The 127,908-nt window shown below is 43.1% G+C and overlaps 1 protein-coding gene across 1 annotated transcript; it reads right to left on the reverse strand.

Moving 5' to 3' along the window:
- Positions 1-44,481: 44,481 nt before the first annotated feature.
- On the reverse strand, positions 44,482-102,417 carry FOXO1 (forkhead box O1). The gene is made up of 3 exons (XM_014868878.2): positions 101,797-102,417; positions 45,695-47,051; positions 44,482-45,308 (listed from the first exon to the last, which is right to left on the reverse strand). The coding sequence occupies exons 1-2, from the start codon at positions 102,400-102,402 to the stop codon at positions 45,708-45,710; spliced, it is 1,950 nt and encodes a 649-aa protein (XP_014724364.1). The 5' UTR covers positions 102,403-102,417; the 3' UTR covers positions 44,482-45,308; positions 45,695-45,707.
- Positions 102,418-127,908: the final 25,491 nt, after the last annotated feature.

A 127,908-nucleotide genomic window follows, 5' to 3' on the forward strand; every position in this document is an offset into this window, starting at 1 on the left:
TCCTAGGCAAACAAACAGCCCAGAAGCTGGCAGCCACTCAGGATGTTCTGTAGCCCACAAACAGGGCAGTGCAGCACATCTGGGAGCACCCACTCACTACTGACCCCAAAGTGCACCTGTGGATATGGGACCAACAGCCCAGACACCAGAAACCTCTTTGTGAGCTCAGGGTTGCTGCTGCATGGGAATCATATCATCCTCCTTCCCTCTTTCTGGGTTACTTCTTCCCTCCCCCAAACCCACTGTCCCTCTGCCTTTCCCCTGTACCCTGCTCCCACCAGACCCACATCACGAGAAGCATTTCTTAATCCTTTCTCATGGGCCCACTTCCTGCACCTCTCAGCTATGTGCTGTAATGTGTGAATGCCAACTTTGACATTTCTGGCTTGTTATTGAATTCATGCTCCTCTCTTCTTGAGCTAGAGCTCAAAACTCTGCTGGTGGAAACAGCTGTCCTCTCTTTTTCCTTTTCAGTTACTTGCTGAGGGACTACCTTTCACATCTGACTCACCACCTCACAGGCAGACACAGAAGTTAGCTTCCTTGTCACCCTACTTTGAGGCTTTGTGCTTTGATACTGCAAAGAATGAAAAAGGCAGAGGGGGGGAAGCCCCTCTTGTAGTGGTCACAATCTGCTTGCATGAATAAAAATTACACTCCTCTTTCTCTGGAGTTGAAGGTGATCAGGACTACTTCCCTGCAACCAGAAATAAATAAGCATCCAGCCAGACTGAGTGGGGAATGAGGAACTGCAGTTCAGTGTTTGGCATACAAGCTGCTTTTGGCTTCAGCAGCTCTGCCTGTACACTGCAGGTGTGGGATGTACCGACCAGCTCACATTCACAACATTTTGGGACTATCCCTCGATGGCAGAGGGGCTCTATTATACAGCACATGGTCCTGGATCTCTTCCACTGTGGTCCCCTATAACAGTATCAGACCCATAGAATCATAGAGTATTTCCACTTGGAAAGGACCCATGAGGATCCTACCCCTTGATCATCACAGGACCACCTAAAGCTCCAATGATTACTATTAATTTTCATACATTTCTTAAATGAAAATTTAGGAAGTAACGAGGATTTGGCTCTAGCCCAAGGTATAGTGCTACGGCACTATGAGAGGGCCCATGTTGCATACTCCTGGGGGGCAAGAGAGGTGTGTGGGCACAGTTGAGGGGACACAGCCCTCTGAGAGCACAGAGTGACTGTGCAGGGCAAAGGCATGCATACCTGCTGTCCTCCTGGGGGACAACAGGAGCTGTTGCCAGGACTCTGCTGGGACTGTGTCTTGGACTCAGCTCACTGACAGGTTTCAAAAGAGAGCCAGGGAAAGAGTCAAGCTGAAGAGTCTGTCATAGCAGCAGTGCCCACAATTCTTTCCTGGCCTTTTCTCTTTAACACTATGGGCATACTCTGTGGGGCCAATGGCATGGAGTGCCATGTGGACACACAGCCTTTCTGGGAATATCCACAGTGGCCTGCCTGCAAGGCTTTTGTCACTGGAAAACAGAAGCCAGCAAGGATGCAGGACCCATTTAAACCAATTGAGCTGATCAATGGCATGATGTATGTATGAGTCTGTTTTCTGTCCGTAGCAAATGCAAAGAGGGCCTGTCTAAACCACACTAATTGGGTGCTAAGCTGTTCAGATTTCCTCCCCTGTGCTAAAGGGTAGGAACATGCACTCAGTCACTGTGCCCCAGCTGATACTCAATATATTTATTGTGCTACAATATGCTGATCATATGTCTGAGCCTCGAGAAATGATTAACATTTCTGGTTTGATTAAGTGAAGGTCTCTTTTGAAGCTGCAAATGATGCCGCTACAATCTATCAAGCAAATATGTATTTATGAATATTTTAAAATGCTAGTTATGCAAATGTGCACTTAGGGAATTTAAAAATACATGTAATTAATCTCTTTGGGGTTGCTGTGATCTGTTGAGTGAATACATATCCAAGGAGAATAATCAAGTCAATAAGCCAACAATGAGTATTGCAGAAGATACTCAGTTGTATCTCTCTTCTCCACAGATGATGGTAACACACAGTGGTTCTAGAGTAGAGTGTCATCTTGTTCTTCAGTCATTTCTCTGTTAAGTTGCAATAACTCAGGCAGGCTGACAAAGCAATCCCTGCCACAGCCACACTTAATCAGGGTGTTAAGACACAACAAAATCACTGCTGCAAAAAAGAAAGTATGCAGCATCTTTTCTAGATTAAATGTTTGTTTACATCCTTCATTCCACCATTCACTTCAGACAAAGTCCTCGAAGGTACTCAATTCTTATTTTTGTAATGTCTGACCCCACGGCACCCCACTCCATGGTGGAATCCTCATCCTCAAGTGCATGCAATTTCCAGGGAACATAGATTATCTAAAGAAAGAGATCCTGGAAACCAGCCAGGCTGGGATTCACTTAAGCTAGCAAAGACACAAAGGAAAGAGATGGTGTTTAAAGTATATAAGGGTTGTTGTCATTATTTAATAGCTCTGCTTCCATGCTTACACTGCATTTTGGTCCCCTTACACCCACACTGAATTTCTATTTCTTCATATCTGGGATCTCTTTTGTAGAATTCAACAAGATAAAACATCATCACAATAATAGCAGGACAGACATAGCCAAAAAAGCTGAATGGATCAGCAGCATGTGTCTTCTGGCCACTTAGCATTCCCACACTCCAGCTGCCCAGTTGCTCTCTCATGACTTCCACTAAGCCTAGGAGTCTGTCTTTGTGGAGCAAACAAATGGCTCTAGGAGCCACACGTTGTCTCCAGGCTGTGCAGTGTAAAGGGACCTTTGGAGAAATCTGGCATCCTTGAGATTACTTTCCATTTCTTAATTTGTTTGAAATTAGATAAAGGATTTAAAATTTATTGGGGGCTTAGGTGGGGAAAAAGATAGCAAAAACATGTATTCTTCATCAGACTTTTGCATAATTTTTTCAGAAGTATTTTAGAAACTCTATTTGCACATAAATCTCCGTGGTTACTTACCCGGTGACTAAGTAAGAATCTGGAGATTGTTCTACCTGATTCATCTCCTCTTAAGCTTTCAGATATTCTGGGGTGTGCACCTGGCTAGAACTATTTCACTTATCCATGTCAACTGGTAATTGGCTTCATAATCTGTTCAACAGGGTTTTCATCTGAGGTACCAGAGATTGAGGAGAGATTGCTGGCCTGTCCATGAAGCCATCAGCCTCTACTGCCCGCGTGCTCCAGCACCTAGGCTCCAAAAAAGGCACCCAAGAAACTGTATAACTATTTAGTCCTTACACTCAGAAGAGCATTGAGCCCCAAATATTGTACACTGACAGCTCTGTATAAGCAGCATAGCTAATTTTCTATTTATTTCGCATATCAGCTAAGACAAGCAGTCAATTTCCATCTCCAGATGTGCCAGAGTAAAACAGAAAGCATTAAAAAACATTAAAATTTCAGTGACAAAAGTGAGAATGCAGTACATGTATTTAAAAATAATTGTTCCAAAATCATGGGAGCTGAGTCCATTATTTCTGGAAGTGAAAAGTATATCAGGATCCTCCAGAAGGCATTGAACAGGCTACCCAGCTGGGATTGAGAGAGAGTAAGGGCAATGTTGACTCATCTGGAGATGTCTACAGTAAATTTGGGCTGCATTGAAGCCCACGGTCCACGTAGACCTGTCTCCATCACACACATTTTAACCTTACAGCAGCCACCCCACCCAGGAACAGGGCTGGTCACAGAGCAGGCTCAGGCAATGTAAGGGCAGCTGGTACCAGTGCAGCGCAGCAGGTGAGAGGGGATGGTTACATTCACTCAGCAATTCCTTTACAAAAGCATGTAAACACACCACAGGCTTTCACAAAAATGAAGGTGGAATCCAGACCTAGAGCCAGGCTTGTGCAAAGAGGTGAAGCTCAGCCTTTAGGGAACAGTGTTAGCTTCACAGATACCTTTAGCAGTTACATCTGAATCCATCACTACCACACTTGTGACCGCAGGAACAGCACGGGTACCTCTAAACCCTGCCTGGGAATCTGAGCAGTGTGAACAGGACCAATAAACTGCAGCATAGCTCAGCAGAACTGACTAAAGTTTAGGAAATGGCAGCCCTGTTTCTCATTTCAGATGTCTGTGAGAAAAGGCAAAATCAAGACCATCGTGTTCAGCAGTGCAGTGACTGATATTTTCATATACTAAGTTTCAGTAACAAAACCACATCTCTAGTGGAAATATTGACAGAAATATGAACAGTGGCACTAAATACTTTTAGAAAAGCATTTTATTTCTGAGCCTAAGACTTACTGTTTCAAGCGGCCACAACTAGTAGTTCTCATAAGCAAATTAGGTCCAATTATCTGATGTCTAAATTAGAATCCTCTCCCTCCTCAGCTCCATTTGCAGCAATTTTTAGCACAAGAGCAGTAACAGTTAAACACACTTACCTAATTATAGATAATGATCTTTATAAAGAGCTGCTGGGATATGCTAAGCATCTTAGCATAAACATACTCATTCATTCCTACAGCAGGATTATGGTAAAGCCTAGTGATCGTGGCAAATAGTACCCCTGTGGAAGCAACCTGCTCAGTACAAGATGCCATGTTAGTCAAATGACCTACCTCCTCCCTTTCTTCCATCCCATCAGCTGCAGGTGTTCATTTCCAGCTCAGAGAGAAGTTCTCAGCCCATCCCTCACATCAGCAGTTCTGTGGAAAGCATTCTTTCTCGCCTCTGATTTGTGATATTGTCTCTTACTGATGCCATGAGGCAGGCCAGCTTGAAGACTCATTTTGTCCCAGACCCCACAGTGCTCACTCTATTAGATAAAAATTAATGACCACATCCTTCTGTCAGGGCAGATTAAAGTCACCACTTGTCACAAAAGGATCAGATTTCCTCAGTATGACTGGGACAGTCAACATAATAGAACTTGAGTTCTGTCCAGTCCTCCTCCTTCCCTTCCTGACATTGGAGCTCAGGAGCAAATGCTGCTGGCTCCCAAAAGGACACTTTCCACCCTTCCCTGCTTGACAAGACCAGTTTCATCTCACAGAGGGAAACTGCTGGAAAGACAAGCTCTCCTCCTGTGACCATGAACTCCCACTGGCCTGTTTCTGACAAACACCTATGCTGCTACGAGAGAACTATTGGGAGCTGAAACACAGCCCTTGTGCAGCAGAAGCAGCTGCCAAGGCTCTGGGGTGATCCTTCAGCCAGTTATGGAGGACCCAGATCCTAACGTGCTGCCTGGAGCACACCCACACTTTTTATGTCTGAGGACCAGGTCTGCAAGCTCCGGGGAAGCAGCAGGCAGAGCAGCAAGAGCATTTCCTCCCTTGCTGCCAGCAAACCTGAAAAACCACAAACTGTGGGGCTGGGAGGGACTGTGGCAGCAACCTCTGCACTGCAGACTGGTCGGGTACCTGCACCTGACACAAGAGCCTCCTGAGAGAGATTGTACTATCCAAAAAGTTTCCTCCAGAGTAGTCTGTGCTCTTGCAGCTTTGATAGCACTGGGCTCGCTCCCCTGAGATTTTATTCCCGCTTTGTATCCATGTGAAATAACAAGAGAGAAAGCCTAGTGCAGACCCTGGTCTACAGATCTGTGTTCCTGCCCATCAAATTTCCAGCAGCCACCTCACCATTTTAGACAATGGCAGTGGCCTGCTGTAGCAAATTTTGCTATCCTGGTCAGAGCAGAAACAGAAATTCTTGCACAGAGCTTTGTAAGAAGCATCATACGGGACACTTGAAAGGAGTGCTGCCATGAGTTGTTGAGGGTCTGTATCTCTTGAGACTACAAATAAGCCTTTTCTGTTAGGGGAAATACACAAGGGAGGCACCTTTGCTGCGGTCAGGAACAAAAGAAGATGCAGCTAAAAGAGAAAATTTTAAAATGGCCTCATTAAGGCATCAGTTGTTTGATGCTGCTAAATTACAAGGTCTAGTCAGAGAACAGCATGGTACTGAAACAAAACTGCTTTGAGAGGCCAAACCCATGCTTGGGAAAAGCAGTAGAGATGAGCTGGTTACAAAAGAGGTATGTCTGGTGAAGGACCTGCTTTTACATGTGGTGTACTATCTGTGTGAATATCAGCACATCTGATGCCAGCTCCTATGGCAAGTTACTGTGCAAACCCTTTCGTAAGCTAGAGGTGAGGTTGCAAGACTGCTAAGAACACCATCACAAACCTCAATACTGCAGGCAAACTTATCTCATGGCTGCTGCTTGCAGCCTACAGCCAGACCCTCCCCATGTCTCCACACTAAACCACCATAAAAAATGGTTTTGGGAAAGTCATACTAATAGCGTGCAGAAGAGATGAGTGTGTAGCTGGTGTGCTGGGTTCTGAAGACTTCCTGCCTCTTACCCAGGAAGGGCAGGGTCTGCAGGTGTCATCTGAGGTGAAAAATAAAGTGCAGCTACCAGTGACTTATTCCTAGTTACTGCTTTGGCTTTCAAGGTCTGTGTTAGTGAGAGAAACTGAACTGCATTTATATGGAAATACAAATGTCTAGAGAACACATGTGATAGTAGAAAAAAGAAGTGCCATATTATTTTGGGCAGGCAGGGTGCAATTGCAGCTGCATGCACACAAAATCCCACTCTTTGCAGTGACAGAAGAATGGACAGGCCCGTTTCCAACACCTGAAGATGTGTCTGCAGTGCCTTTGCGGACTGACTAGAAAGCAAAGACCTCAGGGTTCAGAGAGATTTTCCACCTCAGCCATCTGCCTGCCATAGAGAAGCTCTGTGAGAATCACCCAAGAATGGCCTGGGTGGCTTTAACTGACAAGAAAACAGGCGTTTCCTGCTGGTATGAGCAACAGCACCGACTCTTTCCTGCACAGAAATGTATTTGTCCCATTTTACGTTTAAGAAACAAAGAAACAGAAAAGGGCTGGTTCAGCTGACCTGAGTCAGGCCTAGGACCCATCTGAACTGGTGAAGAGCTTGCACCATCTGTTCCTGTGATTCAAGGGTTTCTCTTCACCAGAAGAATCAATATTAATAGCATCAGCCAGGAGATATTCTCTTTCAGTAACCTACAACTGCAGATTTTCTGCAAAATGAGCTCTGATAAGTGATCTGAAATACTCCATCAAATATAGTCTTGAATAGATGAACTTTTCCATAAAATACTGCCTCTGCATAACTAGGACATGTGAAGGGCATGCTCTGTTCTGCATATACAAGCCTCTTGCTGTATAGGTCCAATAGCATTAACAATCCTAGTGTTGACAACTAGGATAGTTGACGACTGCCATAGACCTAATCTGAAACAATAATTCTTGCATCTTTCTTGAATAGTTTAAAATTATTCATTACAAAGCTCATTCTTGACTTTCAATTGCAAATCTTTCTTTCCCCAGCTAATCCTATACATTGCAGAAAAGATGGTGTGCCTAATTTGTGTTATTACTGCAAGAATCTATTAAAATGGAGCTTTAATGGGCTCGAGGCACAGTGGGTCAGGTTCCCACCTCCAAGACCAGAGCTGTAGAGCACAATAATGTCTGCAAAATCTAAACTAGCAAGATGATTTGGCAGCATTGGGAATGGGCATGAGGTGCTTTTTTTCACTTATCCTGCCTTCTTCAAAAGAAAAGCAAACACAGCATTCTCTTCTAACTAGCTGAAAGACTAAGGAAGTTGTTCCATAGTGGGACACATCAATGGGTACCATATTTCACCCAGGGACAGGTGAGAATTTGGCTTCTTTACAACACTATCAGTGGATAGGATTAAATAATTTTATCAACTTCTAAGCATAGTTTTCCTCTGGTTTAGACAATTAGATTAAATGGACATAAAGGAACAGAACCCACAATGATTTGCAGATTGATATCAAATGTGATTGTTCAGAGCAAGAAGGTGTCCCTGGCTGTGTTGTACTTTCCTGTTACGATGCCCTCAGCATCCTCCAGGCCTCCTTCCCTGGCAATGACCTACTCAGCCAATTTCTGGAGATTCCTCAGCCAGGGAATAAGGAGCAAAGTGACCATTTCCATTGCAACACCAAGTGGAAAAATTTGCAAGCACTGTTTTCTTTTTTCGTGCTCTCTGGTCACATCTACCCTCACACAGGCATGTCCAACAGAGAGGTAGAACCAAAAAAGACCACACAAACTGTGCAGCATATGGCACACTGCTGCATGAGTATCTTGTAGCCCTGGAACCCCATGTCTCCCACTGTGCAAAGAATCTTTTGCACAAGCAAGACAGGGATGGTGGTGGAGCTATGTGTTGAATGCTGTGGCATATTTTAGCCCAACCATATGGGGAGGAGAGGAGAGGAGAGGAGAGGAGAGGAGAGGAGAGGAGAGGAGAGGAGAGGAGAGGAGAGGAGAGGAGAGGAGAGGAGAGGAGAGGAGAGGAGAGGAGAGGAGAGGAGAGGAGAGGAGAGGAGAGGAGAGGAGAGGAGAGGAGAGGAGAGGAGAGGAGAGGAGAGGAGAGGAGAGGAGAGGAGAGGAGAGGAGAGGAGAGGAGAGGAGAGGAGAGGAGAGGAGAGGAGAGGAGAGGAGAGGAGAGGAGAGGAGAGGAGAGGAGAGGAGAGGAGAGGAGAGGAGAGGAGAGGAGAGGAGAGGAGAGGAGAGGGGGCAGCCCTTGAGAACACTTTAACCAGGGCAGCTCATGTGTGGCCATTGTTTCTGTGATTATAGCTCAAGCATGTTGAAGACTACATTTGTTCCTCAAGTTCTCAATTTATTTCCTAATTGTCTTGATGTGTAAACCTTATGTATTACCCTACACGTAAGATTTAGTTTTGTGCCTACTTGCAAAGCTTGTTTCCATTAGATGTTGCTTCCCTCTGAGGTGCTGAGCTTCATCCACTTTAATCCACTTAGGAGTTGAGCTGCAATTCACAATGAGCTGGAGGTGATGTTAACTGCATAAACATCAGGAAGTGTGTTTTCTTTCCAGCACAAATCACTTCACTTGGCTAGGTCTTTGTCAGCCTCATTTACAGAGGTGAAAATATTTAGCCTCTCTGGAAATCTACAAACACAAAAAGCATGAGATAAGTGCTAAGTATTAGCTGAGGGATTGTAACACTTCAAAGAGATATTGCCACCATGATGGAATTTCCTTAGCAATGAGAAAAAGACATTGCTTAGAGTAGAGAAAGAAAATATAATTCCTTCTTGTTCACTCACTGAAAGCATAATTGTAAATCAGCCTTGACCAGATGGCATGAGAGGAAGAAATGCTGTTTTCCAAAGTTGAAGAAATCAGTAGATATATATAACTAGCACTGACTGCCCCAAACAGTTGTTTTTAAACTGGGGACAGTAAAATTACAGTCTCTGACATGCACACCAGCAGTGACAGATAATGTAACTAAACAGCTTCTATTCTGCAAATTAAATGCAAAATTAAATGCAAGTGCTCTCAAAGGGATGGGTTTATATTCATTCAGTGAACAGCCACAGGCAATTGATTACTGAGTGTATACATTAGAAAAATTCCCTTTCTCTTCAAGCAGGTGGTTTCAACTATAGACCCTGTAATGCTACTAGAAGGTGCACATCCTAAGACCTGTGGTGTTATGTCCATGTATGCCAATGGGAAGTCTATCCAATTATAATCAATGTGCTTATCATTGTTCAAGTCTCTGTAAAACACACACACATACCACGGGCTGGAGGAAATTACGAGCAAGTCATTATAATGATTAAGTAACCGAGCAACCTCTTGATAAGTTCCAAGTAATTTAGTTTTCCCTGGAGCCACACTGTTAAGTCCATAGAGAGAGCAGTGCCAGCAAGACTGAGGGTCTGGCTGGGAGGAAAGCCATCCAGCAGCTCTGCTCGTGCATGCAAACAGAGTTTCTGGAACATTCACCTCCTTAATCACGCGTCCACTGAGTTCACTTTTTAAAGCTACAATTATGTTACACGCTCCTGCCAAAAAAGCAGTTGACACATGATGAAATTTTAAAGAATTCTATTTCCTCTCTGACTACAGCACTTGTCCTGGCCCACATTATTTTTCTTGATAACTTCATAGAAAGGCATTCATTTTCTGTAAATAAAGATTTGGGGAGTGAGCACCTGAATGGCAGATTCCAGATCTGCCAACTTTCTTCTTTTAGAACACTGATTTTCAAGAAACAAGGAACACTCTTCCAAGACAGAGATGCTGACAGACTTCTTCATATTAAAGTACTTCTTAGTCCAGTCTTGGTGATTAAGAAACTAAGTCTTAAAGATGGATTGCAATTTAGCTAGGAGCAACTCTGCAGGAGAGGAACATAGATATGAGCTTCCAGAAAAACTTGACTTAGCATCTGGAAGTATCTACAGTGCTATGTTCCCCTGACACAAAACCATAAAGTACCAGTGCCCAAGTGGCACTCCTCCATATGCACAAAAATAAATAACTACACAGGACCTACAAGCAGACCTCCTAGGCAACATCAAACGTCTCTCACCACACAAAGAAATACCCCAAAAGTTGGAAGGAAGGACATGGGTATCAAAGCACAGGAGGGGCTCTGCTCCTGCGAAATCAGGTCCTTGGAACCATCATCTCCAGTATTTAAGTGCACCTTCAGGTGCCAGATATTTCTGCAGCTCTGATCCTAAACAAACTTCAGTTGCTGTGGAATGACATATCTTCACAAGTGTTGGTCTCATCTTCAGCTGCAAAATAATCAGAATCTGGTCACCCTTTCTTTGAGGGTCAGATATTCTACTTATAAATACCACTTAACTTGCAGGAATACAGCAGCATCCCTGTGGCTTACTTCACATTATATGGAATCGTAGCAATGAGAGACCAAAACCTTCTGGTTTTAACCACAGCCCATTAATTAATGTTACATAGGTAAATATAGTTCAGAAGCAAATAAAGTTTCAATCAAAGGTGATGAGTGTCATTTTTCTAAATGGGAGAGAAGCAAACACCAAATCCTAACCTAATGCATTCCAATGTTTTTCTTGAAAGAAAACAAATATTTGGCTGTGTAGATTTGCCCTTTCAAAAAAAGATGTGAGTGGCATTTTTTTGTGATATGCTGGCCCATCACCACCATCACTGAAGTCAATTGCATAGGGAGACAGCAGCTGATTTCAGTAGAGCAAGGTTAAACTGTGCTGCCTGCCTTTAAAGACCCAGACCCTGCCCCAAGGGTCCTCCATGTGCAAAGGCTTGGCAAAATCAGGGCACAAATAGCAGAACTTCAAGCAGGAAGGAAGTAGGTGAAAGAGACTGCAGTGAGTTTTGATAAAAGGGGAACTATCAATCTGTGGAGAAGTTACTAATATAAATACTCAGGGAGCAGCCCAGGGTCTGTCTTTAATGTTTTTGCAAGTGACCTTGATATGCAAAACAAGTGTGCTGCTGGTGTTTGCTCATAGCATAAAGAAGACAGGCCCCATTTTTCTAGGAGAGGCTTGCAAAGCCAAGAACTAAGGAGAAGGTGACAGGAGACACTAAAACAGGATGAAATTCAGAGCTACTCAACACAAGATGATCTATCTGGGGAGTAACAGTGAGAACTGCCACCATAAGCTGAGAGCTCATTAACTGGAGATGACTGAGGAGAAGAAGCAGAGAGCATTAGTTAATGATGGGATGACTTAAGCTACCAGGTGATGCAACTATGAGAAAAAGCAAACGTGATCCTAGGATGTGTGAGCCAAGATATTTCCAGAGAAGACAGGTAGTGGTTGTCATGACATAAAGCAGTGGTGCAACAAGGAATGGCAATAACATAAAAATGGTTGTACTAGTTCAGGCCAAAGCTTCTCCTAGCCCATTACCCTTTCTTCAACTGTGGCCAGAGTAAGAACAGGAAGAATAAGAATAGGACAAGCACATCTAAGACTTCCTTCTAATACTCTCACAACCTTGAAACATTTTCAGCTAAGGGGATTTCCTTCGTTAATTGTCATTTGACTGCTAAGCAACCCACAATGGATTTTTCTTCTAAATGATTTTCAATCTTCTCATGAGCCCGTGTAAATTTCTTGAATCCACTTTGTCCTTCTGCAAGGACTTCTTTACATTTACTGCTTATCATATGAATAATCACTCCCCTTTTTTAATGTTTTGAGCCTCCTTTCAAATAATTTCATAATGCTTCCCCTAATTCTTCTGCAGGATGTAACACAAACACAGAGTAGCCAATCTCCATCACCCTTTTCCCAAATTTTGTTATCTTCTGTCATAAGTTCCCAAGAGAGCTCTCTTTCAGACCAAACTAATCCCATGTAATCAGTCAGTTTGTACCCCTGGTCATTCCTGCTGCCCTGCTTTCAGATCAAATAGACCTTTTCTAAGCTAAGGAGAGCAGGACAGCTTTCAGGGTTTCAAGGTTGGTTAAGTCACACATTTTGTCATTAAGATGTGTCCTCTTTTCTGCTCCTAATAGTTGCTATATTTGATGTGGATCTTTATTTTGCTTTCTGATGGGTATAAATCTAGTGTTTGTACGTCTAATCCAATCATCCACACCCAAGAAATATTAGCTTCACCTTGAAGAGGTGTACAGAAGTACAAAATCAAACTAAGACAATGAGTGACATGAAGAGTTCATTGTATGAGTCGAATTTAAAAGAAAAGTTTTGATTCTTCTCTGTACAAAGCACTGAAAGCACCAGGAAAAGAGCAGCGTTATTGAGAATGAAAGGCAGTGCTGGGACAAAGATATACATTTGGTTTGGATGTAAATGAGGCTTGGATATTAATCAGACTGTTGATTAGAACAAAGTCTGGAGACTCTGAAACAGCCTCTCAACAGAAAAGAGGGCAAAAAATTAAATTAGTTTCAGGATGTGCCAGAGTCAATTTGTGAAATGTTGGTTACCTGCAGTACTGAGAGATTCATACCACAGGAAGGCCCCACCTAGGTATACATTTAATAACAAATGAGGTGCTTCACACCAGCTCCTCTGTGGCAATGCTGCTTGCCTTCCCTTTAGGACAGAGTACTGTTCTTTGCACATAGGCATCCAGAGATCTACCAAAAGCATGCACAGAGAAGTGAAGGCAGAGAAAACAAGAAAGGCTGTAAAGGTTGCTGTTGGTTAAGGTTACAAGCCATTTTGAGATGAAGATTTAGCTTGAACAGATATATGGGAGTAAGAAACCCACATGAATCCTACTGCAGAGTAATGTGGTGGGAGGATCAGGCTACATAATGCCTAACCATTTAAATAATTTGATACTTACTAAATAGTTAAATCATTTAAGCAATTATTTATGGATTGACTAATCCCCTTGTTTATTGTTTCTTGTGTAGACAATCACGGAGTAACCATTACTGCAAATACGAGAGCTTACAATAGGTCAGATAACATAAGTGTGTAACTAGGCACCCAATAGACAAGAAAAAAACTGATTTGGTTTGCAATAAGGGGCTTTTTGGTAGATTTTTGCCTTTTTTTCTCACCAGTCTCAGCATTTATAAAACCTCAGACTAACACTACACTAAAGAGAGGGGAAAAAATAAAAAAGAAGACAGAGCTTCCAGAAGTCTTCAGGATCACTGTCTTACTTATTGCTGGATTTATGACTAAAACACTAGAAGATACATGCTGGAAAGCTAACTAGCCAAAGGTATTATTGTATACACTGGCATAACACAGACACATTTCAATGAAGTGTAAAGCAACTTCAAGGCATTTCTCTTGGGAAGTCAGAAAACTGGGAGGATCATTTCCATCTGCTCAAAGAGGTCCTGTCTCACAGGCAGGGAAAGTAAAAGTCTTCTTTACTAAATTGCCAGTAGAGGTGGCAACCCCAATTCAAAAGAGTAAGACTAGTGCAGTGAAATTCTCTTTACCTCAGCTGCCAAACAGCTTCCAGGCTCTTTGACATTGCTTGCAATGCTGTGTTTTAGTGCCAAAGTCATCCAGGCAAAACCTACCGTCCAGAAGGACAAATATTAGAAGTTGACTACAGGTAGATATTGTTAAATAGTCTTACAACATGAAAATATGAAATATGAAAAAATAATGTCAATTTTCTATAAGGTGCATGGAAAAATGCATGTAAAGGCTGTTTAAAATTATTTTTACTTTGGTATATGTCGGTAATGCACAAATCATTCTTTTCTTGGCAAAAATATACTTTTCCCATCACAGAAGCACACAAATGTGGGTCTGATAATCACTCTGTAATTTTTCTTTCAAGGCTAGAGGAGGGGTATATGACAAAGGCAGCGGCAGAGTTGCAGAGGTAAAGATTCACACCACCCACCCATAAACATCTTCCAAATGTACATGTATGGATATCAGCAGAGAGCAATGCAACCTCTCTAAAACACAGTCCCAATAAAGTAAAATTCTTGAAATCTTGTTTGGAAAAAAACAAACAACAACAAAAAAAACCCTCATGATTTCTGTTCTATTCCCACCGGGGTTGTGTCATCTCATCATCAAGAATAACAATAAAATCAATTCATTACATTCCATTGAAAGCAGCCTCAGGAGAGAGATCAAAGAATAAGAGGAAATGAAAGCTGACCGACTTTATCACCTTTGGAGTCAGTCCCAAAGATCTCAAATTAATTTAGATTGGTGGGGCAGTGCATAAAAGCTGGCAAGGTCTTTTGCCAGTGCACAACCTCTATACAAACCAGTGAAGTGCTGTTGTCTCTGGGGCTTTTCAGCAAGCCAAACGTTTTTGTGAGCACTAAGTACTTTTTCCTTTGGCCATTTCAAGTTTATTATCGTATACGGGAGGAATATTTTCATGTTTTCCTCTCGAATTCTGCAGGGAGCCATCTGTCTCTCCTGAAAGACCCAGCTGTGACATTTCTGCATGAAAACTCTTCCCCCATGGGAAGCTGCCGGCCGTCAGCCCTTTCTGCTCCCAGCAGCAGCCCTGACTAGTCAGCCACCTTGGAACACCATCCAAAACGTGGACAATGGTCCCTGCAGGAGCTGGGAGCTGCCTGCAGCAAACCTTTCTCTCTGCTCAAGACAGCAAAGCAATTCCCCAAAGCCGCAAGTCACAGGGAACTTGCCACGGCTGCTGCAGCACAGAAGCTCTCTGGAAAGGGGCTGTGACCAGAGGGGGCTGCTCACTTGGGGAGCACACATCCTCCATCCACTGATTACAGTGGGCAGCACAAAACCTGGCTCCAGCCTCTCTTCCCTCATCCACAGCAGCTCCTGGAGATTCCTTACCCTGCCAGTTATTTTTGTCTCCTTCCTATGAATTTGATTTCAGATGCTTGAGAACAGCCCTCTGAGCACTAGTTTTCCCTCTGGACTTTCCTTGCCATGCCTTATTGTATTTCATTTTCAAACCAGATCACTATTTCCTTTTCAGCCTTTGTTTTAACACCCAGGCCCTAGACAACCAGACATGAGACTGGTTCTATGCAACTTCTGTCTTATCTCAGGCCAAATTTCACAGCATCTGTGGCACCACATGCCAGAGAGAGAGAGACATTCTGATAGACACCTTCCCTTCCATCACTTCCTTGGCAAATAGCTGCCTCTTGGAAACACCCAGTTAGTCAGTGGATCCCATTAGCCCCAGTGATTCAAAGTTGTGTAATCTGCAGCTGCAGACAGGCACTGCCTTTTTCCTTTCCACTGTGTGCAACTCTCCAAATGGCATGAAGGTATTTAGCATCCCTGAGCTGATTTCTTAGCAGCCAGCAATGTGGAGCCTAAGAATACAAGGCTGCAGCATGTCCTTCAAAAAGAGATGTGCTTGATACCTTAACACCTCCTGCATGAGCTGTAGAATGCTTTGAACTGTGTGCTTTAGAGAGGCCTCCAGGTACCTAGGCATTCCTCACTGTGTGATCAAGCCCCACCACCAAAGCCAGGGCCCTATGAAAGGACTCTCTTTTCAGCTACTCACCAAACATCCAAAAAAACCCCTAATTCCTTCATTCAGCCTCAGTTCTACATTCAGTAGGAAGTAAAATCTCATTAAAATCGTATTTTATGGAATAGTTCCTGATCTTCCAATTTTACTTCTTAACTTACCACCTGAGGAGTCCCACAAAGGAGTCCCAAAGTTTACATATCCTACTACACAATTTCGAAAGCTCAGCCATGAAAGAAAGCTGCTCTAAAGAGCAGCTCTAAATTTACTGCCATCAGAAATCTATACTCCTCACAACCAGTTTGAAAACCAACACTTTCTTTTACTAACCCCCCACTGGGGAGCAGCTAATATTTTTGGAGGTTCTCCTTGCCTGTTACTTAGCATGGTGGAAATACATCATGAATAAGCTTTAGCATGAGCTGTATGGTCCAAAAAGTGAAAACTCTGTCCTAAGTCCATCTATTCATCCACAAGCATCCAAACTTGCATGCAAATAAAAAATAAAAAATAAAAAAAGTTGAGAATTTTTTTTAACTGTCTGACCAGCTGCTCCTGGACTTGCGAGGAGTCATTTGTCCCAGTGTAGCTCCTGATGGATAGATCCACATGATCAAAATCACTTTCAAAAGCGAAGTGTAGTCAGACTGCTGGCAAGCTTAGAGGACAGAAGGAAAGAGAGACAGAAGGACTTTTCAGCTGCTTTTCCTGGTGGTCAGTTCAGCTGAGTGTCAAAGTACAGCAATAGTCTCAAGCAGAGATGCCGTCACAGGCGCATGCCAGCCTTGCCTGTAAATAAATAAAAGGCATCATTTTCCTCTGCTATGAACTTGGCACTTTTCATCAACACTAAATTGATTTAAAACCTTCCAGAGGAAAAGCCTCAATGTTTAATTTCTCTGGCTGGCCATAGATTCTTGGCCCTACTTTTATTTTCCATAACATCCAGTTTATTTCTTTTGACGTTTGTTATCCTTCAAAAATGCTATTGTAATTAGATCATGACACTCTACAACTATCTCCAAACTTAAATATTCCCTTTCATTTAAGAGATTTTATGTGTAAATTTCATGAGGTTTTGAACAATGTTATCTTGAAAGTACACTGTGTTCAGAGCCAGGGTGAAAGGAAAATAAACCCATAGAAAATAAAAAGCAATTCAAACTTCTACCCCAAACTCAAATTAAACTCTTTTGATCCTCCAGAATAACTTACTTGATTTTATTTATTTTCCCATTCTTCTTTGCTTCCTCTGTTCAGACTGGGACGGAAACACTGAAATACTGCATGAAAAAACCTCCTTTTTACTGTATTTTCAGCTCAGCAAGGACTGGAAAAATAAAGAGAAAGCAGTGTGGCCTGAAAGTAATCTCTGTTCATTCACCTCGGGAAAGTTGTCTGACTAAGGGCTGTTATGTAATAAATTATCTGAAATATGGATCTGTCTGTTTCCAACTGGTGTGATTCCACAGACTCAACCTAAGGTCACTGGTACTGCCAAACTCGTTGGTCCCCAAATTACTTTGAGTTCAGCCTCACACAGTTCACCATCAAGTAGTTCTCTCTTCTCTTTTTTCCAGAGTGGCTGTGGCCTAAACCAGAAGACTGTTTTCTTTTCCCAATGAAACTCATCTGATGAGGAAACCTCTCCAAAAAGCAAGCAGACAAAACAGTAGCTGGCTTTTAAACATGAAAGGTTCATGCTCAGCCCTTGCCTGTCCCCAGGTGCATGTGACTGCTTCAGAGTTTGGTTGGAACCTGTCTCTAACTTATGGCTGCCAAACTCAAGGGCCCCTTTCCACATGAGCACCCAGGGATTCCTCCAGAGACTTTCCCCCAAGTTTATGCATGGGCCAGAAGCAGGTGCAGGCTTGGACTTGGCAAAGGTTCATGACCAACCACACAAACACACCTTCAAGATGCTGAATAAAAAAGCAAATGAATGCCAGGGGAGGAATCTCTGAGCTGTTCTTGAGCAAGCCCAAAGAAAGAAGAGGCAGGGGGAAAAAAGCATGCAAGAAAAAAAAGATTAGAACCAGAGCCAGTAACGTTCACACTGCCTTTGTGTACTAATGGCACAACATTTCTGAAAACCAGTGATCCCACCAAAACAGGGTAGTGTTATACAGAGAACCCAAACAGTAAGACAAGCAACTGAGTCCCAGAGGTGGCTCCTTTTACCATAGTTACATTATGGGGTCCAACCACAATCACCCACAGGCTATCTGACCCACCTGATCCTGCTGCTGCACAATAGCCCACTGTGCTGGATATGACTCCAATTTTATGTTCATGCTATGGGAATATACTCTCCACCCAGTCTGCTCAAAGTGGCATCTGAATCATGCTTGCCTTGTTGGCTTGATTTCCTTGAAGTTTCAGACTACACTCAGGTTTCCAACTCTTTCATCTCCATCTCAACCACCTCATCTAATAACAAAGCATTAAAAGTCAGCATTTCTAGATGCTAAAAGTACACCAAGCATGTTTTTTTGACATGCTGAGGAGAGAAGAGACCTTTTTCTACTGCTGATGTACTTAATATTCAGGAGACAAAACCAAGCCCCTGGGACTTGTAAAACTACAGAGGGTTTAAGCCACTTGGCTTTGGATCAATTGCCAGACATCTATTATTTTGGCAATTTTTTCATATTGATTGGTAGATTTCAAAGCAGATGAAAATAACACCTTTTTGGCACATTTTGTAGGTGGAAAGCAGCTTTCTTGGGCCTGCCTGTGAATTTGTCCCTCCCATTTTAAAGCCGACTGCCTGTAACATCCACTCACTGGGGCTCCTTGCCCAAACCATCAGCTGTTCCTCTGATGTTGTTTCTTCAGCCTGGTCTCTGCATTCCCCCAGTCCAATAGGCATGCTCTGGAGAGTAGCCCTGCAATGAGAAAGCCCTGGAGGGCTCACAGGATCCACATGAATGCACCCAATCTCCCCATAGGGAAACACCTACAGAGTCCCAGTGCTCCATACAGTGATCTCCAGCAGCTCTCACACAACAGCCTTGTTTTTAGACACACTACCTGGTGCTCATGTTCATGATTCTTAAACATGTGGGAAAGGCTGATTCAGCCTGTACTTAGTGTAAAACTTCTTAGAGTATTAAAAAAAAAATCCTCAAGCATGTCCTCTAACCATTAAGAAAACTATTTCAGGCAGTTTTAGGGTCCTTTTCTTTGAGATTCAGGTTGCCCCGCAGGGCCAGTTGGCTTCAGAAATGAAGGATCAATCCAGGATCTTTAGGATAAAAGCTGTAACTGAAATGCACAGGCATTTTTTTCTGAAGGATCAAAAGGAGTGACCATTGTAAGGCTCTTCTGAAGATCTGCCCTTTAAAACCTCCTTCTCTTAATCCAGTCTAGTCTCTAGAAGCACACATGGAACACATGGAAACATCATTAATACCCTTCTCTGCCAAACAGGTTTGTTTCCTTCCTCTGCTGATATCCAGTACAACTCACAGCACCAATTCACCACTAGAAGGAAAGGCTGTGAATGAGCAGGAGTTCCAGAGGTTTCAGCTCTTCTCACTTTTTTAGGGCACTGGAGTAATCCTCAAAACATGGTTCCACACCTCTCAGTTTGAGTGCCCATTAGAGGGTATCTGACCTCCTCTTGTACTTTTCCTCTGCTGAAAAAAATCCAGTTCCTATTGGGAGGAAATTAATCCAGGCTTAATTCCCCCAGTATAAAACTCGATGACATTTTGAGTGTTCTATGAACAGATCAGAGGGGCTGATTGTGTGCTTTGTGCAATTTAACTAAGTGCAATTCAGGTTTAAAAAAATGTGTGAAAACAATAGAAGTGCAAAGTTCCTGGGAATGAAACTGACCTCTTTCTGCTACTGTTGAGGGAATTAAAGGGGGTGCTCTTTCCAATTAATTATGGTAGCAGAGTCAGTACATCCCAGGGTCAAAATGCTCCTCCAGTTTCCGCAAGTACAGGATGGAAAGAATTTCATGAGACATTATCAGAAAGAATTCACTGTGAGATAAACACTTACTTCTTCCATTTGTTTTCATTCAGGCTTGACTTGTCACTAGTAATTATGACAGAGGATGTGATAAATGTCCGTCCAACATTTGTAAGAACAATATACTTTACCTAAACATGAGAACACGCAGGAAAAAAAGACTAATCATAAGCTAATTACTTCTTTCACTAATTGTTACTGCTCTGAGTCACTGTTTCTACACATTGCCTTGCTTTTTTTCCTTCAGGAGTGAAGCAAAGGGACATTTCAACCTTGTCATGTTTCTTACTTTTAATCTTTTTCTTTTAAGGCTATTTATTTTACTTCTCTTGACAAGAGTTTGTTAATGTTCCAAAACCTACACTTGAATTTTCCAGCCTTCATAAATTTATTTAATGGCTAAGAAGAGGTAAAATACCAAAATGCTGTGTTTTCTTTCACCAAAAATGTCCCTTCTGGGGAGCTACACTCTTTTCATGGAGCTAGAAGGAGCTTGAATGACAATTTAGAACTTTAATTTAAATGCTTTACTCCTCTTTCACCTGCTACTTTTCCAGGGGGTGGAACAGCTCTTCTGACACAGAGATAAGACCTGTTCTGCTTTGCTTTCGTACCTTAGCAATGGGTGAAACATCTCGAGCAGATCACCTTCTTACCATTCCTGATGGAAAAAATAAATATGATCGTTTCAAAGTCTTGACACTTCCTGCTGCCAGGAGAATAAAAATCACACCAACAGCCCTGGAGAGCAGGTGCCATAGGTAGGTGGTGAGGAAAATGACACAGGCTCTGCTGGAAGACTACAATTGATGAACCAGATACATTTAGAAAAGTTGACATTTCACTGAGTTGAACATTTCCATCATGAACTGTTGTGGATCTTTCATCAAAATGTCTGTGTAAAATAGAAAACTGAACAAACATTTTGGAGTCTTGTAATTACCAAGGGAGTTTTACAGACACATATACCTTGTACTGCTTCTGGGTATATTCTATAGAGCCACGTGGGCTCTCAAACCCACCATGGTACTGTCCAGAAATGGAACCGTGTATCATTCTGGACATCTTCAGGGGTTTGTGCTGCTGAATAAGATTTCTACTTATCTTATTATTTCATCTTAAATGACAAAGTCTAGATTCTGCAAATAACTGTGTAACTCCTGTGGTGCTGAGTGCTCTCCCATTTTCTTGGCTTCCTAAAAAGTGCAGGATTCTCAGTGCTTTACTGTAGAGTCTCAGCAACCTGCTGGATTTACCCCTTGATAAAAATGTACTGTTTCTTAAGTAGGAAACTCAGGTCTGTCATTTACTTAACATTTGAGAAATGTGAGAAGTTCTATATATTCAACAAACTCTGGGGAAAATAAGGAAAAAAACCACTAACTACCAACAAATGAGCAGGGGCAAAATAAACAAATTGCTCTTTAGAAGCTGCACAGTCTAATAGTTACAGAGCAATTTGGAGTTATTGTCAACAGCCCTATCGCCTTGGAGACTGGCTGACGCTGCAGAGAAATATTAGATGGGAAATTAAGGTTAACAAAGGGTTTCCTACTGTTGTTCCTAGTAATACAAGCACTTTACACATCAGTTCTAATTCTGTTGAAATGGGGAAAAGGAAATGGGAGAAGAAAATTTAAACAGGGACCACCCATTAAAATTAGAGGTACCCTTTTCTCAATAAACCTACTTTCCCACCAGAAAATCACTGCTGCAGCCTTACTTCACCCTGGCTGACTTGTTTGGAGACAATTTTTTGATTGCAGTTGCTTTAAAATCCCGTGATTTTGCCATTAACCCAAGTACAGTAGTTGTTTTTCAGCAAGGTCTCACTTCTGTTCAGGTAGAAACATGACATGGCAATGCCCTCAAAGACAGGACAAATTGTTTATCCAAGAGCTGCCTCAGGCCTGATGCCGAGAGGCAGCGTGCAAGCAGGGCCATTGATGCAGTGCTGTCTCAGCACTGCTCACCCCCGTGCACACCAAGTGTTCCAGCTGAATATCAGCTCAAGACTCTCGATAACAGCTGTGTTGTGCTTTGCTTTCCAGCAAGACTCTGACGTGAATCAAGTGAAAGACAAAAATTCCCAATTCTCTTACACAGATGCATCAGCAGTAATGAAAATATTTCAAGAGGTCTAGAAATTCATTTCCAGTCAAAGACTGCCTTTTCTGCTCTTTTCCTCAAGTGCTGTAATGCTGCCATCTTGCACTGAGAAACTCCCAGGTGTTCAGAGATCATACTGCCAAGTCCACATTACTGGGAGTGGTTATGGCTCTCCATGTTCCCACATGCTTGGGCAAAAGAAGTTGGTTCCATTGAAGCAGAAGCAGCACAGTATGCTTGCTTAGGGCATCTTTCATCAGGACCCTGAGAAGGAGCAAACATTTCCTAGTCAGGATTCTGTCTAGAGAAAAGCCTCTCACCCTTCTCATTCACGTGGAGAACATACCCAGCCTTGGACACTGGACTTCACTGATTACAGTTTTCCATGCTCAGTCAGTCTCAGCCCCTCCTTCTCTTCAGCCACAGAGATGACTCTAGCTATCTTCCCATGCACCTCTCTCTTTGCTAGATCCTTCATCCACTTGAACTGAATTTCTCAGCCTCCATGCCACTGTTCCTCTCCCCTCTTGCTGCCTTGACCTGCTGAGCTCCATATAAACCTCCCCATATTTGATAAGACAGCTTTCTCCTCCACACTATACTGTGGCATCAGGAAAAGATCATGCACAGGAGAGATGTTTTCCATTCTGTTCTCACTTCCAGCAGCTGTCCAGAGCAGTTCAAGACACCCTCACGGGAGATGCTTTCCAGCCCACCACTAACGCAGATTCTCTGCAGGGATGGAGTCTGCACATGAGGACATTGCCAGGGCTGGAAGTTGGCCAGTCAGGAAGGTGTCTTCAGGAGATTTGAATTCTAAAAAGACCTGCAAATTTCTACCGTGCAAATTTGTGAAAAATGCATGTTTCACATGACTTGTAACTTGAACTATTTCGAGAGGTTTTCAGAGAGATGGAAAAGAGCCATTTTTCAGAGAAAAGCAACAATTTCTGAGAGTATTTTGAATCTCTCCTACAAAGCAGAGGGAAGAATGGAAATGAAAGCATTAAAAAAATCACTAGAGTGATAATAAATTTTAATTTGTTTTTAATTCTACCTTGAACTCTTCTTTGGGGGGGGAGGAAAAAGCCTTTGTGGCCTCATTTGCCTGTTATACTTATGGCAGCACACTGCATTGAAAATTTCAGCCTGCTCGGCTGAGCCTTGAGAATGTGAGTAATAATTAAAAACATAATACTGAGCTGCCAGGTATCACATGACTTTAATGATAACCAAAGCTACCAGCTCCACCTGTAATCACATCTTTAAAAGAACAGAAATGATCCAGCCATTTCTAACCTCTTCATATTTACTATTACTACGCCTTCATTTTTTTCCCACCTGCCACTCACCTCCAGCTCCTCCCATCCCAGCCCGAGTACAATGTGAAAAGACCAGTCACAGCCTGAGGGCTATGATTGTTTACTAGGACATGTACACAGAAGATTTCACTACATCTGGCCATTTAACGCTACAGCACATTGTACAGTAACATCATAATATTCAAGCAGCTGTGTAATGCTCTATTCTTTCTCAATCAGTCAAGAGTTTCATTATCTAAATCCATGTGAGAACACAGGAAGCTGTGTTTCCCCAACTCCTGAAATATCTGCCTCAGGAAGGAAGGTATATTGTCTTTTTGATGCCCCTGTTTTGCTTGTGAGGTGGTTCTGTGTGCCTGTTTTGCAACAGCACTATGAAAGCAAACTAATTCAAATCTTCTATGGAAATGCCATGTTTGCTAGACACAGTTTGCATCCTTTTAACTCAAGGGTGACTAGATCTTGAGCATATCTCTAACGTAATCAAAATCTCTATGATCTGAGGAGTTCCAAAGTATGATTGTTGTAGTGTGAGCTGCAGTAGGAAATTAAAAATATGAAAATGATACTCTGCATTTCAATCACCCCATGTTTTTGTTTTAAGAAAGGGAAATATACTTCCTGAAAATCTTTGGCTAAGTCCAGGACCAAAAAAAAAAAAAAAATCAACCCTAGTTTAATTCTTCCTTTTAGTGTGTGAAAAATAATATCTGTGGCAAGGGATGATTTTTATGACCTCTATGACCTCTAAAGGAATGAAAGCAGAGCTGAAATAATAATGATTATCCAGACTTCAATCTTCCTTACTCTTTGGCTACACAAATCCTACTCCAGGCACCAGGATTTTGATCTAACCAATAAAAACTAAAGATACAGAGATTCTGCACAGTTAGGAAAGCAATACTAAGCAAGTACAAGTTGCTGACATGATAAATCTCAATTCACAAGTGTAAATCATCTGTATTTCTGTGAAGTTCAATTTTTTAGACTTAAAAGGAGGCTAGCTTTATAAGGTTTCAAAATAGTTTTTGGAAATCATGCTCTTTTTTCTCTTCTCTGCTCTTCCATCCCTGCCAACAAGAGACAGTTCAGAGAAGCACTCAGACATACAAGACACCATCAAGTCACACTATCAAGTCCCAGTAGTGTCAGCTGGGAACTGCATTTGAATTTACACCACCCTAAACTACCCCTTTGTCTGGATTTAGACCTGGGAAGAGCATCACAGCCGGGCAAAGGAAGGGATTGTCCTGCTCTGCTCTGAGCTGGGGCGGCCTCACCTCCAGTGCTGGAAGCAGTTTGGGTGCCACAAGACATGAAGCTATTAGAGAGTGTCCAAAGGAAGGATACAAGGATGGTGAAGGGTCTTGAGGGGAAACCGTGTGAGGAGCAGCTGAGGGCACTTGGTCTGTTCAGCCTGGAGGAGACTGAGGGGAGCCCTCACTGCAGTCACAGCTTCCTCCTGAGAGGAAGAGGAGGGGCAGGCACTGATCTCTTCTCTCTCACAGCCAGTCAGAGGACCTGAGTTATGTCAGAGCATGTTTAGGTTCGATATCAGGAAGAGATTCTTCACCCAGAGAGTGGCTGGGCACTGGAACAGCTCCCCAGGGAAGTGGGCACAGCACCAGCCTGACAGAGTTCAAGAAGTGTGTGACAATTCTGTCAGGCACGTGGTGTGCTCTTTTGGGATGGTGCTGTGCAGGGCTGGGATTGGATCTGATGATCCTTGTGGGTCCCTTCCAACTCAGAATATTCTGTGATACTATTAATTACCATGACTGCAGGCAGAAACACGCAAGTTTTGGGAGAGCTGTCAGTGACTCCCTTTTTGAGCATCGTTTTGGTCACTAGGGAGTAGCAAGGAGGACAGAAAAGTGACCGAGAAGCCATACAAAGCAGGTAACTGAATCTGCCAAGGAGACATCTCCCATGACAAAGAGGGATGTGGTCAAAAAAAGTCAAAAGTCAGGAAGAATCTTTATACAAGAAAAAGGAGCACTGGGGATCCAGAGCCCTGCTGCAGCCTGCCATGCAGATTGGTACTTATTCCTGTGGTGAGAACACAAGACAGCTGTAAGCAACAGCTTAGCCTAGTGCTCACCGGTAATTCAGGAAATTTTATACTCACCACATCTACTGTTCTCATATTCACTGGTGTGGGAGAGCTGGCATGTTCTAGCAAAACTCGTGGAAAGGGATAATGCTTCAAAAAGGTGAAAAGGAGGGTTTTCTTCTTGAGGTCATAAATAAATGTTTTTAGAAAGGCATGATTTTACTTACGTTTACAGGATAACTTCTCCCCCTACTACTCATTAGACTGGATAAACATTTTGCAGCAACAAAAAAAGTGTAGAAATTGCCCTACTGGGCTCTGGTAGTCCATATCACTTATTATTTCTCTCTCGGCTTAAAAAGACAACTTGATTGTTTTTAAAATTTCACATATCCATCTTTATAAACAGTCAGCATTGGTCTACTGGTATAAAATAGGGAACAAAAACCCTGAAATGTTAAATATAGTGCTTTTGGTCCATGTATATGATCAACTCAGAAATCCCCAGCAACAATCTATAGTAAGAAATGAAGAACAAAAACATACAAAAGGCTGCTGAATAAGATAGAACAGTTGTTCAGGACTCCTTAATGTATTCTCCCATGGATATATTTGTACTTTATAATTCAGTTTCTCCACTGTCTAATTATCTACAGACAATTTAGTCTTGGGTGGATTATAATAGGTTCTGCTTCAGTTCAGCCAAGACAGAATCATAGATGGTTGGTACAAGGCCAGCAGCAAAGGAGTAGAAGACTGCTGAACTTTTCAGGGTCACTTCTTATTCTAACCTTCCTAGAGTGTGTCCAAGCATAAAATAATCTTACCTTTTTATGTTCAGCACATATCCAGGTCTGAGGTAGCAGTTTTTATTTTCCTGCTTAATTCAAACATCTTTGAGATGTGAATAATTACCAGCTCATAACTTGAGCAGGGTCCAGATATAGCCTGCCTTCCCACTCTCTGTCCCTCTAATATCACTGGTTCTGTCCTTTTTTCAAGATCAGATGCTACAGACAATGCTTTCTACTGATCAATTTATTTGATGTACGATTAAGCATAAGAGCTTGATTTTCACAACTTTGCTACAACCTCTTTCCTTAGGAGGACCGGAACTTGGGGGAAAATTCTCTTCAAGTGCTTTTGAAAATGACAAGTCTATGCTCCACAGTTCAACCAGTGTGACACTGCTTGTGCCTGGGAATATACTGAGAAGGATAAACTGAATGCTAGGAGACCTCCATTATTACAGTGCATTAATACCACAGACTTTAACTTCTCTGTAATTCTTACAAGCAGCTTCCTGTAATGTTATAAAGTCCCTATTGTCTTGAACAGAACAGAGTCTGGTACTTTCCTCCCTTTTATAACATACTTGACATTTATAATACCATCAAAAGCTTTGAGGTTTTCTGACAGAAGTTCTCAAAGCCTTGCTTCCTGTTCTGATCTACAGGCAGACAAAATTCACAGCAGAGCAATATGCACCAGCAAGCTTTCAGTTTCAAAAGTGTTCCTGTGTTTTAGGGTTGTATTTTTTTCATTTTGCCTCTCCCAGCCTTGCACTATTGGCTGATACTCTATTTGAAAACCAGCATCCAGGTGGTCTTAAGCTCCTCTTTGGGCAAAGGTAAACTTTCAAAGTATTATCTGCCAGACACCAGCACACACTTCAAAGAAGATTCTTGGAGGCCCTGTATGACCTTTCCATTGCCTGGTTTACTTTTTCCATCACCACTTCACCAGAGCTAAAATCTGCTTTAGTGTGTTGATGTGGCAATCAACATTCTACATTGTGAGCTGAAAGAGACCCAGGTGGTGCAAGTACTCACTCTAAACACACACAGGCTCTCCCTGATTCCTCAATCTTTCTGCCAAACCATGGGAAGAGTCTACCTGATTCACATACACAACACAGGTCCAACTTCAGTGGCTTCACTCCAGACTTGGAGTCCCTGGCTGGCAAGAACATCCTCCTGCGTAGGTGTTCAGGGTGACATGAGCTTTAGCTCCTGCCAGCAGAGACACGCCTGGATCCTCCCACAGAGAGCACCCAAGCTGTTCACAAACAACTATCCTGGAGAGCAAATGTTCCATTCCCTCTACAGGTTTCTCGACATTTTTGAATTTCCTATTGTTCCCAGAGAAGTAACTCCTGGATTATAGCCCTGTTTGGTGGAGCACCTTTCCCTAGAGCTAGGAATATGTTGATTGTGTGAATAATAGAAGGACCTTGGCAATAGCTTCCACCGGATAATATCCATTTCCTCCCACTAAACAACTCCATTTCCATCAAAAAATACCCTTAGAAGGATATTTTTCATTTAGATAGTTGTGCTGTCTCCAAGATCAACCAGTCAGACAGGTCTATAGGTTTATTCCCTTTTCTAAAAATTTTTTTTCAGCCGGATACATCCTTATAACCCAAAGGCACAACTAAAAAGCCAATATCCTCGACATCATTAAATCCTTTGCAAACGATTTAATTCAAGGCAATAAACTAATGTAGTCAGTGGGCTAACATAAGCTGGGTTGGTTTTCACTATCTGGCTTCTGGCAGAGACACTGCCAAATTTATTTGAACTGTTTACATTGTAGATGGCCCCTTAATTACCTCTACAAAAATCTAGCAGCACATCTTGGTCCACACCCTTTTTTTTAAAGCAAACAGCAATGCCTTTCAATGCCTCTGAGTGACTGTTCTGCAATAATTAAGCCTGATTTGCAGGAGTCTGTGGGCTGCAAACAGCTAAAGACACTCAACTCACTCCAGTTCATCTGTAGGTCCTAAGGCAATCACCAAGCAAACCTAGGTCCCTGGATGTCTTTTTTTCCATGGACTATTTCAGAGTCATAAGGAGTGCAGCAGCAGAGTCCATGATATCTGGTAGTCTGAGAAGCATTTCAGAGAAGAAATTAGCATGCTGTGATCCTGTTCAAAAGGGGAGATTGTGGTCAGAGGTTAAGGAAAGTGAACTACTCCCAGTTCACAGAAGTGAAGAGCTCACATTGCAAGTGGCAAAGCTGATGTGCCAGTGAAATGCAAAGGGTACTTACCATGGACTTAGAGATCATTAAGATCCACAAACTGCAATTTAAGGCTCACCAGCTTAGACTTTAATAATACAAACAGTCCATATATGGCTTAAAAAAATTTTGTCTAAACTTTTCATTTTTATGGATCTGCAGACAAACAATAACTTTTCTCACAATCACTGCTCACATTCTAAAGCCAGGTTTCCGAGCTTCCCACCCAGCATTTTCAGGTTACCAAAGGAAGAAAACCTCTAACACTACAAACTCTTAAGCAATAAAAATGTTTGTCGAGTAGCATAATCAAGACAGTCCAAGTCCTTATATTCCTGATTAATTTGTATCATAACTTCTGTGTCAGTCCATTCGAATGTCAGTGCTGTGCTAGGCAAGCTAATGACAGACACACATCAAGACTTCAAAAACCCGCAGCACTCAAGACTGAAAGAAAATTGGAAAAGACAAAAAGCATGGACAATTTGTAATGTCAAATTAGAACCCCAGGTTAATGGATAAATAAATAGGTCAACCCCATTCTATCAGTCTAACACCGACCCTAGTAAAATATCAACACAATTGACAAAAGGATTGAGAACTATGTAGAATTATATATAGATAATGATAATCAACATATATTTATGGAAAATAACTCCTATCAAATAAATGGATGTCCTATAATGACAGTTTTTTATAGCAGTAATAGGGGTGGTAGAACAGCCTAAATACATATAAAGGATTTTGATGGGCACCAACATTTGCACCAGAAAGACAGAAGATGAAGAAATCAATAAGTGTGTGGTAAGTTTTATCAAAACTATATTGTCAAAATGGCAATGGCAATGGCCATCAAAAAACAGTCTTAAGGGATGCTTCATAGGCAGAGGATCCCCTCAGGCACGAACTAGAATAGAAAGTAGAAATAGTTTGCCTTGGTGCGTGAGTTGGTGCCATGCACGAGGTAACAAACACCCATGTTTGGGACACCTTGGGCTGTTCAGCCTGGAAAAAACTCAAGAGAGATCTTATAGAGGGGCTAGAAGAAGGTTTTTGACAAAGACATGCAGTGACAGAACAAGGGAGAATGGCTTTAAACTGAGAGAGGGTAGGTTTGGATTAGATGTTAGAAATAAATTCTTGTGAGGGTGGTGAGACACTGGCACAGGTTGCCCAGAGAAGCTGTGGATGCCCCATCCCTGGCAGTGTTCCAGGCCAGGCTGGATGGGGCTCTGAGCAGCCTGGTCTAGTGGAAGGTGTCCCTGGCCATGGAGGGTATCCGTGTTAGAGGGGTTGGAACCTGATGATCTTTAAGGTCCTTTACAACCCAAACCATTCCATAATTTGGTGATTCTATGATTCACCAAGCAGACTCGTGCTTTAGCACAGCAGCAGTTTACATCTAGACCCTTAGAGTGATAAAAAGTCACCAGTTTGTTGACATAGTATTTTAAAAACTGGCAAAGTTGATACTGTTTATTCCCTGTGAAGCAGTGACAATCTTTCTCAACCCAGAGGGACGTATCCAAAAAGACCATTTAAATTGTTTTGCTCAGTAATAAGGTTTTGCCGGCAGCTCTTCTTGGTTTATCCATGCTCTGGGCAAAAATGGAGATTTTTAAAGAAGATACATACAAATGCTGGCCTAGCATCTCTAATAAAAACATTCACACCTGTTGCTTGTTTTTGTGCTCTTCAGGTTCTGCCTTGGTGAGCAGCAGAGGCCGAGCAAAAGGCAGGAGTTACCTGGGCCAGTTCACATCTTGTGTTGCAACTTTGTGGGAGGGAACACTTCGTCTTGCTATTGTAAATTAGGGAGAATAATTCCCTAATCTCTGTCTGGGGTGGAGCTGCCACTGAATTGCACACCTCTGGTTTCTGAATTCCAGCCAAGGGCTATTACAGTCCCATATGTGACCAAGAAGCAGACAATCAGCTTAACCTGACCATGCTAGTTTGATTCTAGTACTCTCACTGTCCTGGCAGCCCTAGGAACAAAGATAATAGAGCCATGGGGAAAGAAATAGAAAGTGGCATGGCTGTTTTCAGACTATCAAATGAAATCTGTTCTTCAGTCCAGCAGAAAACTCAGATTTGTTGGGTCACTGTTAAACCAAATAAGAACAGCTGCCTACAAGAATCCAATCCGCTGACAAATGGTCGAGCTGACACATGGAGAGAGGATCATGTTACTAAGAAAAGTTGCTCAGAGTAGAGGATGTCTGGTCACTTTCTGTAGTGCCAGGTGACAAAACAAAACAAAAAATATTGCAAGATGGGGAATTTTTTAGGCACTTTTTAAGTCCAAAACTCCAAATTAGCTTAAGCACCTGTTGTGTTTACCAGCCCAGTTCCTCAAAAATATCAGGGGATGGCCAAAAGGCTTCTCCAGTTTTCTTGTGCACGGCTTTTGTACATATAGATCTCCATTTTATGGTGTGCACTAACGTGAGAGGGAAGCTCTATTCTAAGTGAACAGCCTCAGTAGGAACAACATTTAAGCATTCCTATGTATTTTCATCTGAAGAACTCAGAATATTTATAAACTATCAGTAACTAACCTCCCAACATTTCCTGTGAAATATGTAGGTAGCCTCCTAGGTTTGGGGACATGGTATAGAGACTCTGGAATAATTTTTTCTTTTTTTAAAAAATTTTACCAGCCCATTTCAGTTAAAAGTAAGATGGCTGGAAGCTAAACAAATGCTGAAGTTGAGACCTTAAAACTGGAACACATTTCTCGATTTAGCAGCTTAAATTTTCCAACAAATGCAGTTTTATAGCATGAAGTCTCCAAAGCTGAACATCTCAGACTTAAAGACATCAGGCTTAACCTATGCTTAAAGGTCCCTCAGCACCTGATAGTCTTCGCAGCTGCTGAGTTTTATTGCTAGAACCAGACAGTTCAAACTGGGGACATCAGCCAGTTTAATAAAAGCACAGCAAAATATCTCAACTGTGACCTATTTCAAGTATCATATGCTATGGGCATGCTCATGCCTTATCACAAAGTCATGAAAGCCAAACTTTGGACAGGATGCTGGACTGGGAACAGCAGCTTGCTACACCTGGCTGTGGAGCACATGTCCATTACAAGGAGAAGCCCAACTCTCTGACAGTGAAATACACAGTTACACCAACCACAGGCTCAAAAAATTCTAACAACACTGCACAGATCAAAACCAAAGGAAAGTAATGGAAGAGGAGAAAGTCTCAACCTTCTCCTCCAAACAGACTTTTTTCTTCAAAATTATTATGAGGAGCTAAGAGTAAATTTGAGCATCAGACTATGGTAAAGAGAGTCTTACTTTGTACAGATCCATCCATGTCTAAAAGTAAAGGGCCTCCTATAAATTTTTCTATAATGCAAATAAGGCATATGTTGGTTTCTGCTGGTTTCTGTAGGGGCCCAAACTGCAGAGCAGAGCTACCAGAGGGTGGGAAAGTGGGTAGAGAGGATATGTCAATTGTCATGAACTCTCTCAAATAAATGGGAATGTGGTGGCTAGCATCATAAATGGAGCTAGACCTCTCCAACCAGAATTTAAAAAAGAAGCACTGGGGACTTTCCACCCCTGCCAGGAAAAAGGTTAGACCCCAAGTCAGACATGCCTTACTGCATTTGTTGGAAAATTTAAGGTACTAAATCCATAGCCATGTTCCAGTTTTAAAGTTTTGTGTTCAGCATTTGCTTAGCTGCAGCCAGGTCACTCTCAATTGAAATAGGTTGGCAACAGGATAAAAAGATGAAATTATTCCAAATTGCTAGACCAGAAGCACTGTTTGTAGTTCTGTAAATCAAATGGACCTGACTTAGCAGAGAAAAAATAATTGAACTGACATGGAAGAAATAATATTAAAGCATGATCCTTCAGGGCCTTCACAAAAGTGAAAGCTTTCTTGCTTGGCCAGTGCTCCCTACCACTGGGGTTCACAGGCATAGTCAGTGGTTTAGGTCTCTACATCTGCCTTTCAGGCTGGATGGCAATGCCTGGGCTTCCCTGTGCCTTTCTTTGGAGGGAGTGCTGACCTAGCACAGCTCCATCTCTTAGCCACAGCTGCTAACTCCGTAATTTCAAAGACCTTTTTTCTGGCATGTTGTTTTGGCTGAATCAGCTCCCTGGACCAGTTCCTGAGCAGCTCTCCTGCATGGTCAGCAAAAAGCTCAGGACAAGTAGCCAGAGTGGTGGCTCTGTAGTCACCAGCGTGTGGAGCCATGGGCGATGTTGGGTTTGGCTGGAGCTGCAAGGTGTGTCCCAGCTGTTGGTTTTTGCAGGTGACTGCTGGTTAGCAGACAACCAACAGCCTCATCCCAAAACTCAGCACTTGGCTAGATTAATTCCATTTCCAGTTTCCCTATCGAAAACCAGCCTTGAAAACAGGTCTTTGAGGTGCACATGCACCCACCAATTTCTTGAGACTGTCTACCTACACACCACAAACTCATCTGCTTCACCTCAACTCTGTGAGCAAACAGGTGATAGATATGGAAGCTGATATAGCAAGCAAAAATGTATTTAGGAAAAACTGAGAACAGATTTGATATCTTGGAAACAAAGTGAGGGTATATCCCTGCTAGTAGCCCTAGGGTTTCAGGAATCATTTTGTCTTTTGGAGACTGCTTTTGGTTCTGAAAAGCCTCCATTTCCATTTGCCATCTGCCTTGTTTCAATTCCAGTGGTTCCAAATGTGCACTGGCAACACCTCTACCTGATGTACCTGACTCTCCCAGTGACTGAAAATGTGCTCACATTTATGGTTCACATCTGATCAGCTACACAAATTCCATTAATGACTTCTCAAGGAGCTGCTTCCCAGCAGCCTGATGGCCAAATACTCTCCATATGTAGTCCAGACAATTCATTTTATACAAGACTTTAAATACACTCCATAATATGCCATAGTTATTCATTTATCTATGCATACCTCCACCAAGCTCATTGCTTTGGCCTACTTTATCAGCTTTGGCAGAAAGACCACACTGTCCCATTGCACAAATGGGCTGAGAAGATGCTTTGCCTGGACATGTGACTGAGAAGATGCTCTCCCAGCAATTTTGGCTGGCTCTCTGCACTATAGTGACTATCAGACCAGGTACATCTTTCCCAGCCATTGGCTCAAATGACTGATAATTCTGTCTCTGTTCTGCACTGACCAGCAACTGAGTCTGTCCCTTGTCATTTCTTTCTCCACTGGCCTTCACCTCTCCTTCCCAATCTCCTTCTATTTACCTTCCTTCCTTTCTGCAACTCATGTCCTTTTGGTTTTCCTTCCCCTTAGCTTCTTTCTTCCTAAACCCATCAAAATAAAATATTAAATACTTGCATCATAACACTGATTGCCAGCATGCTATTCCTACCATTTGTTTGTTTCCCCTTTTCCCAGCCTGTTTCCCTTTTCACAACAAAGAACATAGAAAGCAAAAATTACTTCCTGGAGAAGGTTTTTCCAACACTCAGGCAGGTGGGACCCCATTCTGCCACATACAGAGCTGATAAGCAGGAGTATAAAACTCTTCAAAGAGTGGAGGACCATAGGAATGTAACAAAAACAGGTACCCAGAAGGACAGCTCTCCTTGATTTCCACCATCTTTCAAAGAACATGTTTATATCTGTGCTCCACAACACTGGATTTCTTTAGGACTGTGTCATATTAAAAGAAATTAAGAGAAATTGATTATTTCTCCACACAAATCTAGGAACTAAGATGTGCCTTGTTCAAATGTATAGATAAAATGTGTTTCAAAATTTTCTATAAGCTAAAAGAGCATGAAGGAATAGAGGTTTTTTTTATCAAATTCACTGATCAGAGCCATATTTTTTGTCTTGCCTTGGAAAAAAGTCCAAAATGTTATTATACATGTTTGTATTGGTATATCAGAATCTTTTCTCAAATGCAAAATAAGCAAATAATTTTCAAATATGGTTAAATATATCTTCACCTTAAAAGAAATCACGCTTATGAATTTTTAAAATGCTACTGCTGTAAAAAACACGACAGTCCTCTAGAGAACTGAATCATCTTTTCAATAGATAGAGAACACCCCTAGTAAACACAGATGCTATTTAACTGTGGTTTTCAGTGCCACTGAAGTTAGAGGTTTCTCTTGCAGCTGCTGAGTACAATTCATTATGTCTGCACCACTAAAGCCTCTAAGAACCTGAACACAGAGAATCAGAGATCATGCTCCCTATATCCTCCTTTTCATGAGTATTTTCCGACTGGGTAAACCAAACCCTTAAAAAAACCCCATAAAACCAGTGCCACTGTGAGCCCCACATGCAGCCATCAGCAGGAGAGCCCAGGGCTCTCTGTGGGCAGCTCACAGGTGCTTGTGAAGCAGCAGCACCTTACCTAAAGCACAGCAGCCTTTGGAGCTGGAGCAGCCATGGGTTTGGCAAAGGGATAGGCAAGCCTTGGCTGGGCAGGGCTCATGCTCTCCCCTTGTGCCCTGGGAAGGAGTCACATTCCAGCAATTAGCACAGCAGTCCCAGGAATGCAGAGCGTGCAGGGCTGGCTGAGTGAGACCCTGAGCCTGCAGATCTGCCAGCTGGATTTCATCCCCCTGGCTGCCAGAAACAGCTTTGTATCATCACTCAGTTAACTAATGCACAAAAGGCAACTGTGATGTTGGTGAGCAATTGCCTCTTAAATTATGGAATTATGAGGCCTTCCTCAGTCAAATTATGAGGATGCACAGTAAGAGTGAATAAGGGAGCTGTCACGGTCAGCTATGTTCTGGGTTCCCTTTACCCTGCCAAAGGTGCAAGAAGTCATAACTTCTCCACAAAGCTGCAGTTAACTGAGTAAATACCAGCAGATCACTGCACGTGAGGGGAGAAAAAAGCAAATAAAAATATATATTTTTAAAAATAGTTAATACACATCACCTCCAAATTAACTTTATTCAAAGGGAGTAGGTTTATATGTTTCACTTTTCATTTGCAATAGCCTCAGAGTATCTGCACAGCTTCTGGAGTGGGTGGCAGAAAACTTCCTGAAGTTCTCATAATGACCTCAACACATCTTAACGTTGCTAATGGCTAATGCAGTCAAAATATGGTTCAGGACAAACTAGGAAAATCTTAGGAGAGTCATAGAAGCTTTCAGAACCAGTCATACAAAACTATTGCTTACTAGAAATTGTCAGTTGCAAGCTTCTTCAGAAATAGGAATATTTTCATCCTGTTTGGAAAGTGCTCCACAGCTTGTGAGCACTGCTAATCAAAGCACACAAACCGGCTGCTAAATAATAGCTGATGCCAATACAAACAGGAAGGAACTCTGGATGCCCAGATGCTGACATTGCACCCATGATTTGGGTGTCCCTAAATCATTGCCAAACCTATCACCAAGGAGAAGGTGGAGAAGACAAGGAAGAGAGAATGGATCTGCTTGGTAATAAAGTCTAACAGTGCTTTATATAATGCTTGGTTCTCTGTTATTCAATTTGAAATACATTAAAAAGTTCAGATTTCAGTCAGTTGAGGTACCAAACATTAAGTTAATTGAAACACCTTACAGTTTGCATTAATAGAGGTTTAGGTATCTCCCTTTTCTTTTAAAAGTGGAAATTTAGAGAAAATAACCACTCAGTCTTCAAGATGAACATACAGAGGTGACAGCTTTCTTAAAAATTCTTTTTGAATGTTTTGAGAACAGTCAGCATTGATCAGACTTCACATTTCAAAACTTCACAGAGGAAGCGGCTTTGGACACAGATCTAAGGAAAGAAAGCTACGTTTGCAATGCATATGGTAGTCCATTAGCATTATATTTTCAACACTTGAGTGAAGTCTGTGATTTCCTGCATGTTGACTGGTGAGCTACAGCATAAATTCATTCTCACACAGTATTTATAGCTGCTGGCATTCAAGACTCAGTTGTGATGTCTACTCAGCGTCTCTTGACATGAAGTCCTCTAATAGGCTGGTTTAGCTTCGGGCAGGGTAAGACTTACCTTTCCTTCATCTTTAGGTCAGCATTTCTTAATCACTTCCTATGAGTTAACAAGCCTGGTGTCATTCTATTAACACCCACAGGAAAGCTAAAACTATGGATCTGGCAAGAAAATGCTATTCTATCCTCCACTGGAACTCCATTCTACATCATTAAGACCTTTTAAAAGCAGTAAAACTGCACATTTCACACAGACTTCTCTTCTGCCTGGCCTCGGCTATTAGCACTGGAGAAGCTCCTGCTATTGACACACCACTACTTCTACCACTACTGCTAGGCTCACTGTCCAGCATCACTGCTGAGTATCTTTGAAAGGCTTTCAAACGCCCACATGAATGACTTTAACTCCTTACTGGCCAACAAAGTGAAAAAAAAAAAAAAAAACAACAAAAAAAGTAGTGCTTTAGTCATAGGTGTGGGAAGGAGGATGGATTTGTAACAGTCTTATCCCTGCCCTTAGCACGGCCTCCACAGAGCTGCTATGGAAGAGAGCTGCTTGGGATGAATAGATTTTGTTTCTCCCTGCTCTGTCTTCCTCTTGACAAATATCTGTGCACTTTTTTTTCTCCTAGTTTAAAAATTTAACTAGGTATTTTGCATTTGTTACATCACAGGTTATTATGTTGAGAGCACCATCTCAGTTGATGCCTGCCAGTGACAGGTATCAAGCAAGACACCCAACACAATGTCCATGACCATTGAGAGAGAATTGGAAAGGGACTCATGGAGGTCTGAAACCTCTTCACACAAGGGTGTCAGGCATCTGTTTCTGGCTGCACTTATTCCCAGCATAATTAAAAACTCTGAAGACAACCCTTTATAAGGTCAGATCAAAAGGTCCACTTACAACAATGTCCAGTCAGTGACAGTGGCCAGCAGCAGAAGCAGAGGAGAAAACAGCGTAAGGGACGGGCCACAGACTGAGCAATCCCCTCCCTGGAACATGCTCCAAGCTTCCAGCATTGGCCATTTAGAGACTACTTCCTGAGCTAAAGGCCGCATCCGGACCATTGTATTTAGTAGCCACTGGTGGACATATCTTCTATTAATTTGTGTAATCGTTTTTTGAATCCATTTATACTTTTGGCCTTCACCACATCCCACGGCAATGAGTTCCAAATTTTAATAATACAGTGTGTTAAGAAGTACTTCCTCTTGTTTTAAACTTGCTGCCTGATCATTTCATTGTGTGCCTCCAGCTGTGTCACAAGAAATACTGATTAATCATTTCCTACTCACCTTCTCCACAGCACCCAGTTTTATAAACTCCTATCACCTCACTCAACTATACCCACCCTCACTCACCCTTTCTATTTAATCTCTGTTATGTACTCTGCCAGTCCTACTATTACTTCTCCTGTGTTTTTTTTTGTCTACAGCTCATTGTGAGCTGAGGCTTGCAAGAAATCCTTTCAACTACTCTAAGATGCTTCTATGGTGGTAACACCTCATCCACTGCTCTATGTGCTAGACTCACTTTCCCCTTCTCCCTGTGCATTATCCCACATTTATCAACAATCATATCTTCTGGTTTATCAGCTAGTCACAAAATATGCTGAAACCTCTTGCAGAGACCAGCATCATCATCTTTTTAACTTATTTTACCTATTTAAGCAACAGGACCCCAGCAGTTGGAATCCAGCATATTAAATGTAATTAGTCACTACTAGCATCATCTGCCTGGCAGTCTTCTCAGTCACCAGCAGGCTCTTGCCTTTCTGTACCTTCCACACCAGGATCATGGAGATGGAGACAGTCAGCTGCTCAGGGAATCTGTAGGAAAGAGTGCTGTATATCTTATTTAATGCTGAAAATAAACTTCCAGACAGATGTGTTTATACAAGAAGGGTTTGCCCATGGCAGAAAAAGACGTGGAAACGCTATTCAGAAAGCTCTCTTGTGAGAGCCCTGCCTTGCAGCCCAACAAGGGTCAGTGAGAGGGTTACAGGACACTGAGGCTGGGTGAGACAGGGCCAGCAGTGGAACAGATGAATGGCTCCAAGACAAGCCCCCTTCCTAGGAACTCCTCTGTTATCTCCAGGCTATTTTCAATTTAGAAGCCCCTCAGCAGGAGAGCCACAAGCAGACAAAACTTGCCACCTCAAAAAGCTCCTGCAGTCATCCAGGAATGGATGAAGGCTCCTAGGAATGAACTTTGGCTTCAGGGACATTTGGGTATTAAAAGGAAATCTGTTTTATGGGCTGAGAAAGAAGGAAGAAAAGAACTTCCTTAGCACAGCTCAGCCATTACTGTGGGGAATGAAAGAAGGACACAGAGTCTTGCCTAGTCCAGCTACTCTGAGTGGGGTGAGTAAAAAAAAACCCAACCAAACAGGAACACTCCTCTCAACTGCTGTAAATCGGTGGGGGGGACGGAGGAAAGAAAGGGAGGAGCAGGAAGTGGTAACTTATTTGGACTCCTGAAATGAAACTCCAGTACTCACAGGGTTTCACAGCTCACCACTTGTTTTCACCTGGTCAAAAAAACTGAATCAACAGTTCAGGCCAAGATTTTGTGCTGTCTGTGGTTGCTCCTGGACACAACTTCAAAATCCAACAAAAAGAAAGCTCTTTTATTTGCAACACTAGCCCTTTCCTCAGAGAAAATCCAGTCTACCCTGGCCCTTAAAGCAACCACTTAACATGCTTCCTCATCCCAGAATCTCTCCTCTCTCCCCCCTCTTTCCAATACATATACACTTTTATAATGGGCTTTTCCATGAACTCTGCTGACTTGACTGAAGTTGATTGAATATTTCAGAAATAATTTAGACATCCCTGCCAAACAGAGTTCCCTGGAAACCCAGCAAGGCTCTTGTGTAAGGTCTGGGCTGTTGCCTGCTCAGGTAGTGTCACTCTAGGGTACTGAGAAAGAAACATAACCATAGAATCATATGATCCTTTAGGTTGGAAAAGAGCTTAAGATCATCAAGCCCAACCATTAACTCAGCACTGCCAAGTCCACCACTAAACCATGTCCCTAAGTGACTCATCTACATGGCTTTTTAAATACCTCCAGGGATGGTGACTCAACCCCTTCCCTGGACAGCCTGTTCCAATGCTTGACAACCTTATGGTGAAGAAATATTTCCTAATATCCAAACTAAATCTCCCCTTGGGCAACTTGAGGCCATTTCCTCTTTTTTCTTGTTACTTAGAAGAGACCAACACTCAACTCATCTTTCCTGGAAAAGCCCCTTCATTTAAGGATGGCATGAGCAACTGTAGACAAGCAGACAGGAAGGATGGAAATTGTTGAGGTTCCAAGTTATGAACGAGCTCTTTGTCTGATTCTTCCCTCCACAGCCCTATTATACCCATCAGAAGCTTCCTGCAATGCTCTTCCAGTTGTACTGCACGAAGTCCTCATCCCTTTTCCCATCATCTCAGTGATAAACACCCCCACAAGTTTACTTGCAAAAAATACATGCAAAATTTCTGCATGCCCCAGGGTCCAACAGCAAGGAGAAGAACATAAAATAAGATGGGGCGCTGTCCCTGCCTCCTCATTTTAGCTATCATTTTGGCACATGCCAGAACATTACCCCAAGCAAAACATAATCAGGTAATGAACAGGGATTTGCATGCAATTCTAGCAGTGGGCATGACCACAGGCACTGATCACTGCAAGTTATTCCTTCCAAGGAGCTTCACAACTCCCATCTTTGCACACCAGCTGCACAATAAATGGCTGCAAGACCTAATGTCATTTGTAGTTTTAACTGGATTATCAACTGAGGTGACATAGTAGTTGATGTTTCTGCACAAAAACATGTTTATTACATTGATGTAGAACTGACTCAGAGCACAAAGATGCTTTGAGGTTTTCCTGCTTGATCAGCAGATTCAAATCCCTTGCTGCCAGATTGGCATAAATTGCTAGCCAGTCCCTTCCCAAGAGACAAGCTTTGACTATCTCTCCTGACAACAGTAACTAGTCATGTACCAATTAGATGTGCTGCATCCTTTCCAAAAACAGCGTCATGAACACCCAAATAGAGTATCTTTGGATCTTACAGCCCTCTCATTCCAGAAGTCAGGCTTTTGAAAATGTCAGGGAAGATATCCTCAGCTTCCCCTAACATGTAAAACCCTTCCAAAATGTACACTGAAGAAAAAAGGCTAAAGCTAAAATAAGATGGAACTACAAGGTACAGGCAGGAATTATTTTTCAGCTATCTTTAAATACTTCTATTTTTACATGCAATTAGTTCTTTCATGTTCTTTAGGTCTACCTCTGCTCACTTTAAGATCAAACTGGCGCTTTTTTTGCCAGCAATTCATTTAGAGCCTGCTCTCTGCCACCCCTTCCCTCCCCACCTGCAGGCAAGCAGGGATCTGGGCCTCACAAGACAACTGTGGCGTGGGTGTTATTGGCTGTCTGTTTTGGCAGCCACTCATCCTTTCTTCCAGTTCTGTTTTGAAACACAATCTAAATTAAAAAAAATAAAATTAAAAAAAAAATTAGACATTCCTGCTCTCCCTATTCACTCACATCAGCAGCACTCCCATTGCCACAGCCTAAAGCACGGCTGCAAAAGGAGCAGCACCAGGAAGGCTGGCAAATGTTCAGCAAGGAAAAAACTTACTCTGAGAAAAGGTACAGACTTCAGGAGGGGCAGAGGCAAAAACCAGGGGAAAGAGGACCAGGAGGGTTTGGGTCTGCTCTCTTCCACATTTAATAGCATTAGGTTCTAACATGTAATTTGGACTAAAAGACTAATTCTTGCCTGTGGTTTGATGGATGTTAACATCCCCTTTTTTTATTATTCTTTAATAATGTATTACATAACATTCTGATACACTAATTACCATCTCATGTCATAGCAATTTTATTAAGAGCTTATACTTACAAATACCCATTCTGAAACGATTTCAGGACTTTTTGCCATTTTCTCTGAACTAAGCTTGTTGAAGCTCTGGCAACACGGTCTGATGCCGCTTCGTTCATCTTCCAGTAACAAAACATCTCTACACAAAGATGTCTGGTGAGCCCTGGGAGTCAGGCATGGATTCTTCTTGCGTTTAGTCTCAAAGACTTGTAAACAAGTTACTTTTTAGCACACTAGGTTGTGATTAAACATTGGTAACACAGCCCTATTAGGTTCCTGTACCTGCTACAGTTCCAAATCCAGAAGCAATGCCAAGAGAGAAAAATTCCTTTATACCAAGTAATGGAAAATTTGTTAACTATTCTGCAGTTAGTGTTTGCTCATTAATATGTTATCATCTCGCCAGGCAAGACTTGGTACCATGAGGTATTTTTCTGTATAAAATTGCTAATGCCATCAGGATTGTCCAAATGGGATCATCATCATTAAAAAGATTACACGGTGAGGAAAGTGATTACGACAACATCTCCGTAGAAGGATTACTAATCACAAGTAGAATCCTGGTACAAATCTCATTCTCTGTATACAAGAAAGGACACAAAATCTTTTTAACATAATTTATATACATTTATGGCTTTATACAACAAACTGTCAGGGATTGTTCTCATGTGTCTGTAGAAGTACATCAGGCACTTTTTCTGAAAATATCCACGTATGAATTTTAATTTTGCAATGTGACTAAGTCAGAGCAGTGAAGCGTTGAAGAGCTGTCACACCACTCGCAAATAGAACTAGCAGTATGTACATGCCAATCTCTCAGATATTGCTGGTTTGTGGAACACCTTCAAAAAAGAGGCCAGTTTTCATGTCGAATAATTTGCTTTTTGCTTGCATAAACCATGCTGCATCTTACATTACGATTACCAAAATAATAATAATAATATTAATAATAATAATAATAATGAGAATACCTTATTTAAAATCAGTCATAAATTAAGAATCCTAGCAATTTCATAATGAAAATAGGAATTTCAAATCAGTAAAAAAATAAAAAAGTACTAACATACATCCAGTGGTTTAACAAGTGCAAATTTTATACTGTTTTACAATTGGTCCAATTATAACTTCTCAGGGATGCTCTGTTGACTTAAGCCAATAATAAGCAATATGATTTTTGCTTATAAGTGTAGGCAAACTGTCAGTTTATCAAAGCAGAGCTTTCCAATTAATGCATCTACTACCTAAACATATATCATATAGCTATATTATGGAAACAATACATCTTTATATTTAAAATATCTGAACAGCTCTATAATACAATAAACTTTTAATAACAGTACAAACCAGAGAAAAGTCAAAAACAAGGCTGCATAGGTAAGATCATCTGCACAATTCACAAACCAATCATTTACAACAATTCTGACAAACTAAGTTACTCCAGAAACTTGGTACTTTTACTGAAAAAGGATTTATAACTAGAGGTCACATAATGTTTATTTTCAAGGCAGACAACATGCTCCTTCACCAACTTCACAGTATTCCAGAATTACAATTGCAAAACATTAGAATGGCACCACAAAACCCCCCCAAAAATGAAACAAAAAAACCCCCCAAACAAATGAACAAAAAACCCCCTCAAAATTAAAAAAACCCCAAACCCCCAAAAATGTCAAATTGACCACGCTGCCCAAATCTCTGACTCCCTACAACCGTTTTCTCACAATAATTAAAAGGGCTTTCTACAGACCGTTGTAATTAAGGAAAGGCTACATTTATGTTATTTCATAGGCATAAAAGGAAATGAATAAAATATCTGTTTACAGGAAGTTATACAGTAGCAGTAAATAATAAACAGGAGGTATATTGTTAAATGTAGCATGTTCAGCTGCATCCCCATGAAGTATAGCATTGATTACTGGTGGATTTGATGACTACTTTGGCCTATGTGTATCAGTGCCTATTTGGGAGCAAACATTTTTGCACATGCAGCAGACAGAATGATCTTCAGAAACCCCTGTATGAGCTGTCCGCTTGCTCCACTGCCAGGGTTTACTATCACGTTTCAGAGACTAGGCAAATGATGGTGAAGATGCTACTGGAGATATCTGCCTGTAAAAGCAGGTGGCTTCATTGAGGCTTTGGCACTAAGAACATTTGATTTTGCTCAAAACAAGTTCAAAGACCGATTTCATGCTGGGGAAGATCCTGTATCAGCCTCTGGAACTGCCTGACAACCCTAATAGCATATCTAAAGAAGTAGGACCAACTGCAATTAGTAGTGATTTAAGCCCAACAAGGGAGCTAAATGCTAGCAAATCAATAAATACATTGCAGAGCCTTAGGAAAGTCATAACAGGATCATTAAATATATGGCTTGTTACTAAACTTCATTTACTTGGCACATCCTGCTTCCTTCTCCAACATACACCATCACTACAGGGAAGGTGAGTTTCAATTAGGACATCTTCTGGTTGTGAGCTATTATGCAAAAGAAAAACCAGTGTAAAAGCATTTGTTTCTCCCCTTCTTTGTAACAGCCAGCCCTAGCAAAAAAAACCTGTTAATTCTGTCAGTGCATAAAAAAAGCTTCAAGGATTTCTGTAACACAAATGTTGTGTAGCAACCATTGTGAAAAGACAGGTGAGGCCTGTTATTCACATATCCATGAAAACTGCATCATGCAATTACAAAAAATCAGGAATCATTTATTCGAAGACCCACTCCTGAAAATGCTAAGGTAGCTGTCAGTGTGCTTACTCCAGCAAGACCAAGTTTTGCCACAGAAACCAGATCTCTGTGATTAATTCTCTCTCCTACCCTAAACCTCATTCATTTATATAACTTCGCCACTTACTTTATCTTTCTTTTTGAAAACAAGTCATGTTTTGTCCTGCAATAAGGTTGAAGTTTTAGTCTCCCACTCAAAAGCAGCATTTTTGTCTCTTCAAATCTACTGCTTTACAACAGAAACACTGATGAACCTAAAACTAATGCTAATTAAGAAAAATGGCAATTTTGTCATTAATTTTACTACAATTACAAATTTTCCGCAAAAGGTCCTGCTCTTGAGTGCAAACATTATGAGACCTCCATGAAATAAATATAAATGTGAAGCATTGTACAAGCATCTTAACAATGAATACTTAACACTTTGTGGTAGTTAAAATGATAATAGAAGCAGATGACATTTCTAAAAATGCATATATAAAACTGATTAAATATTTCTAAACATAAAGTTGTCTATATTTATACATCACATAACAAAAAAAGGGACAGAAATGTTTTGTATTCAAGATCCTTATTAAGCTTTTCCTTTATTAGCACTCCCAAGTGCTAGGGAAATTTATAAAAACATGTACTTAATCCAGTTAAAATACTGTACAAAATGAAGAGGTTATGAATGCTGCCAGATCTCAGATTTATTTTTTTAAAGTTGCCTCTGTAACAAAAGTAGATTTTAATTATAAGAAAAATAGCTTGGAAAGTATTCCAAAAATTATCTTAAGCCCAACAATAAAATGATTAATCTGACAATGAAATCCAGATATATTCTTGCATAAATTTACACAAATACAGGTAACTTATCAAATGGCATTTAACCTACTGTTTGCTTTGAATAGTCAGTGAGTTTAGTAGGATCATATTTAACAGGCTATTCTATTCCCATCTGAAATGTGTGGCAATTTTGAGTAAAATAATGCAGTTCATACTGCTGCAAGGCAAGTCCACCGTTATCTCAATTCATCAAAATACAAGTAACATCAACGAAGGTTAAACTTACTTAGAGCATGAGATCATCACAGTATTCTTACAAAAGTTTATAAACTTTTCTTGGACCAAAACAGATAGTCTTAAAAAACAATTCTTCTTCTACAGATCATACTGTACAAAACCGAAAGCACAACATGATGTAAGTAAGTCTTTGCTGTGATTATATGGTGTAGTGAATTTGGCACTTCAGAGTAATGAAATTTCCAATGGCACAGTTCTTATCTACAGCAGCACATAACCTGCAAACCTTGGGCAAACATCCTGTACAGGAAAATACTCTCTCTGCTGCCAACTCTGACGAAAGGAAGAAAAAAGGGGGGGGGAAAAAAGGACCCCGAAAAAAGTTAGTGCATGTGCACAGCTTTGTCAAGAACATTAAAAAGAAAGGTGAAGGACATCTTTGTACTGCTTTTCTCAGTTCCTGCTGTCAGACAAGTCTGGAGAATTTAACCATAGCCTAGGAAGAAAGAAAAAACAACAAAAAGAACAAATTAACATTCACAACAGATGAATAAATCTATTAAAATATGCTCAAGCTAGCTTTAAGATACTTTAATCAGGGGAAAAAAAGTATTCATTACTGGCTAGTAACCAGCAAGTTTTTTGTTTAAAACATCAATGACAAAACATAAGCACTCCACATGAAGTAAGAGAAGTTGGTACTTGACAGTCCTAATGCATCAGTGCAAACCTGATTCTCAAACTAACAAAGAACTGGAAAGTGACTGACTGTTACTGAGGGAGTTCACATGCCAACACAGAAGAACTCCCAGATTTTAAGCATCTTGACATTTCTTTCTTTTCCCTTTAGCTGTTTTGCAGATTATAAAAAGCACAGCTTACCTCCTACTACATCCTAGCCTGACACCCAACTGTGTGTGGTTGTCTTTACGCTGTGCTGAAAACTTTGGTTAGGCAATACACTGTCAAAGTTAAAATCTAATGTTTCTCCATCCATAAGGTCATTACGGATAATCGACTCCATGTCACAGTCCAACCGTTCAATTGACATGCCATCTAAGTCACTGGGAAGCTTCTCTTGGTGGAGGGAAACAATTCCCACCCTCCCGTAGCCATTGCAACTGTTAACAGGGGCGTACGGATTCATGGCATTCATCTGCATTGGGTGACTCATAGGCACTTGTAACGAAGTCTTCACCGTGGACAGGCGATTCAGCCCTGATGTGTGTGACATGGTGCTCACGCTGTGTGACAAGGCACGGCCATTGACTGCAGGTGCTGGCTGGTTGTGTCCCTGGTGAGGGCGGGCGTTGGGGTTCATCATTTTGCCGTGGGGCGGCTGGCCGCCGTAGTTGGGCACCACCGAGTTGGCGACCATCAGCACGCTCTGGCCCAGCGCCCTGCCACCTGCCTGGGAAACACCAGTGTCCACTGATGCCAAGATATCGTTGTGCGGCGGAGAATCGGAAGTCAGTAACTCCTTCAGAAGTCCCGCAGGACAGCTGTATTGGTTCATCGATCCGTAGCTTGATTTACTGTCTTGGAGAGTCTGCATAGGAATCTGGGACAAAGAGTTCATGCTAGCTTGAGCATAAGTGAATTTCCTGTAGTCAGGATTTGGTGAACCTATACTTGTGGTCGAGGATGCGAACGAGTAACCTGGTGTTTGCTGCATCAGGGTGGCAGATGAAGACTGGGTTGACACAGTCATTGATGTATTAGGTGACAAGAGATTAAGATTATCCAAAAGATTCTCCATGTTCTCAGAATTACTCATCTCTGAAAGGCTCGGTAGAGTAGAAGTCATTTTGGTGGTCGATGATGGGTATACCATGGAGTGCACATCCCCATCTCCAAGGTCATCTTGCTCTGGCAAAATAGGAGAAAGCCTTCCACTAATTGTGCTAGCATTTGAGCTCGTTCTAGGTCGAAATGTACTCCAGTTATCAAAGTCATCGTTGCTGTGAGAGCTGGGACTCGGAGGCCACTTTGAGAACTGCGATCCGGGGCTGTCACCATTTCCCTCTTGACCAGACTGAAGGGATGCTTTTTTCTTGGCAGCTCTGCCTCTGCTTTTGGCAAACTTGCTGTTGTTATCCATGGATGCTGCTCGCCTTCTAGGAGATTTGCCACTCTTCCCTCCTTCAGGATTGAGCATCCACCAGGAACTCTTCCCTGTTCCTTCATTCTGCACTCTGATGAACTTGCTGTGCAGAGACAGGTTGTGACGGATTGAATTCTGAAAAACAGAAAAGCATGTAAGAAATGGAGAAGATATGCATCTTTTATGGCATATTAACATCTGCTTTTGTAAGCATACTCTCATTTTGTTAGAAAACACAGGGGCAATCATTAAATAAGAAAACATGCCAGCCTGGAAACATCTTTTATCTGCTCACTGCTCCGAACTGGCTGAAACAAGCTTACAAAGAGTCACCATGTCAATTTGTCTGTCATCTGTTTCCATCACATCTGACATTATAAAAAGTTAAATAAAACTGCAGGAACTGTTCTGAAATACGAATTCCACATAGAGGAGACAAAATAAGCCAGAAGATCAACACGATGATTGAAGTGAGTTGCCTAATGAGTGAACCTGACTGTATTAGTGGATTTTTAAAAAATTATTATTTTACACAAAGTTCAGGAGCACTAGATCCTGTTGTGTGGTCCTTATAATGGATTCTCATCCTGCACATCCCAAAACCCTACAGACATGTGACACACAAACTGTCACTATTGCCACTGAGCATTAGTGAGGTTTATCTCACTTGTGTTATGAGAAAACAGATATAGAAAATCAATTGAGGATTAAGTTCTAATTTTTGTAAGTAAACATCATGAATGGCCTAAGAAATCATAGAAGATAAAGGAATGTAAAGAACAAAGACAAGCTTGAAATGAAACCCTCAGTCTTAAAATCATCTTCCTCTTTCAAAATCAACATTTTAATACACAAAATTGACTCTTTAAATACTCAAGGGCACCAGATATCTTGCGCCAAGAATGACTAAAGGTACTGGAGCTTTTTTTTTACCTCCTCAGCAATGAGTAATGTTTCATGTTTTGTTCTTAAAAACGGACAAAGAATTTTTTTTAAATTCCAAAATGGAAGGCCACAGGCTGACCTGTTAACAAGAGACTAATCTTTGCATTACCAAGCTGTAAATAAACCTATTTCTGCTCATATAATTTTCTGCTGAGCACATGTAAAAAATATTGTACGAACAGAAAAGTTTTCCTGCATCTTAACACAATTACTAGGCCACAAGTTCTAAGACTGCTGAAACAGGCAGCCATAGATGTTAATAGAAGGGTGAGACAGTACCATGGTCTATGCTAGGACTGCAATTCATGCAGAACAAGGAGGAGAGAACCACAAAACAACACATGAAATAAATGTGTAAAACCAGAAATTAGACCTCAATGGCAAAGAGATCAGTAAATCACTACCTGCCTTCCATTCACAGTAATTTTTAGCAACTAAAGATCTTAAGTAGGCAAGCCAGGCGCAGTCATCTCATGGCTTAAACCAGAGACAAAAGGCTGAAATTCCCTGCAAGAGCCATGATACATTTTGAACCACGGAAAGCCAAACAGACAAAGCAGGACTGGCCATCTGCAGAGCTCAACAGAAGTGGTTACTCTGGGATCAAAGAGGAGACCTTCAGTAGATGAGGGCAGCAAGGAGGTGTTACAGCCCTGCAACACCTTACAAGTGCTACTGACTGGAGACTGTGCCCCCAGAAGTGCAGCTTCACCCCTAACGGGGCACAAGACACTCCCAGAAGATGGCAGAGTATGGACTCAAAGCACTGACTGTCCAACCAGCACAGCACTAAGGCAAACCATGTGCCCAAACTCAGAAGCCTTTCCAATCTCTCCTCCAAAGAACCATCTTTACAAGTCATCCCAGTTAAACAGACACCACCAAAAATTCCCCATCCCTGGCAGTATTCAAGACCAGGCTTGGATGGGGCTTGGAGCCACCTGGTCTAGTGGAAGGTATCCCTGCCCATGGCAGGAGGGATTCAAACAGATGATCTTTAAGGTCTCTTTCAACCCAGAGCATTCTATGACTCTGTGATGGCTCTTATGATTTGAGTGTTTCCTTACTCAATTTCAAAAGGAAGCCATTCTCCTAGAAACTGTAAAGCAGGACTGTATCTCTTCACTTCAGGTAACCTTACAATCAAAACACCATCTTTGATCTAGCAACAGGGTGCTAGGGAAGGCTTCGGAATTTTATTTGCACCAGATGCAGCTAACACATAGGGAGGGTAAGCCTGGAAATCCATCTCTGGACTTGCCCACAGCCCCAGGGGCTGGCCCAGGAGCCTTGTGAGGCCAGCCTGGAGCAGCCCGTTGTTTTCACTCAAGGGCCACAGACTAATCCATGGCTGACACAAGTCCAGCTCCACAAATGTCGCAAGAAAGTTGCTCTGTGCGGCTGTTGATTAAAAAACCTCCTGCGCCAGTTCATTTTTTTTACTGTATTTTGTAAACATACCCGGTTGGCTCAGGATCACTGTTTACTATCAAAATAGCCATATCAAACACACAAAACACTGGTGAGGGAAAACACCGTGATGAGGCTCAGCTCCCTCTTCCCTGCTACACAAGCGTTAAATACTTAAGAAATCACTGCTATTCCTTAGTCATCAAAAATGTTATAATCTGGTATTATTGTACCGAGGACATTTGAGGTCGCTCTTTGAGTAACAGAGCTGTCTCCTAACTCTGCCAGCAATGAAAAAAAAAATTTTCCTAACAGGAAAAGGTTTGCGGCCCAGAGCTTGTTACATAAATTCCTGTTTTTCACGCAGCCAGCAGGACATTAAAGTAGCTATGATTTACTAACTTGGAAAAAGTGTTGAAGAGGTAAATCTTGTGAAAATATGCACTGCTGTTAATGATGTTGTGTCTACAAATCCTTGCCAGATGCAAACATGACCTGATAAAAAAGTATGGTTTCAGCAGTGGATCTTGGCAGCCGGAGGAATGGCGCAGCTGTTAGCGGCTGGGGCGTGCGGCGGCACCGCCAGCTCCAGCACGCTACAGAGATGCCTTCAGCCATGGCCTTCACCTGGACTTCGAAGCAAAGCCTCCCAAAACCTGGCCTCAATGACTCCAAAAGCAACCATCTGCGTTTTGAAGCAGGTCTTCGCACAGTAGCAGTTCGTGCCAGATCGCACTGAGCGTAACTGCACTGGAATTTTATCAAAATCTGGGTCAGGATGGCAGCAGGGCTGCTGCCACCTGTGGAGTGCTTCCTGGGATTGAGTTTTTGCCTCTGAAATAAACTAAACTTACTTCAACATTCAGACCAGGAACTGTGGATATGCTACTTTCTGATTTAAGACTCAAAATATGCCAAACCCAACATCTACGTGCAATGTGAAGAGCACATCCCAGCTAATAAAACTCGTGAAGCCAAGATAATTATTCCTTTGAATCTACATATCATTCAGCTGTACTTCTGACATTTCCAACAGCTCTACCAATATCCAATACTGCATTTAAACCCAAGATATAAATAACAAAACACACAAGTTAAACTTTGACTAATTGCTGAGAAAGATTACATCCCTATCCCAATTGAAGTTGAGCTTTTAAATTATTTTTTTAGTAAATTGGGTTGGTGTTTTATTGAATACCTGAAAGCTCAGTTGCTCTGTTAAACTTGGTAACACTGTACTTACTGAAGTGAGACCATACAGGGACACTTGGTCCTCTTTCTTCCACCCCAGACTTTGGACCACCAAAAGCAGAGGGAAGCAGAGCTCCTCTTTAACCCAATTGCAAACCTCTCCAAGCAGGACCTAGCTGTGGATTTGTGATTATCCACGGAGCTGCAAGACCCCAAATTTGTAAAAGCACCTACAAGTGCTCATGGTCTCTCCCGCCATCATACTTTAATCCATAGGCACAGGCACCACTCCTCCCATCAGAGTGCCATGATAGCCACCAAAAGGGAGAGTGAGGAATGGATGTGACAGTCAATACACTTTACAAAAACAAGTGTATTTGCTATCAAGGTGCATATGCTGAGAGCATTGCAATAAAGCATGCCATGGCATCTGAGGGAGATTCCCAAGCAACTAGTAACAAAGGTAGAATGGAGTTGGCCTCTGGAAGCAGATGTAGTCATAAACTGGGAGGCCATAGGAGCAACACTGTCTCCATAACACACAGGATTTCCATTAACATTAACAGTCTAATGACTGTCCACTAAGTTTTCACTCAGATCACATCCCAGGAGTCCACTACTTTCTACATCTCTTCCAAGGGGGTGGCCTACACAAGGTGCCAGCTTGTTCTACCATCAGCTGTGGTAGCACATCCTGCTACTGACAGATTACAGCAAATTTCTGAGCCAGCCCCAGTTCCTTGTGGTGACAACACCAAAGTAAAAGTTTTGCAGCAGAGAAGTAAAGACCCCATGTCTTACAGAAGACATTCAACCTTTCCCTCTAGGTCTTTGTATAGGCACTCTACAGCAGGTCCACATGTTCGCATCATCCTCCTCTTGCAGCCTCAGAGGCAAGCACCACTCTAAAAAGAAGTCTAATCTAAGAAGAAGATTAACACTCCTAGGAGAGTGTGCAGAGGCCAGGAAGTTCTCCAGCACACTTGCTCACAGTTCATTCAGCATTAACAACTGGACAGCAGCAGCAGGGGCTATCCATGGCAAGTGGCACCATGTGGCATCTATCCAAGGCTAAGTTAGATCATGCCTGGCAAAAACAGGCAGGTTTGCCTGCAATAGCTACACAGCCTGCACCCGTTTTGCTGTGGTTTCCAACCATGCTGCCAAGTTTACGGGGCTTGGATGAAGAGGCCGAGGAGGAAATAAAACATTGGTAACTCCAGACCTACCAGAATTTCCTTTGGTACAACAGTCTGGTGTAAGGCAATCCTGTTTGTCTTACCTAATAAGTATAAAATACAAAAGGTTCAGATGCCTATGCTGCACATGTAGGTTGGATTTGCCTCAGACTAGACAGCCATAAGCACCTGGTCTACTGACAGCACACATTTCTCTCTCAAAACGTTTCCTGATACCACAGTGTTCACCAACACAACCACACTGTCGTGTCAGAGGCCTCAAACACTAATTAAACACCTAATTTTGCCACCCAGTTGGTGGTATTTTTTTATTGCAGCTCAGAAACCTTCTCTGTTGTTCAGTAAAAGTATGGACACAAAGCATGTCACTTAGCCTCAGGTCAAAGAGTCATATTTAGAAGATGCTGGAAACTTGCCACCTGCAGCTGCATGAAGGTGGAAGGGCAGGATTTCCTCCCAAACAGGTCATGCTTTTTTGGGCCCTTTGTTTTTGGGGAGGTGCTTTTGTTTGACTTCATTTTTTCTCCTGCACTGTTAAACAGTTAAAAAGTATCAGCTGAAAAAAGTGAAGAAATACTTCTCTCTTCCTAGGGGAACCTTGCACTGTTTCTCTGTGCTTTCCGTGACAGGTGGTGGCATAGTGAGAGTCTTTCCCAGACCACCACCTCCAAACATGGAGACGCTTCCATAAACTGTTCCATGTGGTAAGATTTCAGCAATGCATCCCTTTTTCCATGCATGAATATACAAGAACAGGATTGAGTGTGTATTATTGCTGTATGGTTGCTATACACGAATCCTGAATGCAGAAAGGCTTCCTGTGGCCATATGTGAGTGGCATTAAACTAAGTCCTGTACATTCTGCATTCAAGTTCACAGATTTATACTACCCTGTGATTCCTTCTCACAGCTGTCAAAGACTAGAAAACCTTGAACACTGAAGGTACTTGGCCATCCTCCAAGTTGCATCCTGCTGCCACAAGGGACTGGAGGAGATTTCTCAACCACTGGACTTTTCTGCATCATGGTACCATGTAGGAAGAGAAAAAATGCATACTCAGCTTCAGACATTGATGTTTAAGACTTGGCTGTGCATGCCTACATGTCAGAGAGGGCAACTCTGTTGACATGTATTTGAGTATTTCCCAGTTGCTATTCCCTATATCCTCTTCCCCATCCTAGGTAGACTCCTTGAAAGCACTTTTCTGTAATGGCAGTTTGGACGTTTATAATGAGATGATAACACAGGCTACTCTCCCTACACAGGCATTTAGGAAGAATGAAAGTAAAAACCATAAACAAGGTTCACAGTATGTCAAGTGCTGCACAAAGGGCAAGAGCACACCTGGATACTGTTCCACATATGATGACTCCAACCAAAACTTTTAATCACTCTTACATTTTCTGTACCTCCAAGAGAAAGACAGGGCCACAGATAGGTTAACCATCACCTACTTCAGTGTCAATACAGTTTATTTCTGTGAGCACAATACACACATGATGCATCATCAACACAGTGTACACCAAATATATAGGTATTTCCTAGGATTTCAAAGCCAAGGAAACTATGTGACACTGGCTAGGAAAAATAAGGGACAAAAGTGCACATGAAAACTACGAGATTTTTCAATAAAGTTTGTTGAATGAACCTTCATCCCTCTGGTAAAATCATCTGGGGAACCAAGACAGCCAACAGGTTTGTCTAAAATCTAACCATTTTCAAAGGTGAAAGAAAGACAACAGTAAGAAGGCACTATAGCGTAATTAAAAACATTAAAAAAAATTTAAAAAAGATAAAAAAGAAGAAGACAAATAGCCATCAGGATAAATAATGGCTTCATTTATTAACTTTCTTTATCACAGCATTAAAAGTTGTGAAGTGTAGAAAAAAAGAGAAGAAATAAGTATCAGATAAAAATTTCAAAGATAGCAGGGAATAACTAATTTTGGTGATCCAGACAAATTCTAATACTGCCTCTACAAAATTGATGCTGCAAGCTTTCTATTCCAACAGATGGAAAACAAATGTTTGACAAATATAAGGGTTCCATATTTGTAAATAAACATTTCTGTTTTCCACAGATATGAAACATATAGGCGTACGCACATATACAGCTCATGATGAGAAGCGAGTTCAGTGACACAGGAGGCCAGCAAGGAGACCTCACTGAAGAGGAATGTTTCAAAGTCAGGATGCCCTTCAAACTAGGACTCTCAGACCTCTGGCCTTCACAAGCAGCCTGTGCAATTATGTCAGTAACACAAAACCAGCAAAGCAGGAGGACTGGTGAATAACCTGAGTGACCAGGCGCTATCAGAGAAAAGCTGCAAAAGGATTCAATTAATAAAACATCAGAGGTCAGGGAAATAATCAGTCTATTAAACCAGTCCCATAAAATATTGCCACTGCACATACAAAAGCCTGCATCTTTTGCTCAGGAAAGGTGAGGGAACACCTGCATTATGCCAACACCAGACTGAATGAAAAACAGTGCAGCCGAGGTGAGCACCACACACCACTGCTAAGGTGTGCCCATCCAAGGGCTTAAAAGCATTGGAATCATCTGTAGTCCATCAAGCCCTGAGGAAGGCTGCTGTGATTTGTGGTGGGCAGACAGTTATTTTACAATTATTCACTGTGGGCTCTAATGCAGTGACCAGGAATGTGACTCTGCAGGGACACAGGCAGGACACAGCCATAACGGTCTGAGGAAAAGCTGTCCTCAAATGCAGAGCAAAAGCAGGTTATTGCTAGGAAAACATGAATCACAATTATAGGCAAAGTTCATCAAACTGAAAAAAAAAAATTAAGTAATAAAGTACCAGTCCATCCATACAATGCCAGAATGACTAATAGCTCAAAATTTTATTCTGCAGCTATAGTAAAGAGACTAAGTGGTGTTTATTAGTTTTTTCAGCCAGTGGGAATAATTATGATCAGTAGGACAAAAAAAATGTTAATCACTCGTTTCCTGTTTAACAGACAGCCTGCTTCACCTCTGCCACTCTCCACTGTTACACCCAATTCATCACAAAGACTACAGCACTGTTTATAGAAATCTTTCCCCCAGCTCTTTTTCTTTCTAAAACTAAGCTGCCTTTCATTGACATTCTTTAGCTCTAATGAAGAGGTATAAACATGTATACATGCTAAATATATCAATGCTAGTTAGATTAGCAGATCATCTTAAAAGGAACACTGGAAATAATTTCTTACCAATTAGGAGCAATAAGGTCAGAAGTAGGCCAAGGTCTTAAGTGAAAATTACAGAGGTGAAAACACACTGTAGTAGTAAATACAGTTAATTTTTTGCATTGGCCTTGAGTGCACATAGAGAACTTCCAAGAACAAAACCAAAATAAAAAACCTCAGATATGATTACCCAAAAAAGTTTTAACTGGTTAAGTGAAACAACTGTAAAGGTCCCTGCCTGAGAAGCCACATGAGTTTTGCCGACTAAAATCCCTGCATAATGCCCAAAGCACATCTCTGCCACTTGTCTAGGTAAAGGCACAAGCAAACCTAGACCTGTATGTTTGGTTTCAGCTGGATACCTTGCTAGGGAGCCAAAGATCTCAGTTCTCATGAATTATGACTATTAGCTTCCACAAAACCACTGATAACCTAAAGGGCTGGAATGATTGTCAGGACCTGATGGATTTACAAGCAATGTGTTGCCCACAACAGTTGAAAATGAATTAAAACTGAGGCAGGTAAAGCAAAGCAGGATGGACTGGAGACACGGGCCAAGTTCACAACACTTGCCCCATCCACTGTGCTGCCCAAGGGCTAGCCATGCCTGCAGAGGGCTATTTGTATTTCTTACTTTGAGAAGCAACATAGCAAAGGGGATGTACAGATCCAACAGTATAAAAAGTTCTGTTGACTGAGCCTTCGCATTGAACATAAAAGAAGTAAATGTATCTCCTTATTACACTTGTATGAGCATAGCAGAGGCAGTCTTTTCATTTAGCAAGCAAAGTACTACAGGACTCACACTCTGTGGTCATGGATGTCACTGAATACGAGTTTTTCAGAAACAAAGAGTCAATGAAAGCAGCAAGCTTCCTCTGCAGCAGGGTTAGCTGTGCCCCACAGGAAATCCTTGGCTTGAGGAAGCTGCAAGGCTTGTGAAAAGAAGGGCAAAGCCTTTTATTTACAGGCTGAACAGTATCTTAGGCTACATCTCACTATGCATTTGATCTTTATTTTGACTACAGCAAGTGCAAGGATATACTAGCAAAGTTTTAGTATAACCTCCAAAACTACAAAAAGAAAACTAAAAGTTAAGTGGAATTTTTTGTTTGGCTCAGACCATCTTTAGAAACTATTTAGTGCATCTAATGGTTAAGATGCTGAAGATTTCTTATTTATAAGAGGACAGTGCCACCTTAAAAATAACAACCATCCCATCAATTTCACCTAGTATTGTAAATATCTGATGTTAATGTAGCAAACAAGAGAAACTGAGGAAAGAAGAAAGGGACATTTCTCTTTCCCTTAGTTTCTTTTGCATCTGAATACAGTCCAGTGCATAGTCACTGTTTTACTATTTATGTTTCCTCTAGCCTATTTACCCTTTATGTATATCATACATGAAGAGAAAATAAAATATAATTTTCCTGTTAACAAAGCAGAAAAGAATTTATTTTTTACGTTTTTACTAAAATAGTTTAAATAGGATCACATTTAAGTTCTCTTTAAACTCTTGCATATCTGCAAATATGTAAAGGATATTGCTTTATATAGTCAATATTTTTTCATTTCTCTTTTCACAAGAAGCAATTATTTATTTTCAATTACTCCTCTCTGTATATCTCAAGGAGGCACCACATAAACTAGGCATTATGTTTCTCCCCAGCTTCTTAGAACACAGTTTGCCTTGGTACTTATTTTCCCCCACCACAGAAGCAGGTCAGATCACCAGAATACTCTTTTCAGGAGAGCTCTTTCCAATTCAAGTTTGCTCCCACAGCCCAGCAGATTTTATGTAACACAATTTTCTACTCCAAAGACGGCAAAAAACCCTCATCCAAATTTCAATACAGCCTTTGGCTACATTCCAGCACTGCCCCTCTCCACTGTCTGGCCACTTGCAGTCACCCTCTTTCAAAAGGTGAGGTTAATACTTAAAAGGGATTTTAGTTGGTTTTCTTGGGGCTCAGGAGACTCCGGATGGGTGGCTGCACTGTTCATGCCAGTGCCTTCCTCTCAGATGCTGCTTTCTGTGATGTTCTTCAGGCTGCAGATCAAGAATTGCTGGCATTCATCACTGGGTTTTATGACATCTGCTCAATATTATAAAGCCAGAGTCGTCCAGTCTTGCAAAACATGTAGCACTAACTGTGAACAGTTACCCCCAGACACACTCACAGTTTTCAGTAGGCTATGGGAAGGCAGAATCGTATTTCTGCAAGTGCAAGATGGGCACTCAGAGGAGGGAAATCTAAAGGCCAATTTTTTCCCCTCACAACCATTTTGGAAGCATTCCTAGTCCCTCACTACTGTAGGCTGTGCTCTGTACTTAAAAGACCCTTATTAAATCAAAGAACTATTTACAATCTACATACTGGCAACTCCACATTCCCATAGAATGTCATCTGGCAACAGTGACTTAAATCATCAGCTCTGTACTTATTTGCCTTCCTCCTTCACAAACGAGAAAAGTAAAAAGGACGTGAAAAAAACATGTCTTTAATGACAAGAATGGAATTAACAGAGTAAAGCCCAAGAGCTCTGATGCACCAACACTCATTGAAATACCCAAAGGTCCTTTTTTCTTTAAGCAGTAAAATATTACAATGAGGACAGTGAAAAGGAAGATTAGCAGCACCACTGTGGCGTGAGATCTTTTATATACACATCTGCTGCTAGAGGTGCAGGGCTCCACTTGACACAAAATAAGACAGCTTCCAGAGTGGGACACCTGTGCAAAAATGAGCTTTGTTAGACATTTTGGGTGCTAGATTTCTCCTGCCAATTAGGTCTAATCAATTACCCCTCATTAGTATTTTTTTTCATTTGATATACACAAGGAAACTGGCCTTACCACGGCTGCTCAGCGATCAGACCTCATCCAGTCTCCCATTCCCCTGGACAGAGCCTGACACAGGGAAGCTCTGGGCACAAGATGCCTTTTATCAGGTGGAACAGCAGGTCTACCAGGGAGGACACTCTATCACTTATTAGTTCAGAAAAGAAAAATTTGTTTTTGAAGAGCCTCCCCTCCTCTATGCTAATTCCTCATACCCAAAAAACCTCTTACCAATTTCCAGATAAGGCTCCCTTCTTCTAGAGGTCACAGTCTTCAGGTGGTGCAAGCTTCACCATCATCACCCCAATCCCCCTCAAAGGGAAGCCCGTGTGCATCCGGGCATCCTGAGCCTGCCAGCCTCGATATTTGGATTTAAGGACTGCAACAGTCACATTCCCAATCACAAAACCTGCCAGGGGCCTCCCATCAAGATGAAGAAGGCAGTGGAGCTTCCCTCCTGCTTCCCCCAGATAGGCATTAAAGCATATTAAGGCAAAAGCACAGCTGACACTGGGAGCTAAAACACCCTAAATCAGTTCAAAGGGATCCAACAAGAAGTCTTAAGTTACTCCACAGGGACTTGCTCAGTATTTGTGTCCTGACAGCTTTGCTTCTTTTAAGTACTGCAGTTTAGTTCTTCCTCTTGCTGTCAGAGAGAGAAGCAACACGGCCCCCTGTGCAGCTCCAAAGATGTGCAAACTCTTCAACTGAGCTGGTCAGAATGGGGCACTCGTTTCAAAAAAATAAATTAAAAAAAAAACATTTACAGGACATTAACTTACGTCAGATTAAAAATAGCAGGAATGTCAGCAGTAGGAGCTGTCATTTGCAATAGCTATCAAGACACAGGAAGTTATTTATTCTGTGGGTCACATAAAGCCCTATTTAAAAACAAGGATGAAAAAAAAAAAGAAAGTATGTTTACTGAAGCCTGTTTCCCAATATTATCTAGTCAATTTTGTTTATGAAATTTTATAATAATTTCTCATTGATATATATTTGGGTTTATGCCCACAGATCTGTTAAACTGCTGGCCACTGCAGGAAATACTGAAGCCCTTGCTGCTTGTGCTTAATTTTTGGATTCTTTTCAGTTTTGAAGATACTGCAGGGAATTTTCGCACACTTTCATTTGCTTTTAAAAAGAAATTAAAGTCTTCCCCCGGAAAAGTCAGGTGTTTTCAAGTATTTTGTTTGTTGATTATTCATGTAATCATAAATTACACAGAGGATTTGGCAGGCCATGCCTTTCTCTTTTAAAACATTTGTTTTTACTTTTTCAGTTATTGTTTAGATCCTGGTCATAACATGCTTCAGGTTGTTTTGAACAGCAAAGAGGAAATAAGCAATATTTTAACTTATATCACACTCTAACAACATTAAATGCCTACGCAGCAATATGCTGCCTATTCAGTATTTTCCACTTTCTTCCTGTCCACTGCTGGCTTACAACAGCATGATAATTCACAACTTTACAGTTTTGCAACCTGTAACACACAGGCTCACAAGCATGCTCAGAACAAAACACCAAAAGGAGCAAGAAACAGGATATTAAAAAAAAAAAAAGAAAAAAATGAGAGGCAGAATATAAAGTAAACATATTTGCTGATGGCTGGTTTTGAAATCATAGGAAAGCCAACAAAGCTCTTCTGAAGTCAGTTCACATGCACCCAGGCATTGCAGGTTGACATAGTTGGACGAGGCAGAGCCCCAGCAAGGCACTGTTTGTCTACAGTCACCCTGACACCACGGCAGAGAGTTAGGAAAGAGACTTTGAACTACGTGCCATCACTGCTGCTCAGCAGGATCACCGTGGATGTGATTACTAAACCCATCATGACCCCTAGAAAATGCCCTATGCATTAGAAAAAAAAGAGGCATCATTCCAAACACCACACAATTCACACAAAACAGTCTCTGTGACAAAGTAGAAATTACAGAACTACACTTCAAAAATTTCTCTAGGATTTTTTTCTATGGGTTTAAGTTGAACGTGGCATTTCAATCATTCCATTATTACAGAGAAGGATTCCCATCTCTCCTCTGTTAGTGAAGTCTTTAGAATTTGCCGTTTACCTAAGAAGGAGATGGAGATGAAGAAAAGAACATTTCTTCCAAGACTGGCTTTGTAATAAATACTTTCGATACTCAGTTTTGGAGCATTGAGTGAAGGATCTGGACGTAGTACCTTGAAGATATCTACATATCAATTGCAATTTTAAGAAAGTTTAGGAGCTCTCAGACACTCTTTTTAATAAATTTCTCAAGGCATCAGAGAAGTTTAGGACCTACCACTTTAAAACACATTCCTCAAATAATGGAAACTGGCAAAGTAGCCATGGGCTTAATCCTCCTTTTTCCTCCTCTGTCAATTATTCAAGGACTCCACATTCACTCATCCACTGCTGTCTACTTCCTTCAATGCCAAGCATTTCTGGGGCATCTGATAAGGAAGTGCAGCATTATCTTGCTCAAAGTTTTTGTAACAACAGCAGCCATCCCACACACACGTATATATATTCAACATGTTTGAGTGATTTTCCACAGAGAGTAGGAGCTGAGTAATTTTGACAGGAAAATAAACAAATCTCTGTGTTCCATAACTCTTTTTAAAAAGAAAGTAGTATTTTAAACTTCATTTTTTTTCTAATTCTCACCTATTTCTGTCTATTTTTGTGTTAAGTTTTTAAACATGAAAACATTCAAGACCAAGCATAATCAACCAAAATATTAAGATACATTCACCTCTAAGTAGACTTGAAGAGAAGCCTGTGATTTGTACAAATCTCCTGATTGCATTGATTTCTGTGCAGTATAGTTGGCTAACAAACACCACAGAAACCCGTTTAAAGCAGATTTAAAGGACTTTTTACCTTAAGAAAGAACTTGCCAGAGAGCAGCAGTGACAAGGCACTTGCTTCCTGGCACAGCTAAAGGCACACCACAACTTTTCCATCAGCTTGACTCTTCTACGCTGCCAAAGAGGCTTTCCTACATCTCAAATAGCCCTAAACAGGTGGATTTCTAATTTTTTAATCAAGTCTACTGAGAAACTCACATCCTTTCTATTGTAGCTGTTCTCAGCTTGTAGCCCACATACTCCTTGGGGCGCCAAAATGCTTCTGAAATCCCTCAGAAGGCAGCCAGGGGAGGTAGTGGCAGTCAAATGTCCTCTGTCTGTTTGCACTGGGCTTTCCTGTAATCCTGGCTTAAACACACGTGCACCACAGGAAGAAAACAGACAATTTTAAATTGCTGACTCTAGAAAAAGAGCAAGAACCATCTAAGATTAAACCTGGCCCCCAGACTTTGTCAAAAGGCTGACTTAAAGGATAAGGCCAAAGAAGATTAACTCAAGTACGATGCCAAAGTACACTCAAACAGCAACAGCTTCTTGACAAACACTGAGGGGTTGTAAAAACCAGAACATTTAAGAGGAGGATTCATAACCCTGCAGTCTGTGCCTGAAGGCAAGCTCTTCCAACCCAGGTTCTGGCACCTGGTAATCTCCAGCAAATGGTTCTGGTTGTTATGATGCAGCACAACTCACTGAGCCCATAACGAGAAATGCAGACAACTCAGATGACTTCAGAGTAAAAAATCCTCCAGGAGACACACTGTCCAATGGAGAAGGTGACATTGCCACTCTTCCACGCACTATGAGACCAGCCAGTTTTCTTTTCATGTGACAGCAATCAGGGAGAGATGCAGTAGTGAAGAAGTGCACAGTTCATCCATCAGCAGTGTTAGCAAGGTAGAGGGAGAGAGATAAATGCTTTGGCTGCCTCCTCTCACTCCTGCTATAAGAGGCAAAAGGCTTTTGGAATTACTTCTATGAAAAACCTATCAGCTCCTCACACTGAGGGACCAAACAACAAGAGGTCACAGGTCAAGAAGCTCTACCAGTTTGTGGTTGTCTTCTCAAGAGAGTGAAATGACATGATGAAAATAATCCCCACTAACACTGTCAACAGAGAAGACTGTGGCTTTGAAGACCATGGCTTGTATTGTACAGCAGTTCCATCACTTGTGTGTGACAAGCCACAGCAGATACTATTGGTGGGAAGGAGTATTGACTGCCAAATCAGGAAACTCCCTGAGCACTCTGGGTCATCCAGCTCCTCTGAGGCAGTCACAGGCACACAGGGTGGTAGGAGCACCTACCTCTGGTAGGGGGTCTGCCACTCAAGCTGTTTCTGCTTCAGATGAAATGAGAACTTACAACCTCCAGCAGCAGCTTGAAAATAGGAAAGCTGCAGCTTCAAACAGATGACCAGAAAGTACCCCATGAGAGCTTCAGGCAAACACAATCCCAATTCCCAAGCACCACTCACTAAGAAACTCAGCCAAGGCAAGGACAGTTTCCCCATACAGAAGATACTGCTCCACACCTCAGGGGCCATCCCCTGAAGCTGCACACTACTGGACTCAAGACCGTCACTGATCAAGATTTTCCTCCTCTTTCTTCTCCTGCCCACACCAAATTTAGGTTGTTTCTACTGGAATGATGACATTCCCAACATGAAGACTGAACACTGGCACTTTCCTCAGTGAAAGAACAAACTTCCCCAGACCAAAAAACCACCAGTAAACAGGTTTCAATATACAGACAAAACTTACCTGACTCAAGTCAGCAGAAACTTAACATTTCTCTATGTTCAACACACATTCTTCTATTGATAACATTAAAATACTAAAATTAACACTGCTAGTTAGGAAAGGCTCCAGGGAGGCCTCATTACTCCCTTTCAGTACTAAAAGGGAGCTTTTAAAAAAGGTGGAGAGTGACATTTTACACAAGCAGATAGTGGTAAAACAAGGGGGGGAACAGTTTTAAACTAAGAGGAGATATTTAGATTAGATGTTAGGAAGAAATTCTTTACCCAGAGGGTGGTAAGGCTCTCGAACAGGTTGCTCAGGAAAATTGTGGATGCCTGTCCCTGAAGTGTTCAAGGCCAGATTGGATGGTGCCCTGGACAACCTGATCTAGTGAGCAGCATCCCTGCTGATGGCAGGGGTAGTTGGAACTACAGGATTATTAAGGTCCCTGCCAACCCTTCTATGATAGCTCTTCCATAGGAATATCTGCTCTGCTTTGATGCAATTTTTCGTTTGCCTATATTATGTTTAAATCTTGTTGTTTCCTTTTTTTTTTTCTTGAAGATTAGTTTACTATCCATCCTACAAGCCCCAAGGTAAGAGAAAAGGCAGCAACAGCAACATAAAGAGTACCTGTGAAGATTAAAGACCATAATGACAATGGGAAGCTTGACACCCTCAGTGGTGTTTTGGTTTCTCTCCCAGATGCAGCTCTCCACAATGAGGTGAGACACAGAAAACCTGTGAGACAAAGTAAGCTGCCCTCCGTTATCTACACCACCATTAGAAACAGGCATTCCCACCAGCCTGGTGCCTGCTTGAGGGGGGGAAAGCTGGAAGGAGAAGAGGAGGGAGACAAAGAGGTGCCTGGCACCTTTGTTGGAGGTTTGGAAAACCCAGTTTTCTCTCGGGCAGAGAAGGAAGCAAACAGCAAGCGCCATCCCTCCGCCATGGCAGCACGCACGCACATGCACACGCATTTCCTGCAGCCTCGCAAAAACAATGAAGTGTGGGGAGCCTGGCTCTCATATGAAGCACACACCGGCTATATATAAAATAAGGAAAGCAGCTGCTTCAAAAGCTCAGTCACGCTTTTATCAACAGGGCTTTAATTAGTACCCATCTGCTTCCTGTTTTATACTACAGAACTGACTTTCACCTGTTTCAGCAAAACACCCCTTCCCCCAAATGGAAGTGTGCACACACACACACACACACACACACGAAAAGTTCACAAACACCTTATGCTTAAGTAATTAACATCTGAAATCCTTGTTCTGAGTGTGTGGGCTATATAATTGCTTTCTTAAAAAAATAAGGCTTCGCCAGAGCTATCAGATTTCACAGCCAACACCTTTAAATCGCACACCTTGTATGTTTCACCATTTATTTGAACTCATTGGCACTCGGGGACCCAAAGAACACTGGAGCCGTGTTGTGCTGGCACTGCACTACAGAGAGGCTGCCCATAGGACTCGCAGTGGAAGCGTGGGCTTTTCCTGAGGTCCGTCACACACATGAAAGGATTTAAATAAACAATGGCAAGGCTGATAGTTTGAATCCATTCTTAACTCACCCCATTGTTTGAAGAGAAGAAACAACACGTAGAAGAAAAATATTACTGAGGGAGGAAATAGCTTCACCTTTGAATTTCCTGACATTTTTCCTCCCACGCTTTTCCCGTTCACTCGTCAATTATTTATTTATTTTGCAGGGAGAAGACAAGTGAAAGTTAAGTGCACCAGCACAGCTACGTGCGGTCGGACCTGCCCACCTCTCCCGCACAAAGAGCTACAAGCACTTGAAAGCTCGCCAGGAGCAAGGTATCCAGAGAGCAAAACAAGAGGAAGCAAAGCACTAGGAGAATGTATTTTTTGCCAGTGGCTGAGCAAAGAGCACCACTTTGCCTGCTCCTAGGCACAACTATAGGAATGGGAAGAGGGGCAAGTGCCAAAAGGAGCAGTATTCATAAGGTCTCTGTGAATTTTTTTGGGTATGCAAAGCCTTCTCAAATTCAAAGTTGCTCATTACAGAAAAGAGCTTTTCTTAACACACCTTTAGCATCAGCCACCACCTACAATGCTTATTTTGCCAAAATAAACCTGGAAACCACACGACTCATGCTCCAGTTTTGGAGGGGGAGGAGATTGTTCTTTCTCTACAGTTAGAAACCTCATCTGCAACGGCTTTCCCAAATGCACAAAGCTGACCTAACTCAATTAGTTTTCTTCCATAGTATCTTGGAACTGCTTCCTGAGTTTTTGGATCTGTCTGTCTACAGGGTGCATGAGATTCACCAAAGACGGAAAAGTAAGAAAAAAGTCATTCCAGTAAACAGAATTACAGCAGTTAAGTCTTTGATGTAGTTACTCATGGCGGCAGCAAGAGGAACCAGTCTACAACATCCTTCTGTGACCCCTGTATCATCACCCAAGGGGACACCACAGCGCTGGCAACATCAGAAGGGGCAACACTAACACCAAACACTTGATTGTTAGACTCAGTATTCATGGAAGCCTACAAGAAACAAGGGGACAGATGATTTACAAGGCTATGTAGTGACAGGAAAAAGGGGAACAACTTCAAATTGACTGAAAGTAGGTTTAGATTAGGTATTAGGAAGAAATTCTTTACTGTGAGGGTTCAGTGGCACTGGAACAGGTTGCTCAGAGAAGCTGTGGATGTCCCATCCCTGGCAGAGCTCAAGGCCAGGTTGGACTGGGCTCTGAGCAACCTGGTCTTGTGCAAAGTGTCCATGACCATGGCAGGGGCTTTGAAGATCTTTATGGCCCCTTCCAACCCAAACCAACCTATGATCCTGAATGGGTACCCTAAGAAACGTATTTGTAGCATACTGCCATTTGTTATTAACACAGCACACCAAGACACCATCTACCTCTGTATACATGAAGAGATTTGTTCAGCATCACACAAACCTGATAAAGAATAACAATTGCAATTCAAAAGTCAAGATCAAGCTTTGTTCTTCAATCTCCAATTTCTAAAAGTTCTCAGCAACTCTTCTGCTACCTCACTGTCTAGCAAAAGCAGGAGTTTGCACACACACTAAGTGAGTTATTAATGAAAGGAATGAGCTCTGTTGCTAGAGGAAAAAAATCAAACAAAAACACACAGGCGTCCAAGCACAATGAATGCTCTGAGCATGTGAAATAGGTGAGAAGGGATGGAACAAAATGAGCACCAAATGTGAGAACTCCAAATATTTCTCAGAAAAGTAAAGGTGGCTCATTTCTAACTCAATCGCTTCATGGACAGAAAACATAGATGCACTAATCTCTTGAGTTGTGTTTTGTTTTGTTGTTTAATTTACAGACTTTATTAATTGATAAACCTGAGTAATCATTTTTTTCCTTAAGAAAAAAAATTCTTAACCTTGTGTTTTCACCTAGAAGATTACACCACCACTTAGATATTTTTCCATGCTATCTCAAGCAACATATTACAAAACTTCATCCAGGACTGAAACAACAGATTGTCTCAAGAGCAAATGACAAAATATTTGTACCAGAAATCCTGGCAACATTGCATGCAGATGGGTTTCTGAAAAATGGGGTTCCAAGAATAAGTCACCCATGGTTCCAAAAATAAGAGTTAAATTCAAACAAAAACTGGATGTTCACTTTGCAGGGTACTGCAGGCCCTCTCCAGGGTCCCACCCTTGCCACATAGGAGACACTTGCTAACCACAAGCCTCTGAAGTCTGAGCTTCAGCTAAACACACGAGGGGGGAAATGCAACCAACATCCTGGATGCATAACCCAGAAATCACACGCTCTGGGGTGATGGTCAGCCACCCCACTGCCCATGGACTGTGACCTGGGTATCAGGGCAGCCCCAAAATCCATGCCCACCATCTGCAGGGGTCTGAGCTGCGGCAGGAGAGGGAGATCATGCTATCCTGCAGCGCCAGGAGCATCTCTGCCTGCAGCTGGAATGTGGGCATGCTGGTTGGGTCTCCCAGCCTGCCAAGGCACAGCTCAGACAGTCTCCAAAAGCCCGGCCCTCCCCAGGCAGCGGGGAGCCCATGTGTGCACAGAGATGGTCACGCTTCAGCGGGGGGCACCGGAGCATGACCGCACCACAGCAGAAACAGATGGCTCAGACTCCTCTCAAAAACAGCCATGGAGAAGCTTGAGACCTGCACATTACTGCCCCACCTCGCCTTCTGTAAGGGGAATCAAAAGCAAAGTTCACTGGGCAGTAGTGACCTTTTTTAAGTGGTTCCTAGGCTTTGGGACACACTGCTTCCACACTGCTTTTTTTGGTTTTAATAACCTTACTCAGCCAGACATCCATATTTACTGTATTTTTTTGGTTTTTTGTTTATTTCTTTTTATGGTCAATGCATACTGACCTGATAGGGATTCTCAGGATAATCTGCACTAAGAGGAAGAAAACAAATCCTTGATTTAACAGATATACTTAGTCAATGTATTTCCAATCCCTGCAATCTAGGGCCTTCAACAAACTTTCCACCACAGCTTGTCTTCCTTAGCAATGGCCAACTTCATTCAGATAAACAGTGTTCATCCAGGCTATGCAAAACTAGTGGTGTTTGGCAGGAGACAGGCACACATTAGTAGTTCTAGCCTGAGATGAAAAAGCTAATAAACTTTTTTGAAATTCGGCACCCATCTGAGACCAAACTTTTCCGTTAAGATGACTAAATAACTGGTTTGAAGTGATTTGCATAAAAGACTTAAGCAATGTAATATGGATATGGAGGAAGGAGAAGTGAAACAAGAATTGGATAATGACATTTCATGGTAACAGAGAGCATTACAGTCTGGTGCACATGAGAAAACAGTGTCCTTCCTTTCCTTTCTTCCCCTCCACATTTCTCTCTATATATGAAATTAACAAAACTTTTTTTAAAGCATAAAAATAAGGGCTTAAACTTAAAGCTCAGTCGTACACAATAGTCCAAAGGATGATGATCAGGGGAATGGAAAACAGTCAGAACCTCTTAACATCAGCAGATACAGTACACATATATATTTTTGGCTATAATAATTACAAAGCTACACACTGAAGTTTGTACATTCTTTGACATAGCATAAACTTTCAACTTACAATCTCGAGTTTTCCAGAAAAGTCAAACCTGTTGGTGCTACCAGAGCAGCCATGTAGAGTATACACAATTCTCAACATATAATTAAGTTCAAATGCAACTGCACCAAAACTTGTCTGCTTTTAGGGGTTCAGAAAGTAAGTCAAGTTGATGACTTTAGGAATTCAACCACTTTCCAGCATTTAACTGGCTCTCCATCACATTCGTCTTACTTCAACCATGTACTTCTGTTGGACAGTCATGTGCCATTTTTGTTGCTTCAACACTTCTAAGATTTTTTAAGCCACGGCGCAAATGAATAATTTAAACAGACACACACAAGAAGGCCTGAATTAATGCTCATCCAATATATATTTGTTTTGAGCAGTTCAAATCACCGGGCATCTGGGTATTGCAGTAAGAATTAAAAAGAGCAAGAACAAATACAGTTCTTAGAAATTCCGGCTTTTTAAAAATACTAAGTATATTAAAACTAGAATTTCAGGGCCATCAGTGTAACAGTAATCTCAGTGACGAAACACTATTAATCCTCAGTTCAGTTATTCCATAATGGAGAGCACCCCTTAAAAAAGGGCTCAGATATTCAAAGCCAGCATTTAACTGTCACTGTGTCCCTACAACTGCTAATGTACTCCAAAGTTTGATTTACTGCTAGTAAAACCCAAGCACAGCTGTGATGACACAACTTTCTGCATCCAATTATAAAGATAATCTTATTTTTAAATGGACTCATTTAACTTCAGTGTCATTTACTTCTGTACTATCTCAATCATGGCAAGAACATGCTTCTGCTTTAGGCCACAGACATCACATTATAAGAATGAAGAATGAAAAATTATTTTCTGTATTAATGAATCAAGACTTCTCACTTTTTTCTATATAGTGATGTTACCTATATAACACCTCTCAAAAGGGGGAAAAAGCATGTTCTAGAAACTTTATAAAGCAGTCACTGGACTCGGAGCCACCTAACCTTGACAACTGGTGGCTAATTTGTATTACAAACACAACCACAGACAGGACAGGGTAACACCAGTAGTGCCCAGATTAGGCTGGTCATGTCACCAAAGCCAATAGGACTACACCAATCCACCAGCAACTACATCACTTCTCCCTGCCTCCAACCCAACCACTGGCACCACAAGCACAAGGATGATTTAGGCAGTGTATTGCCCAAAAACCAGGGTTGGAGTACAGTGGAGTAGAGACACAGGGAGTTACGCCAAAATTCCCAGTAACCAAACTTCCAGGTTTTTTTCTGTGGGCTTCATCTGGCTGATCTTTCTTGACAACTCTTCCTAAACTGATGCAGAGCAGCTTTGAAAAAAACGGATGACCCCACAACTGTTACCCTCTTATGCAAACCAAGCCCAGACTATTTAAGAGTTCCGACCTCTTCATCTAACAAATGTCAGCTTAGAAGACTTCTTAAGATTTTTCTGTTGTCTTCTTTTACATTTTCACTTTAGTACTTAAACCTGACTGCATCCTTTGGACCATGGGGCTCCCTGTACAAGGGAGCTATTAATCCAAGTTCACCTACATAACAAATCAGATCTCAACATCCTAGATCCACCATAATTTTCTTGTGTTATGGATTATCCTGTCAACCCAGGGACTGCATCCCATTCTAGAAAGCCTTCTGCAGAGGAGGGAAACCAGCAGCCTTTCAGTCAAGATGACATAGCAGAATACAGGAACAGACAACCAGTGATATGGGAGCAGTACAGCATTGAATCAATGAGGGAACATTCATCTGCAGAGGAGTAGCTCAAGCACACAAGCCGCCCAGCCTGTCACCAAGGTCTTTAAAACACTACCAAGAGCTGAAATAGACTTTTAAATGAGGAAAATGAAGCAGTAAGCTTTCTCTCCAACAGGAGACTACTGAAATAGGTTTTGTACAGGTGCATCAAGTATGCAATGGAAACAGATACACTGCAGGCACACTAGAGGCTGGTGTGAACATCACAGGAGTGAGTAAAAGTGGAAGGGAAAACAACAGTAGGTTTAATGAGGCTCTGAAAGTGAATATGAGCCATTCAGATGAGATGTGACAGACAGGGGAGGGTGGAGGAGGTGGTTAGGAAGGATGCAGCACGGCCCAGTTAGGGATATGGGGTGTTAACTCTGCAACCACACTGTGAATGGATGCAAGCATGGTGCCTTTCTCATGCTTACAGACAGAGTTCAAACATAAAGCAGCTTCTTACTTCTCAACAGCCATCTCCAATTTGTTTGAAATGTGCTTCATATCCTTTAGCAAAATAGAAAGCAGTCATCTGCTTTCCTAACAGCACCTCACCAAGTTTCTGGCACTATCTCCACTTTTCCCTAGGGGATCACCATTCCTATGTCTAGAGAAAAGAAACACCTTTACTGTGATGGTGGTCCAGCAGTGGCAAAAGTTGCTCAGAGATCTCCATCCTTGGAGATATTCAGAACCCAGATAGATCTGGTCCTGAGCACAGCCTTCGAAGATCCAGACTGTCTGAACTAGGCAATCTCTCAGAGGTACCTTCCTGCCTCCACTACTCTTTAATTCTGTGGTGTCTCTCTTAGCCTGTCTCCCTCCACTGCTGGTCATCTCATACAGCCCAGAGGCCCTACACTGCCATGGGAGGGATGGTCATTTACCCTGTCTGAAACATCCACACTGCCTTTCTGCTCTTCTGACAATTTGGCCCACAGCAATCCCAAAGGAACTGCACTCTCTGTATTTTATGAAAAGCGTAACAGATTTTCAAATATTAAATGGAAGATTGCAAGCAGCCTTATGTTCCCAAACCACCTTGGACACTTACTCATCCCTGCTGGAGCTTTCCAAAACCTTGTCACTGCTGCTCCAATGTACTCTCTATCCACCCTTGAAGCAGAACTGCCACAGCACAACTTTGGTGTACACTGCTCTGGAGCAGGTTTTGCTGAGACAGTGGAATTTCCCTGTAGAATACAGTATAGAAATAATGACTTCTCTCTAAAGCACAGGTTGAATTGAAGAACAGATGGGTTAAGGAAATACTACTGTTACTCTGCTTTGGAAAACAAAGTTCAGACACAGTCGCTGCAAGCTGTATTTCAGCTACTGTATGTTTAAATCACCCTTAACAGGCCCAGAGCATGCACGTGAGAAGCTCCGTTCAAAACAGCAGCAAGCTCCCTCTGTGCCCCCAGGGACATCCGTCTGAAAGGATCTGTGGTGTCCAGCTCTTCCAGATTCAACCTGCAAGGATGGTGTTGGGAGGCATCTAGAGGCTGGGTGACAATGCTCATGATACTCTGGAGCTGCAGGACAGCTTTTATGGGCAGAGGGTCTCATTCTGGCAAAAAAAAAAAAAGACTGCAGAGAAAGGAAAACACAGGTCAAAAAGATAATTAAGTCATTGGCAAAGCACCTAGTGCTTTGAGTAAGGGAAGGTCACCTAAAATTGTATCAAGGATTCCAAGTATTAATGTTTTTGGTATCTAAACTTCTATTGGCCTGTGAAATTCTCACTCCTGAAGAAATTACACAGGCAGAACAAACACAATTATTACAAAGTAATATCCATCAATAAAGACAGCTAAGCAGTTTCCTTGAAATTAATTTGCATTAGGCATTCCAAAAGCATTTCTTTTTCTGAAGAAAATGCTCAGTATAAATTCTAATTCATTTTCAGCTCATTACCTCCTGATGCATTTAAATGCCATCGACAAATAAAGACACAAGAGAAGAAATATCATCTCCCTCTTCTCTCATTTATCATTATGGAAGTTTGGTACAAAGTCTGTCCTTTCAGAAGGAAAAAAAAAGAGGGAAGAAAAAAGGAAAGGGAATCAAATGCCACAAGCTGTAGCAGTCCCCCAGAACATAATACAATTCTTAATGAAAAGAATGCAAATAGCTGTCTTAGTAGACAGCTTTCACAATGGACTAATACATTAATTTATTTTTAAAACAAGAGCATAGGAGAGAAAAAAAATTCAGCAGTGAAATGAATCTATATATCACTTTGATGAACCACAGCTAAGACTGTGCAGTATTTCTGAAAGAAAATTCCAAGCATGTACACAAAAATCAGACTATTTTGATTTTTTGCCAAACAGGCTACCTTCCAAGAATAAAAGTGTGGGAAAAAATGCTAGTACAGTGACAGAACAACATCCTTACTTCTCACTCCTAAAAAAGAGACAATCTGAAGATAAAATGAAAAGGTTGACAACTCCTTGGTGGATCTTAAAGCTCAAATATTCCAAGAACCAAGGTGTGATAATAAATAATGTCATCTGGAGAAAGGGGATGAAAAGATAAAGAAGAGTGCCTAAATAAGCACCAGGATTTTCCTGAGTGTTTATCAGTGGCAAATACTAGTAGTAGTCAAATTTATTGGTAACAGCATTTTTTCTGCTAATTACTCAGAGAGAAAAGGTACTGATAAACTTTAAACCATTGTCTCATTGCCAAGCTTTTTTTTTCTTGTGGGGAGGGTCTGATAAATTTACCTCTCCCGCATCGTTTTTTTTTCCCATGGTCAATGCAGAGACATCTTTAACATGCCAACTATGTAGGTTCCACCAACCTACACTAAACATTTTTAAGTGTAATCAAATTAACACGGTCTCAAGCATATCAAGTCCATAAATTTTGAATCTGCTATAAAGCAAGAGGCACTTAATGCAAGTTTCTGTTTGTAAGGAACCAGGCAGTACTCGATGGTGTAAACACGGCCACCTGTCTCCCTCCAGAGCCTTCACGTACTGCGCGAGAGCCAGTGTGAACATTTGTTCGCCTAAAACGCTCGGCATATGGTTGAACTGACAATTTAATAATATCTTGATAAGGATGCTGCCAGATTTTTGGCGGGAGATAAGCATGTTTTATCATTAAATATTTGTACTGCAGTAGCACCCGGGGACCTTGAGCAGGAAGGGCCTCATTGTGCCAGGAGCAGAGGGCAACCGAGTCAGTGACCCACAGAGCTGACAACCCAGGACAACCAGGCTACAAAAAAAGACTGAGCAGAACATGTACCACATGTACTACACTGGAATCATGCCTTCCTCCCAATGCACCTACCTGTTAAGGCTTCTCCTAATAGTCATAATTGATCCTCCTCAAATTGGGAGGATCTACTCTGCAGCAACTTCCCACCATGCTGAGAAACCACGGTGACATTCATGGGAGAGGACTTGTTTATCTCTGAAAACCAGGATTTTGAGGCAAAACTCAAGCGTGCATTGGTGTTCTGGACATAACAGCAAAAGGCTTCATTAACAGCACTGCTCATTGAAGCTGTGCTCCTCACATAAGTTTCCTTTGAAGAGGTGCATGTAAACATTGCTCTCCCATTGCAGATCATTCCATCTGCAAAATTTATAGCTTACTCTTACCTGTGATCCAGCAAATTAAACCTGGTGGCAACCCCGTAAAAACTGAAAAAAGTCTCCTGTATGCCACAGCTCTCTGAATCTTATTCTTCAACCAATATTTTCCTACTCAGTTACTTCCTATAATAAATGGGCTTTATTAAACCATATGCTGGGAGAATCAAAATAACTATGACCTGTGGTACAGAGAAAATGAGAGAAACAGAAGTTTCTATTTAAAAAGAAATTGTATATATAGAAACTAAGCAGTAAGACTACAACAATGGAAGACCTCATTACAAGCAGAAATGTCTCACGTCTGGTTCACCTTAAACTTTGGGCAATGGCATAACACATTTGCTTCAGCTTTAAAACCACCTCATGAAAATAACTCCTGCAGAAATAGGATGTGAGCACATAGGTGCATCTGTCTTTGCAGCAACATCATTATTTGTGTTTTGGCCATTTTACATGGCTCTGGTTTTTAAACATAGACACAACATACACAAATTAGCAACAGAAACACTGCTTTTTAAATATTTAATTTTATAGGTAGGTATAATATATAGATATGTATTTCCTCATATACGTCTGTATATTTATAATCCTTACATGCTAAGATGAGGCAACCCTCATGTTAATGTAATGTAAGATGAGGCAGTCTTACGTTGCACAACAGCTGATAACACCTCCTTTTCCATAGCTCCACTCCCAAAGGAATAAACAGAGGCAGGCTCACATAACTTACTGTCATCCAAGGCTCATACCAACACACAAATTCTTGAATATTTTTGCCTGGCATGTGTTTCCAATTGCTTTTTGTGTATCACATTTGCCTCGACTTCATATTTAACCAGAGGTTTAACTTAAATAACCCCTAGTACTTTAATGTGCCTTTACAAGCCCCATTCACAGCTGACTGTGAACTCTGTCCTTACTGCTATTTGCAGACATGTCTGCACATGCCAAGGTAGCCTCACTCTGCCTTCTTACTTCTAGGACGTGGGGTACTAGGACTTCTAGGACTTCTAGGGCTTCATTTCCAAGAAGGCTTGCCATGATTTTAGTGAAAGCTGTTCTAAAAGACCAGAGAGCCTTACTGCATTTTTTAGGGCAGTCAACAGGGTTCACATTTTTATTTAATGGATTTTTGCCTCTTAGCAAGAAATATGACTGAAAACTTCAACAGCAGCAAATACCTTCTTGATGACAATGCTCAACTTGCAAAATTTAACAAGTATTTTATGCACACAAATAACAGTAATACTGCATCATATTTTAGGTGCCCGATGTGACAGCAGCAGCATTATTTCTTATTAATTTAATTTAACACAACAGAAAAATGAAAATGTAGTATTTATGAAGACATATGGACAACTTGAAAATTCAGTGTTCCAGTTATCCATCTACTTTAAGTCATAGGTACACACTTTCAACAAAATAAACTCCAAAATCCTTGCTTGAGCTGGATGGATGCATGCCTTCATCTTGAACTTTAATTAGAATAGATCCCAGGCAGAGAAAAAACTCTGAAGCAGAAGGATCTTAGGCCTTATTCCCAAAAGGCCACTTTTACATTCTGAAATTCACTTTTAAAACATCATTTGACTGTGGCTGGGTAATGAAAAGAGCCTGCAGGCAGTGCTAAGCACATTCATATTAATTTGCTTTAATCCTGACCTTAGGCCTGACAGGTCAAATATCCCCTGTCCTTGCCAGCTACATCTCATGGATGCCCTGCTCTGGGACACTGCCTGCCTCTTCCCAGTACATCCTCCCCCCCAGAGGGTAAGAATGCATAGCTTTCCCTGGACACACAGCAACTCTGAGGGGGGAGAAATCCTTTTACAACCGGCGCTCCTCCCCACTCCTTCCTCCCTGCCTTGGCTATCATTGTGCTGTAAAACAAACTGGAAGGGAGATGTCGGGATAACAATCACAGGAAGAGAGTTTGTGACAGCCTGGCCGCAGAGTTATGGTGCCCCGAGACGGGAGGGCAAAGGTTCATGCAGGAAACGATGCCGAAACCAGGACCCTGCCCCGGCTGGCAGCGGGCCTCTCAGGGCTACAGGGCTCGGGAGCAGGAAATGTATTTTGCTCTCTACCATTTTAAAAAGCAACTGTACAGTACAGGCTGCAGGATGTTTGCACTTACAAACGATCTCAAGATTTGCACTGAGGGAAGCCCACTGTGCGTGGCTCTGCACTGCAGCGGCTTCCAGCACGCTCCGCAGCGCTTGAGCACCACGCAAGGAATTCGAACATCCCTCTCACTCCAGTTGGGAAAAATTTCAGCACCTCCGTCTAGAGAAGAAGGACTTCTCTGGATCCCAAGATTCCTCCCAACAGTGGCAACAAGTTACCCTGTGAAACAAAAGCATCTGCCAAACCAAAACACAGACTTGCAGCTTCCAAGGGACTCGGGTGCAATTGAGAGCTGCTGCAGCTTCCGACACCATTAAACACTGACTACAACAGAAATCACGCACTAAGGAACTAAAACGTGTCTTTGAAAAATAAATATACTTATTTTAGATCATTCAGAGTACTGTGTGCTCTAAGTTAAAAAACTCCCTGTGAAAGGATTTCAGATTACACTAAACCAAGTTATACTCCCTTCTTTCTAGTGACTCCCCCCTCACCTTCTGCTGGAGGAGAAACAACAACATCACATGCTGCACTGCAGGTCTGGGACAGGATAGATGTTCATAAACACTCGGTCATGTGTCTATCCTGTTTTCCATGTTTTTAACTCCATGCCATCTATTTATATGTTTTGAAACTCAAATATAAACATAAGTTTAAGATCCCCTAAAAGCTGCCTGTTCTGGCAATAGCAGATTTTCTTATTTGTTTACTTAGACATATATACTGAATAAAAATACAACTTTCATTTGTATTTCTCTACCCCGTTTCAATCGAAATTGCCATTTGGCCATTCACAGCAGAAACACTGGGCTTTGGCTGTGCATATTCTCATACAGCTTCCCTTATATTTCACAGCCTCACTAGTGTGTTACTGCAGCCAGTGACTTCAAGGCTGTTTTTTGAACTCAGCCTCCCCACATAAATGCCTCTTTTAGAAGCTCCAGCCTGGCACCAATTTCATGCTGATGCATGTGATAGAGGCCAAAGTCTCAAAGCTATAAAACCCGGCAAGTTCAATCACCCACGGGAGCATGAGGCACAGCATTCTGCCCACACACTGCTGTGGAAAAAAGCATACCCAGACGTCCTGATCCGATTAGCAATTCTGGCACCAAATCCTCACCCAGACAAAATACGTGTGACTGATACTTGCCTAGGACCAGCTCAAGGTTTCTCAACAGCGTAGGCAAAACTGAATCTGGTGGCATTACCAGGTTCGTAAGTGGGAAGCTGAGAACAGCTCCAAAAAGGTGTTTCCCACTCTCTGCAGTATGACCTCCTCCATCCATCTACCTCATACACACTCCCACTGCAGCACACCCATCCTCTAGCTCCTCAAACCCAGACTCAACTAACCAGATCCATCCAAGCCTCATTCCTTCTACAAAAGCTACTAATCATATTCAGGTAAACTTCAGGCTGCTGCAAAAGGGAAGAAACCAGGCAGGGGGCTTCTTCACCTTGGGGAAAGGAGGCAGTGGAATGGGGCAAAAGGACACAGAATGACGATCAGGGTTTCTTCTTTCACCACAGTCCTACAAGACTAGAATGATGACTGATGCTGCTGAAGAGGGCTTCCCTCCCACAAAAAGGAGGACTACTCGTCCCAGTGCAGCAGAGAGCTGTATGCAGGGGAAGTAAAATAAGCCACCTGGGCACCACATCAGTCCAAGCAGCACTGCAGCCATCACCCTGCCAGCTACACATACACCATCACATTCCCTGACACCCTCACATGACGTGCACAAGGGCTGGAGTTCAAGGATGCAGGGAGGTGTCCTCACCCCAGCTCTGCAGAAACCATCATTAGAAGGTCCTTTCCCTCAGATGTAAAGAAAAAGCCACTAGATGCCATGCAGAACATCTTTCTGGGAGCAGCTATTTTGCAAGAGAGGGGAGGTAAAAGGAATACTGTAAAAAGGAATAAACAATTTTAAAATTTAAAAAGCAAAAGGGATGAGATCCAGTTGTATAAAGCAACGGAGAGCAAGAAAAACTGTGTGTAGGTAATGCATTTTTTAAAAAGGGATTGTTTCCATCTCTCAGAAAAGAAGACCACTCAAAACCACACCTAAATACTTCCAGCAATGCAACAACTTCTTTGCTGCCTTCTCTGTTTTTCCATGGTTATTACCTTGGGGCACAGGGACTTCTTGGCCAGATACTTAGTGGTAGGTTCACAAAGGAAACAATGGCTCAAAGAAATGAGATGAGCGGAGACCCAAAGGCAGTAAGGATCACACCATGGTTTCTGACACGCTATGGGATGGGTTTTCTCTGCACTGTGAGCTTACTATCATCTTTTAAATGAAATAACATGCCTCCTCGAAAGAGCCTTGCTATTAAATATTTGGGATAACTACCACAAATAGGCTCTAGCAGAATACTTCTCACAGAAGCTTTTTAGTGTCTATGTATGTAGAGCAAATTTAGAAGTTGTCCAATTTTAAGTACTTGCTCTTCAAGGAAAAATTCGAATTTTTACTAGTGCATGTTTTTCTCAGAAATTTTGAATAAAATATACACATATATCCAGCTGGAGTTTTTCAACAAAAATTCTTATTGTAAAGCAAATGACAAGGGAGGCACACATACTTGAGCTTAATACAAATCCAGCTTGATAAATTGATGGAAATATGGGGTTAGTAGGATTTAAATAATTTTTAGTCTTTAACCAGTCTTCGATAATAAGTGTGAAGATAATAATACTAAATAACTGTAGCAGAAAGATGCTTGTCATGTGTAGAGTTAATCACCTGTACATTCCTGGTTTATGATTACAAAGATGCTCATTATCCATCATTGTGCATCTATGGGGACATGTAACCACTGCATGCTTCTTTACTAACCTGGACCTAAGTACCTAGTCCTGCAACTCACATTTTTATTTCATCACTTTTTTTCTCCCATGTGCAGTAACATCTTTTCTATTTCATAAATAATTATTTGCCTGAGTCTTTTTAAGTTTAAAGGAAAGTATGAAGCAGAAAGCTCTCTCAGCTGGAGACCTGGCTTGCCTAGAAAAAGGCTTGCGTTAACTAACACCAAATGCAGTGCTACCACCAGACCAAGTAACAGCAGAGAAAATACACAGTACCTTGACAACACAAAAATCTCACTTAAAAAAGCCTTAAAATTCCCAAGGAAAAGTTACTTTTACCTTCTCTGTTCATAGACATACTTTACTTCTACTTTACTTCTACTTTAAATTACCAGGCAGCTCTTCCTACTTAGAGAGTCACATGGCCCCAATTAAAGCACCAATCGACTACAATCCTATCTCCAAACCTGCTACCCATCTCTCCACAGGAGCCCCAGGGCCATTCACATGTCAAGCCTGTTCTGGGAGAAGCCCTCTGGTTCTGCAAACAACAGTCAAAGTCTGTTCAAAACCTGTGCCTTACAGTTTTCCTTTGAACACAAGTTCAGGCCAGATTGAAAAGAAAAACAAAAACAAAATAAAAACCAGTCATTAAAGGAACATGGCCTATACAATAAATAAGGGGTTCATAACATAAATTTACCTTTAGATTTTCATTGTGTTAAAAACTTACTGTGTTTTTCATAACATCTTTACCTACTGTTAGTTTCATATTAGGTATGCCTGTATTTTAGCCTAGAATCTTGTATTTTCTCTGCATCTCGGAAGACCTGTACAGACCCACAAGAGCTGACAAGCCTACGGAAAACCAGGTACAGTTTTGAAGCCTTGGATGATTTAAGGAGAACTACACTGGTTGAATACTTTATCTTTTTCTAAATGCAAATATGCAAAGGTTTGTGAAGATGCAGCTTAACATACAGACAGCACGTTATGAAGCCTGGCATTTTACTTACTAAGAGAACTGCATGTTCACCATCAGATTTTTTCCCAGAAGGTCTGTGCCTTTAGCCATCATATATTCTTTACACATCCTGGAGCTTCAGCACAGCTATTCCCAAAAATTCCTGGGCTCCTACAACGAACTGCTTGTAAGCCAAATTTTGCCATTTCCAAGAAGCCTGAAGGCATGAGACTCTCTCTACTAAGTTTTAAACTGTGTGCTTTCTTACATTCTGATTATGACAACACATTAGGTAACACACACTCCCTAAAGGTGATCTAAAGACAAAACACCAAGCAAAATTTGCTATGCAAACAGTTTTTAAAAGCAGTTTTTGTGATCCCTTGCTCAAATCACTGCACAGCTAAGTGGGCAACCTGTACTGGTAAAGAAACCAAATACTCTGACTCTCATCAAGTATTAGATTTTGAATAGATGCAATATTGCAAGACAGAAATGCCACAACACTGGTGTACTTTCTGAGCAACCAGGGAGGGAAGAGACAAAACAATAGAATACATGTTGAACAGAGGAGCAGCCTCCAAGAAGACAATGATGAGCAGTCCCCTTAGCAAGAAGAGGTAGGTACATGAATCTAAAGGGTAGTTTAAGAGTGGATCATGCAAAGCCTAACTTATTTGGGAGAATAAATGGCAAAAAGTTAGCTCTGATATGTACAGGAAGAGTCATGGAATCTTGATTTAGTATTTGTACTTAAACATGTACTCGGCATCTGGCAACAGAAAGATTATACATATTACAAAAAGATTAACTCAACAGCAAACCTCAGCATAAGTTTAACTCTGAGGTTAATTTCTCCATCTTTCTCATAAAAAAAACCAATTCAACTCTTATGTATCCCACAGAAAATCAAGAGGCCGAGATCTTCAGTCACTACTTGCAAGTAACTTTAGCATTTTGTTAAATGTGGAAGGGCATATCTGAATCACACTCCATTTGTCACCCTCTGACAGAAATCAAGTCAACACGAGAGGCTATCAGCTATGCAGCTCAGGGAACGTTTAGCAAGATTTCAGATTAAACAAAATCACTAGCATAAACCAGCCTACAGAATCACCCGCGACCTCCACTCTCAGGAGCACAAGACCTCAAGTCTGTGCTGTTGGAGGCAAGAGCAATGAAATATTGGCAGAGCTCCTGTGTGTGGAAGGAGCTGCAGTACTCACCTGCAAGCAGGACTGGTCCCTCTCACTGAGTCAGCCAGCCTTTCTCCCAGTGTAGGGAGATGAGGCTGTCTGAGCACCAATGCCCAGAGAGCAGGGCACTGGCTATGCTCTTATTTTTGAAGACTGTCAAAGCAGACGTGATTTTCTGACCTAGCTTCCTGCTGCTCTGATTTACTCTGTAGGCCTGTGGCTTTGAGTAGACTAGAGACATGCAGTCATGGGTTGCCTCCTGTGTTGCTTATCAAACAACAAGAGACCATTGTGCTTAAACAGCTACATGGGAGGAGTCTTAGTTCATCCACTAAAGAGGATCTCAATATTCCCTTCTCAGTCATCTTTCAACACCTAGCTATCTCACATGGCTCTGAATTTCACAGATGCCCCCATTTATCAGTAAGTGCAATAAATAGGCTCTTATTGAAAAAGTAGAGTACATGATGTCACACATCATAGTAAAAGGAGCATTTTAGGAGTTGGGTTGGCCAATCAGACACCCAAATTCTGGTTATTTTTATTCCTAGGACATGCACAAGCATCAAAGATGATGGGAGAGATGCTTTTACAAATGCAAAGAATGAAAGCCAGGAGTTACCATCCAAAAATGAACCCAAGCATTTCTCAGGCTATGCACAAGTGCAAGGTTAAAGCCACCCACTCGATGGCAAAATACAGTTATCCCTAAGGTGCAATGAAGCAGCGACTTCACTTCAACACCACAGGATTGTTTACAAGAAGGGAAGTGAAGCTCATCTTCTCCAGCTGAAGCTGTAGAGGAATTCAAGGCAGCCAGAAAGTAATTATTCAGCTGGAGTTTGGCCAGGACTCTGAAGTTAGCACTGCTGTTCTCAAAGACTGCTTCCAGGGACTAGGCAGTGACCACCAGCACTGTCTATTGTCATCAATGCTGCTTCCCACAAAACCCAGGTTCTCCTTGGAAAGCTCCCGTTGCTGGATTGAGCAAGCCCAGCCCTAGTCAGTTTGGGAACAACGTAGGACAAGGAGGAAGGATGAGAAGTATAACTATTAGTGTCACTTTCAAGAGTAGTAAATTTTACATGGATTAAAGGGATGAAATCTTTATATATAGCAAAAAGGATAATTATAATGAAGGCATCTGTCTAGCTGGCACCACCTACAGCAAGACCTGCAAGCAGTAATTGTACAATAACAACGTGATGTTTAGTGTGAGGTTTAGGACATTCTGCCAAAAAACCTAAAGTATCCAGGTTGTAAAACAGTGTAATAAGTAGGTAATCCCCAGCCTGGCGTCCAAGTTACTGCCCTAACCTGTTCCTTATGATTATAAAATGTCTCGGTGTCAGCAGGTTCACTGTGAGTCAGAGCTGAAATAAAAAATGGCTTATTCTCCATCCTGATGGAGGAAATACATCACGGCTCATTGTGGCTCACTTACTGAGGCTTTTTTTTTTCAAACAGGAAAATGTAAAAATAACCAACTCATTCTGCCCTGTTGCACTTATTTTTGATTAACAAGGCCCTTATTACAATCAAATTAGAAAAGAAAAAACACATGTTTTCAATATGGCCTGCAAAAACAATAGCTTAGGAAAAAATACAGAAGGAAAATACTGCACAACAGCTGAGGAACACAAAATTTGTGACAAATAGTCTCTTTGCCAAAGGGATTCCAACACTCAGCTCCTGTAAACAACAGGTTGCCTGAGCTGAGGTAAAGGTCTAGGCTGTAACCTTGAGGCACTTCTGCTCCCAAAAAGCTGTCTTTAGTCAGGTTCCCGTGTTCACAACACGATGACAACTCAAGTGGTGTGTCTGCACACTCAGGACCTCTGTGTGTGAACTCCAGAAGAAAGGTGCCATCTCCTGCTTCGCACATTGCTGGCAAGAAAACAGTGCCTTGCTTCTTTCAGGTCTGCCCCAACACTACACATAAACCACACAAAATGTCCCCCTTGAAAGCTCTTAAGAGACCCATGAAATGCCAGCAACTCAAAAAACCTCATCCTTTACTTAGCACAGAAATATGCAACAGCAGGAGTATTGTAAGCAAGGTGCAATCAATCCTTTACACTTCCTGAAAACTGAAAGAACAGCAACAAGTGGAAGAAAATAAGCATCATTATTTTATGAACTTAGACAAAAAGTACAGATACATTAAGATGATTATTTCCAGCTCAGATTTGGAGCACATGTATTATTATGAACACACAGAGTGGCTTATATACGTAGAATACTTAAAACAACAGAAAAATACAAAAAATCCAGAACAATATAGAAAAATCTAAAAGCAAATTATTACATTTTTAAGTAACACCTATTCTCAAAAAAGAAATTAAAGTACCTAAAATAGTAAAAGATACAAATAAAGAGTATTTTCAGAAATTAAGGGGAAAAAAAATGGGAGTGAATATCACATAGACAGCCCTAATTGTTTTCAGAGAAATAGCTGTCTGAAAGGATCCCAAGTTTTATGACTGCATATTTGAAAGACACAATAATTGACATTAGACGCCAAAGAATACAAAATTCTTTGAATTAAAACAGCATACACTAAGAAAATAAAATATCTCAAGTATTTTATTGTAGGGGAAAAATAATCCTCACACTGCTGCATTATATTTAGAATAACAAAATTATAAATTAATAATTTAGACTGGAGTAGAAAAATAAATGCTAATTCCCAGAGTACTACTGCTAAAAAATTGGTAATCACTAAGTTATTTATAACCAATACTATAACAAAAATGCAGATTAAAGTATAAAATTAATGTTAGAGTTATGCCTTGACTGAACGTTTTTCAAGTGTACAGTTTAAATGTACAAATGAACCATTTCCATTTCTTGCACACCCTTTCTGCAGCTTCTTATGCACACTTTGCTAACTCAGTTTTGCTATGACCTTTAAAACATCAACATCCTGTGGGTAGCAGTGGCCAGGACCCGGAGCTACAACTGCAGCAGGGCAGGCATTTCCATCCTGTGCACATCTGGCCAGAGTTTGCCTGCGAGACACTGCAGCTCTGCCTTCCACCCCATGCTGTCTTCTAGCTGAAAACCCCGAATAATCTGAGTTCTGTTTCTGGTGCTATCCATCAGCCCTGATTCTTGGCAGCTACTTAAAAGGGCTAATGATCCTGCAGTGGAGTCATGGGACTTTGAGTCATGGTCCCAGCTCCAGGTTCCACCACCAGCCCCCACACTGCTCCAGGCTGCGCTCCTGCTCAGCTGCCCCATCACCATCACCAGCGAAGTCACCAGAACCCCTCTGCTCCTGTCTCCAGGCTTCACACGACTTTGTGACAGCTTCTGATACCTTCCAGGCTGTCCCCCTTCCACTGCCCTCAAGAGAAATACATGCCAAAGTAAGTGAAAACACTGGCGTGTGAAAGGTGGATACACTGAAGCTATGCAAGCACAACAAACCCTGTCATGCTTTCCTGCAGACTAACCCACACCATCACTCCTCCACACCACATATCCCACAGCTTCCCATGGGCATAACCTTAATCCCACAATCTGCACGCCCTCTCCAGCCTCACTACTTTCACTCCTTTATCTTTGGCAGCCCCCAAATACCACAAGCCCCAAGCGAAAGGCCTCCAAACTTCACAGCATCCTTCAGCTCCTCCTAAACAACGCTCCTTGGAGCATCCACCAGGTCCATAAAAGCTTGGACTGGCCAGCAAGCTGCTACCATCAGGAAGAAATCAGGCAATCCCAAGCGTGGTTACTTAACTCTTGAACTGAACCTTTTTTTTAGTGATGTTTTATGGCATCCATAATAATGAATATTCCAGTGATGAGCACAGAAGCTGGATTCATTATTGCCTTGTGACTCATTAAGCGTTTTTTCTAAACTGGGCAAAGTTTCCATATTTTTTGGGCCACATCTCACATCAGAGCTACACTTCAAGGAAGTGTTACAAATCAAAACAACTTCGATGACAACACTACAAAGAAGAACAAAACACTCAGCATTTGGAATGGCAAGAAATTGGGATTTATAAATATCCCCCAGATACATTTTGAATTTTTAATCCCTTTCACACTTTGGACTTCAACCCTTAAAAATGCAGGAAGAATGGTTCATTTTAAGCTTCTGGAGGTTTTTTTTTAATTTCATTTCCGTTTTGGCTTGTGATGTGAACAGATCTGTTCAATGACATTACACAGCGCTGCATCTAAAAGCAAAAGTCTGCTCTTTTGTATCCTACACCAGTAAGAGAAAAAAATTTCCTCGTTCTGACCCAAAGATCATAGAAAAGAATATATTTGTCTAAAGACCAGATTTGCAGTTAGTTGTCATGCCTTGTACTGAATTACAAAGTTGGACAAAGCACACAAGCTTTGAATAACACAAGCTTTTCCTTTAACTCTTTTTATTAATTTTCTGAACAGGTATATTTATTTCCTTAAATACAACTCATCGCACATTATCTTCCTCATTAATTGCAGTTTCTTTTTGACATTCATTTAATTCTGTATCTTTTTCTTTTATTCTCATCTGCATTTACAATGTAAATGAAGAGTTCGTGCTTCCAGGTAAAAATTGTTTTTTTGAACTGATAGGAAATCCTATAAGCTCTTACAGTTGCCGTTTTTCTCCGTAACAAACCCCTCCATTACGTCGCAGATTACACAGCTTTAAGATATTCCTTTTCTTTGTGACACATATTGTCTTCTCTTCAGAAAGTAAAACTTTCCTAACTAAGCCTCAATGACAGAAAGCGGGATTTTACAGAGAAAAAAAACAGAAAAACACAACAATTCATGGTGCTTGCGATTTAACTCACATTTCAAAGTCTTTCTCATTTCCTCTCTTGCCTTTTCATACAAACACCACAACCAAAACATATTTGTTTGCTTTGATTTTCAAAACTCTACTACTCCCAAAGACGAGATAATTTCTCTGCAACCCGCTGAGGTTACCAGCATGTCACAGCTTTGTTCCTATATGAAGACCATCCAGCCTTTGCAGACTTTCTAGAAAGCACAGAACAACTCACAGTTCAGATATGCCCAAGACTGATGGATGTCTTGGCCATCTCTGGCTCAAAGAATGGATCTCATCATATGCAACTGGGACACATGGCACTGCTGTGCACCCCTAGTCTTGCTTTCAAAAGGAAAAAGGGTGACAACCCTCGTGGACTGAATATGCATGGAAGTTTATTTATCTGAAAAAAAAGACCACCTCTGCTGCATGTAAATTGTGTGGTTGTGCTAAGTATTTAGGAGACCAGAGGGAAGACTTCCCAGTGCTGGCAAGCAAGGGAGTTAGGTGTGGGTTAAAACCCATGTGTGACTGTCACCTTTCTACCTCCTTGGAGGAGCAGACTGTTACTATCACAAGTGTAACCTGTGATTTATGTACAGACTAGAGGATACTTGCTTTTTTTACCCCTTCTTACAGAACCTTGTTTCCAGTCCTTTAGTGGCCACTGTGGTATGGGCAAGAAGAAACTCAGATCTTGGTTTCCAAATCAGTCTGCCAAACTATAGCCGGTACAGAAAGAAACCCAGGGATTCCTAAACTCTCAGTGTCTGGACAACATGGCAAATTGGGCCAGTCTCCTGAGGAGTCAAAGTGCAAAGTCTTCCCATGAGCTGGAAGCAACATGGCCCAAGATTACCATCTTAGCTCCATGCACTTAGAGCTACAGGCCTGAATTTGATGAGGTTATTTTGTCAATACTTGAAGCTGTCCCTTGGCCTCTTCCCTAAACTAATGGTGTCTCATAATTTGAGTCTAAAAAGACCTCTATGGAAGATCACAAGGGCTCCCTCCTTTCTCAGGAATTACTGTCCCTGATGAAGTTCCTCCTTGTGAACATTTAGAACAGGAACCTAATCCCCTCCACCAACTACCAGTCCCACACAGACCAGCCTTCTTAAGCTAAAAGCAGACTACATAACCCTCTTCATATCTGTCTTCTTTCCTTTCTGCATCTACCCAGGGGCTTTTCCCTACAACACCAATAGGTACTTTGAATCACAAAAGTCAACAAATGGATAGGAACCACTATAAATAAAGGTTCCTTTGAGGTAGGAAGGAGCCTGCAGGAAACCTCACACATTGTTCAGAAGGGGACTGTGCTGTACACACCAGCTAATTGGCCAGGGAAGCTTTGCTGCTGCAGAGGAACCTCAGAACCTTACTGGACTCTCCCACAACTGGTTTGCATCACCAGGTACACACATGACCTTTAGGTCACCAGTAGGAGATGAAGTCAAACCTTAAACAGTAAGCAAGATCTATTTTTCTTATTGGTGAACATGCCTATGTGAATGTTAACACATGATTAACATGGCAGAGGAAGACAGGTGTTAATGAGGAGAGGGATTATTCAGTAGAGATATTCTTTGCTACTCTATTTCTATTCTTCATGTAATAAAATTTAGTGTAAGTGGTACTCTAGCAAATCAGCAGCATTAGCAATAAACCTGGTCAGAAGTTTCTGACTATAAAAGCATTCCAGCCTCTGGGTTTTTTCCTTAAATGTGGAACGAGGCTTAGTGTTTCAGTATAATTCAGTCCACGTTAAAGACATTTCTAGGAAAAGGCACATATCCTACAGCAAAGCTCATTTAACAGACGCTTACAAACAACAAACTTAAAGCCTTTACTGGCAATTTCAACTTCTGCTCTGCATGATTCATTTATCCCTGGGATAGGCGTGAGCAAGGGATTCCCCCAGCAAAAGACAGACTAATCAAATTATTTCAAGTCAGTCAGGTATTCACTTTATGCCATCCGAACCCGATGGCAAAATCACTTGTAATAGCAGATCTCCCAACGTTAGAGGAAAAAAAAAACCTCACAGGCTGAAACACTGGCTAAATCAGAGCCAAGAGACAAAGCTCCTACAGTCAGAAACACATAAATGTTACCACTGTCTCATTCTCACTCCTAACCTTTCACGCTGCACTGGGAAGTGGTTTCTATACATACACATAAAGGTCTTTTCCAGCCTGAACAATTCTGTATTTCTGTGACGCACCCTCTCATTTCAGACACGCACTAGACAGAACATGAAATTACCCACACACACAAGGCAGCACTGCTACATTGCATCCCAGTGGCTGGCATGGAGAGGACAGATTTTTGCAAGACGCTGAAAAATCCCAGTACTGAGCAACAAACCTGAAAAGGCTTGAGGCTCTCCAGCCCTCTCTCTGGGGGAGTTGTATGCCATACATCCATCATATGCTGGTACTTTTGCACATCGTGCCTAGCTAAAGATGCCTAACCTGGTAAGCGATTTTTGGTGTCAGTTATTTCTTACCTCTGTCTCACCCTGGATGATAATTTCATAATTAAGAGGTTTGGTGCACTTTCACTCCAGCCTGGTTACTGAAGGACAGGCTGCAGCACCAGTTTATTTGCTGGGCACCTGCACGGCACAGCACAGCAGCTAGCTGGCAAAGGAAAGCACAGGAAATACCAGTTCTTGTTCCAGGAGTAGACAGGAAACACGGGTAAAAGATAAGCAATTATACCAGTAACTATGCAGGTTTTTTCTTTTCCTCTGCTTCTACCAACCTCTCTGAACTCCAACAGCTTTCATCCCTCTCACTTAGGAGAGCCATTCAGGCTTCCACCTCCCCTGGTGCCCCTTCTCTATACACCTGCCAATGATGTTCTTGCCATCATCATCTTCCAAAATGGAAATATTTCTTCTCAACCATTTAATTTTTTACGTCGACAGCTTTTATTTCACACAGGAAGAACCTCCTGCACACCTGAAGGTTTGCCAGACTTTTTCCCATGGCACCCTTGGCTCTAAGAAAAGGCACTGCCTCCTTTAAGAGCACCATCATGCCACCACCAGCACTGCTGTTCCTTATGTTCTCAAATCCAACACAGAGGGCAGTCACATGCTCCTGTTTATACATCCCATAATACAAGGCTGCTATTTATCAATAAATGCCTTGAGGTGCAGAGCAAAGCCCAAGCTAATAAAAATCTGCTGGGATTATCTGCTGGTGTTTCACATCAGCAACAGCAGTGGTCAGGGAAAACTGAAGGGGAATTAAGGACATGGAAGAGAGCATACAAAGAGTAAAGATCAAAAGAAAGAAGATGCTTCAGGTATTTGAAGATATGGGGATTAAAGACGGAAGAAAGGCAACAGAAGTAGAGGCCCAAGTTTTCTTCTTTTTCTTTTCCTTTTTTATTTTAAACTTGAATCCAAGGCATGAAAGAATGACTCAAATATACACGAGATACTCGCTGTTTTGCTCGGTAAAATAACCAACCATTGGAACCCATGCCTGCAGGATAACTGCTGGAAAAATGACTTGCAGTGATTAAAAAAGGATTAAATAGGTTTTATAAGCAACAGTATCTGTTGTTAAACATGCTAAAATAAAATTACAAGAGTTAATAATCTGTTTGCTTCAGGGCATAAACTAATCCTCATCCAAGGGTAGCAGAGAGATCTGCTTGCATGTCAACTCGATATCTGGTGCAACAACTCTCCATTGGCAAGCAGTCCTTGCTTTTGATTCCTGGCATTTAAAAATTGTCTTTCTTGCCTGAAAAAGAGAGCATGCTATTGCTCAAGCCTTCGACTGACCTCACATAATTAAGTGGAGTTTACCAGACATATCATTCCCTTGAGGAGTGGGGGTGAAATGCTTGAAAAGGGAAGAAAACAGTTTAATTGCTCCACATTTCAATATTCTGCTTTCAGTTTCTTTAAATACAGTTGTCAGGGCACTAATACCAAGCACATGAGTTGAAACTATTGGAAAAAGCTTAAAGACATGAACAAAGCACACAATCCATTTGTACTTTTCAGTACAAATGGTTCATCAGCCAAATCATTTCATGAGAATATAAGATCTTTGGGACAGAGAGCACGGGAAGATTTTTAATATATTAGAACAGAATAATTTACTCTGCTTGGTAATAGTTAAAGCATTATCTAATATCACAGCCTGGTTCTCAAAGATGGAATAGGGTTGACATATAAACTCCTCAAGATTATGATCCCAGCCCTCTCAAGCCCAAACCCATGAACCTTACTAACAGATTGGCTAGTCTCCTAAATAATTGTTCCTGGACAAAACACAGCACGGAATGTGACACATCCAATGTGGTTATGAACTCTTAGTTTCAAGCACCAGTTTGTACATTCTCACAGGTAGGATGGCTGCATGCTGGGGACACTCCTCCCCTGGCCCAGGAAAGCTCAGCTCCTGGAGGAACAAATCTTGAACATGAGCCACACAGAACTCATTCCACAAGTGACCTTTCCTTCCAAACTCCCAGGCTAAACCCCCCAGTTCTACTGCTCTACAAATTTTTCATTATTATTACCTTTTATTTTTTGGGGGGGGTGCAAATTCTAGTTGGTCCAGTTTGGCAAGCCAAATGCTCAACATTTGAACTGTGTTTTCAGAAAAGGACGTTGCAATGGTCCACATTAATTCACTAGCAATTCAGATCATGTCCAGAGTGTTTCTGCAAAGTTTGGCAGTGACCATCCAACAGTTCAGTATCAGTGCTGGAGCCCCACGTTAAACTCATAGCTACAGCAAAGAAAGTAAAATGCCTGGTAGGAAAAAAAAAAAAAAAAAAGCCAAAACACAAACAGGAAAAAAAAACAAACAAATAATAAAAAAGAAGAAACAAAACAAGAAAAACCTCTGAAACTTACAAACATGGTGTTTCAAACCACTGTATGTATATATTTCCTCTCCTCCCCTACTGCTGAAACAGCAAAGCATGCATGGCAGATGGCATGATTCATCTGAAAATTACTCTAGCAGCACTCTATTAGCCTCTAAGGAGTACACTAGGATAAAAATATTCTGAATGTTAACTAAAAGTAGGCAGTTGTCATGAGGAGTCATCAGGTCAGTCTACTTGCTTAGTTTGCAGAATTTTCCTTTCAATCAGCAACAAGCATTACACCTGATAACATCACTTACTTGTTCTACCTACCAGGAATTATTGCAGAAGGGAAGCAACTAGGGCACAAAAAGGTTTATTTTCCCACATCTAAGTAAAAATGTACCAGCCATAGTCAGGCCAAGAGCGACAGGACATCACATTAACAATTGCCTCAGCCATTTCAGGTGAGATGGGAGAGATTCAGTTTTGTAGAGACAGCACATCTTAGCTAGGAGAACAACTTTCCACATGCCCAGTGGCTGAATGCAAATCTGCTCAGTGGAAAACACGAAGAAGGGACCTCAGGAAGTCTGTCCTTGCCCCAAGGTATCAGTAATTATGCCCATCAGCCCACATGGCCCACGGAGCAACTTGCCAGGGAAGCGACAAAACAAATGCCTGCATCACACAGAGTGTCAGGACAGCCTTACCAAGCAGCCTGACTCCAAAATGCAGTAAAAGCACCATGCCATAAGTACCCCTGCTTTATGCAGAAGAGAGGAGTCAGCAGTGTTGCACATCTTCTTCTAGAAAAATTAAAAAGTATAGAAAGAAAGTAATTGGGTTGCCAGATGCAAGGAATGCTGAGCATTTGCTCAGTGACCTATTGGACTAGCACAGGATGCCTTCAACTGAAATGCCATCACCCATTTGAAAATAAGAAGCAAAACACAGTCTTAGGTGACTGTGATTATGCTGACAGTAAAAACCTCACTACAGTGCAGCCCACTGCCCCAGGACTGAGTAGTCTAATTGCCTGGGCTCTGGGCCCCCAGCTAAAAATCTCCTTCCCAAATAAACAGTCCACAAAAACTGATTTATTTTTCTGCCCCATCACAATAACCCTCAGTCAACAGAAGCTGAGTATTTGGTGTGCTTTAATACGTAGGTTAACCAGGTGAAGCCAGTAATGCAGTTGCCCTCATCTTTGGGGAGAAGGTGGTGAAACTGTGCTTAATGTCATCTCTTCAAAAAGGCGTTTTCTACATATGTATACGCCACCACGTCAGCCTCGTTGCATAACCAGGTTGTGCAATCATTGCAAATTCATTTACATCTTCTGTTCCAGAGCTCCAGAAGTGAGAAGGAGGGATCGTTGTCAAGAGAAAATGTGGATTTTGCAGGAGTGGTCTCCTTGGCCACAGGACGATGGTCTGAAGAAAGGCTGAAGGCAATGGGGAGGGCACCAGGACTCCATCCCTAATGCCTCTACTGCTCACCCAGCATTTGGAACAGAGTTTTAGTTAGAAACCTCAAAGCAAAGAATGACTTCATAGCATCAGGGGATGACTAGCGTTGGCTTGGGCTACAAGCAGAGAAGATTATGGTTTCTCCTTTTAATGCTTATGACTATGTCATTGCCACAGAACTGTAAAGAAGAAATAGGCAAGAGTGCAGTATCAGGTTTTCATAGACTGTACCAACTGGATTATTCAAGAGTGACTCAAGTTCCTAACGAGCATGGAGAAGTGTGCATTAAGATAGGATCTTGATTTTTCCCAAAATCAGTTGCAATAGGCTGCACTTTAAAATACTGCTTTAAACTCCCATCCTCGTTTGTATTTCAAGGTGGCCTTTAGTGGATTTACTACACTTGTGCATAAGGAGGACACAAAACACAAACGGTACCAGGGACCAGACCCCAGATCAGCATTAAAACCCCACCTGAATATACACTCTCACAATGTCAGGAGAGATGCTCAGCTCTTGCCACAAAGGTAAACCCTCAGCCATAACAACCTGACACCATAGTTTTACTCAAAGGCACATATTCATCAAGGAAAAAAGAAGAATAAAAGCAATAAAATTATCCCCCCATGTATGCCAAAAGAGAAAGCTCCTGGTTCAGCCCTCTCCATCCATGTCTGAGGTTTCCAAGCATTTAAAATACTGAGCTGCCTTCCAGCTCTGCCTTAATGCTATCCCAAAGATAGCAGAGCCAAGATACCATAAAAACTAAGAAAAATTAAAGCTGCTCTAAGTTAAACATGCAGACACACTCTGGGTTTCCACATTTTTTAAAAAAAAAATTTAAGTTTGTTTTTTTTTTTTTAGTATCTTCCTCCACTATACATTTCTAGATATTTATCAAAATCTAAATATATCTAGCTAGACAGAAGTGTGTAGAGCATTTTTATTTATGTTTAATTTATGTAATACAATTTGATCAGATTACATATGAGGCTGCATGCTCATCCTGAATTTCAAATAGCTTCTGGTTTGAGCTGCAGACCCAGCAGCTCATCTCAAAGAAGCCTGGGTGAAGCAGGACAAGTATGGCAGCAATTGAAAATATCAAAGCCTGGCCTGGCTCTGGCTACTAAACCTTCCTTAAGGTTAAGTTCCACCATATCATTTAAAAAAAATAGTAGTAGTAATAATTAATCAAAAGAATTAGTAGTAATAATAACGAATCTAATCAATAAACATTATTTACCTTGAAACAACATTTCATAGAACCATAAAATGGTTTGGGTTGGAAGGAACCTTAAGAATAATCATGTTCCAACCCCAGCACCACAGGCAGGGACACTTTCCACTAGACCAGGTTGCTCCAAATCCCTGGCACTGAACATTTCTAGGGATGGAGCATCCACAACTTCTCTTGGCAAACGGTGCCAGTACCTCACCACCCTCACAGTAGAAAATTTCTTCCCAATGTCTGATCTAAATGTACTCTTTTTCAGTTTACATCTTCCAAGTTAACACAAGCATTGCTTTCCTCACCTGAACCTCCAGAGACATTGAAAGATCTTACCGAGGAGCAAAGGCAGCAGCACGGTATCTGCTGGAGAGGCACGGCATGTACCTTAACTGATCTAAATAGTGAGAAATCTATTCAGTGAATCACTACAAACTTCTCTGGTAACTGCAAAGAGGAAATACCATTACTTTCCCTCCTCTCCACACCTGAGCAGTAAGCAGCAGAGCACCCACAAAGGGCCCTGGCAGACGGAACACTTCAGCAGGACTCCACTGGCGGGCTCTGCTCCTGCGCCAGGCAGCTGCCAGGTCACGGCTCCAACACTCCCTGAAATCTGCCCAGCAGCACCCTGCCAGCACTGGGGCAGAAACCAGGCTCCAGGCTTCCCCAGGCATCCTGGTGCTCACACCTCCCCACACCATCCAAGGCTGGTATCCATGAGGATGGCAGCCAGGGGCACTGGAGCATCTCTCAGCCCCAAAGCGTTCAGATGACCTGCAGGGGAATGGTGCCAATGGGCCAGGAAAGAAGAGAAGGTCCAACCAAACAGCTAAAGATTACACCTGCTTACTGTGCTTGCCCAGGTGTAGACAACAACAGCACCTGTAATCTCCCTTGCCTCAGAGCACCACCAGCATCCCTTCAGAGAGCCAGGTTTCCTGGGAGAAGGGGCTGGGGCCTGGCAAATAATTACATTTAATTTGAAGGTTCAGACTTGAAGAGCGTATTTTTGGAAAGAGAAATCAACACGTTTAAGAGTGAGCAGGAGCACAGAGCACATAATCCTTTCACATCCTGACAGGGTAGAACTGCGGAGGCCTGCTATGAAGCATGTCTGAATAACAGCATCTTCATTTTTTGAATATCTAATTAGGAGTTTCTATATATTGCAAAGCATTGCTATAAGATATAATTTAGTTGGCAAACACTAAAGATCTCAGTCTGCAAGTATGCTTTTGGCAATCAAAATTCAAATCTGGATATATATCCAAGATATATGTATGGCACCGGTACCTATTTTTTAAATTCTAACAATTACAATCAAATTAGCAGATTAACTCATATCAGCTTTAAGCAAATGCAAGCTACAAGCAAATGAGTCTACACCACCACCACAACAGTATTTTTGGATTGTTAGTATCCTTACTCCCATTAGCAACTTCACATATATTTAACACATATTAAAGGGCAGTAAAAATCTAAGAAGGCTACAGATGCCAGAACTTAGCACCGACTTAAAACTCACATATGCCAAAAAACCATTTGCAACTGTGCTAATTCCCACTGTGGGAACTGAAAGGCAGATTCATGTAACACAATGGGCAACAAATCCATTCCCCTAATTTCAGTCGCCAAATTTTAATTAATTTCCATCCAGGCAAACACCAAGCATTTCTGCTGATCTTGCAGGATGTAAGTTCATTTGCACAATAAATGCGGTTTAACAAGTCACCACATTTATAGCGAGTTGCTTCAGTCTTATCTAACTGCACAGTTTGAAAAGTCAGTGATGGGTAAGTGAAACCCCACCCACGTCACAGTTTCTGGAGTTAAGCACAAGAAAACTGAAGAAGTTGCTACCTTGCCATTGCAAGTGAGACTGCCAACAGTAAATTGACAGTTAGAGTCCACATTCTGAATTATGTGTACACCCCTTATTCAGGAAGGTAAAAAAACGCACTTCACACTTTTTGAGTTTCTTCTGCAAAAATTAATGGCCAATCCAAAGCTCCAGAGCTCCCCTTCTCAAAAAAACTTAAAAAATAAAAGCAAAGACCCTTCTCTGCTGTATAAATTTGAACAGGTCACATATAAACGAGTCCTGTCTATGCTAGGAGGCACAAAGCACTGCAGCACTAAAGCAGAGACCATCAGCAGGGAGGCTTCTGCCAGCAGAATGGCCAAGTGGGGCTGCCCATCCACACAGGGCCAGCTCCAGCACGGAAATTTATGACCAGCTCCAAGCGACCAGGAGTGGTGTAGAGCTCTCCCAGACACAGCACCTTTGCTCACCTGTCACTGTCACCCTCCTCCTCTGCAGCATCAACAGTGGAATGGGAGCAGTGCCAATACTGCTTGGCTATGGAGTTGCAGGTCAGCCTCCCCAGCAAGCGGCTGCCTCTGCATCTCCTGCATCGTGCACTTTCAACTTTCCCCAGAAGCACGCTTTCCATGGACAGCACAAAGGCTGCTCATACTTATCACTCCTACATGTATACACACCTCTCATATCATTTAAAAAAAGGTTTTCATTTCCTGATTTCTGCATGTGATGAAAATTTCATTCTGGTAGCAACTAAATTAAAGGAGGGGCATTTCTAATATTTTCTAAGAGAGACACCAACATGCAAGAAGCAGAACCCACCCCACTTCATCATTTCACATCCTAGTGAAATACAGAAGCAGCATGGAGGCCTGGCATTAAGAGGCCTCTGAGAAGGAGATACAAAAAAAAAAATTAAGATACTAATAAAATAAGAATTCTTGTTGCAGAGCACAGCTAGAAGATATAATTTAGTCAGGAAATATTGTGGTTAAGGGCACCTATGCTTGCAAGCACTTTTCTGGCAATTAGTCCAAATTTAAATCGGAGTATGTACTATTTCAGAGACCATGTCCCCAGCACATTCTCTCAAGTACACCTGTGCCAGGCCCCAGAACCTACACCCCATGGACCTACGTAGTAATAGCCCCGACAAAGCTAAAAAGGAGTCCCACACACTCCCACCAACATGAGCCTACATCCCACACACCACTAAAACACTTGGAGAAACATGGGCTACTTAGAAATGCAATCACAGCCATCCCTGGCATGTTGTCTTGAAGTAGCAACAGGACTGAATACACTTCGAGCTGCATGGATTCCTAGCATTCCCAAAAACTACGTTTCTAAGACTAGAACAAGAGAAGACGTGTACCTTTAAGTTTAATTAACTCTAGAATAAGATGTATTGTCAAACAGAACTATAACATCATTGATACTGTGCAGTGATGCAAGACGCCTTTAACAACTCAGTAAGTCGTCTGAGCAAACTGAGTGCTGCCCTCCACTCCTCCAGCAATTCCTAGTCTCTGTCTGATGCAGCAGCTGTCAGAGTCCCAGGAGGTTTGGAGTGACTACATCTTTAAAGCTAAAAAATGGTCCCATCTACCACAAGCCAAAGCATAGCTAAGCCTCTACCATTCCTTACAGAAGTGCTTCAAAACTTAACACATGTGCCTGTCTAGGTATCATTTTAAGAAATCTAAGGATGAGGCTTAATGAAGATCTTAGAAGATAATAACCAATCCAGTAAAAGCATCTTAGTTTTTTTTATTCCTTCTCCGTTAGGAACGGAGACCTACCAAGAAACCTCATGATGCTGCACTGCTCACTTAAGACATCTGCATATCACAAACGACAGTGCAGGAGTGATGCAACTTTGTTTGATGAACACATATGGTTAATGTTTACTAAGTAGATTTAGAAATAATACTTAAATGTGAATAGCACTTATCCTCAAAGATCAATTCAATTCATGCTGAAGCCCTCTATGGAGCAGCAGATATGCTGTTCTTCAAAATGTGACTCCTTCCGATACACTAAATTTCTGAAGTATAACCTATCATCACCAAGAGCAGTGTTTCCCCAATATTTAAAACCCATTTCAGCAACCAGACTGACAAACAAAATGCTACAAAATTCATTAAAATAATAGTATGCACTACCATATGCTTAACTATAACTATCTGCAGCCAGCATCAGTGAATTTGAAGTTCCTTTCTCACAAGAGTTGACAATGAAGTAAATATATCCATCTTTTACATATTTCTGAAAGAGGAAAACAATAACCTGAAATATAGTTTATCTTCACTTTGTCTTAATTTATTATTCATTACTCAAGGTTTTAAAATCACTTCCATCAGAAATCCTTGTTTCATATACGAACTTCTTCCCAAAACGGAAGAGGCTGAGGGTTGAATTTCTGTAGCCACAGCCCTACATATTTCACAAATCTGTGGCTGCAAAATATATCTGCATTTTTATTTCAGAAGCCAAGCACTTATTTTACAAAATGATTCACCACTTGAGTAAACAGAGACACATGTATTTAGGCAGCATCAGCTCTGGAAACCGAAAAGATATGAGAAGACATCTCAAGACTACACAATTTCTGCCGCCCTAATGAAAAACCCAAACCACCAAAAGTATCACCTATTTTATTGTATTAAAAAGAAAGAAGGAAAAAGAGAAAAAGAAAACAACCTCACATACCTCACCTAAATATCTTTATCTCCTTGCACCACACCGCTTCCCCTTTCCATCACAGGCAGCAAGGGCTCCAGTTCCCCAAACAACCAACTTCACCAACTACTTGTAAAACCATGTGATACGAAAATAATAATAATAAGGAATCAGCTGAGCGTGTCATAAAAAATACAGTGGCAGAGAGCAGTTACCTCATCTTTATATTGAAGTTCTTTAAAGTCAGGCACTTCAGGAAAATTTAGTTCATTATGTCAGTATACAAAGCCACTCACACATTTCATTTTGCTGTTCAGACTCACCTATAATCATACGAGCAACTGAACAGATACCACAGCAAATAGAAAATGGGCAAAGAAAATTAAGAGAAAATTAAAGCATTATTCAAGGCCCTGATGGGAAGCTCAAAACCACTGATGCAGCTCAGCCATGAGTTATTCAGACACAGGTGAGGAGAGCACCTTGCACCTGCAAAGATTAAGCTGAACTTTCACACCTGACACTAAGCAAAATGCAAGCTGGTGACTCACAGACAACGCAGGCTGCTAGAAGAGGCATTTTGGTGGCACTGAGCAGGTATGCAAGACACCAAATAGTTTTCTCACAACAGGGTGGGCTGAGGCCAGGTGTCATGGCAGAGCAGATTCAACTTCAGCCTCCAGCTCTTGAGGCTATTTGCCACATGTAAAAAGGTATGACTGTATAGCAATGACCTTGGCAGAATCCACAAATGGAAAGCCAAACATACACACATACCTCTACCTGCATATGCCTGTGCGTGCTGTATGAATGTATATAATGCTTGGGGGGGCATAAATCACCTGGGGAAAGACAGAGGTAAATGCCCACAGGTGCATAACCAGCACTGAGGTAATACACAGGCTAAATTAAAGGCAATCTTCAACTGTGGCTTTTCCTACCAAAAAAAAAAAAAAATCATAACAAAAACCTCACAAAAATTACCTTTAAGGTCCTTTCCAATCCCAACTATTCGATGACTCTGTGATTCTATTTCAATGTAAATAAATCATCCAAATTTCTACAATTTACACTGTTTGCTGATCTTGATTCAAAAGCTTTGAAAAAATTCAGTGAAAATTATTCTTCACTTTTCAGTCTAATATTTTTTACTACCTGTGATTTTCAAACCAAATACAACAGAACACGAACAACCCAGAACTGATTTTGCGTGGAGACCAATTCACTACAAAACAGTGCTTACCATAGAGAGCTCCTGTGATAAGGCCACTCAAAGCACCTGTCCCCTGCCTGTTTTGTCCTCAGGCTTTCAGGCTTACAGCCATTCATCCCTCTGCAGCTACAGATCTATTCTCATTCCTTCAACAATGGCAGCAAATGAATTTAGGCGAACAAGCTTCCTTGGGACTGGAAGTCAAGGAGGTGTATGTGCCCATGGGACCTTAACACTTGCCACTAAGAAAAAATCAACAACACATCCACCTCCAGATGAGTGACACCAAAACTCCATGTTTCCTGTTCAAAAAAGTTACAGGGCTTTATTTGAACCCATTTCCAAAAGCAGACTGAAAGGATGAGACCATTCATTAACTGTGACAGCTCCTTTACAATAAATCTCAGCACTTGCCATAAAGCAAAGATATCATGAAATATGCACATCACAGAGATGTTTTATATTTTATATATGATGATCAGCCAAAAAGCTATCATATTTGTGTCAAAAATAGTTACCCACAGCTGCAGTGGGTAACTTGCCTCTTCTGTTTTAATCCTTGTGTCTCCTATTACCACAGATAAGGCAAAATGTTGTTTTTACTTGACTACTGTACTACGAGAAAAGTCTCCTTCTTCCATGCAACTTTCACAATTCCTTTTTTATCTCTGCAGCAGATCTTGTTCTTGCTTTGGCTTTCTCTGAGCAACACAGGTCACTATCAGCACTCATTCACAACCAACAATGCAGCAAGTCTGGCAGAGCACATCCCAAGTGCTTCATTCAAGGCAGCCACCTCATGGGGGGGGGGGGGGGGGGTCACAGGGACTTTGCTCCCTTACAGTTCAACAGGGGATTTGTTCATAAAGCAAAGTTTGTGACAAGAAAATCTGGAATAAACTACTAGGTATGCATAGCTGAGAATAATTTACCTACTTAAATAATTTTATGTTACTGATAATTTTTTGTTAATACCTTTGGCTTATACCCTTATTTAAAAAGCCATTTTTATTTTAATGTTTTTATTCAGAAGAGCTTGGATGCTGTTTTGAGCTCTTACCAGATAACGTTGGCACCTCTGCACTTTCTTCAGTGAAAAATTAAAAAGAAGCTCGATATCATGTGTTAAATCAGGGCAGTACATACTCACAAGCATTAGAGCAGTTAGCCCTCAACTTCTGCCTGAGAAACACCACCTTGCCACTGTGCAGAAAGTGCACATTTCTTTATCAGTTCTTGTGCGTTTCATACATTCTGCGAAGAATCTGAAAGGTGCCTTACTGCACTTGTAAACAAACAAACCCCAACAAGACGAAGCGTCTCGGAGTTTTACTAAAGGGCGAGTAAGCAACACCTCCCGTTTCCCATCCTGCGTGAGCATGCACAGCGCACTCCCAGCCCTAAGCCAGGCTCTGAGGCGAGCCCGCGCTCCCTCTCTCTGTCAGCACAAAACTCGGTCGCTAATCTGCGCTCATCTCGGGAGCGATGTTCCTGCTCTGCGGGGCCCGCGGCTGACTCAGGCTGCGCTCCCAGCCCTGCGCCTGCACCTACAGCAGGTCCCGGACCACGGGCGAACCGACGGCTCCCAAAGTGGGAAACAATAAAAGCGATTTTACTCAAGCTGAGCCGTGGAGAATTGGGGACGAACAAGGCGAACGGGCTGCACGCCTCAGCCAGGCCAGTTACAGGGTTGACACCCAGTGGCTGCCGGTAACTAAACTTGAAAGTGTGTTTAAGAAACTCTGCACTTCCTTGGCTTAAGTGGTAAAACGCAACTTTGAGAGCAGCCTGGCAGTTCTGCGGCCAAAGGGATGGGGGCAACATGTGTCCCATGCATACACAGCACAGTGACTATTTAATTATGGAAGGCGATTCCATGTGTTTTTACCCACCAGCAGTGGCAGAGTATGCACTGCACTCTATCAGAGGGTAGTGCAGCCAGAAAACATACCAGCAGTGGCTCTCCCTGTCACAGCAGAGGTATGTGTGCATAGGATGCGCTCAATCTCTTACAGGGAGGTGTGCGAGATTTCTTCCTTGCTGAAACACCACGGGACGAGCAGCAATAAAATAGGAAAAGCCAAGTTACACTATCAGTGTAGCTATCAGTGTTTCTTACTTGCTCGCCTGAAGTCGGGAGATAATTTATTTTATTTTGGTTTGTTTGGCTTTTCGTTCTCTTCTACTCATTCTGAAAAGGCACTTAAGGAGACTAAAAATACCACTGGAAAAAAAAGCAGCATTTTAAAGTGACAAGTTACCTTATTTAAAAGCTGTCAGCTATCAATCACTTCACTCCTATTAAAGTTTTTCATGACAGATGTCTTCAGAAAATTATCCTCTAAATTTTTTAGTCAAACACATCAATAGAAACTAACCAACTACTTTCAGAAGCCCTAAAAACTTTCAGCTAAAAATGAGTTACAGATTAAACTGCATTTCCTTAGCAGGATGTTGCTTACCTCTAAAACAAAAAGAAATTTACAAAAAGCCAATGTAACAAACATTCCTAGCAGTGCAATTAAAAATACATAAATGCAGGATGTGAGTTGACACTATTTTTAAAAAAAAAAGAAAGGCATATAATACAAATACTAGAAAGCGAAGCTAAGAGTTTGACTGGCCCTAATTGGAACCAAGTCCCGAACACACCAGAGCGCGCCGATGCCGTGCTAGGTGCGCGCACCTCACGCATTTATTGCCATCATTTAATCCCTCACAGGGCGGAGGACGCTCTGCCTGTACGCAGACGGCACAAACTCGTTGTGACAATGCTGTCACGCAAAAAAAGGGTCACAAAACTCGGCGCTGCCTCGCCGCGTACGGGGACGCGGGTGGGTGACACTTGCCCGGCGGAGGCCTCGGAGAGAGAGGATTCATTGGCAGCAGCGCTAAGCCTTTATCACCCACGGGATGCAAAGCTGGAGGGTACCACGGGCCTGCGCTGCCAGCGGGGCCCACAGCCCCCAGCGCAGCTTCGCCTGGCTCGCCCCTCAGCAGTCTGGGGGGCAGCCGGTGCCGCGGGTCCCCCGGGACCTGGGGAGGCAGGAGATCAGGAGATGCCACCGCGGGGCTCCGGGCAGCACCGGCTGCGGCTCCCAGCACAAATCCCGGCCGCCAACAGGTTGCTCCCGCCGCTCCGCTCAGACGGCAGGGACTGCGCTGCGGAAGAGAGGGAAGGAGGGAGCTCCGTCCCACCGTGTAGCACAAGAAAGACGCTCCCGCAACTCAAGTTTAGCAAAGCCATCGGGCCAAATACTGCGGCTTACTCATTAAACACACGGCATTTCTGCAACCCTTGTTCTGGCTCCGCTCTTTCCCCATCCCTGTTTGCCTCTGTCCCCGCTCCGCCGCCCGACGGCAAAGCCCCGCAGCGTCGGGGCGGACGGCGGCACGGACCGCCCCCGTTCCGGGGCCGGGCAGCGCCGGGGCCGCGGCGGAGCCCCCGGGGTGCTAACCCCGCGGCACCGCCAGCACACGGGTGCGAGCCCCGGGCCCCGCCGGCCGCCCCCGGGCAGCAGCGCTCCTGCCGGCTCTGCCCGGGGACGGCGCCGTGACACCGCGTGAACTTTTGCTTTCGGCGGGGCAGGGCTGGGGGAGGCGGAGAGCGGGGGGGGGCGGCCCCGGTCCCTCCAGCGCCCCAGCGGCGGGAGGGCTAGAACGCTTTTCTCCCTTAGGAGTTCTCCCTCTGGAAAGGTGTAAAAAAGTAGAAATGTAGGTTTAGACTGAAAGCGCGGAGCCGGAGCCCTGCAGCCTGCGCAGCGGGCATCATGCAGCCGGGGAGGGCGGCGTGCCCAGCGCCTGCAGCGCCGCGGCTCCTGCCCGGGGGCGGCGGAGCCTCCCGGGACCCTCTCCGACGGGGTCGCCACCACCCTCCTCTTACCTTCCAGCCGGCCGAGCTGTTGCTGTCGCCCTTATCCTTGAAGTAGGGGACGCTCTTGACCATCCACTCGTAGATCTGGGAGAGGGTGAGCCGCTTCTCGGGGGAGCTCTCGATGGCCTTGGTGATGAGGTCTGCGTAGGACAGGTTGCCCCACGCGTTGCGCCGCGACGAGCTGCTCTTGCGGGGCTGCCCGGCCACGGGGCCCGGTGACAGACCGGCCACGGGTGGCGGTACCGGCGGCACCGGCGGCGGTCCCGGCGGGTGGAGGCGGCAGCCGGCCTCGGGCGCCGGGAAGTCCCCGCAGCGGCAGGCGGCAGGCTCCGGGGGGGCGGCGGCGGGGGGCAGCGGCGCGAAGTCCTCGCTCTCCTCTAGCAGGCTGAGGTTGCTGATGAAGTCGGCGCTCAGCGCTCCCGAAGCGGCGGCCCCGGCCCCGGCCGCGGCTCCGGCCGCCCCATCGGGCTGCCCGCCGCACGACGGCGCCGGGCTGGAAGTGGCCGAGCTGGGGGGGTTGAACTCCGGCCGCGGCAGAGGCCAGGTGCAGGAGCGGGGCCGCGGCAGCGGCTCGAAGTCGGGGTCGATGTCCACCAGCTGCGGTGCTTCGGCCATGGCGGGGTCGGGGCGAGAGCGCGGCGGGAGCGGGGCGGCTTGGGCTCAGCGCCGCCGCCCCATGCAGGCTCCGGGCGCGGATCGGCGCGGCCCCGACGGCGCGATCTCCAGCTCTCCTGTCCCCGCCGCCCTAGACGTCCGGCCTGACCTCCCGGCCCCGCCGCCCTAAACCCTGCCCCTGCCCGGCTCCCGGATCCCTGCCCTCCGCGGCAACTGCAACAGCAGCGACCCGGCCGCCCGGCGCGCACCGACTGGAGCGACCGCCCCGCGCGGGCCCGCCTCCAGCCTCCCTCCTCCTCCTCCTCCTCCTCCTCCTCCTCCCGGCGGGGAGGGACGGCCCGCGCCGCGCCAATGGCAGCGCCGCGCCGCCGCCCGCCTCCCGCCGCGGGGCCGGTTTGGCAGGAGGGTGCCGGTGCCCCCGTGCTGCTTCTGGGTGGTTTTTGTTTCCCGGCGGCGCAGCGGGGAGGGAAGCGGCGAGCGGGCGGCCGGCGGTGCCCCCCGCGGCCGGGGCTACCCAAAGGCTGTAAATGCTCGCACGGCGGGGATGGCCGCGGAAAATGCCCCCGCGAGTGTTTCTGCCTCAGCCGCTGCCGGCGGGGTCCTGCCGCCCGCATCGACGGGCCGGGATGAGCTGGGAGCTGGGAGCATCCCTCGGCGGCGGCGGGGCGGCTGGAGCAGTGCGGCGGACCGGGGGGCATCTCCCCGTTCCCACCGGCATCCCGGCGGCGCTGGCTCCGTGCGGAGCGCTGCTGCTGCTCCCGGCTGCCCGGCAGCCCCGCATACCGGACCGCGGGTGCGACAGCTGCCCTGCCTCGCTCCCCCCTCCCCTCCCTCCTTCCCTTGGCCGGCTCCTCGCCAAAAAGTGTCTGCACCTCCCGAAGTGATAAATCTCCCCTTCGGCTGAGCATGTTTTCGTGCCGTGAGCTGGTGTTTTATTCCGTGAGCAGGCACGGAGCACGGGATCATTTCATCCTAAGTCAACTATTGAATATACTTTATATTTTTCCCAGCAAACCCGAGGGCTACTCAATTCATTAAGGTTTGTATTCTTCACTTTCAATGAGGCAGCAGTCACAGGACACATCGCCCTTGCTTCCCCTGCCCATCAACATACAAAGATATATATATGTATATGTTCGACTTAACACAGAAGTGTAATTCTGTTTAAACTTAAAAAGAAGACATTTGGTTAAGGTAGGGAAATAATCCCAAGAATGAGACACGACTCAACACCTTGTTCAAACTGGCAAACCTTACATTTTAGAAAATCTGTTTTGTTTTCAGTAGGAGGAGTGCTTTTAAAAAACATATTTCAGACATGGCTTCGTAAGTCACAAAATTCACAACCAGCCGTGGCATTTGACGTTCCCTGTCAAAGAACCAGCGGAGCTGGGTAACTGTCAAAGCTGAGCCAGAAAACCTGTTACCCTTCCCTCCTCTCTGCATCAAGTGGAAAGTGTTAATGTTATTTAAATGCAGTTCATTGTTCCTATAAAAATATTTTCTGAAAATGAGTAACAATAATGAAGGGGAGAGAACACAAGAACTGGATTTAGGCCACAGCATGTAATTTAGTGTCAGATCATACATCTAGATACTCATGCTGTCTATTATGAAAACACTTTTTAAGATACACGGTGACACCTAACTATATAGTTTGTGCAAAATATGCATAAGTGCCTAGTAACTGATCACATTTTAAAGCACTGTTTTTGTCATGTTTATTTTAACAAATGCCAAAGGTGATTATACCTTATTATAGGTTGGCTGCTCATCAGATTTCAGAGTTGCTTTGCCTTTAAGTCATTTTTATGTTTTGCAAATCCTTTAAAGGATTCAACCCACAAATTTATATTGTTTAGCCCACAGATTTTAGAAAACACTTTTTTTTCAGGGTTTTTTTTTTTTCAGTTTAAGGAAAAAAAAAAGAAAATAAAAGAAAGCAAAGAAGTCCCAGTTCAACCTAATAACTTGCATGCCACGTTTCAACTTGGAACAGCTTTATGTGGCAGTGTTACACAACTCGGCTGCAGTAGTTGCCCTGCAATAAGGGATAGCACCCTGCCTTGGAGAAGCAGAGGTTATATAATGGTGAGAAGCAGCCAGGGACGCGCAGAGAATGGATGTGTTTAAATGGGAGCCAAAACAAAAGAAGTGCTTAAGAACACAGAAACATTTTCTTTCCTCGGTGTCTGAAAAAAAAAAAAAAAAAAAAAAGAGGTCTAAGAGCCAGACTGGCACCCATCCTGCTAAAGGAAGTGGATTTATTACCCAGGCTTTCTTTCTTCTAAGGAGTTTTTTTAAGTCTTGCAGTCCTTGCGCTTCTATTTCGTCCAAAGTAGAGATGCTATTCCCTGAACTCTATTGGTATATGCAGATGTTGGGGACAAAAAGCTTTCCTTTGTCAGATGCCAACTGTGAAAACTGTGAAGAAAGCTACTTTGGGGGGATTTCAGGAAGCCCTGGTGCATTTGTAATTCAGCCCAAGTCATTCTGCAAGATAGAGATTGTATTCCCCTTTCTTGGCCCTACATGACATTGCTGTCGCTCCCCTCATCTTCTTGGCAAGGTTCTACCACCTTTGTGCCCCATGTCACTGATGTTCTTGCAGCTTAAAAGTTAGCAGTGAATACAGAGAGGGCAGAATACAGCAGTTTCCAATGAGATGTGAGGGACATGAAGGTGAAGAAGATAAAACCAGAACCTTCCAAAAGCTGCATTTGCTCAGCAAGTGGGGCCCTGTGACTCACAATGCAACAGGCAGAGCTGAGCTGCTGAGATTTTGGCTATTGCATGCCAACAGCTGGGACCAGGTCTGCTGAGGGTTGGAGGAAAGATGAAGGCAAATGAGACAATGCTGTGCACTTTCCTGGCATGAGTAATCCTGGTAGTTTGCTTTGACTTTGGCAGAGCCACCTAGGTGAGTGAGTTCTTCTGTAAGGCCCCAGTCCACACATATGTGATCAGACACTTTTATTTTTAGAATTTCTTCTCTCCATCAAGAATTTAGGGATTGAATCAACAGATTTTAGACTCAAAGGAACACATGCAGTGCACAGGAGAGGTGTCTAACCCTGTCTGTGCTGCTCTCCTAGTGCACTCCAACACTGCTGACCACCCTTAGGCAATGCCATGTGAACAAACCCACCCATTCAGCTGCTGAGGGGAGCTTCCTGCTCCTAAAACAGCTCAGCACAGTGATGGCTCAGTACAAGAAATTTTACTGCATCTACAAATGACAGCATTAGGTTTATCTCATCTCCCACAATGCTGAAATGCTGATGAATGCACCACAATTCATTTTCTACTCCCACCCTCCTCCTCCTACACTCCACCTTTTCATTTCTCTACTCCTACTCGTACTCCCATTTTCTACTCCTCTACAATACAATATCTCCTATCAACCTTAGCATCAACTTGGATTTTTTTCAATTTAAGACCTGAAGATTGCCTTTTATCATCACTGAAATAAAGAGGAGCCTTCTATTCATATTCTGAGCTTGAAGCAGCCAAAATAAAGGATCTATGCTGTCTTTTTACTACTGTCTGTATAATTCACGTTCTGAGGTTTTGATCAAATTCAGCAGGAGATTACATGAAGTTGAAAGCACTCGTACTCTATGTACAGCTCTTTTTTTCTGCACGTATGTGCATAGTGAGAGAGTACAAATGTTTTAACAGCATAAAAAGCAACAATGAAGTACCGAGTTGTGTCTGGTATCATCAGGGCTGGGAGAAATCCCATTTTCTGAGGAAGTAAGAGGAAGTTCAGCACCCTCAGTTTCCTGTCCTGAACCTCAGAGGGGACATGATTTGCAGTGCATGTTTCTGTTACTGAAAGGCTGGCACGGCACCTCAGTCACATCCCCTCCCAGCCCAGGGTAGCTGAGGGCTGCCCCACACGGTGGATTTGGACATGTCCTGCCTGAACCAGGCATTTACACTGCCCTGCCAAGGGAGTTCAAAGGCTCTGGTGCTCTCCCAACCCATCTGAGGCTTCTTACAGAGCCACTGGAGAAAGGCAGTCCCTCTTGCATGGCATTTCAGAGCAGGAGCTTCACTGCTGTGAGTTACTCCCCGAGGCTGCGCATCTTTCCCCACCAACCGCACAAACCACAGATGGAATTTAAAGATCTGCTGATCCCTCACCACAGCTTGGCGAGCCCACTCCCTTTTCACCTGCCCTTTGCCTCCAGCCTCAGATAACAGCACCCCCAGGCAGGTCAGGGTCTGTCTGGCCTAGGGAGAGGTGGGTGTCACATTTAGGGTCACTCCATGGTCAGTGTAGAGAAATATGTTCTTCCCGTGGGTGATTCACCACCCCAGGTGGTGGAGCTGATCGGACATTGAAGTGCCAGGCTCTTACTTCAGGTGGTTCACAGTCACCTTCAGCCAGCTGACTTTAGACCAGCAAATCCCACTTGTCCCACTTTATAGAGCATGGAAAATACACAATCTCTGACCTCTCTGCCGTTGCACCAACAGCGAGAAAAAGGCTGTGCACACAAAGGCTTACAGGCTAACAGGGTGCTGCAGAGAGACAGCAAAACAAAGGCAAAATGGCTTGTCCTGCTTTGCAGGGGGGAAAGCTGCCCACTGTGAATTCACATGATGTGCAGAGGACCTCACAGAGGATGCATAGGCAGGGACCGACTTTGGTCCAGGTTCTCAAAACAAAAAATTCATGTCACCACAGAGTTGTCAGTTGCTGGTGAGGGGTTTGAAGTTATCTTGGTTTAGGTCCATCTCCTTCTACACATGAGGAAAAATCCTGAATGCTCCCACAGAGGCAGCAAGGCCCTTCTGGATTTATATCCATATGGCTGGAACTGGAGCCATGTGCTGACTGCACTGGTTGCCCACCTCACTGGACATATTTCAAAGTTGAGAACTGGCAGATCTTTCACACAATGTGGTGCGACTGCAGCCTCCAGAAAGCCTTCAGGCAGCCCACCCCGTCTTTTCAGAGGAGATAGGGAACTGTGGTTGGTGATGGCAGAGCTGCCCAAACAGCCAAACGCCTCCCCCTTCATCTCCCCCCAGACTGCTGCAGGGAGCAGGGTTCATACCAGCTCCTTCTTCTCCTCATCCTCTTCCTCACCGCCAGCAATTGACAGCGAGTCTTCAAACCAGACAGCAACAACCCGCAGCCAACTCCTTCCTCCTCCCCCAGTTTCTCTGTAGCAGCTTTGATGGCAGAGAGTGGCCAGAGGGCTTGCCAGGCACTGCTGCCAGGAGGAAGGGTGAAAAGGATTTGTCAAGTGGGACAAAGGTGGGGTTGTGCTTCCCAGGCTAGGAGATGGAGCTGCTGGGTGTTAAGCTACCAAAATCTTGGTGCAGACCTAAAGGCTGCTGATTTTGGACCATCCTGGCTTAAAAGAAATGCCACAATAAATACTTAGTTGCAGAAATTAAAACAATAATTTAGTACTAAAAAATATTTTTCCTAAAAATAGATAACAAAAATATTTACTATCTGTTTTTGAACAGTTTCCTTTGATGTTTTTCATACCTCATTTGTTCTCATATCTGCAAAAATGTAAACAATAAAGATTTGAGGGCAAGGTTTCATGGAATCATTTCTAAGTGGCAATTTTATAAGAAATCAGAATTTAATTTTAAATTCTCTCATGCCAGCACTTATGCCAGAAGTATTTGCATGTTTTTCCAATCAAAGAAAAGAAATAATAAGACAACTTTATTGGTTGGTGTGATTAATGCAGCTCAAATTCCTACTAAGCATGATTCTTAATATTTGGACAAAAGCATATTCACTGAATGAGCTCAAATGAGGCGTAAGTTACTGGGAACCAGAGTCTGCTGTCACAGTTTGTAAACAGAAGCTAAACAGAAGAAAGTATTTCATACAAGCCCTTCTCTCAACTCACAATCCAGGCTCAAGACCACCCATTTAAACATATATCCTCTGGTACCCACATACACATACCCCTAAGTGAAAGGCTGAAGTGCAGCATGACCAGGGAGTGATCCTTAGCAGGATCGATACAATAAATACCAAAGGCAGTGTCTGCATAGCGGTATCTGTTCCTAATGTGTCATGTGCAATCACTGGCTGTGATGTAAAAACAGAAGGCAAGAGTTTATCAGGTTTCAGATTCAGCTGAATCACCCGGCCCACCCCTATGCAAAGGCCAATGTGCCTGGAAGTAAACACAGTTCAAGTGCTCTGTGTGTTTTCCAGGGTGCTGAGTTTTTGTTTTGTTGTAAATATGATCTATTACAATATTCTCCAACATTCTACTGTCAATGTTTCACCATTTTCAGGTGCACTTCTCATTCCTTGTTTTCCTCTATGTATCGCTGAAGGAAAAACCGACTGGCTCTGCATGATAGCTTTTGTATATTAAATAATTTTATTGTGTTTGAGCAACAAACTAAAAACAAGACACTTGACGGTTACAGTATAATTCAGTGGTTTCTTTTCAGCCCGTAGGAAGGAAAATTCATGGCATGGTACAATGCAATGCTTGACAACTATTTCATCTTCTTTTCCTTTGTTTCCCTGGAAAACTGATAGCTACCTGTTATCAACATGAAAAATAATTCACAGGCAGAAACAGCATGAAGGCATAATAAAGGCTTACTTTTAAAAGCAAATATTTTTTCCATTGTTGAATGCATGCTTGAAAAGCGTATTTACTTATGGATATAACTGTATTTGCATACAAAGAGGTGATTATGTATATGCTACACAAATACATATTCATGATAACATTATATGCATTTTATGCTAGATTTATATAGATGCAAACTTGCCTAGACAATAATAGTAAGACAGTATTTTGACACATATACATATGTTCCACCCTGCTGGTGACTAGCACGGCACAGAAGGCAGTGCTTGGGCAGGACACTCAGTGGGTAGGGTCTGTAGTGGGCAAATCCAGCCCGTAGGGTGAATGCCCACAGCCCATGGACAGCAACCCCAGCAGCTTCACTCTTCCACCTCTCCACAAAATGTGTATAGGAAATGGCTGCCCATTGCAGCCCTGATGGTTACTTGTGTGAGTGCTTTGAGATCTGGTACTGCAAACACAGCCCTTGCTTGTGCCTGGCCTGTGAGGGAGGAGAATATATTTGATGAAACTGAAACCAGCACGGTCCCAGTAGCAGCTTCTGGGAGAGGCAGAGACACACCATGCACTGGCCTGCAAAGAGATAAGAAGAGCAACCAGTAGTTTCAATTTTACAGGTACATCTGCCAAGCCTCAAAGAGTAAACCATGACCAATGTAAACCATGAGAAGTTCCTGCCACAAGACCAATAATGGGAAGGCACATGCTTGGCAGCAGTTTGGTGGCTTCTCTTTACATCCCTAAAGGAGATGAGGATCTCCAGTGGGATTTAGGAGAGATTTTGAGACAGAGGAAGGCGTGGAGTGCAAAGGAGACAACGGTGGGGTTATTCAGATCCATCCACCCACACGTTACAGAAATGCTGCTCCAGCTGCACAGAACTCTGCAGCGGCTCCCTGAGAGCCACCCACTTTCACTCTTCGCTCCCATTGTGGCTATGAACCTTGCTGGCTGATGAAACATCTTTGCAACAAAAAATCCAGCCAAAACCTCAAAAAAACCCCCAAAAAACAAAAAACATAAGCAAACAAAAAATGAGTCTAAGACAGAATCTGGACTCTCTAATATCACTTTGCTGGGGTGGGGATCTCTTCCTTGAGGCATTCACAGTGGATATGCTTTCCTCTCCAATGGGTACCAGAGCCACTGGAGAATGGGAAATATAATGGAGGGAAAGAGTGAGAACAGAGAAATACAGAGAAGAAAGAAACGGTGGTGGAAGATAAGAAAATCACAAAAATAAGTCACAATGAGGGAAAAACTATCAAAAAAAGAAAAGGAAAAAATTATAAAGGAGGAAAATGAGCATGGAACAAGGAGAGAAATGCCCACTGTATGAAGAAAGAGGATGTGTATCAGAGCACTGCAAATTGAAACTTTTGCAAAACAAAAAACCCACAAAAATACTTAAAAGACACTGAAAGGCTGTCATTCCAGAGTTCCAATGGACAATAGGCAGCCTCCCCAGGGGTCCAGGGCTGCATGGGTGCCCCCCTGAGGGCTCACCCAGGCCATATTCATGTCTGCACTACAGTGTGTATTGGGATTTAGTGGGCAAATGGAACCAGGGCTTCTGCTCTTGGTGCATTCAGAAGTAATTTTGCTTTTCTAAAGTCTACACTGCAGTGAAGTTCACATGGTCGAGTGTGTGCTGGGAAGCTGGTCCTGCCTCGCTTTCTGCCGTGCAAGAGCCCATCAGCATTTCCTTAGCGTTTAATCCTGGGGCATGGCTGCCTTCACCCTGCAGCACTCACAAGTCTGGAGTAAGCACCCCCAGGCTACGATTCCCTGTGGTGTTCCAGCAAAGTCAGGCAGTGCTGCAAGAAGAGGCAAGATGTGGAGGTGGCAAAGGAGTCCTTGCCCAGAGATGCTCACCAAGCAGAGGGGCTCAGGGACTGACAGCTCTTGATGAAGTGTTGTATCAGGCAGCCAGCTGCTCCCTCCTTGACCCACCTGAATAAATGCCGAGGCACCGTCACCAATTCTTGCAAGCCATCTACCCAGAAGGACCCAGCAGAGATTGCCACTGAATGTGGATACACACTTGAAGAAGAACTCAAGAGTCAAAATAAAATAGACAAGAAGCTGAATTTTAAAGAATTCCTTAACATATATGGGTTTGTTAAAAACTCGAGCCTTTCATAGTTCTGTTGTACAACTGAATTTTTACATTACAGGAAATTGAGTGCAGAAAAGCAGGACTCCTTTTTTACTTCCCAGACCTGTCAGATGTGTTTTCCTTTCAGCTGATATCTTCCTATAATTTTTTTTAAAGTGAAAACTTTTCCATTTGTTCTACTCGCACACCTTTTCTTACCCTCTGTTACATGTCTGTGGCGCAGTTACTTTGCAAACAAGCAAAAAGGACACTTTCCTCACAAGCCTCAAAAAGCATTACCCTCTCTACACATTAAACTTCCTGTAAAAACCGACTTCTATCATGAAACACAAGAAATGCAATTCTAGATGCTGAAAGTGCTTAGGCTTTAATAGAGCCAAGCAGAGCTGCCTTCTCTGTTGTTCCTGAGCAAGCCTTTCCAGCCACTCGTGATGTCAGGAGGCGCCATTCAGACAAGTAACTGCAACCCACATCTCTGTGGATTTTCCTCAGCCTCCATAAATAGACACTTTCTTTGCTGCTCCATCATGTGAATCTAATGAGTGGGGCTGTTTTCACACTGGAACTAAATCAGGAGTACAAGCACAGAGCACAGGCACCAGTCTGACTGTGTCTAGACCCTTCCCCCCCCAAGTCCCTGTTAGCAGAGGGGCATTCAGGGTGTGAAGCAGATGTCCAGCCTCCTCCAGAGAAACACCCAAAATCCTGCCCAGCAGTGTGTAACACATTCAAAGTCAGTTCCCCAAACCAGCAGGATTCCAAGCCTCATCCTGCTGAAAAGCACAGAGGAAAGGAAAGGATTTACCCTCTCCAGAGCCCCAAAGCTGTGGAGAAGGAAGCTGCAGAGGCAGAAGCCTAAGGCTGGGGGATGGCTTGGATTGTCACCAACAGTCTCCAGGTTTTTCATCCTGGAGACTGACCAATGGACACTAACTGTGTTTTACTCCTATTATGGTGCATCATCCAGACCCCTCCAGGGCACCTACTTCAACCAGTGTTGAACAGCTGGCAGCTTGAGGAGCTGGAGAAAGAGTGAAGAAGGTGGTATTCTGTCATCTTGCAGAGAACTCTGTAAAGGGTGGTAAGGACAAGAAAAGGAGAAGACAAGAAAGAGAGAGGGCAATGACAAAGAAACCCAAAACAGTGTCATCGTGTTCCTAAAAAGCTACCAAAATCTGGTAGCTGAGCACGGAGATTGTAAAACTCACCACTGAGTACACTGAGTTTCTCTGCAGCAGACTGGTTATCAAGGGTTGTCATTTGAAGACAATGATGACCAAATATTTCTGACTCACCAGAACAGCTCTTAGTTTTATTTGTTTTTCTGACAGGTCTTCAGGAATGTGTCTTTGTCTCCCGCAGTTTTGCAGTATTACAGATTTGCATTATAACCTTTCATTTCAATTCTTGTTTCTCCAGGGACAAGACACTATTCTGTGGCCCAACATAGCCCAGAAGAAAGCCTCTGCAGAAGGGATCACACAAATCATTTTCATCCCCTCTTTGTCTTCAGCTTGATCCAGCTGCAGGTGAGAAAGTGGTTGCTTGTGGTGTGAAATCAGCAGCCAGAGTAGCTCAGCGGCCAGATGGGTGGTTTGCAAAACATGAGCTGGGGATCACTGGCACATCAGTTACACAACTCCTCATCCCACACACCACTGTTACACCATGGGTAGTACTCCTCCTCCATGATCAAGATTTTCTTACAGTGGTCAGAAAAAAAAACATTTATTTGAGCAACATCTGTGAAGTCATGCAAACGGGTCTACAAAAACACCTACACCACTAGATCCTTTCTTTGATATTTTAATCCAATTCGTGTGCCAATGTCAGATGAAATCAGTGCATCTCTTCCTCAGCAGGGTTATGGCCTAGCTGACACAGTTTGCTGGGTGTGCAGAAGTGTCTGAGCCAGCCAACGAGATCTGCAGCTGAGCATGGAAGTGGGTAAGCGCCATGGAGGTAAACACAAGGTCAAGGAGATGGCTAGAGACAGAGTGCAAAGTGCTAAGCAGAGCAGTGACAGGCATCCAGAAGGGATTTTTCACAAGCATGCTGGCACGCTGTGCTGCACAGCTTGCTCTGCTCCGTAGGTTTCAAGCAAAAGCAGACTGTGACAAATATTTTGAGAGTGCTTCGCAGGAATCGAAGCTGCGAGATGTTGAATCTGCACTGGCAGAGCCAAGCAAAAAGTGGCGAGTGAACTTTTTCCTACACAGATTGCACCACGGAATAAGTTCCCTGATTTGCAGAGACTTTTTACACTTCTTGTCATAGGCAACCCTGCTGTGAGGAAGTTTCTGGAAACCTCTTCTGCAACACTGTGGTGGCATATCTTGTTTGAATCAACTGGGGTGAAAAATAGGTCAAAAATTTTGAACACGATTTCGTATTGTGGACCCACAAGAGCTGTTGAATGCTCACGTTGGGCATCGTCTTGCAGCAGACGAGGAGAGCAGCCTGGCAGCTGCTACGCTCAGCACGGTAGCGGTGCCGTGTTGTTCCCTTGTGGATGATTCACAAGGGCTTGGTGGGGGAAGCAGGCAATTCGTGACAGGAATTTCTTCTAATGCAGTGTGTTTAGCTAGAAACCAAAAGAGCAACCCGGGCCATTGGAAACAATTCAGATGTATGATTTTCCTTTTGAGAAGACAACAGCTTTTGCTAGCCGTATCACTGCGGGCACAGCAAGAACGTGGGAGAAAAGCCCTGTTTCTCAATATAGCGCATGTGGCTTGCACAAAACCTTTGCTCGGCTAAGTTGGGGGGAAAATTGAGTTAATTAACTTTTTATGGCATTTAAATGGGCCTCTGCTGCCTTCTAACAATACCTCCAGGCAAAGGGGAAAGTACCTGCAATCTTCCCAGTCATAAGGTGGAAGAACAGCTTTCAAGTCCTTTTTCTGCTGTCCAAGGCTCCTGGGGTGATGGGCATTTAAGAAGCTGTGTGTGGCTTTATTTAGCAGTGGGCAAGACTCACCTGTCATGACTCAAGCATCTAAAACTTATGGTTTTAGTCCTTGCCAATCATCTTTAACTCCATTTGTAGCTGAGGAAGAAAAACATGCAGAGAAAATTCACTTAATCCAACGCGTGGCCTGAGAGAACTGAGTAGACCTCTGTTTTGACTTCACACTATCATGGAGTGGTCTGGGTTGGTTGGGACATTTGATGTCATCAAGTTCCAACCCCCTGCTGTGGGTGGGGACACCTTCCACTAGACCAGGTTGCTCTAAACCCCATCCAACCTGGTCTTGAACTCTTCCAGGGATGAGGCATTCACAGCTTCTCTGGACCTGTTTCAGTGCCTCACTGCCTTCATAGTAACAAATTTCTTCCTAATATCCAATCCAAATCTACTCCCTTTCATTTTAAAGCCATTACCTCTTCTCCTACCACTCCATGCCCTTGTTCAATGTCCCTTTCCAGCTCTCCTGTAGCCCCCTTCAGATACTGGAAGGTGTTCTAAAGTCTCCCAGGAGCCTTCTCTTCTCCAGGCTGAACAGCCCCCATTCTCAGCCTGTCTTCATGGGAGAGGTGCTCCTGCTCTAATCACCTTCATGGCCCTCCTCTGGGCTCACTCCCACAGATCCACATCCTACTTGAGCTGAGAACTCCAGAGCTGGATGCAGCACTCCAGGTAGATTCTCCTGAGGGTGAAGTAGAGGGGCAGAATCACTTCCCTTGACCTACAATAAAAGACTACAAATAGTATTTTATTAATACCATCGTTACTATTATTACATAGTACTATCAAACTCCCAAATTTACATTTAGCTGTGACTTTACAGGACCTTTAAGGTCCCTTCCAATCCAAACCACTCTATGATTCTATGATTTAAGACCATCTTTGTGCTTCACTTTTGCCGGTGTTGAAATCCTAATAGCAACTTAAAAATTAGTATGTTGACCTGAAAATGGGCTGAGAAAGGGAGAGAAAATTGACAGTGCCTTTGAAGTCTGCATGGATTATAGTCAGATAATAGCCAATGGCCTTTAGAACACCAGAATATTCTTGTTTGGAAGAGCTGAAGATGGAGTCAGCTGGTACTGGCACTACAAGGGGTAGGTTCCCCCCCTCTCAGATTGCTCCCTTCACCTGCTAACCTATTATTTTAACAAAGACTTGTTTTCATCAGCCACTCTTCTGCAAGGCTCACCTTACTACCAGGAGAGAATGCTGATTTCATATCAGAAGTGGAGGCAGGACAAAGATCAATGGTGAGGCAGGGCAAGGGGTAGAGAGGGGACCTTGTGGCAGGAACCAGGGATTCCAGGGTGTTGAAGCACCTTGGGAATGTGTGAGGACTTTTTTTCTTTTCATGAAAGTAGGAAGAATTGCTTTAAGACAATGTGTGCAGAAAGAGGAGACAAACCGAGAGTCTAAGGGAGACACCAGCAAGAAACACCAAGGATGACCTTACAGAAAACAGCATGGAAGTCTGTCAAAGGCATGGAAAGATGCACACACTACTGGTGGATGACTCTCCAAAGATCTGTTCCACTTAAAAGAAAGAAAACATTTTCACAAGAGTCTTTAGTCCAGGGCTTCTAGCACCTACTGAGAAACAGAGCATGTACAACCTGCACAGTGAGAAAGAGAAATATTACACAGGAGCAGGAGACAGCTGTGTCCAGTGCCACAAACATCACCTTGACTAGGAATGGGGCTCTTCACCATTAGAAGTGAGATACTGATTCAGAAAGTGATGCTGCACCGAGAGGCAGCATGAAAGGTCTTGAAGAAGAGAGCTATGTTTGCTGAATGCAGCATCTCATGGTCAGCTGAGATTTAGAGGATCATTCCAGCAGTGAGTTATTTGATTGAAAAGCAGAACACAGCCTTGAACATGCAAACCACGGGAATGGTTACAGGAATAGAGGAGCAGTGCTAGGTCCACATGCCAGGTTTCTCCCAGGGAAGGGTTATGCTGGCACAAGGGCTCATGAAGGTAAGAACAAGCCTGAAAGCTCTCAGGCAGCCATCCAGGTAGCCTGGGATGAAAGCCAGGGATGAGTATCCTCTGCAACTTAATAAGTGCCAGCTGAGGGTGAAATGGGGGAATACTTAAAAAACTATGAAAAAAACCTAGGACAGGCTTTGTGATACCCCACGAGCTGTAACTCTGGCACATGCAGAACCTTGTACACATTCGTAGGGATGGCCTGTAGGCTCCAGAAACATTAAGCACATTAAGTGCTTGTGGAGGCGGTCCTGGGTGCTTTCAGGGAGTATTAAATCCAAGCAGATCTACTAGGCAGACATCCCAAGGGCCAATAGGAGGAAGATGAACAGCCTCCATGGCCAGCTGACCCTCTTGCCCTCTTAAAATCTTCTGGCTTGAATCAGCTGCAGCTCATATTGGCCTATCAGTCCAAGTATCATGATACCATGAGAAATCACCATATAAAATAGGACAGAAGTACAGGGGGCTTTTTCTCCCCTAGCTACTTTCTTCCTTCTCAAATGTTTGCTTAGCTATTGTTCTACAGAAGTCACAACGACCAGTCCAGATCATCATTGCCTCCTTCACCAGCAAGGAGTGATTTCAGGTGACTTTTGGCCAGAGCCAGAGGGGTGGTCTGGCAATGTCTGGAGCCACTGGCTGTGTGGAGGAGCAGGGTGAACCCACCCACAGCGCTGGCACACAGCAGAGCAATCCTCCCACATAGGGACTCAGGATGAAGCTAAAGCCACTCTTCATTAAAGCACACCTCCCTAATTCCTGTCAAGAAGGAGCAATTGCATCACGAAGTGCCACTTTGCTTTGCAGCAACACCCTTTGGGAGATACGGTGGGCCGGATCTGGGTCACCTCCCCTAGCCTGGGAGGCACATCCCTGCTGTGCTGGGATACAGGAACATCCTAAAGCAACTGCTGGCACCTCTTTGGGATCTCTTTCAGCAGCTGCAAACCCCACCCGAGCTGATGGTGCTCTCAGTGCCGTAGACATAGGTGGATACCCTTTATTGCAGAACAGGAGCTGGAGCAGATGACTTCAAAAGGGCATTTGGCAGCAGGGCAGCCCGGGGCAGCAGCTCCTGTGGTGCACAGCTTTCCTTACAATGGGCATCATCCTCACTATCACCTCTGCCACATGGGGAGAGCCACGCAAAGATACCAGGGTGTTCATGGGCGAGATAATCTCCCCTCCAAACAGGAAAGAGGCACATAAAGTGGGTGTGGGAGGGGGAGGATTCCAGAACACGACAAACAGGTGTGCACCGCTCAGCAATGACACTGCTGCTCTCCCAGGTGCCGGGTGTCACATCTGTGCCACATCTGTGTGCCGTGGGCACATCTTCTGCCTCCCCCCCAGAGTGGGCAGGAAACATTCACATCTGTCCCCAGGGAGCATGGACAGGGGGCTGCTGGGCCATCTGGGACTTGATGTTCTCTCTTTTGGGGGGTTGTGATGAGGCTAAAACACAGGGACATTGTAAAAGTCTTCTCTTGTGCAGGCCAAGCTCACACCAGTGCAGTGGGCATGGAAGATGCCTTGTTTTGGCTTTGAAGTGCTCAACTTCCCCCCACCAACTACACCAGCCTTTCTGGGCTACTGAGGAGACAGATTAAAGATTACATTTTAGGGGCCTTCCTCAGATGCTGTCAGCATCATTTGTCAGCAACATCCCTGGGGACATCCATCACCCTCTGCTCCCAGACAGTGCTGGTGGCAGTGGGCTGCTGGCACAGCATATCTTGTCACCCCCTCTGCAGTCCCAGGAGAGCCATCTCCACCATCTAGCTGGGAAACATCCTCTGGGGTGTAATTTATTGTTTTCTCCCAACAAAGAGAGCAAATGACCTCTGGAAATGATGTGTTTTGAGTACCACGGAGTTATGGCCCTTATAACCAGCATAAAGCAAACATTGAACTGAGAAGTAAGTAAAATATTGTAGACTAGAAAAAAGAATTATCCTTTGTGAGTATTTTCAGAGGAAGTTATTGAAACATTGAACAAACATAGACTTCTTAAACTTCAAAATATTTCTGTAATGTATGTAAAAAAATATTAAGATGGAACTCCCTGTTCACATATGGGGTGGGAAAGTGTAGCTTCTTGAGGTGTGCAGCCATAGCCCTAGCAGTTAAGCACAGGAAGTGAAGAAGAATACCACAGACATTTTTCTTGTGAAAAGTTAACTAGTCTCTATTTTACCTGAGTAAGGGTGTGACTAATCTATAGGGGCTAAAATCTTTTTAGGGTGTAAAAATCTACAGTGTTCCTTCTTTCTCTGGGATAAAGGTCTTTAGTCCTCCCGTGAAAATATCACCCAGGATGGAAAAGCCATTTATCAGGACATTGGTTCCAGGGAAAACTTTGCAGCATGCTGGGTGAGAGGGGGGTGAGAGGCACATTTTTGGGCTGGCACCGGGAACCACAGTGCCATTTGCATGCAATTTCACATCCATTAACGCAACATTGGGAGAGATTCCAGAGCTTTAATCACTCCGATTGATTGTGATTAGTAATGATTTGTTGCGGTGATTTGCAGTGTATTTCCTTATAATCCAGTTTAAGTATGAATCTGCCTTGGCACTTTCTGGGTAATTCAGATAGCCTGTAAGAATTGTTCCTGTGGGAGTAAAAGCCTGGATATCGTAACACAAATTTCTATCATAAGATGCTTTTTAAATAAATCAAAGCAATTGTTTTCACTCAGGTCTCTGCACTGAACTGGTAAATATATCTTGCCCAGCTGCTGCAAACTCTGAACCCATTTTTTAGAAAGCCTACTGTGACAATAAAATTGATACATAAGCTTTAAAGGAATGAGTGTCGACCAGCTTGTCATACCACAACATTCGTAACACCTTCAGGGAGCAGAAGAAACAGTTAAAAGGAAAGTTAGCTGACTCATTTCGTGAGTAGCTGGTGTTACTCGTAGCAGCTTGGAAGTTAACAGATAAAAATGTTATCACAGCCAGCAGCAATATAGCCCTAACGACAACAGACAGACTGATGTATGAAATAAGTCCAATTAACTGTCTTAAACATGGGTGCATCTTGGATTTGACATTAATATTCCAGTAGTATGCTGGAGACCGATTGACTGCTGTAGTATGCTTTAGAAGAGAAGTCTTGCATTTCTGCGTCTTCTGCTGGAGAATAATTTTATTTAAAGACATACAGAGACTTTAAAGTGCTGCTCCTTTCAGGTAACTAGGCCAAATTTTTTATTCAGTCACACCAGCATAACTTCAGTTTACAGTAACTCCATTGACTTCATCAGCACAATTAAAGCACTGCAACAATTTTCTTAGTCATGGTGTGGACTCTCCATGACTGGAAACCATTAAGTCACAAATTTTTGGTTTGTTTACTTGTTGGGTTTTTTTCTGAAAGAAGGAAAAAAGAAAAAAAATGCTCTAGTTGAAATTAATAAGCCACCCAGCTTGCACTGTACATAGATTAGAGGGTTATGTTGCCTCCCTTTGAGTTCATGATGCATGAATCACAGGTCTTGCTCACCTGGGAGATTCAGGAGCTCCAGGGTGGCATGGGATGGCACAGATAGCCTTACTCCCCTGCAAGCATCTTGGTGCAACACAGCTATCTGTGTTGGACCATTTGGATAGGGAGGGACACACATTCATCCCAGAGACAAACCCTTGTCAGGGACCTTTGAACTGACCTAGCCCTGGATGTCCTAGATTCAAATCTTTATCTCCATTCCCGTGAAAAGCCAGAGCGTGCACCCTGACAGTCATAGCTCATTTGTCACGACCAAAAACCCAGCATGTGAGTGTCTTCCTGTAAGTGTCTCAGCAATTAATCACCTGCATCACCTGGATTATCAGAGACCACGAGTTATTTGTTGATTTGTTGGTTTTGGCTTCTGTGCAGTAAAATCATGTGTCTGTGGAGGTGAGCAGATCTACCAAATGGTTCAGAAAAGGGCAATGTCTTTCCATAACCCAATTAAAAATCAGGGACTGCTGCTAAAAAGGCTGTCTGAGGGGAGCCACAGAAACTACTCAGATTAGTAGCTGCTCTATCTGACCTAATTATGAGAGTCAAAGCGAGGAGAGGTGCGTTAACAGCTACATTTAATTTTTTATTGCATTTACTTGACAGCCACCACAGTCATTTACTGCTGGGCAGGGTCATGCTGCCAGGACAGAGGACTGTGTTCATCCCACATCACAGTTATACCAGACCACAGCCAAGTAAGGAGATTACACTCCAAATAGGGCAGGTTTTGAGCCCACAGCCCAAGGTGAACACTTGTGGAAGGCCCCAAGCCCCTCAACTTCTTCTTTTTAACTATAGAGAGAGAAAAAGAAGTAAGGTAAACTTGCCACAAGATTATAATTTCTTCCCATTTTATGCCTGATTCTGCATCCTTTTACAGCAGTAACAACTCCTCCCAGCTTGCACACACGACGGTGACAACCTCAGGCCACAGACAGGACATGGGTGTGGTGCTCTTTCAGTGCCCCTGACCATTCCCACACACTGCAGAGCCAAGCCATGGCCATAACCCTAGAGCTGCTGCCACAAGTGATCCTCTCCAGGACCAGCATGTCCTGTTTGCTGTCCAGACCCATCCTGTCTGGAAGGAAGGGCTGATTTTCCTTCTCCAGAAGACTCTCACCCCATACCAGGCATCACACAAAAACAGGCAGGGGCTGAATTCCCTCTGCCAGGTTCTCCCTTGCCCAGCTGTCTGCCCCCTCTACTCACCACCCTAGCACACACCTCTGGTACTTTTTGCCAAGAAATTGTTTTAATGTTTGGGGTTTTGTTTGCCAAGCATTAACACAGGCTCACCCCTGTATTTCTGTGCTGCTCCACCCTTTCTTGTCTTTTTAAATCCATGCTCAACTTTCATTTGTGTGAGGTGTGTAGGAGTGCTCACCAAAGTGAGAATGGCAAAATCATGACAAAAATTAAACAAACAAAAAATAAACCCACAATAATTTAGCTCTTTTTTACCAGTTTAAAACCATCTTCTTTCCTGAGCAATGGCTGGAGTGACCTTCGCTGTCTGGGAAGAACTGGGACAAGTAAAAAAAATAATAATTAAATGTTATAAATAACATCCAGCAACACCCCTGACACAACCACAGGTGGGACAGATTTTTCTCTGGGTCGCCTTCCCAGTTTGCCCTGTACTGTTACTGTATGAGTCAGGAAAAGCTTTCTCTACAAGCAGGGGTGCCACACTGTGGACTGCCCACCCAGTGTGCCCATTTCAGGTTTCAGCAGACTCCAGTGTAGTCACTGAGGGGGATCTCCATGTCCCAAGCTTCTCTTTTCTCCCTTTCCACATTTGCTTTTCTCCTTCTCCTTTCAGCTACAAGGCAGTGGAAAGTAAAGACAGCTTCTCTTTTCCATCGTGTCCAGGAGAGAAGGAATTAAGGTTTTTTCCTTCCCCATTTCCACCTGGTGAGAGGAAGGAGAAGATCTGATTTTCTGGTCTCAGTGCTTTTTTTCATGGCTAGGTGAGAGGGAAAACTGCAGCACTCACCCCTCAGTTCTGGATAATGGCCGGAGATGATGCTGCTGGGTCTCAAGGCACTGGGTATCCTGGAGAAGAGCAGGGATGTGCCCCTTACTCTCCTGACCAGGTAATAGCTCCAGCTTTGGCCTCCTTGGCCTCGCCCAAGTCTACTCCTGTTACCAACACAGTGCTTTGGCAACTGAAGGAGATGTGGGGGTGGCTCCAGGAGGGATAAATGATTCCCCCCTGCACTGCAGTATGGTGGAAATACTTCAGTGGTGGTGATTAAACAGGTGAAATCTGTCTGCTTCCTACTTTGGATTCTGATTAAACACCCATTTGGAGGATGTGCTGCAGAAAAAGAGACAAAGAACAAGTTATTGCCAACATCCGTGGAGAATTGGGAATGAGCCTTGCATGGCCTCATTCAAACTCCAAATAATACTACTGCCAAGACAGAAACCCAAGTTTCTCTTAAAATTTTGGGAAATTTGGGCCACAAGGAGCTGCAGGAACTTCAGCCCTGAGCCTGTGGGAGTACAGCCACACCATGGCTCAGGGATGAAGGGGCCGTGGGCCAAGCATCAGCCAGCCAAGCCCACTTCCTTGGCTATCTGATGCCAAACTGAAAGGAGCCCCCTCAAAAGCACAAGGCCTGCTCCCTCCCCTCTTATCCATCACTTTTCCCTGATGAACATGACCCACCGTACAACACAGCAAAAGCCAAGGCTTTGGAAAGCCAGCCATTCCCAGCCCCTTCCTTGGTTCACAGAGGAAAGATGTCAGAGTTGGGTGTTCGAGCTACAGTTTTGGTCAGTCCTATTATCATCACGTTGCAGAAAAACTGCCTGGGGTGTCAGTTGGGTTCACACCAAACCCACAGATTTCATGGTACGCACGTACCCAGGGACTCAGTGCAGCCTGGGAGAAGGAAAATCCCCTCCAACATCTCTCTTTGTCAGATGCACGGCCACAAAGTCTCCTCCAGGAGGGATCTGCCTGCAGGGAGGCCCCAGCCTGGCTTTCCAAACAAGAGTACTGGCCTTATCTTACATGGGAATTGGTGCTGGAATCAGTAACATTAACAGCACATCTCCTGTGGCAGCCAGCACACAGGGTCAGCCCTCCATGGCTTCTGTGAGGAAGGGATAACCAGCAGCACTGCACTCTGGCAAAGCAGAAGAGGCACAGCAGGAACCTGGAGGAACTTGTTTCACAAAATTTAAAAAAAAATATTAGGCAGGAAAAGCAGCTTTAGCTTTTCACATTTAGCTTTTTCACATTTCTCTGTGGAGGGGGAGAATAGAAGCTGGGAAACTTAACAGCGACTTTTAAAGCACCTGCAGAAGGCACTTTCCAAGGAGCAGGAGATGTTCCAGGTCTGGAAGAGAGGGAAGCAGACAGCTGGCCACTGCAGGGCACTGGGCAGTCCCTGTTCTCCCTGCTACATCCCAGCAGGACCCATGGCAGCCCCACCAGCCACGGGGGTGCCTTGAGTGGCTTTAGGAAGCCTCCATCCCTCTCTGCCACTCTGTGAATCTCACAGCTTGCAGTGACAGAGGAACCAGTTTGACTGCAGCCCTGAATTCAGACAAGCAACCTTTCACGTGCCTGGCAGCTGCTCCTGGTTTTGAAGCAATCGGAAACTCGGATTTACACCCTCATGACACCGGCACAATCCGTGTCTGCATATTGCTGCTCAGCATCGCTGCCAATCTGTTAGAGCACTGCCACACTGAGGCCTGGATATCTTGTGACTGTCCTAAAACAACCTTTCTCAGAAAATAGCAATATTAAGTTGCTTTCAGGAGAGAGAAGGGGGAAAAGCAATTTCTAATAATTTCATTAGAACAATGTTTCCCAGGGTATTAAGCTCTATGATAATAGGGCCTTTTGAACAGATCACACTGATAGCGACACTGGAGAAATGTTCATTTTCACCTTAAAATTAGGCTAAATTTGAAAAATACTTTATATTTTATTTTCCACCTTTTCCTTTTATTTTCTCACTTTTCTCCTTATAACTTGTGGGTTTTTAAATCCAGCTTTATAAAATAATTTTGCACCTGCTGCTACCATATGTAATATATATATATATATATATCATGGAATAAGCCCTGGTCTAAGAGACTGTTTTCAGGAGCAGCTGTTGGTGTGTGTCTCCAGTTCCATCCTTCCCACTGGAAAGCACTAAGCAAATATCTCCTCAGCAGATAGGCTTAGGGTGAGTTCAGAGTAAAGCCTTGTCAGGTTTAAAATGGCAACTTGCTTGAGCAATCCCACTGATTGCAGGGGGTCATCACCAACCTGAGGAACAAAATCACAGCTCTGCCCTTTAATCTCAGTGGCTGTTTTGTTCACACTTTTTCCCTTATCCAATGTGGCTGCTGTGGTGCTGAGCAACAGGATTCATTCTATTTTAAAAATTATCTCAAAAGATAAGATTATCCCATCTTTGAAAACTGCCCACCTTTGCAGAGCATCCTGGGCAGCCCAGGAGCCCATCCCAGCCAGGAGCAAGCAGCGGGCAGAGTCCAGCCCTTGAACAGGCAAAATTCCTTAGCCATCAAGAAAATAAGAATAATTCTCCAGTGAGGCCAAGGGTCAAGTGGAGCCCCAGAAGTGCGGTAGCATAGAGGGCAAGAAATCACGAGCGCCTCCTGATCCCAGAAACTCATCTCAGCCGTCCCCAGGGTGAGCTGAGAGGACACACCAAGGAAAGAGGGAATTTGCATCCCCATCCCCACCTGACCTGCACAATGCAAATGCTAGGAGTGGCTGAGCATCCCCTCAAATGTAGGTGGGCGAACGCTTGTCCGCACGGCAGATGAGGCTCTGCTTTCCCCACCACCTGGCTACGAGGCAGTCTGGGAACGGGGCTGAGCGCCGCACTGGCCTCCCTCCCTGCCTCCCCACTTCCCCAGCGAAATCTGAAACGCGGCTATTTGTGCCACCGCTGACAAACACCGTCACCTTTCGCTGCCTCCCTCGCGGTGACGGGGCGCAGCATCGCCCGGGACCGCAATGAATCATCGCCCGGCGGCTGCCGAGCCCTCCGGGCCCCGGGCCACCCACGCCAGCCCCGCGCTGCGGGCCGGGACCGCAGCCCCAGCTGCAGGGAGAGGCGGGGGGCCTGCATTGCATTGGGCTTTTATTGGGAAAATGGGAATAAAATACTGCAAAGGAGAAGAGAGGAGAGCTGGCTCTCAAACGCCCCTACGCCTGGGACCGCTGTGCAGAAGAGTTACAAGGTCAAGAGGAACTCCGGCTGGATGTTATGTCCCAGTTTCTTTGCAGGATCACAGCTCATTGGACATTGCAAGCTCACCTTTTTTTTTGGAAAGAAACCAAGTAAGCTTTGGACACCATGAAGCCAGCAGTTACACTTCTCCAGTACATGACTTGATCCAACCATCCTCACATCCTTCCTGCCACCCCCGATGGCCTCTCTAGTTTTTCTTAAGGCTTCCAGCTCTTCTTTGAGTAAAATATAGAGCAGTTTATTGCATGGGTGCATTTGCAGCTTGTCCCCAAGGGAATAAAGGCGCCCTGCTACAAGCAAAGCCTTGCCAGTTTCAGCCAAGAGCTCTGCTCCCATTTCAGGGTGACACTCACCCCCCTCCCTCGACGCCCGCGCTCGCCACTTCCATCTTCCACAGGCAACACGTTCCAGAGCACAATCAAACCTATTGTGCGCTTTAGAACATTTTTTGCTTAAATCTATCGGAGGGAACAGGACAAGGATTTTTCTATCTAATCCAATAAATCTACACTGACATCTTGTGGAGATCCTGAGACCAAAATGCCGCAGCTGCTGGGCAGGGTGGGATTTACACCCTCGCCATGTCCTGCTGGACACTAGCACAGAGGCAGCTGGACTTTCCAAAGCAGCTCCAGCTGTGCCTGCAGTGAAAAACAGATCCTGCAGACTCAGAAATCATTGTTCTCAGTCCACAAACATAATTTTAAGTGATCCTCACAAGCTCAACTAAACCAAGACTATTTACTCTTCAATCCTCACTGAAAGTAATACTGTGGCCATTCTTACCTAACTGCTGCTTCAGGCTTCTCAAAGCACAAGCTTCTGATGAGGACTTATTTTCATGCTAAAACTTAATTATCTCTGTAAGTGCTGAAAAAAATCGACCTAAGTAGCACTCAAGGACTCCTTTGATGCTCCTCTTCATCTAAAAAATACATGGGTTAAGCAAAAACTGCCTGCAGTTTGGGAACCTGTGCAAGATTTTCCTCCATATTCACCCCATTCATTTTAGCCTCTCTTGCCAAGTCCAAAGGGTTAAATTAAGCCACTGCCTTCTTTCTTCCAGTGCTCAGGTAAGTGCTGCAGGAGTACAAGCCTCCTGTTAGGCACAGCCCACAGTATTGCTGCAGTGAAATTGCTTAGCAGGGGTCAACACCAGGAGCTGGAATCCCAGCACAGATAATCTCACAATCCAACCATACAATTTTTCCTCCAGCTTTTTCTTACTACCATCTAGGGAGCAAATGCTCCATCTCCTCCAAGGAAGCCAGTGACCCTCTGAAACTGCTGGAGCAGCACCAGACAGGTGGAAAGTGGAGACTTCTTGGACATAACAGAAAGTAGGGGAAAAGACTTCTTCAGTGTAGCATCCAGGCTGGGGAAGCCATGACCATCATTGACATTGCTAAAAATAGCCACCACTGTCTCCAGCAATGAACCTCTTAAGCCTTTGCCTGCAATTCCCAGTAATTCAGCCATCCCCACCCAGTAACTCAACAAAAAACCCTCCTTCTGCTACGCACCCATTGTAGTCACTTCAGAGGAAGAACTGTCACCCCAAAATTGCACATGGACAACAATCCCCACAATTATGGTTCCAGGTCCGTCTGCTCCATCTTCTTGCTCTTCTCAGGGCAGTGTCAGCCCCAGCCTCCTGCCAAGGCCAGACAACTTTCCTTTCCAGGGAGGCCCAGCATTAGTAGCACATTACAAGACGTCAGCTTCACGCACAAAGATGGAAATGGAAGAGTGCAGAATGCAACAAATGCTATTTTACCTGGGACAGATATTAATGCTGAGCACATTAAGTTACCACATAGCACCACCTAACCAGTTACAAGAGGGGGGAAAACCAACCATCCCAAGGAAAGCCCAAATGACTCCAGAATGGGAATCACTAGCTGCAGCACTGGCTCCACTCTGAACAACAGACAGCTTTTATCCTTTGGGAATTCAAAAGAAATGGGAAAATTTTCATGCTTGAAAGTAACTAATCTGTAAGCAATGCTTGAAAAGGTAGCAAAGCCTACTACCGAGCAGTGTACACCCCAAAAATCCCCACACATAAAAGTCCTTTCACTTAGGCTCTCATAATTTGCCTTGAGCAGTCCCAGAAGCATCCATATATTTGTGCAGCTAGGTCTGATTATTCAAATCCTGTTGCCTAGTATTAACTCTCAAATCTATATTTAAGCACCTAAGTAGGAATTACTACAGCTTTCCAAAGATCTTAAGCATCAAGAGCTCTTGTTAAGAGCTTACCCAAGTACTGACCTCCTAATGAATCTGTTTAAATAGTAACATTCATCTCGTTCTCAGTGAGGTGAAATTTAGGACTTCACTGCACTCCTGAACCCCTTCCAGCAAGAGCCAAGCTTGTGAGCGTCCTGTCTTTCATATCAAAACACAGACTACAGGCAAATCCACAAGAGAAGCTATTTCTAAAATCCTGCACTGACTTAAAAGTCACTGTACCTTGTTTTAGAAAAGGCTTGAAAACAGCAGGATACAGTCTGTGCACTAGTTTGGTAGGAATTTGGGAAGAACGGTATTTTTAAAGCAAAACATATCTGGGCATTGAACCAAAAATTAAAACTATCACAGTACCAAATTGAGATATTTTGATATAACTCTCACTCTCTCCATTCCAAAGCCAGGAAGCCTCTAAAAATTTCTGCAACACTTGAATCTTGCTGTACTTACAGTCAGAAAGTCAAAAAGTTGTTTTCCTTTCTACAGCCAGAGACTTTCCCTTCGCAAGAAGGGCAAACTCACATCCCGGAGATGAGCAGAACACAACAACAATATTCCAACTCATAGAAAAAAGCAACTCTTCATTTTGCATTCTCTTTCGTGTAACGCTCTTATTTTTAAAATCAATTTGCATACAAAGCCGATGTTTTACCTTCAATCTGCAACGAATTCTATATTCATCCTCCTTCCTGCTTGAGTTCCAAGAAAATGTGAGAAACACAGGAGTGCATTTATAGGGCCAATAATTGCTAACGTGGTTGGGGAGAACAAGGAAGAACACAATATGCAGTGCTGGAAATCCTCTGTAAATTTAAGTAGCAAG

Source organism: Sturnus vulgaris, chromosome 2 (genome assembly GCF_052056855.1).
Source record: "Sturnus vulgaris isolate bStuVul1 chromosome 2, bStuVul1.hap1, whole genome shotgun sequence".
In the NCBI taxonomy this organism is placed as follows: Eukaryota; Metazoa; Chordata; class Aves; order Passeriformes; family Sturnidae; genus Sturnus; species Sturnus vulgaris.

What these genes read in the sequence shown, in the direction of transcription:
- FOXO1 (XM_014868878.2), bottom strand. Translation starts at nt 102,402, where the DNA reads ATGGCCGAAGCACCGCAGCTGGTGGACATCGACCCCGACTTCGAGCCG. An exon ending in ACAGCTCGGCCGGCTGGAAG is followed by an intron (nt 47,052 to 101,796) that starts GTAAGAGGAGGG and finishes TCTGTTTTTCAG; the next exon opens with AATTCAATCCGTCACAACCT.